The following is a 144,179-nucleotide window of genomic DNA, read 5'->3' as shown; positions in this document are numbered from 1 at the left end:
ACTTTCCTGCACTTTTCCTGTTCCGACATCAGCATTTAAAATCATGCAGAATTAGCGTGGCCCTTGTGCATAAACAGCTGAAGTCATCCAGTGTGCAGCTGGATTTTTCCCCCTGATGGACATGCAGATTGCATAAAGAAAGAGTGCATGTGTATGTTTTCCAGCTCTTTCAGATTTGGCTCTGTAATAAAGTTCTTTGGTTGTGGTCAGGAAAGTCCCTGGTGAAGGGAGCCACCTGCTGTGGGAATATTTTAAGCTTCGACAGCGCAAGTTGTCCTTATAAGGGCTCTTGCAAAAGCCGACGCGCTTCCTCGAAGCCACTAATATGGCTTTTAATATGGCGTGAAATACGGTTTCTTCTCCACCGCAGGAACTTTTCCTGGGAAGTGACGGAAAGCGTTTGGGGTCGTTAGTTTAAGATTGTTTACTGCTTCTGGTCCCAGACTTCACCTGTAAATATATATATATATTTTATTTATTTATTTATTTTTTTGTTTGTGTCGTCTTTGAGGATGAGCCATAGGCATGCGTTTAAAGCTTTGGTTTTGAACTCAAGCTCTTCAGAACATGCCGTTAAGTTTAAGGCAGTTACAGTCTCCTGACAGTTTATTTTGTGGAAGGTTTAAAATTAGTCGTCGCCAGGGATACGAGGGTGTTTGAGGGTACGTGCACTTTTAGCTCGGAGTAGAGCAATTAATTTACAGTCTAAAATTCTGTGTGTGTGTGTGTATCATTCATACATAGGCAGCATGCTTTTGATTTTGATGAGAAAACATTGATTGGCAGTGAGAACTTTTCGTGTGTGGATGGAGGGAGCGTTTAGTATTTGGTGGAGAGTGTTTGGTATTTGGTGTAAATCCTTAAAGGTGTGGCTCACCTGTGTTTGTCTCCCTGGGGCAGATCGTACCTCACTCCCGTCCGGGACGAAGAGTCCGAGTCCCAGAGGAGGGCCCGGTCCAGGCAGGCCAGGCAGTCCAGACGCTCCACTCAGGCAAGCCCAGCCCTCTTCACTTTCCTGACCCCTCCTACTTCTCTTTCCTGGCCCCTCCCACTCTCCTTTCCTCACTCCTCCCACTTCCATTTTCTGGCTCCTCCCACTTCTAGTTTCTGGCCCCTCCCACTCTCCTTTCCTCACTCCTCCCACTCCCCTTTTCTGATCCCCCCCCAATTACCCCTTTATGGTCCCTCTCACTGCACTTCGCTAGCCCCTCCCACATCCAGTCGTAACGCTAACCTTTGAGATCATGTTAATCGTCGTTGTCCGTACTGCCTTCAGTACGGTCTTCAGGCTGAACCAGCTCGTTCTTAGCCCTAAATTGCTGCGTCTTTGGCAGTACATACCATTTCCAGTGCGTTGCGGCCATTTCTGGGGAAACGTTCGGTTGTTTGTAAGCGGCAGGAGATTAGACGGTTCCCTTTCCTGTTCTCCTTCCTGCACGGTAACCGTTTCCAGGCGGCCTCCAATGGCTGCACAGTAAAGACTAAAGGCGCTGCTCAGCTTGGTCCCGGCAAATCCGCTTATTAGATTACATGTTCTTTTGCTGTGTTAATTATGCATGTTTACTAGATGCATAAAATGGGAATGTGTTTTTCCATCTTGAGGTTTTTAGTTCTTGGCAAAGAAGCGGGGAAACGTTCTTTCTGTTGTTTTAAAGAAAACAGAACGTCCAGATGTGTTTTGACGTCTTTTGCCTCTTCAAATCTGTCTGGAGAATGTCAAGATAAACAGAAACATTTGCTTTAAAGACATTTTTGACAAATAACGAGTGTCTTGTCATCGTCTAATAGGAGTCTGAAGTTGATCTTTGAACTGCCAAACAAGTGCACTGAGTTCACATTGGCAGATGGACGAACAATTGTTACGTCCAACAAAGTACCTGGGTTTGATTGATCATCAGACTGCCTGCATGAATTTCAGCTGCCAGCCTCCAGATGTCCCTGTAGGCTAGGGTAGTCTGAGTCCTGTCGAATCCGTTGTTTGTGCCATCCATGATGTAGACGTGCAAGTCCGCAAAAACCCGAGGAACACAAAAATCCTGGCGCTAATTGTGGTTGCTCGTTGAGGAAAGCTTGTTTTGAGCTTTCCCATCTCGCACTTACGAGTTTACTCTGAAATTGGATCAGCTGTGTGATCTTGTGTGACATAACCGTTTGATTTAGCTCGGTGTTGAGCCTTACGCCTGTGCAGTCAAATAAACGGACATAATAAATTCCGTTCATTACTGTCCGGGACGCCTGAATGATCCCAGCTGCACGGCCGCTGGCTGAACTGGAAATAAAACCGGGTTGTTGTGCTGAGTGAAATGAATTCACCTCGTCACAGTGTGGGCCAACACGCTGAATCAGAAGTTTCGCAAACGGTGGTGTGCTCTTTAAAATCGTCCACTTGACAGATCGTTCGGTTCCATCGGAAGCTTTCAGCATTTCGCAAAACTCCCACTGCCACTTTAAAATAGCGCTTTTTTTTCTATTGAAGTGGAGGATGATCGTTGGTGTCTTTGTTGGAACTGCGGTACAGTACCACTAGAGCCTGCGCTGGTGTTCAGTGGGACCTGCCGTGTACCCTTTGCACGCTAGCTTCATTGACATGTTATAATGGGTCCATTGCGGCCCTCGCCCTCAATCCCATACCCCCCCCCCACCCACCAATCAGCACGCTGCCTGACCCTCGAACCCGTGGCCTTGCAGGGCGTGACTCTGACGGACCTCCAGGAGGCCGAGAAGACCATCGGGCGGAGCCGCCAGACCCGAGCCCGCGAGGAGGAGAAGGAGAAGGAGGAGAAGGAGAAGCAGGACAAGGAGAAGCAGGAGGAGAAGAAGGAGGCGGAGACCAAGGAGGACGACTACAGGTCGCGCTACCGCAGTTATGAAGAGGTCAGTGCCTGCGGTCGCTATTCCGATTTGTTCTGCGTGTAATCGCCGTAGGACACAGACTGTTGAGATTCAGTCGCTCTCGAATACGAGAACTTCACGACATGAAGACCTGTTGCATCCAGGGCGTGTTTTATATTCGGACAAAAGTCAAGTTGTTGAGTCTCTTAGCTTGTGGACACGTGAGAAGTTATACGTTTGTGTTCCAACGTCCGCGGTTCTGAAGAAGCTTTATTCTGGCTCCTGATTGGATCCCGTGAGCACGGTCACCTCGTGTCGTGCTCGGACCGCAGAGGGAACCGTTTTTTACCGCTCAGTACGCGCTGTGACCAGCGTTGCGCTCGTACCCTCGCTGCTCTCACACCTGGGTCCCGCTCCCCTCCCCAGACGTACCAGCGCTACCGCCCGTCCTCCACCTCCAGCGCCCCCACGCCGGCCTCCTCCGCCTCGCTGTCCTCCTCCGGCAGCTCCCTGTACTCCTCCAGCTCCCCGAACAGGCCCAACAGCCTGAGCGGCATCACCTCGGCCTACCCCAGCCAGGCCAGGACCTCGCGGGAGACCCAGAAAGGTCAGGCACGTGCGCATACACGCACACACACACACACTCACACACACACACACACACACACACACACACACACACACACACACACACTCACACTCACACTCACACTCACACTCACACTCACACTCACACTCACACTCACACTCACACTCACTCACACATGCATGAACCTAACCCTAACCCTACCCCAGCCAGGGCAGGACCTCGCGGGAGACCCAGAAAGGTCAGGCACGTGCGCATACATACACTCACACACTCACACACATGCATGAACCTAACCCTAACCCTACACCAGCCAGGGCAGGACCTCGCGGGAGACCCAGAAAGGTCAGGCACGTGCGCACTCACACACTCACACACATACACACACACACACTCACACACATGCATGAACCTAACCCTAACCCAGCCAGGGCAGGACCTCGCGGGAGACCCAGAAAGGTCAGGCACGTGCGCATACACACACACACACACACACACACTCACACACATGCATGAACCTAACCCTAACCCTATGCCAGCCAGGGAAGTAGCTCCTGGGAGACCCAGAAAGGTCAGATGCGCAGACACGTATACACACACTCATACATACACACACACACACACACACACACAAATGCCCTTACTGCACGCACACATGCACACACACACACACGTGTACACACTGCACTCAGGGCTCAACACCAGCCATATGTCTTGACCTTTCACAAACCTCAATCATTAACACCTCCCCTGAATCACTTACAAGCTCCAGTCTCTCAGAGCTCCACCCACACCGAGCTCCGCCCTCTCGTCGGCGAATGGTGGCCCCCCTCTGCAGTAAATTCACACGGGAAATCTTACAAGTCTGGTGGTCTAAAAAGCCCTATAAATAAAGTATTTAATGTGAATGTTTGTTTCTGTTCTTAATATAAGCTTGTGGAATATTATTAAGCATGGAAGTGGGCCTGGAGCTGTGTTCTAAAATGGAGAATCTAATATTGAGAGATCGCAGATCGCAAACCTGTTTGCTTTGAGCCGCGGCCAGATCTGCATGTCTGCACTCTGCCTGTTCAGGGCTCGCCTGGGGACAGGGGAAGAGACGGGCTACGCTGAGCATCTTTGGACAGCTTCATTCAAACTCCTTCTGCATTGTTATTGCAAATCAGAGTTCTCGCCACCCACCTCTCGTAAAAGCTTTGTAAGCATCAAATAGAATAAAACTCACATAAACTTTAAAAACCTGGTGAAATTTCGAAAAGTTGAAAACACTCTGCTTGAAAACACCCCTGGGGTGGTTTTGTGAGAAACCGAACCCAGGGGACAGTTTGTTTTTTCTCCTCCTTCCGTTTGCTCTCTTCTCTCTTGTCTAAATACATTTCCCCGGGGTTCCCTTTCAGCGTTTACCGCCTCCCTCCAGCAGACGTGTTATTCCAAGCTGTGCGTAATCACTCCTGTTCTCTGCTAATTGCGAAGCTGCACACTTGCGAAGGTTCTTTTTGTCTGGCCCTGAATGTAATGGCGTCGCCCGGACGGTCAGTCTGAGTGGTCTGGACGTGCAGGGTCGCTGTGTGAGTCATCTGGGACCAGCTGACCCGTCTCGCTTTTCTCACCCCCCCCCCCCCCCATCCCCGAACAGAGCTGGATAAGAAGGAGGAGGAGAAGGAGGGCGAGGACAAGTCCCAGCCCAGGTCCATACGGGACCGGCGCCGACCGAGGGAGAAGAGGCGCTCCACCGGAGTGTCCTTCTGGACTCAGGACGTAAGAGAAGCCCCTCCACACAGGCCTCCATCACACAGGCCTCCTTCACACTCCTCTCCCTCTCTCTGTCTCCGTCACACTCCTCTCCCTCTCTCTGTCTCCATCACACTCCTCTCCCTCTCTCTGTCTCTGTCGCTCCTCTCCCTCCTTCCCTCTCTATCACACTCCTCTCCCTCTCTCTGTCTCCATCACACTCCTCTCCCTCTCTCTGCCTCCGTCACACTCCTCTCCCTCTCTCTGTCTCCATCACACTCCTCTCCCTCTCTCTGTCTCCGTCACACTCCTCTCCCTCTCTCTGTCTCCGTCACACTCCTCTCCCTCTCTCTGCCTCCATCACACTCCTCTCCCTCTCTCTGCCTCCGTCACACTCCTCTCCCTCTCTCTGCCTCCGTCACACTCCTCTCCCTCTCTCTGCCTCATCACACTCCTCTCCCTCTCTCTCTCTCCATCACACTCCTCTCCCTCTCTCTGCCTCCATCACACTCCTCTCCCTCTCTCTGCCTCCGTCACACTCCTCTCCCTCTCTCTGCCTCCATCACACTCCTCTCCCTCTCTCTGCCTCCATCACACTCCTCTCCCTCTCTCTGCCTCCATCACACAGTCCTCCGTCACACTCCTCTCCCTCTCTCTGTCTCCATCACACTCCTCTCCCTCTCTCTGTCTCCATCACACTCCTCTGCCTCCATCACACTCCTCTCCCTCTCTCTGTCTCCATCACACTCCTCTCCCTCTCTCTGTCTCAGTGTCGCTCCTCTCCCTCCTTCCCTCTCCATCACACTCCTCTCCCTCTCTCTGTCTCTCTTTCCCTCTCTCTGTCCTCCTCCCTCTCTTTCCTCCTCTCTTTCTCTTCCTCTCTCCCTCTCTTCTTCTCCCTCTCTCTCCCTCTCTCCCTCCCTTCCTCTCTCTCTCTCTCTCTCTCTCTCCCCCCTCTCTCTCCTCCCTTTCTCTCTCTCTTTCCCTCCCTCCCTCTCTCTCCTAACAGTGCTGCGCAGGTTCTCCCCATGTTGCTCAAGGCCAGGGGTACTCAGATCTGGCCCTGGGGGGGGGGGGGGGGCAGCCGTACCGCAGGCTTTCTCTCCTGCCTTGAGAGAGCACACCGGCCAATAATGTCACTGATTGGCCTGAAATTGCACTCAGCAGGCGCACCCGCTTTAAATCAGCCCCTGATTGGAGGGGAGGGATGAAAGCCAGCAGCACTGCAGGCCCTGAGGGGCAGGCTGGAGTACCCCTGCTCCGGGCCTTCGCTCATGCAGTGTTTGGGCAGAGTGAGCCACAGAGAGGGCTGTGCTGTGCTAAGCGTGGACGCCGCCGTAGTTCTGAGGGTTTATGGGGATTTTTGGCGGGATTTCGGCCTCTCTGTAAAGGAGGTTGGCGGCTGCGAAGCCAGTGCAGACCCAAAAGCCGCGCTGTTTAAGCACGTCCACCGTTCCCACAGTAAATGCTAATCTGGCACGTCTGCTGATGTGCTGCGCAGTCCTGTCCATCACACTAGAGGAAAATGATGTGATAAAAGTGCTACCGGTGTTTCGGTTGCGTTTGTGACACAGATAGAGGTTGGCTTATAGGACGCCGCGCCTCTCCTTGCTGTGTTTCAGAGCGACGAGAACGACCCGGACCGCCAGTCGGATTCGGAGGAGGGCAGCAACCGGAGCGAGGCTCAGGTAGGGAGTCCCGGCCCGGGGGGCGGGGGGCGGGGGGCGGGGGGGGAGATCCGCGGAACCGGCCCATCTGCTTCCGGAATACCGACCCGCACTCCTGACCGCGGGAATCCGTACAGCTCCCGTCTGTCTCTTTCCGGAACGCTTTGATTTTTTAAACATTTTTTAGGCCCAGATTTAGTCTCCCCCGAGGTCTGTTTTCTCCACTGTGACTTGCGCAGCTGAAGGCAGGCGGTGGGCCTCTGTGCTGCTTTGGAAAGTTTTTTTTCTTTCCCCCAGCGCAGAAGAGAGGCGTTCCTGGCGCTGATTCCGGGATTAGTCATCCTCCCTCTCTTCACCTTCCTGTAATTGTCACGGCACCCAGAGCAAATGTTTGTTTTTCCAAGGTGCTCTCAAACACTGGAGGCGCGGCGGCCTCCGCTCATTAAATGAACAGCTGGCGGCTGCGTTTCCACACGTACCTGCTAATCAGGCCGAGATGGCACGACTCCGGCAAAGCAAGATGATAAAATAATAATCTCCCTAGGGGTTGCACCCGGGCTACTTATGTTATTTTGTTAGCATTCATGTACGTTTCTTAATCAGTTTTGTTTTTAAAAATAATTTATTATTTGTTTTTGTTAAAAAGAATGCACTTGGCAACTGGCACTTGAGATGAACTACATTTTTTTATTTTTCAAATCCGCTTTCCCTTGCTAGATAGTTTGGCTGCAAGTCGCCTAGTCAACTCCTCCGGCCTGAACCTTGGAGGCTTTCTCTCGGGTTAACAACGGGAACACGATACAAATTATTGATATTATTGAATTGTGATATGAACGATATGAGACCACGTGCTGCGGGAGAGCTGCTTCTGATCTATATTTCCAGCAGCTAGAGCTGCTCCAAATGGGAGGGGCCTAGCTCAAAAGGGGTGGGGCATGCTCAAAAGGGGGTGTGGTCTAGCACCAAAGAGGAAGGTTGGTATTACACTGAGCTCTGTCTGTTTGGAGCTAGGTCACGCCCCTTTGCAACTGGACCCCACTGCCTTTTGGAGCTGGCACCAGAATTACCCTTCTCTGATACACAGAGCTTGTGGAGGGCCACTTGGGTGGAGTAATGGGGGGACAAAATTTACCAACTGACCCTCAGCGATTATGTTAGCGGAGGCAGGGGAGTTTCATTAAAAGGCAATCTGGTAGTGCGGTGGCCAGCTGGTCTCCTGGGCAAAAAAATAATTGTAATTTAAAGGCTTCTTGAAGTGGATCAAGGGTTTAAAAAATGATCACATGCTCACCCAGCTGTGATTAGTTTATATATAGTAGGCATTTTTTCCAGGCCTGTGTTGCCTATCAGTGGGAGTAAGTGAAACCCAGAGAGACACACAGCATAAGGAGACTGTGTGAAAGCGGTATGGAGCGATGGTGCTCAGAGAGACACACACACAGCATTAGGAGACTGTGTGAAAGCGGTATGGAGCGATGGTGCTCAGAGAGACACACACACAGCATTAGGAGACTGTGTGAAAGCGGTATGGAGCAATGGCGCTGTCTGTACAGGCTCGCTGTGGGAGTCTGCCCCAGTACAGAAATACAGTAGCGCTCGGTGAAAAGCGGCTCGGATTGTTTGCTTTGGCTTTGGCTGTGACTCCCGTGTGAGGCAGCCAGCGCCTTCCTTTGAAGCCATCTTGAAAGGGGTTGGATTAAACCGGCTGAATAGGTGGAGTCCTTTCATCTGCTGTGTGTGCTCCGTACTTAAAAAAAGAAAGAAAAAAAAAAGAAAAAGAGAGAAATTTCCGAGGCCAGAACAGTCAGCTCTTCCCGGAATTCGAGTTCCCTCTGCTAACGAGCCCAGGCTCCTGAAAGGCCGTTTTTAAGGAGGGGGTGTTTGGGGCCGGGGGGGGGGGGGGTTAATGTCTATAATTAAGAGAAGAGAATTCCCGAGAGACTCGGGGCGCTGACCCGCTTTCTCCGACCCTCGCCGCAGACGGCGGCGGGTTGGCAGGCGTGGCACCCCCTCCGGCCCGCGCCCCCCACCCCCTACCCCCCACCCCTGCCTTCGAGGCGCTCCGCCGGGCCGCGGCGAGCTGGGAAAGACCGGGGATCCTGGGGACGGTAGGGCCGGGTCGCCAGGAGGTTTAGACGCGAGGGAGAGAAACCCCCCAGTTTCTGTAATTCTGCTTTCGCTTTGCTTTCGCTGAAGGGGCCGCGCGACTTTCAGTTTCCTGTTCCATTGTCCGTGTCATTTCCTTTGTGTAATCACATCCAACAGAATGTTTATTTTCAGCGGGTTCATGCAGGGCGTACTGTAGCAATGAGGCTTCCCCACTTTATCAGACGGGGATTTCGGGGAATTTTGGGGATTTTGGGGGATTTTGGGGATTTTAGGGAATGCGACTTACAGTTCAGTAACGTTCCTTTCAGATCGCTGTTCAGAATTCCTGACCGCTTGAAATGAAGCATATCTGTGCCTGTTACTGACAGGTTAAAAAACGCAGACGGTCGACGGCGCTTTGGTTAGCGAGCGCGATTGAGATCGAGCGTTCTGCGCGCGGCCACTGCGTTCTCCTGCCATTTCGTCTGGAATCCATAACAGGAACGAGGCCATTACCGCACAGGGACTGTCTGATGAGGGGTGTGCTCCAAGGCACTCTTTTGTTTGTTTGTTTTTTTTGTTTTGTTTTAATTGAGCGCTTTTCACGTCGCACGCGATCAGTGACCCGCCCTGTGACTGATCCTCTCTGAATCTGGTCCCCTGGCTTAACGGCATTCTGAACATCCCAAAATTATAATGCGCTGATTAATAATGCAGCTTCCCCCGACGTCGCTGTCTAGACCAGCAGAAAAGCTGGATGATTTTTTAAAATTCTCACACATCCCCCCACTTGCTTTACAGTGTGAATTGGCACTGAGATCGAAAGGCACTGATAATTAATACCCTTCTTTCTTTTCTTTCTTTTTCCAGAGTGACCGCCTGTCGAGGTACGTGTGTGTCCTTGCCACCATTCCTCCTTAAATCTACCGCCACTTTTAAAATCGGCTCAAGTCGTTTATTTGTACATATATGGTGAACGTACGATTGGGATTTTTGATGTTTTTGGGACTGTGAAAATGAGGCGGGTGCTCTCGGGCGTGTTTTGGCAGGGGCGACTCTGGACTGACTGGCACTTCTACCGAGCGATACGACCGCGGCTACAGCGAAGGCAGGAGGCCCTATCTGAGCAGGCTGGACAGGGACGACACCACTGACTACAAAAAGGTACCCGCCCCCGCACGCCTCTCGTCCAATCGGATCGGACTATTGGTGCTCTTTGAAAATCGGCCCCATTTATTATGTAATTATTTATTCATTGCTTAGTCATTTCACGTGTTTGTATGTTTGGGGAATAAAATTCATTGGAGGTTTCTGAAAATCTTGTATATGTAGAAATGAAACTCAAGAGAAGGTTGTAAATCAGATTAAAATGCACACCAAGCATGCACCTCTTTATCTTCAAAACCCTGTATGTGTTTAGCTGCATTCCGTGATTTTCCCTTTGACCAAGACTGTGTACGTTTTATGTGTAGTGTAAGGTCCTACGTACTACCTTTCACGATTGTGTGGAAGGTTAGTTACGGTATAACATTATGAGCTTATGTCTGAATAGGCTGTGTGGTTCTCCAAGCTTTATGAACAGATCCTAGCTGAGAACGAGAAGCTGAAGGCCCAGTTACGCGACTCTGAGCTGGAGCAGTCGGACCTGAAGCTGCAGCTGGAAAAGGCTACGCAGGTCAGTGTCCGGGAGGTGGTCAGGGGGGAACTGGGCTCATACAAGATGGCTCTGCGTGCGTCTGTATGTTGACTGTCGCCTCATCCATTTGAACCCCACCCTTTCCCTTCCTGGGTCATTGCTGATGTCTGCGGAACCGGTTCATCAGCTCGTTGTTGTCCATGCTGTGATTGCATTGTGATGTCATAATGGGGGAAAAACCCAAGGTTCTGAAGCAGGTGTTGTGCCTTGTGTTGCAGCGGCAGGAGAGGATCGCTGACCGGTCACAGCTGGAAATGGAAAAAAGGGTAAAGATCTTCCCTCGTTACTGTCCTGTATCTTTAGATATACTCATCAGTAGTTACTTGTAAATGTAGGCCTATAATAAGAACCCTCCCTGTACATCATTGTGGAATCAAAATGAATGTCCTTGTGTCACCCTGGCTCTCATTACCCATTTGTGTTGTAACAAACTGATTTATGTCTGAAGGTTACTGGCAAGACCCAATTTCAGCTGGGTGGTATGGTCTAACCCGAGTTCCTACAGCACGTTGCCTTCTGCTGCTGGCTATTGATTCACCGTCTGCTCCCGTTCTCTGGGGAGCCCCCCTTCCTCCCCCCCCCCTTTTCCCTGACCCGAATCACATGCTCCTTCTTTCACCTGTTTGTTTAGTTCCTGTAGACACTGTTCGTCCACCTCCTGGGAGTTGGTAGTGGCAGACTGTGTGTGTGTGTGTGTGTGTGTGTCTGTGTGCGTCATTGTGTGTCTGTCTGTGTGTCTGAGTGAGTGAGTGAGTGGAACGGAGGTACATGTGAAGGAGGAATGTCATATCACATACTATCGAGTGATTTTGCACATACCTTTGTTTTTTTTTGTTTTTTTTTACAGAAACACCACCACCTTCAATTTGACTAGTTTTTCATTCACAAAAACGTATTCTATTTTTAGTGTGTGAACGGACAAAAGCCCTTTCCCTTTATTCTTTTTTTAACAGTCTGTTCAGTAGGTTTCACCTATCCTATTTCAAACTCACTCAAAGCCATTCAGCTTTTGTCCTTTTGTCCAAGCACAGATGAAGTTCCGTTCATTCATGGTATTGCTGTGGTATTCAGTGGGCAGTCTTTTTGGCTTGGTTGCCGGCCGTAAACGCCTGAAATAAATACCCTGAGATTTGCATATTCGCCCGGACATTTTTGCACTGAATCCGTTTGAGGTTAAACTACCTTGATGCTTCAGTGCGGTCTTACCTTATTTGGGGTGGTGTCCACTGTTATTGGCTGGACCTGCTTCACGGTCATGCGTGTGTTTCAGGCTGCACTTCGCTCCACCCCTGTCTCTGTCACCCTGTTTCACACGCAGTTCACACACTGCATCCATTATCCTGCATCCATCGTCCTCCATATTTCATATGCTAAAAGCACAGCCTTCAGTTCTACCTGTCAATAGGCATTATTATTATTATCATCATTATTATCATCATCGTCTGTAGTAGTAGTGGGTTCAGTCGTGACTGTTCTCGTTTTACTGCTGTTATAGATCAAATGGAAATTGATTAGCATTACTTGTTGTATTACTTGAGCTATATTCATAAATATTACTAATGGTGAAAAGTTTTAATTGGTAACTAACTCAAAATACAATTGGCATCACAAAACTGGAAGAATAGTGTGGACTTGGTAGTGAATCAGTAGCCAATGCTGGTGCATGCTGTGTCAGCGTCACACACGTTGAAACTGAATAAGGAAATGGATGCAGTGTGGAAAGCTCCATGGTTGTGTGATGCACAGGCTTGACTCTTGCTGATGTCGTACGGTGTATATTGATAATGAATCACATGGTCCTTCTCCTTCCCCACAGGAAAGAAGAGCTCTAGAAAGGAAGATCTCTGAGATGGAGGAGGAACTAAAGGTACTGCCCTGTGTGTGTGTGTGTGTGTGTGTGTGTGTGTGTGTGTGTGTGTATCATGCTTTTGATTGATTTTATTTTTTAAATAATAACTGTCTCTTTAAGACCATACTGAAGGCATTAGCAAAGTACTGGCTTTCCCTTGTGCAGCAATATCCAAAAACATAAATAAAACCCAAGATGTGTTGTGAGGCTCTGTTCAAAATTTCCTATTGGCTGCACATCAGTGTGAAGATGCGACGGGTTCCAAGAACACAAGACTCGCCATTTTGAAGACCGTAGACTCCCCGAACCCCTCGGCCTTTGAGTGACCGTCTCTGCCTGCTTTTCCCCCGTTTATTTTAGTTTTCTCGAGAGAGAGAGAGGGAGAGAGTCAGGATTGTCTCCTGCCCTCGCAATGCCCCCCCCCCCCCCCTTCCCGTTCATCCTCAGTGTGTATGACCTGTCAGTCAGCGCCACCCCCCATTATCCCCCCCGCCATTCACCCACAGTGTGTATGACCTGTCAGTCAGCGCCCCCCCCGCCCCGTTCACCCTCAGTGTGTATGACCTGTCAGTCGGCGCCCCAGACGTTCCCGATTCGGCACGTGTGCATAGAATGCACATCGGCGCCCCGCCCTTTTCAGGTGTGTTTACGTCTGCGACCCGACGTCCTGCTTGGCGCCCCCTCCTGGACATGGGCGTTCTTGCGGACGAGGCGTTTTAGAGATGCGCAGAGAGAGCAGGGGCATTGGCACTGTCACTCTAGATAACTTCTTTTTTTAGACACGTCGCAGGCGTTCTGTCGAGGGAGCGTCAAACTTGGATGTTTTTGCTCCAACTTGGGAGGTGTGCAGGACGAAAATCCAGGACGCCTGAGTTTGGGAGGCAAAGCTGAGTTACTGGATTAAAACTGAATTCAGAAATGTTCTTCTTGGCCTGCTGGTTATGTGTAGTGAAGCCGCACAGCTCAGTCTGCTTGGGCTGTGAAATTAGCTTCCCGCTGAGCGTCCTGCTCAGAACACCGTCTGTCCCATATCAGGCCCTCTCCAAACCTTACCCTGTTCCCCCTTCAGTGTCCTTCTCTTTTTCTGACCCTCTGCCATTCTCTCTCTCCTATTTCTTGCTTTTTTTCGGCCCTGCCCCCACTCCCCTCATCTGTTCGTCCGTGTACCGTCTCTCTCTCTCTCTCTCTGTCTCCCTCTCCCTCTCTCTCTCTGTCTCCCTCTCCCTCTCTCTCTCTCTCTTCTCCCTCTCTCCCTCTCTCTCTCTCTCCCTCTCCCTCTCTCTCTCTCTCTCGCTCTCTCTCCCTGTCTCTCTCTCTCTCTCCCTCTCTCTCTCCCTGTCTCTCTCTCTCTCGCTCTCTCTCTCTCTCTCCCCCCCTCCCTCTCTCTCTCCCCCTCTCTCCCCCTCTCTCCCCTCTCTCTCTCCCTCTCCCCTCTCTCTCTCTCTCTCTCTCTCTCTCTCTCTCTCTCCCTCTCTCTCTCTCTCTCTCTCTCTGTCTCTCTCTCTCTCCCTCTCTCTCTCTCTCTCTCTCTCTCTCTCTCTCTCCCTCTCTCTCTCTCTCTCTCTCTCTCTGTCTCTCTCTCTCTCCCTCTCTCTCTCTCTCTCTCTCTCTCTCTCTGTGCTGTGGCGTCCCGCAGGCCCTTCCCCAGGTAACGCAGGTGCGGGCTCTGCGCTGTTTAAACGAGCGCCTCTCGGTGGAGAACCGGGCCCTGGTCCGCGTGCTGGTCCGGCTCTCCGAGGCCTGCTGCAGGGGGGCGGACCTGTAGCCCGGCCCCCCTCCTCCCCCCAGTCTCCGCCTGTCCCGTAGACCAGACCCCCATCCGTCCTGCCGGAGACCCCAGGCTCTCGCTCGCTGTCCTGGTCGAAGGCCCCCGCGCCCCCAGCGTGAAGCCTGTATTTATTTACCCTCTTTAATACTCTGCCTCCTCCATACCTGCTTTGGAAATGGCCCTTTTTATTGACGCTAGGTTGAGCTACAAGTGCTAAATCTGCTTTGGCTCTTAACTCCTAATTTTATTCTTTTTTTTTTTTTTTTTCTTTTTTTAAATGCGTTTTGCTTTGCTTTAGTTGGTGGTGTAAACATTTTCCCTGATTGTGTCAGAAAGGTCACATGATGCCACGCTTTTGCATGTTTCGTGGCTCACCAAATGATTTAACGAGGGAAACGAACGGCTGTGAACGTTACCCTATTGCATGTGCGAACGTTTCATCTGGAAACCTAAACCTGCCCTAACGTTAAAAAAAACTTCCCCGTGCAGAAGTACCATAGCATATCAGACTGATATCAGAATATCGTTAGTGGTACTGATGTTACTTAGCATGGTCACCATAGCCTAATGAAATTAATCCTCTAATCATTTCCCAAGTTTTTCCCAACTTTTTTCTTTTTTATCTACACTTCTCATTTTAAAGACAACCCTCATAAATGGTCAGGCACACATGCGGCTTGATCTCAGATTTAGGTGAGAGTGAGCGGAATCGGGGTCTGTTTAATATCTGGCAGGTTGGTGTGACACAGCGCAATGTGACAGTTGGACCAGCTGCACTACGTGGCGTTGACGAGCTTACGGCAGTTCCCACCGCACCTCTGTTTGCACAAAAAAAACCGCCATTCTCGCAAGACCTACGAAATAGTGCGAAATTCGACCGTTGCGAAGCCATTTAAAAAATAAAAATAAAAACCGCCACAGTTGGAATGTGCGGATGTTCCGTCAGTTTTGGGCTCCTTTAGACTTCATCTGCCGCTTCCCTGCTTATGAAGTCTGCAAATTGTTACGCTCATTACTGGTGAGGAAATTTTCTCCCATTTCCTTCCCGTGCCCCGTCCCCTGGGAACTTATAAACGTTTGCTTAATTTAGCGCTGTGACTTCACTCTCTTGATATCTGGTATACGCATTCAGGTACTGTAACACTTACTTGCAGTTTTTTTTTACGAGCCCTGTGATAATTAAATGACATTCTTATGAATTAATTTAGTGAGTTTCCACTCTTGTCGTGGCAATATTTAGATTCGCAGAGCCCACAAGGTCTGTTCAAAGCAGGCGGGGAACAGCGGGAATGCATAATATTATTCACTGTGAATTCTTAACGTCTAAAATACATCTCGCCAACTGTCATCACTCAAAAGTGAAGATGTGATCGTGTGATTTGCACCTGGCTCTCAGGAAGAAGTATGTTGAATGGTTAATGTCAGTGGAGAAATATTTCATTTAAATCGGTCTGATAAAGCCGTTGACGACAATACAGGTGTAAATATGTACAGTACAGACTTGAATAAAATGTGCTCTTAACGCGTCTTTCATAAACTTAACATGAAGTCTTAAATAATCTGAGGTTTAGCTAAACTAATGGTGAACATTCATTGCATGACGATTTGTTTCCTTCATGTTCATCACTGTCCTGTTCAAAGTTTACCTTTCAAATTTTTATTATAAATTTTTATTTATTTATTTATTTTTTGGGGGTAACGGATGCTACTCTGAACACTAGCATTCTCACAGTAGCTGGTGTATGTTAAATGTTCTGAATTATTTGGTTGTGTTTTGCAAGTTGCTCATTGAGAGTGTGTGATCACTGATAGTACAGATTGGATACTCTCCTGCCTGTAGTGGTGTGTCTGAAGTTCTGAACTTTTTTTGCCTTCGTGATCCTTAATGAAAGTCTCCTCCCAGTACAGGGTCTAAGATTATTTTCTTTAAAAAAAATATTAGTTGTCTCCCTGTCTTAGAAACTAAGACAGAATGGAAATCCAAACAGAATGGAAATGGAGTAGAAGGAAATGCCTCTTAACCATTTTTTTTTTAGATTGCAAAATGTATGGCTGAATGACTATGCTGGAACTTGCTGGAAAGACGTGTATTTGGCTGGTTTTTGTTTTACTCGCTGTACTATGAAGAGCTGCAAACAGGAACGGGTCACTTGTCAAATGCTGTCCTTATCTCAGTGCTGCTTTACAATACAATACAATACTTTATTGTCCCTCTGGGGAAATTTGTTTTAAACTGTGACATCACAAATACATGATTAGAATGTTTTTAACTGAACATTCTGATGCTGATGTAACAATTGCTAGTAGTAATTGAAAGCAATGGAATTCTAGAACAATGACTTAGAATGGAGGGGGGGGGGGGTCATTGCAAAAAAAACCTTCTCTTCTCAGGATTAATAAAGACCCCTTGGTTTGTGGTCTCTGATCTTAGTGGTAATTGGTCATACCCCATTTTCTGGAGCAAATCAAGTTACATCACAGTCTCTCTTCACAAGGTTGGGAAGAGACAGCATTTGAAGTAGCTTGTACGGTTCTTGGCTGTGCAGACCGTGCACAATGCAGCTGGAGTTTTCGGGGTCTGTTGTGCGGTGTGCCGGGAAGGCCTTTTTGGTGGGCTGCAGAGAGGCATGGAGATTGGCCTGCATGGATGTTCAGTGGTTTGCAGAGACCTGGGAGCCCTTTGCTGGGCTGTGGTGACGCGTTTGGGCCGAGGGGGAGGAACGGCTGATTAAGATAACACCCTGCTGCTGATTGTTGGGAACATGGCTGGTGGTTAGCCCTTGGTGACCCTCGGAGGCACGTCTTAACGCCCTCTCTCTCTCTCTTTCCCTCCTTTTCCAGACGCTACCAGACTTGAAAGCGGACAACCAGAGGCTAAAGGACGAGAACGGAGCCCTGATTCGAGTCATTAGCAAACTTTCCAAGTAGCCCTGCCCCCCCCCCACACACATTGCAGCGACCCGTGGCATTGCACATTTTTAGACGTTAATTGCGACAGACATCAGCTACGAGAAGGCTCCCCCACACGCATTCACAGTCACCAGTAGCCCTCCCCTGCCCCCTGCCCCCTGCCCCCTGGCCCCCCACCCCCCCCCCCGCTGGGTTCCTCCACTCCACCCTGCTGCAGTGCAGACAGAGCCGCCAAGTTTACACGCGAGCGAGAGAGAGCCGCACCAGTGGCACATGAAAATATTGTGGGCAGGGACGCCTCAAAAAAAAATATTTAACCAGTAAGCCTTAGTTTGTACATAAAAAAAACACTTGCATCAAAAGCTCTCAGCTGTCACAGAAGTTATTTGACACTTTTTTTTTTTGGTGCCACAGTCTTTTTCCTTTTTTCTTGTTTTTTTTTTTTAACACAAGCTTAGAAGTGTTGTGTGCTGTGTGATTTCTTCCCGACCGCACCCCTGCTTACCTCTTACGAGTATTTCCTTCATTTACCCGCCCCATGTGACCGAAGCCCCGCCCACTTCCCGTGTAGGAAGTCTCAGCTCTTTAAAGGCTCTGCCACCCAGCAGAAGTCTCCCCAAAGACACTCCCGCCATTTGATTTTCCCGCCGTTTGGACGTTCCGGCATCTCATTTCCGTGCTATTCCGCCTCTTCCGCAACACTGGCGCGCACGCGCACGCGCACGCAAAATGTTTCCCTCCGCCGATGACTTCGTCTTTGAGATTCTTCCTCCGGGAAGGAAAGTTCTTGCTGTACAGAGCAGGTGGACTGTGGCGGAATTTAAGCTTTCACTTCATGTGCAATACGCATTTTTTTTATTTTTATGAAAATGCTTGAACGAGTCCATCGAAATAGATTATTCAGTTCTTTATCTCCATCGCTTCCCCGTTTCATAGATTTTTTTGTTTTGTTTTTGTTTGGTTTCATTTTCTTTCTTTTTTAAATTTCTAGTGTAGTTGTTGGTTTATACCCTGTATTTGTTCACTTTGTTTTAGCAGGTACTGAGTGATGCTGTATATATGTATTGTTTGACACCAGCACATGGCATGCATTTTGGTTCCCTTTGACAAAGCCCGTCTGTTACTATTAAAATATACAATCTCCAGAGGATAACAAAAAGTGTTTTAACTACTTTGTTTTTATAGTCTAAAAGTCATTGAGTTGAGTAGAGCCGCTCTCACCAAGGGGATGGCTATCAGTATTCAGAATCAGTACTGGTCTTGTTTTTTTGTTGTTTTGTGATCAGATTTTTTTTTTTTTTTTTTTTTTAATGTTCACAGTAATTGTGACAAGAATAATATAATTGCTTCACTTCATTTCACACGTTGTATACAGTATCTTTGGATGGAAGATTGCTTTTTTAAGCAGTGGTATATTAGTGTTGTCATTAAATTCTAGGAGTTTTTGAACCCAGTCCTTTTACAATGTCATCGTGCACTGTTAATGCCGCGTGACGAGTCCTGTCCCGAGCAGGAGAACTTACCACTATGTCAAATAAAGACCATGCATCAAAACATATATATTAAATGCATTTCAGTGGCCTTTTAAATTTACTGTAGTGAACAGAGATATTGCTGTAGTTTGCGGATTGTTGGCAGTTTCCTCTTTTTGGTTTTGATTTTCCATTTTACTTTTTTCCCTTTTTTAAAACTTAACGCCATCTTGTAAAATACGTGAGTGACTTCATATTGGCGCACTGTGCTGTGACTACCAACCACTGAGGAGTTGATTTACAAAAATAAGACAATTGTACATTGTAAAGCTTGCATTAGCTGTTGTATTATTATTGATTATATTGTATACTTAAATGTGAATTTATACCCCTTCATAAAAGAGAGAGAGCGCGAAACAAGGTCGTCGTGTCGGATATTTTTAGTTGCAAACGCTGGGCAGTTGTCTTTTTTTTTTTTTTTTTTTTGGCGATAGGTTCCGTGTAGGTGGGAGGTTGTGCTCTGACTACCAAGCTCAGGATATGTCGATGTATAATAATGTAACAACGCGAATGTTCCGGTCATGTACTGATCTTGTATAATTGGACGGAGGGAATGATGGATGCTAGCTAATATATTGTGCATGGAGAATCAGAGGCAGAGTGAGGTTTGGGCGGTTAAGGTCGCGAGCAGTAAAGTTAGGATGAACGCTAGTTCCGAGTGCACGCGCAGACTACGCAACGCTACTGTCCGACGTTTTATTGTTTTATATTAACGTTATTTATTCTTTAAGAGGAGAAAAGTAAAATGACTGGGGCTGTAGTGGTTCTATTGGTAGAGCAGAGCATACCCTTGACGTTGCATGGAACCAGTTGCTGAAACGCAATTATTTTGGAGAAAAAAACTGTATTTTGACATATACAAATAAAAAGGAATAAAGTTATGCTTGTATTTTTCTGTTTTTAAAAAAGAAAATGAAAGTCTCCCATGTGCAAGTTGTAAAATTGTAATCTTCCCTCATAAATTAATAATATAGGTGTGTGTGTGTGTGTGTGTGTGTGTGTGTGAGTGAGAATTTGTAAATATTTTCTATGTTGTGTATAATATATTTTTAAAATATCTTGAGAATGGGCATGATTGAAAAAACCCTTGATATACAAGATATTCGATACGGCGAAATGCAGTATGTCAGTTTTTCAGTTTATTTTTTGCTACCAGAAACTTGACTTGCAACTTGCACTTGACAGCTCGTGTAGACGTAAGTAAACATGCTGTTACTTTGAGGTGTGAAGTTGCAGGTACTTCCATTTCACCTTTTGTAGGACTCAAAGCAATCTAACAAGTATACTGTCATTGAAGGATGTCGGAGCTATCATCTTGATTAAAAGCACATATGAAACATCACATATAAGCACCAATGAAATATATGTTAACTAAAAGCAAATAGTCTAATATATTTAATTGTTACATGAATGTCACGGCGGGTATTTTCGGGTATCCGAAATGCGCATTCAGTTTGGTGCCAGTAGATGGCACACGACCCGTCTACAGTTTTTTCTTTTCTTTTTTTCTTTCTCTCCGCCAGATAATGCTGTATTCCGTTCAAAATAGGTGCACAGGGACAGTCGTTCTTGTTATCGTTCAATGCAGAATGGGTATATGGAAAATTCCAGTAAATAAAACTTTACTGCTGTTATCAGTTTCCCGAACTGTGGTTAAAACGGGAGTGGTCCCCCATCTCACCGGGCTGCATACTTGTTATACTGAAGGTGCCAACGTCGATCTAATTCACATTCTACGGTGTGCAGAAGCCATTTTTCACAGGCGCGCGCACAGGTAGTTTTGGAATGCCTGGGAACTGATTGCAATATAGGCCAGAGCCTATTGGATGTCTGAAGCTGTTCACCTTTGTGACGTATGACAAATCTGTGGAGGCCAGAATGTTGTTCAGGTTATTGGTCGCGGCATGTAAGGCGCACACATTATGACTCACTTTACCATCTCTTTACACATCTCACCAGTTTGCCAACTACAGTTTTATACGGACACTATTATTTTTAATCCTCCGACCGGGTGTTGCGTTTTCTCCGACTGAATTGCTGGAAACACGCAGGTTTATGAAACCTTTTATTGCCTTTCAATCACTCTAGAAACCGGCGTGGGTGATGTGGGCTACATCAGTGCGTGGGCTATGTGGAAGTTGAGAATCATTTCTGGAGATGGGATGTGCTTCAAGTAAACTGAAACGATGCACAGTAACGATAGTTACACAGTTCAATAATTTTTAAAAAGTATAAATCCATAATGAGATGATTGGTCAACTATGAATGTAAATGTAGGTTACTCTATCTGCAAACTGAACGGTTTTTTATTTGTGACAATATTTTTGAGTCTGGAGAACTTAAAGGATTCCTAGCACCTTCAAAACCTAATGCGCATCTAGAATAACCCGTGAGAATAAAGAATAGACCAGACAAGGCACATAGTTTTACCTCTACATCAAACGGGTTGTAGTGAAAGCTGGTTTGCAGGATTTGTGAGTGCGAATATAATGAGCAGGAATAGTGGGGAGCGGTTTTTAATGCTTGGATACGGTTTTAACAGGATAGTTAAGCGAGTGTAAATCCAACGCGCACTACGCGTATTTTCGATCACACTTTGGATTTGCCAAAGCAAACACTGCGGTTTCTCCTTTTGAAACGGGAGAATTTCGCCCCGGGCTCCGGGGCTCGAGCAACATGGATGTTTCGGAACAGCCGGCATGAAATTACCTCTTTGGAAAATCCACTTAGGGTTTTGCATCGCTGCGCTTTAATTAGTGAGGAGATGTGTGCAACTGTGGGCATTTACAGCGTTGACAAGTTCATTTCTCCGCGCGGCGTAGCTACATTCCCCTGTCCCGCTTCTTCCCTCGGCACGGCTCTTCCATTCGCGAGGACATGTCTGGAGATGTATTTTCATCTCGTTCACCGCGTCGAGAGTGGTGGCTAAAAAACTTTCCAAATCAAGCGTGTACGTCCCGAGGGCACGATTGAGAAAGGAGTCCTGCATTTTTTGTTTGTTGTTGTTTCTTGTTTTTTTAAGCAAGTCATTTGTATGGATCTTTTTTATAAATGGGAGTCGTTTGGTGGTGGTAATGTAATGCCGTTCAAAAGGAAAGGAGCGGCTCACTGAAGCCAAATGAATCCCAGCTGAATGAATCATGCAGCCAAATGAATCCCACCTGAATGAATCATGCAGCCAAATGAGTCCCAGCTCCCTTTACTGTACCTGTTTGTTTTTCTGCTTGCTTTCTTCTTCCGGATAGGTGCAAGCAGTGTGCCACATCCCCGCTGTTATGCTCCCTAATAGATTCATAAACCAAATGAATCCTCATAAAATCTATGACTTTTACATTTGGTCTGCTTAAAAATGTAATTCAAGAGTATGTGCAACTGGAAGACCACACATTTCACTCCAATCAAAACAGGACATGTTTTGGTTGGAGTGAAATGTGGACTCTTGCTCCATTTGCTTAGTCCTAGAACTGTATACTTATCACAAGGCTAAAACTGTATGTTAATATATCTTGTATTAGTAGCAGGTGCAGAAAGAATATTTCAGAAGTCTTTTTTAATATAATTATTGGCCGAAATGAGTATTATGTGCCCAGATGGCTGAAAATAATCATTTAAGCTATACACTTGAAATCATAGTTCTTACTGTCTACTAAAATGTGCGATGCAAACGAGTGTGATCCACAAAGACATATATACAGTAAATGCATGCATGCATACTTGCACATGCGTTCATATATTGGAACAAATGGGTTTTTTTTTGTTTTACTTTTACACTGCACTGGATTTTCTCTTGATTTCACAGTGTACCATATCACAACTTCAATCAAAACAGGGGGGAAAAAACACTTCACTTCTTACTGAACATTGTGGCCCAAGCTCATCATGGTTAATTACATTTTCAACCTGGTTCACTGCTTCTATCAAACTCGTCTGCTTTTTGTGATTAGAAGTCACTCGTTAAATTGCGACTTTATAAAAACGGTCAATCAGTTGACACGGAGCAGCTTCATCTGAGCTTAATTGAGTTCACCGTGCTTAAATAATATTTGGGGATAAGCGGTGGTATGTGCTGTAATCACATAAAGTCACGCAGTTAACTCGTATTTTTCCACTTATCGGGCGGGCGATTTGCAGTGCATTTTGGTCTGGTTCGTGTCTCGCTCAAAATGTGCATTCCAAAAGCGGTTTGTCAAAATATGGGCTTGACCAGAGCTAATGCATCAATGGGTCTCAACACTGGCGCACGGCAGGCGGGGCATTAAAAATAGAACCGGCAGAGATGACAATAATAGAAAATGAATGGTTTTAATTATAGTCGCCTGTTCATTGTATTTAGTTTTTTTTTCTTTTTTTTCTTCTTCTTCGTGAGAGAGAGCCTGAGCACGCGGAGCACTAGTCATTTCTATTTTTATTTTTTATCTTCTCCTCCCTCAAGGTGTGAATGATCGTGTGTGAGTGCGTGTCAGGTAACGCACAGTTTATTCATTGCTTTGCCCTTGTACGGCTCTACGGTGGAGGCATGTCTGTGTCTGGGGTTTGTACAAACTCTGGCTCCCCAAGTTCATCCTGGTTCCCACATAAATATATATATATATATATATATATATATATATATATATATTTTTTTTTTTTTTTTTTTGCGAAATATAACAAGCATATGCTGTAAGACTGAATGCAAAGAATATGTCAGAAATGCAGACTAGAGTTGTTATGCTTGTCATATTAAAGGACAAGACTTGGCTCAAAACAGGTTACAATGAGTGTCGCACTCAATATTTGTTTACTGGAAGCAACATGTAAAGCAAAATTGTGAATTGCAGGCATCATATTATGGAATGGACCCTTCCAATTGGGTTGCCTGTGGTTCTTTACTGAAAGTGAAAGGAAGCGCACTTTACCCCCCAGGAACACTGAAAATAATTAAACCAGGTGTGTCGACCAGATATTTACCCCCAGCAGACTCAGCACGGCCATGAGAGGCCGCAGGTTTCCCGCTTATTTCATCGTAATCGTGTCGAGCCTTTCTCCTGAGGCTTGCTTCTGAAAGACAAGCAGACCGCTCTCCCACTGACAGCCGAAACACAAACAGACCTGCGAGAGTCACTTCTCCCCCCGTCCCTCTAATTTTCTGCTGCAGTTAGATTGGAATTATTATTGGCACGGTGAAATTTAGAGCGGCTGATTTCAGTGCCTGGGGCTTGTCAGAGAGACCAGAATTTAAAAAATATAATTTTTTTTTTTAGAGCTTATAATTTATTGAATAAATATCTGTCGGGATGTGAAGGAAATTTAATCAAATATGAACAAAAATGTTCTTGAAAAAATTAAAATAAAATACATACTGCATCTATCTATTGGACCACACAGAGCTTCATCCCCCCAGTGGATGGGGGTCCATGGCAGGGGTGCATATGATTTTCGGGACTGAGACCAGGATGTGGGAGTTCCACAGAATGATGGAATACCATTTAGTGCTGAAAAACGAGGTCACCAGATTCCAGACGTCAAGCTGACAGAGAGGTTACGTTGGGACACCAATTGATAGCAAGTAATTTTGAGTACACATGTTCATATACTGTCTGAAATCAGAAAACCTTACAATCATTTTTTTTCCAATGGTGCCTACTTACAGTAATGGTTTAATACCACCCTCCCCACATCACCACTTTGGTATTTTAATCTTCAAGATGCTGAGGTTGACGTTCATGCTTCACAGTTGGAAGTGAAACCTAGCAACCCACCCCCCCCCCCCCCCCAAATGCAAACACCCCCGGACATGGGTGTGCACACAACTCATTACACGAGTAAAAATAACAATCGGAAGTGTTTATAAGGATTACAGCATGTTTGTGCAACGGGACACCACAGCCCAGAGCAGTACATTTAAAATAATTAGACCAATTAAACCACTTGAGTAACTCACAGGCCGAATTCAGAAGTTCCTTTGACCCTCCTACTGAGGTGCACTGATGTGATTCGCTGCACGTTCTAGGCTCGCCGGACAGATTCCTGTACAAAACAAAAAACAGATTACAATCCCAGCATGCAATAGTCCCTCAGTGGCCTGACCCACGCTGAGTAATTCTCCTGGTCAGGAAGCTTTCGAAAGGGATGGTGGGGTAGCCTGTAGAGCACTGTCCACTCATTACGAGCCGCGACGTCGGCGGTTCGAGTCCGACCGCGTGACCTTTGTCACGTATCTCTCCCTCTCTCTTCCCTCGTTCTTCCTGTCTCTGCACTGTCCTGTCCAATAAAGCTGAAGAGCCCATAAAAATATTTAAAATAAAATAAAAAGATGGTATGTGGTGTGACACGATTGAAACAGAATTGTGTGTCAGTGAAGGGCTGTCGTCACATTCTTGCTCCTAGCGAACGTGATTTATTTATATTCAGCAGTGAAGTGATGGCTCCCTGCTGAATGTAAAGAACAGCATGACCGTTACTGCTCCACCTAATGACCAACGACACACAGGTATCATTACATCACACTACATTTATTTGGCACTTTTATCCAAAGTGAAGTACAATAAGTGCATACCGAAGGTCATCGGCGCAATTAAGGGGTAAATTCTTCCAAAGCTATGCCTGGATTTTGGCCGACTGATTGACTCATGTGATTCATCCAGGTTTATCTCGTTCGTGTTATAATGCTTACCCCTAGATCCCGGTCAAACACACTTATCCAGGCTAAGGGCATATGCAGTTCAAAGTAGTTTTCAGCTTCAGCCAAGATGTGCGCATTGTATTCTACTAATTAGTGCATATAGCCCTTGTGAAGAGTCTGTCATCATTATATGATGTAATATTTATACTTGTTGTTGCAAAATTGTGTAAACGTTACAGTATGTGTGCAGCTCAAGGTCTCCACAAGCTCTGCTGCGTAAATATTTTGCGCATAGACCAGCTAATTTCCCTCCTAAAATGAAAGCGAATAAAAATCATTTAAAAAACATTTAAACCATAAAACAAACATTTTTTTCCCTCTAGCACAAAAGAAATGGCTACTCCCTCTTTCCTGCCACTTTCTCTCTCTCTCTCTCTTTTATTTCTGTCATCTCTTTCCGCTGGCTTTCCTTCCTTCCTCTCTTTATCTGGGCTCGTTTGTTTTGGCCTGTGATTCGGCTCCGCAGCAGGGGGGGCGAGGCCTTTTAAAGAGCACGGATTTGTGCAGTAATTTGCTCTAACAAGGCCGGGATGGCTGCAGACACAGCTCCGTAATGGGTGGAGTGCTCAAACCCCCAACAGCGTCTCGTTAGCGGCCGCAAAGCTAATTTCAGCCTGCTGCATGTGTGCAGGAGCCTTCAACAGAGAGCTAGCGGCCGTTTGAGAATTGCTATCATAGGATGTTTTTTTTTTAAGCAGGGTGTCCGGTATTTTTTTATTTTTTTTTTTAAACATTGCATGAATGATGTCATAAATACCATGCATTCCATGCAAACTGGGTTAGCACTTAGCCGGGCTTAAGCTTGAAAAGATGGTGTCAAAAGGAAATGCTCAGTCCAGGAAGTAAATACAGATGAGCCAGTCATCTTAAAGGAAAAGATTACCCCCTTTTGGTGAAGGTATTGTTATTATTTCTGATTATTGTGACAGTAATAAATAGGCTACCAAATATACGTAGCTTTATTCATCTTTACAAGCTTTAAATTGAACATTAAAACTAAATTCTGACACACACGGTGCCAATCAAGTTTAATAAACATCCCACTGACCTCATACACTGGCCTGGGAACGTCACATTGGGACTTCCCTGTCATTCGCGGCCTGCTGTAGGAAAAATACGGGGAATTCCTAAGAAGGAACTATGGCCTGAAAGCCATTCTTTTCATTTCAACTGAAGAAATTAATGATTCAACAGTTGGGGAAAAAAATGAGTGTGGTTGTTCCTTGAACGATCTGGTGTAAAGCAATCAGCAGCTGCTAAGTTAGCCAGAGCTTATTGATTGTCGGAGAGCACGCTCCGTAATATTTATATTTGAGACGTACTACAGAGTCCATGGTAACGATGGTAAGCGTATGTGAAAGAGGTTGCAGTGACCCATCGGAAGGCCTGGTGGGAACACATTGTGCCTCATTCATGAAACGTGTACGATCACATCCGATTGTTTTGACTGTTTCCTTATGCTAATCACCTGGACAGGATTGCACACAAATTTAACAGAGTCAGCATTTATCATCTCACACACCTGGGATAGGCACAAAAACAAAGGTCTGCACGTGTGTCATGAATCCCGTGTTGGTTTCTCACTGGAACATTTTTAAGAACAAAAATAAGAATGATTTAAGAAAGGCCCGTTGTGTATAAATGGCATTGTGCATAAATGACAACGCGAAGAATTTTCTCTGTGATTCCGTGAAAGGGCTGATTTTATTTCACTAGTAATCACTTCTAAAAGCATTTATGAAACTCATTCAGATTCACGTTGTCAGATTCTGCAGTAAAACAGCAGTTCACCCAGTGCCTCCGGAACTTATTCTCACCTGAATAAAGGTGTTCTCTCACCAAAGTCAGACAAATTTCACAGGCACGTAATATTGTGGGAGTTCTTACCAACTTCCTTCTCCTGGGTAATGTTGCCCGTCCTTGTTTTGGTCTCATTTCCCCCCCCTCGTAGCGCACATGAAGCGTGTGAGTCATGGTTTGAGTGTCACAGCTTCTGCCGGGATGGAATCATTCTTCTGATTCTTCTCCAAACTAGATTTTCCCTCCATTAATGTAGCAGGAAGCTTGTCTGCTGCTCCAGCCACAGTTGCACGGTTTTGGCAGGGGAGATAGCGGGGGCACGTTTGCCTCTCTCATGGACGTCTGAAACTACAGCATCGGGGGGTTTCTAACTCGTAAGATCTCAAAAGAAAAGGATTGTTATTGCCAGCACGAGGAGAGCAAAGACTTTTTTTTTTTTTTGTCAAGTGCTTCCATTTACACTTTACTGCGCCAAGTTTAAGATTATGCTCCTCAGAAGAGCTAAGTCTCATATCTTTAAAGTCACCGTGGGATGCATAAAAACTGCTTGAGCAAGAGTGCTCATTATACCGGTTTATATTTTGATATAAATTTTGGACTGAAGCAAGGAGAATTTTGACAATTTTATGGTCGGGCTGTTATATGGTTTTCGAGTCACTGGAGAATGTTCAGTCCCAGCTCTGTGCCATTCTGTTTGGCTTACCCTTCCATCATATAATATACTGGCAACGGTAAGCAGGGCACTTGACCCAAATTGTTTCAATAAATATAATACTGCACGAAATGATACTGCGATGAAATAAAGACCGTGTCTCTCCTTCCAAATCAGCTCTTCCACAAAAAAGTAAATACAATATTGTTAAATATAATAAATACAAGAAAAACATAATGCTGGTGCATAGTATGTAATAACTGACTCGTGGAATTCGTTTTTCTCAGTTGTTTGCACATTAACACTGGAGTTAGAGACACAATGACAAAACTTGGAGGCTCAGGTACCAACTCCACATACCAATTCTGCAAAAATGCGAACGCGTTTCTTTGCTTTTCACTCTAACTGAAATTCTGTGGCACACGTTTTGAGACACAGTTCTCTAACTTTGGCATAATATTCATGAATAAAATCTTCTGTGTTCACGTGGAACTTAAATTAATTAAGAATAGGCCTCATGGACTTTGCATGGGTGAACATTTGTTGATTAATTGTTCTACCATCAATCAGTGATTTAGCAATGATAAAACTAAAGGTGACTCTTGACTCCTGTGACCAGACAGAAACCGAAGCACTGGATGCACACACACACACACACACACACACACATGCAGTTGCCATATCAATAACAAAGTAGCATATTTTCAGCGTAAGGTTTGCTTTTGTTTACAGTGGATGGCAGTTTGAGGCTCTGAGTTTGTTCTGGATATACATGATTTTTCAGCCTATCCAGCGTCCTCATCACCCGGACTTCTGGACTGGGACCTTGGTGAGTTAAGAATCATTTGTATTTTAATGCTACCTGTAATCACAATTCCCCCCAATCCACAATCGCAATCTACCTCATCCTCACCCCCACACCGCCCACCCACCCCCCCCCCCCCCCCCCCAGACCAATCAGATTTTATATCCTGTGCATGTCCCTGTATGAGTACTTTGAGAAAGTAATTTAAAATATTTGTGTTTGTGTGTTTTAAATTTGAGTATAATTACATTGTAATCTTTTAAAGCAGGGTACTGTACATAAGTAGTAAGACTGAAAAGGCAAAAGGCATAAACCTACTGATAAGTTATTCAGAGTAGTGTTTTCCATTCATCGCAGTGTTTTCCACTGTGTACATCATGCAGTGTGCAATTACTTCTTAGAAATATCTATTTCTCATGATGGTGTGTGAATCATTTGAATACAAAATTCCATTTTACCGGGACATGACATGGTTTTGAATGCAGTGTTTCTTTTTGTAAGCGATTTGCGGAGTTTTGCATTTTTATTTATTTTTTTGCCTGCGTTTTTTGTTTTGTATTTAGTGTTTTGAGAAAACAAGGTTTTAGTTTTAGAAAAGTCGTCCCAACAGTGTAAGAGAAAATATCAAGCCTCCCTTGTAGGTGGCACTTAATTTGCACAGATTAAAGTGAAATTGTTTGCTGGCTTTAAACCAAGAGTTATGCAGTACTTATCAGTCACTTGTGTGCCGCTGGAATGCTAAGTGGGTTTGAGCCGAAATGGAGCACCGTCCACGTATCTGTGAGGGAGGGGTCCGTGTATCTGTGAGGGGGGGGGTCCACGTATCTGTGAGGGAGGGGTCCGCGTGTCTGTGAGGGAGGGGTCCGCGTATCTGTGAGGGATAGCCGCTTTACTCCCTTCACACTTCAGCGTCCTGGAAGCAGCCTCGAAAAAATGTGAAATATGCAGCAATATTTCCAGCAACGACCTCTGTACCTAAGACCAGATGCTAAATTTAGGGCCTTGTTCAAATGCCAGCCAGGTTCTTCAACCTCCCCCCCCCCTCTTCCTTTATACCTTTTTTTTCCCCACTGTGCTGGGGGGGGGGGGGGCGTTATGAACATTCATTCGTTTCTGGTGTCGGTGGTGGACAGGTCGCACATGCATTGGGATCTAAGGGGCAGGTGCCGTTGCCATGGCGCCTGTAACAGTAGCGCCTGGATAAGAATCAGACGCGCGTGCGACGGGACGGATAACGTTCTCGCAGTGCTCATGTAACGTGCAACACAGCTCAGAGAAGCCATAGAAGCAGGGCCCCCGTTTGGGGGGGTGGGGGAGTCTGGGGGGGGGCACGGCGATTACATTGTCCTGGGCCCTGAACTTCTGGAAATATTGGTGTCCTGGGCCCGGTAATAATATAGCGATAAAATTTTATAATTTAAAAAATGGAGCCCTTTGTTCATGTTTAACTGCCAAATAAATTATTAGTGTGTGTTCGTGCGTGCCTGTGCGTCGGGTTAAAGTCCAAAGATGACTACGCTACATAAACTCCCGGAGAGTGAAAACTTTTCCTTTAGATGTTTTTTTTTTTTGCCAGGAACTGGGGCAATCCAGCTTCAGGGAACTCATTCCCCAGAGATCCCTCAACGCTTCCTCAGTCCGTCTGCGAACGCTCCAGTCGAGGAATTCAAAGACTGCGCTTTTCCTGCGTCTGCATCGGCGGGGGGGGGTGGGGGGTGGGGCGGCAGGCAGGCAGTGCGGGGGTCGGGACGCAAACAACATCCTCCCTGGTTGATAGCAGGACACATCCATCACACCAACTGTGTTGCACTGATGTCTTTTCAACATGTACACCCCTCTTGTCCTCTACCCCTGCATTCTCATCAACTGACCCCTCTAGGCCCAGATGTTGTGTAGGTAATTTAGTGAAATTTTAATCCCATGTCACGGGGGTTACAGGTATGTAAAGGCAATCTGTACATTTCATGAGTTGCTCTCAAATAACCAAGAATTTATTTTTAAATACACCACAACATGATAAACTTTCGACACCATTCTGGGTCTTTGTGAGGAGATTAACTAAATGGAATCTGATGAGTACCCAGCAAGGGTGAAAACGTTGGTCATGTTACGATGTATTTTTAAAGAAATTCTTGCTTATGTGGGCAGTACGGTGCCTTCAGAAAGTGTGTCTCCCCTGCCTCCCTATTTTGCAAATTCAAATGAACATATATTTAAATATTTATGATATATTCTTTTATTTCTGTACCTGTATAAGTGGCTCTCTACATTGTAAAATGAAATAAAGTATGGCAGCATCATGCTGTGGGGGTGGTTTTTAAGCAGGGGGGACTGGGAAGCTTATTGCCATCAAAGACAAGATGGATGAAGCCAAACAGGCAAATCCTTGCCCGGATAGCAAGCGACTCCCGGCCAGATCTGCGCCAGGTCCGGCCGAGCATTGCCGACTTCAGGCCAGAATCAGACCAGACCCGGCCCGGATTCGCATGCTATCTGGGTGCGGAGAACCTGTTTCAGTCCGCCGTAAACCATCTGTGTTTCGAGTGAAGATTCACGTTCCGACTGGACAATGACCGAGCGCACACACAAAGAATCTGTAAAGGGAACGGCTTAAAAACAAGAAGGTCGGTACTGTGAAACGAGAACAAGCCTTAAATCTTAAATCCCATCGAGGATCTGCAGCACAACCTGGAAACTGCAAACCTCCAGTGCAAATTCGAATGGAGGAACGGTCATAAGTTGGAAAACCCTGAGAGAGCTGTAGAGACAAGCTGCAGTTGCTAACAACAGCCTACCTGGGGGTGGGGGATAATTTTGTAAATGAGAAACGTATGTTTTTATTTAATTTTTATGTTATAAATGTGTTGAATTTATTGGTGAAGAGGGAAGATATTTAAGGCGTGACAGGATAAAACTGGTGTAGGCGCTGTACATATATATATGTGTGTGTGTGCGTGGTTGAACAAAATAATGAAAACACCTAACAATATATGAATACCAAGTAACTATGAAGGTCAAGGTCAACCTTGTGTGTAGTGTAGTTCTCTGAGGGGTGAAGGATGTGGAGATCTACTTCACACATCTGAGCTCCAGAACTTCCTCTAAATGGTTAAATGATGTTTAGGTCCGGCTGCTGTGGAGGTAAGTCCCCAGATGTAACCCAGTCCCCAGATCTCAATCCACCAGAGCGCCTTTGGGGATGAGGTGTAGCGGGAGGCTCGCTGCATGAACACGTGGCCCGAAAAATCTACAGCGACTGTGCGATCGCATCGAGTCGGCGTGGACCAAAACCCCTGAGGCAGGGCTGGGCAGTTCTGGGCTGCTGGGCCGGTGTGTGTATGCTGGTTTTTGTTTCCACCAGTCACCCTGGCCAAATGAGCTAACTGGCTGTGAGCGCCAACGCTGCTTTCTCTCTTAGATTAGATTCACAGTAAAACGTTTCATGTAGGGACACAAGAGCTTTGGCTGTCACTTTTGCACTTTTCCAGAGCTGCGGCTAAAATTATCAGATGCCGTAAAAAAACGTTCGGGATAATTACGCAATTATGGCTGGAGGTTGGCATGGAAACCAGAAACCGATATGGCCCTCCTTTGCCCACCTCTGCCTGCGGGATTGTTTCCAGCACTTTGCTGAATCCATGCCATAAAGAAGGCATGCCTTTCTGGAAGTAAACGGCGGTCCCACCCAGTTACTAGAAAGGTGTACCTTATAAGGTGTCCAATGAATGTATATATAATCATATCACCATTTCCCAGTTTCAAAACTTTTTACTGTGCATGAATTTATTTCTTCACAAAAGAGAAACCTTCATTCGGTGGATCTGATCTTTTTCTTACTTTTAGAAGAGATGTCTTCTAAAAATCGTGAATTACAAGGTGATCATGTGCAGATGTGGAAAAAAATATTTTCCTCTTTCATCTGGGAGTTCTGTCTGAACAGTTTGGAGTCAAAGTGCAAGGCAGAGGAGTCTATACAAATGATTTCTTATGCTAACCTGCAGATGCCTACACTCTGCGGTACAGAGTGTCTCTTTCTGCAGAACAGACTGAAAATTCCCACCCCCCCAGGCCAGGCAGCTTAACATCTCAATTCATGAGAGGAATGACTGTGTATGTGCTAAAGCCGAACTGCTGTGGACTGTGTTACACCTCCTTACAGGGGCATAGTTTACAGGGGTGGATAGGGGGGCATACAACCGCCCCCACCCCCCCTTCCAAGCAATATTACAAAACAGGCCATATAACTCCCCCCACCCCCATCATTAATGTGATGTGATGCGAAGAGTGAATTCACTCTCACACTAACGGAATGTTAGAACGTCATTGTTGCATGGATACGAGCATCCTTCTTGGTTCCGAATATTTTTTAAATTCCATTAGATATACAGTCAATAAGAAAAAGAAGAAGTAAATTGTATGCAGTAATTGGAGAAAAAATGTTTTTTTAAGTGATTGACATTTTCTTCCCTGTGGTACTTTAACTGCCTGCAATCCAATTTGACTGTGCATACTAATTAATTTGAGCTATGCGTGTTATATCATCAGTTTAATAATAAAAATGCCCTCTAGCCATTAGTCGTGATAACTTATAATTGTTGGCAGGTGCAGGTGTTGCATTAAATAATAACCTGCGAGTGTATTAAAATGTCAATAACCGTCAAACCGTCAACCGTCAAACCAAGTAAAATGTAAATATATTCTTTTATATTTAATTGTTCTGTATCCCAGGCCTCAGTTCCCACAGGAACAACAGCCTCGAAGCGATTTCCCCCCCTCTAATCTACAATGTGTCATCCTAAAGTTACTAGCGTTATTCAACTGGTGAGACAAGTACGTTGAACTCGGAGATATCTGTGTGGGCGGACCGCAGAGGCAAGAACAGGCAATTACCATGTTTTTTTAAGGACAAACAGAGCAAACACCTTTCGAAGAAAGAAAATAAAAATACATTCAATTAAAAATACACATCATTTCTAGCAGTAGTTCTAATATTCGATTCAAAGTTAACATCGACGCAGAAAAAAATATATAGCCTATATTTTGGTATCTGGAACATATGGATATACTATAGTATCTCCCATTCGTTTTTTTTGCTCGCGTTGACAACACTATATTTTCAGTTACAACAGACGGTGTCCCACGCGCAACTGAAGTATGTAGGTGAAAACTGCCTCAAGTGAAAGCTTGCCTCGCTGTCACGCGAGCTAGTGTCTCTTCGCCGGCAGCGTTCGGGTACATTCGTTAAAGCTCGACTGTGTTCAGCGCGTGAGAATGGGGGCAGAGCAAGCGCAGCTTGCGAACTGCCTGTGCGACAAACCGAACTGCCTCTGACGCGTATTTCATTCCACCGGACTGTTCACCTGGGAGACCGCATGAAAAACAGGTAAGCCAAATCGAAAATACAACTGCAGTCTTAGTATACTGTCATGGTACATGTTTTGAATTAGACGACAGTTAACTAGAATGATCGTTTGCGCATAGCCCATTCCGCTTCCAAAGAAAAACTTTTGGGAAAAGTTTAACGTGGGACTAGAAGTTCAGGGATATGCACAGACCTGTATTGGACGATGTGGTTGCTAATCAGGTTGAACAAACTTAGAAAGCTGGTTGAACTACTATTCTAATTAAGTGATTATGGCACGCTTGTCGAATGCGTTTAATGATAATGACTATCGGTACATAAGTTTGATCAACTTTAACTACCGCGTTGTTTCGAACATGTAGGCTATTATGTATCGTTTTACCTGCCATTTATTTTACTTTTTAGACCACTACACGTTTGCTGATACTATCTGCCATCTGTTTCACTGAAGGAATGTGGTGCAATTAGCTGCATTGAGGAATACATTTTCATAAACAAAAGTTTGTTTACTGTGAAAAGACTAGCACAGTTGAAACACCAAGCAGTGCGGTTTACAGTAGGCACCAATTAAACGTTCAGAGGGAACATGGCGACGGGTGGATTTAGATCAAGCGCGACTACGGACTTTTTGGAAGAATGGAAAGCCAAACGTGAGAAAATGAGGGCGAAAATGCTTGGGGATGTTACTGCGTCTGGCAGCGGGAGCGGCGCCGCGGCTTCCTCGCTTGGAACAAACAGCAAAAGCGAGACCCGGAATACAAGCCAGAGCCCCGAATTAAACAACAACGGCAACCCGGACCGCGGAGGTCCGACTTCTGTCAACTGCGCGTCATCTCATCCCGTTGTTCGGTCGTCCTCCTCGTCTGCCCTGAGGAGACCGGACGATGACCCACACTCGACACCAGCCACCAGGGGGTCCGATCCCCCGGTAGGACACCTGAAGAAGGCACCCCAGCCCGAGAAAGTAATAATAAGCACCCCTCAACCGGAGTCCAGCGGGAATGCGTACGTCGAAGACGACACGGAGAGCCCGACTCTAGGAACTAGCTCCAGCAAGGGGAAAGAGAAGAAGAGCACCGGTCCCAGCGCCAGGAGGGGAAAGGGCCAGATAGAAAAGAGAAAGTTGCGGGAGAAGCGGAGATCTACAGGTGTTGTCAGCATGCCGTCCAACGAGGTGAGTGCTGCTGTGTCTCGTTTGTTGACAGGTTACTGATAGGCCCAGTTATTGTGTAATATAGACTACATATAATAAACCCACACGCTTATATACGAAGCTTAAAATCAGTATGAATTCAGACTATATTGGATGGTTTTGTTTGTTTAAGTCACAATTTGGATTGGAATGTCTTAAACCTCTTTTTATTTATTTTAATGCGTGTTATGCTACCCTGGCAGTTTGTTTGGGCCATTGTAATATGGAAACTTTCATGATAAAATCAGCAAACGTTGGATTTACCCGATCAGTAGCAGTAAGTATGTCTAATTAATATGCCTGGCATTTTGACAAATATTATGCACATTGGCCTATAAATCAGCTCTCTACAACAATAAAACCCGGATCTAAACGTTCACTTTCCTACACGCAGTCTTAAATAAAAAACGAGTCAAGTTTTAGTGCTCACTACGACCTTCTGTCGGACATAGAAATGGAAACACTGCAACAATGTCTGGAAATGTGTGGGTAACAGTTCAAATTACTTCGCCATTGTTGCCAGTCGAGGTGGATACAATCAAGACAATTGCCGACGAAAAGCGGCGGTTACTGGTAGGCTCAGCCAAACGGCGACTTTGAAACATAGCCACATTCTTGCCAGTACTTGCTGCGGGTATCTAGTTTAACAAGATAACAAGGAACTATTTGGCTCCAAGACGAGACAGTGCCTCGTCTGACACGCTACGTAAATACTGGTCCCCAAACTTTTTGTCTTCAGCCAGAAAACGTTAGCATGTGGGCAGTTTCTCTTGATGGTCGACTCTTGTCTCGGGCTGACTATCCTGTCATTAGAATTAGACGCACGGTATGCCTTTGCCAAGCCGAGTTCAGGCCAGGCCGCAACGTGGGAATATCTGGCCCGGGTTTCCGTGCACATACAGCTATTTCCAAGTTGTTGGTAAACATGTAAGCCTATTGTGTTGTTATTTATTCGGTTCTTTTTTTACACGTAGAATGTGAGGAAATGTACATTTAATGGGATAATACCGGCTTTCCAAGGTGGATTGGAGTCACTGACTGTACCATATGTACACACATTATTATTATTATTATTATTATTATTATTATTATTATTATTATTGAGGGATGGCTGTGACGTGTTTGTTGCCATTATTGTCTTTTTCGGAGCAGCTGAGCTAAAACGTTTCCAGAACTGTGTTGTTGGCTGTTCCAGTGCAGTCAAGACCCAAAAAGCAGCCATCGTCAGTGCAGATAATAATAGCTCAACGGCGAAGTGATGTAACCAGAAGATCTGCACTACGCCAATCGTACCTCAGAAACTCCAAGAAAGTGTCATATTACATTACATTTCTCTCTTTCTCTCCCCCCTCTCTCTTTCTCTCTCTCTCTCTCTCGTGTGAGAAAGGGAAAGAAATATCCGTTCCTTTTGGGGGGGGGGGGGGGGGGGGGGGGGGGGGGCGAGGGGGGGGGGCGGGGGGGGGGGCCGGGTGCGGGGGGGGGGGGGGGGGGGGGGTCTTGACCGGGAGAGGAAAATGTGGACAGCACAGAGGAGTCTCACTCGATCTCCCCCATGGGCCGTTCCAGTGCCAGCCCTGTTTGCTTGCATTAAGCAGTCCTTTTTATCTCAGCTAACAGAGGCCACGTGCTGTCGACCTTCTCTGCCGGTCCCTCGGCTGTCACTCCCCTGCGCGTTCGCAACATCCACACTTTGTCACGGAGTTCTGATTGGGAGTCTGGCATTCCCAGGCATTCCCAGCCAGTCATTCCATGGGAAGACTTTTTCCTGAACGTGATTGCTGGGACACTTTGTACAGATTTCAAAACCATTTGGCCTGTTCTAGCCGAAGGGTGTGTGTGTGTGTGCGTGTGTGTGTGTGTGTGCGTGTGTGCGAGCGAGTGAGTGATTTTTAATGGCTTGCATGATAATGGTCATTTCAATGAAGTCTTTTTAGAGTGTTTTAAAAAAAAGTTGTACACAGTTAAGGTTATAGAATAATCACACATTTTTTAAAAAGAACATTCATCTGGAAACATTGGCAAAGATTATATTATCATTTCTGCCAGAGCAAAGGCCTCATGAAAACACCACTGTTGAATAAAACCTTCTATATCAATCTTTGAGAGAGAGAGAGAGGTATTCTGCCAACCACCTCCTCACCAGTGAGACCTGGCTAGTGTAGGCTGCTGCTAACATGCAAAGTATAAACTCAGCGTTTATGCTTTCTGAAAGTGTGCTGGAAATGAAGTATGGCCTGTGCCTTGTGCCGTCATGTTCTTTGTAATTGGCAATTAATTCTGCCGTTCGACGTACATTTGCTGCGATTGTAGATAAGCCTAGAATGCTGGGCCTATTATTTTCACGCTGACTGTAGCTCAAACATTATTAGGCTCCTTTCTATCAAAAGGTGCAGCCCTCGGTTTGGAGAGCGCGTCGATATTTCGTGGGAAAAGTAATGGTAAGCAAAGCAGAGGACAGCTCTTAAGGTGCTCTTATAGTTTATACACAGACCCACACTGGCATGAGTCAGTGCTCAATTCTTCATTTTTATGTGGTGCTGTGGGGAAATGTACATACGTCTGTACACTCAGCAAGCTATCTGTGAACTGTTTCCAATGAAAACCCCTGTCACTTTCAGTTAGCGACTTAATGTTCCTATTATTTATCCTGTCTCTGCTTATTTATACACGTTTTCATCTCATTATGTAAAATAGAGGCCATCATGCAGACATATTTTGTAAACGGATTACTCTGCTGAGGTGGTTAGTTTTTTATTTTAATGTGGATAGTTTGCCTGACTGTCAGTGGAGGTAAAATGGCGTGTCTGAATGTGTTAAATGGTTCTCCATTTTGTTCTTCAGCAGTGGGGCATTAGAATGTCCTGGCACAGCTCTGCCTTTGAGACCCAAATTAACGTGGCCCAAATTTTTGGCACTTTTTTTTTTTTTTTGAAAATTAATGAGGGAATTTTTGGATTCTGTGGGATGCCTTCAAATTGAAATATTTTTCTCTCTTGCCAAGCGGCTCTTCCTCAGTTCCTGAGTTTTTTTTTTTTGTTTTGTTTTTGCAAACAGCAACTCTTTCACTTGGAGACAACTCAATTTTCCATCATATACAATGGACAAACTATAAATGGTCTATTCTGCACCCAGAAGTGTTTAGGTCATATATTAGTAAAGTTGCAGGTTTGAATCCTGTGTGTGTGTCAAGGCTTTTTTTAAATTTTTTTTTTTTAAATCTTTCAGCAGGAACTTTTAACCTGATTTTGCTTCAGTAGTTCTCCGGCTGACATAATTAAAGGTGTAAGGTATGCAAGTCTTACCGGGGAAGGCTGTATAAAATTAGCAAATAAATTTCACAGACACTGATCTGGAGTAGCAGTCTCAGGCATATTTTGGCAGTCTTATCCCCGCTTCTCTCCTTTGGTGTGTTTCCACCGTCTCTTTGAAGTGCGTGGGGTCGGCCCGGGGTTTTATGGGGACACGAGGGGCATCTTTAAGCGCAGAGCGGTCCCCACATTCCGGAGACGTCCCAGCCTTTTTTGATTTCCATCCCTGTGAACATTCCCCTGCATCACTGCAGTGCAGAAGTTTACTGAGAGTAGGCATCAAGTAGTGCATTTGATGTGGCCTGATCATAATTTGGCTAGCAATGCTAGTTGTTATCTTCTACAGTTCGTGTCCCGCTGTGAGTGTTGGGGTATGATCTGTTAAACTTATCGGAGATATTAAAGGAAAATGAGTGCGATGCGCTTCAGGAAGAGGAATGGAGGAACTGAGGAGGAGGCGAGAGCCTCGCATATAGGTGTTCAGCTGGGGGTGCGAAATTATGAATTAATAATTGTTATGCATCCGTAATTGTCGATGCTTGATGTTTTTCAAATGTTTAGGATCAGCATTAATTGGGGATAAAGGAACATCAACTAGATGGCTTATTCCAGAATAGATACGTACAGTATCTCTATAGGTACAGTACAGTATCTGGCGACTGAATTTTTCAAATGCTTGATTCATTCTGAATAGTTCTTCAGCAAGTATTTAGAGATTATGTGACTCTGCTGACAGATTTAAACATTCACACTGTGCTCACGACTAATTGGCAGACATTTATCTACATCTTGTGTGTGTCTTTCTAAGATTCTGTTCATGAATAGCAAGAGCAATAAAGCTGAGGATGTGACAACATGGACAGGAACCGTATTAAATCTGACAGTTTCAGCCTTTGTGAAATGTCTCTTAAAAAAAAAAAAAAAAAAAAAAAAAAATCAGTCTTTTCATTGAGGATGACAAAGTCTTCGCCCACTCGTTTAAAAATAGACTTGTTAAAACACTTCTGTTTTGCTCGATGTCACCCTCTCAGGAACGCGGCGGTGATGAGTCATGCAGGGATATTTTAGAGGAAAGCTTATCAGCGGCAGTTCAATACAGTTTGGAATGTTTCCCGCCAGTGACCTCAGAGAGAAAACACGGTCACGACAATCTGATATCGCGCGGGTTTTTTTGGAATGTCGAGCTCATGCCTCCTTGGTGAGCGAGCACTCTCATTTTCCTCCTCGGGGGGGGGGGGGGGGGGGGGGGGGGTGTTTTTGGGGAGATTTTTTTTTTTTTTTTGACGCAGCTTAATAGCCAGGCCCTGGCCCTTATCGCACAGGGAAGTCGACCGTTGTAAAGTGGATCTTTGTGGGCCGGCGTGTTTGTTCTCTCTGTGGATCTTTGTGGGCCGGCGTGTTTGTGCTTTCTGTGGATCTTTGTGGGCCGGCGTGTTTGTTCTCTCTGTGGATCTTTGTGGGCCGGCGTGTTTGTGCTTTCTGTGGATCTTTGTGGGCCAGCGTGTTTGTTCTCTCTGTGGATCTTTGTGGGCCAGCGTGTTTGTGCTTTCTGTGGATCTTTGTGGGCCGGCGTGTTTGTGCTCTCTGTGGATCTTTGTGGGCCGGCGTGTTTGTGCTCTCTGTGGATCTTTGTGGGCCAGCGTGTTTGTGCTCTCTGTGGATCTTTGTGGGCCAGCGTGTTTGTGCTTTCTGTGGATCTTTGTGACCAGCGTGTTTGTTCTCTCTGTGGATCTTTGTGGGCCGGCGTGTTTGTGCTCTCTGTGGATCTTTGTGGGCCAGCGTGTTTGTGCTTTCTGTGGATCTTTGTGGGCCAGCGTGTTTGTGCTTTCTGTGGATCTTTGTGGGCCAGCGTGTTTGTGCTCTCTGTGGATCTTTGTGACCAGCGTGTTTGTGCTCTCTGTGGATCTTTGTGGGCCAGCGTGTTTGTGCTTCCTGTTTAAGCGAGAAGCGGCTCGCTCATCGTGTCACGCGGGCGGTTGACGTGGCGGCCGTGTGCGTCGCTGATGATTAACTCGCGGCGGAGAGCGTCGCAGAAGCTGAGGGGAGCGGTTGTTTTTGGCGCAAAAACGCTTGACGTCTGATTGCTGCGCAGGCCCGGTATCTTAACGGCTGAAGGAATCCCGCTCATGACAAGCATTAAAAAAAATAACTGTGCGCTTTAAAGGCTTGAGAACCAGATTTGGAGAATTTCCACATCACATTCTATGCTGGAAAAAAAATATTGTTTGCTTGAATTGCTTGGTTGTTACAGCTGTTAGCTATCTGAGTGTTAGCTTGCACTGGTTGAATGTTGCACTGATTGGAAGGGTTTAGCAAAATGCTTTATGTTTTTAACAGACCTCAAGGTAGAATCTTTTTAAACAACAAATTTAATTCTGGTGTCAAAGCAGGATCAGGCCCTTCTGTCCCCAACAGCACAGAAAGGAACTCGAGACCCATTTGGTGCTGTCATTTGAGGGAAATTAATTTTGACCTTGAAGACACCGTAGGTCAATGGATGGTTCTTGACTTCTTCTTGAAAATCGTATTTTGTGACAATGTATTGATTGGCATAATATCCCAATAATTAGCCCGCAATAATAGGGATGAATGTTGCACAGAAATATATTTATTATGTCATGTGTGAGTTCTGTGGGAGTTGGTGATGTTCGAGCGCTACTGCATTAAACAGTGTTTAGCTCATGGAGTTCTGAGAAGATAGTGTTATCCTGTGAATTTTTCAAGCGTTTCAATAGGCCTGCAGTCTATTCGGTTGGCTTCATATTTTATTTATGTGCTTGTACCGTGTGTGATGTTTCACATAAATGACTACGTTAGATTACGTGAGCATTGCACCAGATGTAGGTTTGCAGTCTATAGTTTTAAGAAATTAGAAGGTTGATTTATTGTGATACTGGTTGCATGTGATGGTAAATATTTGTATAAAGTGTGGTTTGCTATGCATAAGTGTTTGCAGAATCACAAAATATGTAGAGCCACTAATTTTATGGAAAGGAACTTGATGTAGAAACTATGGCGATGTGTCCTAACTCAACAATGCCGCTGAAACTGCTTATTAGACGCTGCAGAGAGTGTAATTTGGGGAGTACTTTGTCCTAAAAGAGTTTAATGGAATTAAAGCGGATTAGAAGTCAGCTTGCTTTATTGGGTTCATTGCCAGTGTTTGGACTCGACAAAAAATGTTTCACTGCTAATTAAATGATTTGGGCTCTGTCTCCTTCAAGCTGGGGTTTACCTTAAAAGAAATACCCATTTCCTTACAGGAAAACGGAATTTCCAACCTTTTTTTTTATTTTACAGTTAAGCTCAGTGTTCAACATAGGCGAGTGGCCCATTCAATTTCCATCACACAGCGTAAATCGACATTGACCGTTCCGCGTTATAGTAATGGACCGGAAAGCTGTTGATTTCCTGCCCTCGTACCTCGGTTGTGAGAATTTTGAAATATCATCGCTAAAAGTGTCCGTACCGAAGGCCAAGACGTTCCCTAGTGTTTCTGTGCCGTAGCTCAGCGTGCTGGCGCCTGTGTGCGTGCCCGTGTGCGTGACCGTGTGCGTGACCGTGTGCGTGCCCGTGTGCGTGACCGTGTGCGTGACCGTGTGCGTGCCCGTGTGCGCGCCCGTGTGCGTGCCCGTGTGCGTGCCAGTGTGCGTGCCCGTGTGCGTGCCCGTGCCTGTGCACAGGCTTCCGGAGCCTTCTGGAGACCACCTGCGACAGGGTCTCAGCAGGGACAAGATGAGCAGAGTGTGACTTGGTTCAGGGCCTGGTGGTTCACACACAGACAAACACACACACGCACACACACACACACAGGCTTTTGGTGACACAGGGAGAGAGCGAAAGGGGGGATTAAGACCAGGGTGCTGACCGACCAAATTGGCCGCCTACCCCCAGTAAAGCTGGCTGCGCCCCCCCCCCCCAGTAAAGCTGGCTGCCCCACCCCCCCCCCCCCCCCAGTAAAGCTGTCCCACTGAAACACATTTTTTCCCCCGGGCTCATAGTGCAAACATAACTTGTTTGCCCAACATTCCTGTCAGTGCAGAGATTTGTGAGTCAGCGGGAAATTGGGGCCTCTCTGTGTGATTAGACACTGAGGCTTGTCCGTTTGTATTCATTACAATAGGATAATGTAGGTCTCTCTCTCTCTCTCTCACTCTCACTCTCTGTTTCTCTCTCTCTCTCTCTCTCTCTCCATCTCTCCCCTCTCGCTCTCTCTCTCTCTCTCTCTCTCTCACTCTCACTCTCTGTTTCTCTCTCTCTCTCTCTCTCTCTCTCACTCTCACTCTCTGTTTCTCTCTCTCTCTCTCTCTCTCTCACTCTCACTCTCTGTTTCTCTCTCTCTCTCTCTCTCTCACTCTCACTCTCTCTCTCTCTCTCTCCATCTCTCCCCTCTCGCTCTCTCTCCCTCCCTAGCTCACTCTCTCTTTCTCTCCCTAGTTCTATTTATCTCTATCTCTTTCTTTCTCCCCTTTTCTCACCTCTCACCACCCTGGCTCTATATCTCTCTCTCCCTAACTCTATTTATCTCTATCTCTTTCTTTCTCTCCATCTCTCCCCTCTCGCTCTCTCTCCCTCCCTAGCTCACTCTCTCTTTCTCTCCCTAGTTCTATTTATCTCGATCTCTTTCTTTCTTCCCTTTTCTCATCTCTCGCTCTTCCTCCCTGGCTCTATCTCTCTCTCTCCCTAACTCTGTTTATCTCTATCTCTTTCCTTCTCTCCATCTCTCCCCTCTCTTGCTCCCTCCTTAGCTCTATCTGTTTATCTCTCTCTCTCTCTCTCTCTCTCTCTCTCCCTTTGTCTCTCTCTCTTCACACTTCCCCTCCCTAAGCAGACTCCGGTGGGACAGAAAGAAAGGCATGTTATGTACATCTAGCCAGTTCCTCTTTTTCTGCGATGCTATAAATTATACAGTATGAGGTGGAGGTAGAGTGTTGCGTGCTGCAGAGTGTTTGCTGGCGAACACCAGGAACAGCAAACACATGAATAAACATGGCGTCCCTTTTGTTGGGAGAGAGAGTGTAAGGGAGCATGCCATACCGCTATCAGTCAAATAATCTTCCAAACTTTTCCTTTTCCTGGTGCACGAGCAGTGTTATGCATGCAATCTTCAGCATGTTGGAGGTCTTAGAGCTGGGTTATTTTTTTTCACAAATGATGTATATTCCGCACATATGTAGCCCAAGGATGTATTATGAACTGCTGCCTCACATGAGAAATATTTAAAAATATGAAAGCTATGCTTTGTATCTCTGTTATGTTACTTCTTGAATGCATTACTAGACTGTTTCTCTTGGCACGGTCTGAGTGCTTGAACCATGGGAAATCTATTCACTAGCAACAAAAAAATGAACTTAAAAAAAAAAAAAAAAACCCCCCTGAAACAACTTGAGAATGTTGCCCCAAAGTGTAATAAAACATCAAACATTTATAAAATGTTGATTCAGTCACCGAGTAGATGTGTCACATGGGGAGCCACAATCATAGTGTCTGTTCAGCGGTTCTTGGAAGCGGGGTCTTGGTGAACCATTCTAGTTCTGAGAGCAAGACATCGATGAGAGCTTTCGAAAACGATCGTGTTCAGTGGTTCTTAGAAGCAGCCTCTTGGCGAACCATTTGAAAGTTTTCTGAGTAAGGTACGGGGGGAGAGCTTCGGTAGCTTTTGTGTTTCGTGCACTGTGGAAAAACTCGCCTGAGTGGGAGGGCTGGGAGGTTTGGCGAGGATGGCGGTGGTGTACAGACAGGGATTTCACTGGTGGCACTGTGCCCTACCCACAATGCTCTGGGTAGACGGTCCCTGAGCGTTGCGCTGCTCTGACTCATGGACGTGGGCGCCTTGTGCCATTCGCAAAGCGTTCGGTGAAAAAAAAAAGTGAGCTTCGCTTCACGGGGCTTTTGCTGACCTTGTGACGGGACAAAAACGGTCGAGATGGTGGGGTGAATGCCCAAAATCCCCCCCCCCCCCCTTTCCCTCCAAGGGTGCTGCCAGGCACGAGCGCGCAAGGCCCAAAAAACAACAGCGGAGCGGGGCTGGACTCAGGGGGGATTTAGGCCCCTATTGTTCCAGGGCTGGCCGCTCGCCCGTACCCAAAAAGGACAAGGTGCTACCGGGCTTGTCCGGGCCCTTTTCACCGGGTGCAGACCCCCCCCCCGGCAGGACTGGGGAATGCTGCTCCGCGTTAGGGAGGGGTCGCCGGACGACACGGAAAAAAGCAAATATTAAACGTACCAAACGACACCTGACAACGGACAAACACCGGCCCAAACCATCCCGATAATGCAGCCGCCACCCTCTTAATCTCTCGCTGAAGCTTTCTTCTGCTCCGCGCGAGCCCGGGTGAGGAATGCAGGAGCGTCGTGTCCCGGGCAGGGCACGAACGCGTTAACATTTCCGAAGCGCTGTCTGTCCATGACAGGTGCATATTTCCTCTCTGAAGAGGTCAAATGTAGGTGGGCTCTGGGCCTACATGGCATTTTCTCCCTTTTGTTATTTTACAGTAAGTGTTTAGGTATGCCTAACTGATTCATCGTTGTTGACTTTCAGCTTTTGTGAATTTTGGTTCATGTGAAATGCGAAATATGCGGCTGAACTTGTATTGCTAATGCTCATTTGCGGCCTGCTCTTGTAAATAAAGGGCACCTCGCACACACACACACGGATCCTCAGTACAGATTCGGATCTGACATCAGCCGTTTGTGGTGCAGATGTAATTAATGTTTTTCGGAAGAGATGGAAATTGTTGAAGGGGGAAATTCCCTTAATTGTCTTCCTGCTGAAAATTCCATTTTGAACCAGCCTAAACTGGTCAGGCTGGTTTAAGATGTGCCTTTGACACTTTTAGCTGCTTTCACCTGCTGACCAGCCTATACAGTCAACTGGTCCACCAGTTTGACCACCAGCTTACTACACCGGCTTTGACCAGCTAGAGACCAGCTTTGACCAGGCATAAACCAGCTATGGCCAGCTAGAAGTGTTGAAAATACAGCATAAACCATCTTAAACAAGCTTAGAATTCCAGCTGGTTTTAGCTGGGAACCCTGTGTCCCCTCAAAAATCTTTGCCTTTGCCTAGAATGGCTGGAATTGCATGATGATGATGCTGCTTTTGATTGGCTGTCATTATTGGGGAATGTCAATGGAAATTCACATTGGGGAGTAAAGTAAAGAATATGTGCGTTCGTCCAGAGTCAATATTTTAAAACTTTTTTGCAGGCGTTATGGTAATGCGGCTCTTCCGTAGTGCCATATTTCGGACGGCTGAGCATCATGGGTACGTCGGCCGCTGTTATTTCGAGGAGCCCCCGTCCGTTCACTTCCTCCATTTTCAGAAGGAGCGGAAAGCCGATTGGAAGCCGAGGCGTGAGGTCACTTCTGCTCCCCGGCTAGGAATTAACCTTTGACCTTTGCCCGTGAGCGCACCTTTCCCAGAACGCGTGCAGAATAAAAACGAAAACCTCTCCGAGGCGAAAGATTGGATTTTCTCATACCTCCAGAGACCCTCATTGACTCTGAATGCCGCTTTAAGCTCTTTTCTCCAGGCCTTATAGGTCTTATCTGAGGTTTTTTTTAATAATCTGTCAGCTGCCTTCGCTTGATGGTATTCATCTTTTGGACACGTGACTAATTTATGTTTGTTGATTTATGTAAATATTTCCCATTTCACAGGAATTAAAATGAAATTAAACTTGGCTATGATTTTTTTTTTAATGCATAATTTGCTGTGCAGTCCCTAGGTGTTTGTGTGAACTCTGAAAGATGGGGTTCTGCCACTTGTGGGGACCCCTTGTGCATAAAACAGACGAGCAGATTTTGAGTGCGCCCGCCTCGTGTCAGCTGACGGAGTGGCACGGCCTCAAAGCGCCAGGGCTCTCCCAGTGCACCCTGGGATTGATATTCTGCCCGCGGAAATGAAAGGTCACGCTACAAAGCTCCTGGTCAAGAAAATAATTTGCTTTTTGAAAATCCTAAAAGGGAACTCTGTAATTAGATTTTATGGATTAATGCCAGGCGGCAGCTAACTAGATTAGCTGTTCTGTGTCCTTAGGAAAGCACATATCTTGTGGGATCGCATTTTGCAATTAATGGCAACGGGGACATGTCTGAGTCTAAAAATATTTAGTCCATTTCTCTGTGGCAGTCAGCGTAATGGGATGACAAGGTTTGGTTTCAAATCAGCATCATTCAGAAAATTAAACGGACTTCCTGTCTGTGATGTTCCCCATAAAACACACGCGATTAAAGGAGTAGAGGAGAAATCACACCGGCTGCAAATCATTTATTTGTGAACAAATACCCAGTCTTGTCGTTTGCAGCACAAACACGAATATGACCGTGACTGGCTTCTTTCATAAGTGAATAATTCCTCTCTCGGGCCCTGGGCCCAGTTTACAAAATAAAGAATCAACAAGCAAGGACTGCGTCTAATTCTCAAAGTAATTTTGCCCGATGGGTGGTAGGCGTACAAAGGAGTTTCGGCAAATGAATTCAGCGCTGCGTCCCGACATAATAATGTGTTTTTTTTTTTGTTTGTTCATTTTTTTTTTGTTGCCAGTCTCAAAATTGAATTTCCTGCCTTCAGAGTTTCTTTGCTACGGGCTCATTTCCCACAGGCCAGCAGAGGCTAAGGACGGCGATAAACAGACCTTCTGTGAGACCGGCTTGGCCGGACGGGGTGGTCACCTGCAGTAACGCGGTGTGATAATTGATCCAATTGTGGAATTAAGAACTCTGGGTGGAACCAAAAAAAAAAAACAGAAAAATCTGAGGCAGCCCAAGGCCTAATTTGCCCATCCCTACTTCCACACCACCAATGAGCAACTTCCTTTCGTCCTCTTGGTATGCTTTAATGTTCTTTTACTCTCGCTGTGCTGGAAGAGTATTGTGTTTTTGTTCGCTAAATGCATTATTCCCCCCCCCCCCCCCCTTTGTGTCCTTCCCCTAGCCAGTAGACCGCCAGTAGACCGCCAGTCTCTTTCACACGTGTGTGACTCATTGTCGGGAATTTGTGTTTATACCCGCAGGGGGAGAGGCCTCCCGCAAAAACAAAAAAATAACACACAGATGCTTAGTATCTTCTGCGATTTCAGCCAATACTGGTCAGCACCCTGGCATTGGTTTGGGAAGCTGAGTGTGTGTTTGTTTTGTGTCCAGGGTACTATTAGGGACACATGTGCATGTGTTGCATAAGACGGCAGTTTTTTTGTTTTTTTTGCATGGCATTGAAGGTGCTTCAGGGCAGCATCCGAAATGCAATCTTCAACAGATGGGCATTAAGGGCTGATTAAGGACGCTGTCTGGCGACGGTGCATTTTAACTATAAGCAAAAACGTCGTCCCTGTTCAGTGCAAAAACTGTATGAGAACAGCACCCTCCTACCACTGCAGAGACCCAGGTTCAGTCCCCGGCAGCGGTACTTCCGGCTTGGTCAGACGTTCCTACGACACAGTTGGCAGTGTTCGCGGGTGGGAAGCCGGTGAGGGTATGAGTCCTGATCGTTGCATTAGTGACTCCTACTGGTTGGTCGGGGCGCCTGTTCAGCAGGGAGGGGATCTGAGAGAGATAGCGTGAACCTCCGCGCGCGTTACGCTCTCCCAGTGAAACTCCTTGCTGTCAGGTGAAAAGAAGCGGCTGGCGACTCCACATGTATCGGAGGCTGGCATGTGGTAGTCTACACCCTCTCCAGACCAACAGAAGGATAGTGCATCGACCAGGACCGTGATACACACGGGGAATTGGTATAATGACTAAATTGGGGAGAAAATGGCGCAAAAAAAAAAAAAAAAAACTGTATGAGAACACGTTAATCAGATGTGCTGTAATGTAAATCAGTCCATAGGTGTAGCTCATGGAACATGTGATTTCAATTACAGACGAGAACAGTTTGTCAAACGCTACTGATGATGTAGAAGTGTAGAAGCTGGGGAATTAAAGGATATTCTTATTCTTCCCCCCCCACCCTCCTCAAGAAAGTCAAACAATGGCTCAGGAATATAACAGTGTACGCTGTTGACGTGTCAGGTGGATTTTTTTTTTTTGCAGTGATTGCCGGAACACGACAGGTGGAGTGCAGAATTTTTCAGCCCTGCATTTTCTCCCAGGGAAGGTGTGCATGCGTGTGATTTGCTGAGTGAGAAGCGCTTTAAAATACCTGGAGATAATGGCCCTTGATTGCAGGCTTGTCTTGTGCCTGAGGAGCTACAGTACACTGCTGTGTACTGTGAGGCAGGCCGTTTCCCATGATCCTTTGCTCTTTTGTTCTGAGGATTGCCAGTTTTGATGTGTTTTAATTATTCAAGTAGAATGTTGAAATCGTTATTCTGTTCTTTTTTTTTTGTTTTTTTTGTCGTTGAACAATAAATTCCGTGATATCGTATGTCATTATGAATTTAAATGCTCGCTGTAATGTGCATTAGTCGAGCACGAACAGCTGTGGACTGCCTCTGTTGAGTGGGCGATGATGGCTTGTAAACAAAAAAAAAAGCTCAGAGCACAATTTTCAAAACAAATGTGTCAAAGAATATCGCTTTAAAACTATTTCACTTGTGTGTGTGTGTGTGTGGGTTGAGTAAAAGCTGCAATTTCTCATACTGGCGGACATGCATCAAGAAAAATGATCCTTGCTTTAGAAAAACACTTGGCCCCTGGGTTGTTGCTTGGTTTTTATAGAATTTCACCTTTCTATGATGGATTTATGTCTGGCTGGAATTCAGTCGTAGTTGTAACCTCTAGGTCTTGCTTACGCAGTGAGGTTATAAATACCTTTAAAGTATAATAAAGGCATAAATTACATAACCGCATCCCCAGAAGACTGTGAGAACATCATGGCTGATATATAGTTCAGATTATCATAACGAAACAAACGTCATTAGACCAAAGAGCGTTGCGATCTTTCGGCTTTCATTTTTGCACATGGCAGGTGGCGTGCGTTAAACTGCCGTAGTTGTTTGAGTTCTGGGAGGATGGCCACACCGTTCTTCTCCACCCAAGCATTAAAGACTCGTTTTATTTCCTCGAAACGGGGAGAGTGATCCTGCACCAGCACCCAGGGAGCACGTCGGCCCACAAATGAAGCTATGACGCAAGAGCCTTATCGACAGCGCAATTAAATCCCGGTTTCAGTGCCGTCCAGTTCCTGCGTCACGTTCATTTGGTGAAACATTCCCGTCTGGACACGGGGAAGAAAAACAACAAAACTAATTGCCCCACTTTCCATCAACTCTACAGTGTTGTGATGTTTTAAAGAATGCTGGAGCATTTATTCTGGAGCAGAACTGATCAGATGATTTGGAAAATGTAGTCTGCGACGAAGGTTAAGATCACCACAGGAGAGGGTCCACTTTGTTGATTTTGTGTTTGTTGTATGTTGAGTGTTGCTATAGTCGCAGTATGAACTCTTGAGACTTCACATTACATAACGTCTGCTGGGTTTGCCGAATGAAGTGCTCTCCTCCTGAAATCACAGTCTTTTCAGCTCTTGCATTTCGGCCCTGTGTTCCTGGGTAGCATTGGCTTGTACAGTAGGCTGTCATTTCAAGAAGGTGGCTCATGCACTAGGCTGCCATTTTGAGGATTTTGAGGGTGCCTGGATTTCACGACCTCTCCAAACTTCCCTTTTCCCACGCACTCCGAGCTGGACTTTAGGGAGCCCTGCTGGGTCTGGACGACCCACAAAGGATTTTCGTTTCCGACTTCAGTCCCCCCTGCTCTCCCGTCAGACCTCGGGAACCACAAGCCTCGGTCTCCAGACGGCAGTGGTTTCCTCTTTTATAAACTGTGATGGAGCTCAGGGTTCTAGGCGGGGGACAGCACGGCGGCACGGTGGCAGTTTTGGTGACGCTCTGCCAGGTTTCAGATTTCCCACGTCACACGTAAGCATCTGGACCTCCCCAAAGGGGATTAGGGGGGCATTGACCTTTTTTAAAAAGCTGGGTTTTTCCAGTGAAGAAGCGATGGCACGTCTCCCCACCGTTCTGTGAAAAGCTGTCGATGAAGAGCTTAAAGCCTGCTCTGTGTGTGTGACCCTCACTGCGAGCTGGACACACAATGAGATAAAGGATGTATAGAGTCTCAGATATGTCCCTGGCCTGGGGGGTGATGGACAGACAGACAGACACAGAGCAGAGATGCACTACCCCCCCCCCCCCAGGGGACTTTAGATGGGGGCAGTCACCTCTCTTACTTGCTTCTGCGAGTCGTTTCCATCCAGTGCCGGTGCACAGATGGAATGTGAAGACCTTTACTCTTTGTTTATCTGCAAGCTCCTCAGAGCGGTTTACCCCCCCCCCCCCCCCCCCCCCCTTGCACCTGATCTCTGGGCTGAAAGTGACTCACTCTGGCTGTCGGCACGGCAACGTCCATTCCATTCCACCGCTTTCTCTAAGCTAACCGCTAACTGCTAATGCCTGGTGGCTGAAAGATGTGATGCGGAGAGATGATTCATTTGGGGTTTTGGTGGCTGTTGTCGTTATTGACACAGTAAGCACTTAAGCAGAGAATTTACGACACTCAAAGCAGTTGGGCTGACTAGCTGATCACTGGTGTAGCCTGTCTTCAGGCCTACCGTATGAGAAGTGCCAGCAGTGTGCGTTCATTAGACAGCAAGGTGGCACTGTGTATCATGAGCCAGAGGCAAGTGGTGGTGACCTGGCCCCTGGCGTTCATTTCAAAGTAGAAGCGTTGTTATTCATTTTGAAATGGTAGACCTGGTGTCCACTTCAAAATAAGAGTCCTTGGGCTTCATGTTTATGACCTGCATGTAAGCTGAAATGTTTGCAGGGGGAATGCTGTCCAGGACTAAGTGTGTTTTGGAGAACCCAGCTATCGTAGTCCCAGTACCCCCTGTCCATCTCCGCCTCCCTTCCACCAGTAATACTGCCACTCAAGGCTGGAATCCACTCAGTGCTCTGTCACTTAAACTTTCTCAGTCCAGCCGTTATGCTCGATTCATAATGCCTGCCGTTACGCTCCATTCATAATGCCTGACACATAAAGAGGGCCTTTCAGGCCATTGGTCCACACTGCCCTTGTGACACAATCTCTAGTTTTCACTCTTATGTATAAATTTATGGTGAGATGTTTGAGTTCATAATTAACATATTTCATGTTATTCAGCAGGCAGGCCTATGCTGAGTCACTGTCTATTGTGAATTAAATTGAAGTTGGATTATTAAAAAGTCCAATTCAAGTTGGATTATCACGGACATTTTTCTTTTGAAAACAAGAAATAGAGTTCTTTGACAGTCTCATTATGAGGAGGCCATGTTAAATAAAATGTGATCCATTGATGGATTGATTAATATTGGTGCTGTTATGACTACCCAAGTAGAGGGGGGAGTGCAGTTTTTCCTGTCTAGTGTGCCTGGCCATGTGAAGACTCTCTCCTGAGGGAGGTCTACCTCAGTTTGGCTATGTTTATTTCTTGATTTATTCTTTCAAATGTTTTTGACGTATTGGAAGAATTATAACTTTTTCGACCCTGGAGATACTGGAAGAGCAGCACTGTTCTTACACAAATTTGGATTGTTTTACCCCCCAGGAAAGAAGGCTAAGCTTTTCCAGGACGTTTTAGATAAAGGAAACCTTGAACTGCAACACACTTAAAGTTTGGCTATTTATTTATTTACTTACTTACTTATTTATTGGCTTTGATGCCTTATCAGGGACTGCAACAATTTCCTCCAGGCTATTTTCAACGCTGAATTAATTTAGTTAATTTGTTTGTTTTAATCCACATGAACTACAAAGAAGTAAATGTGTATACTTACACATTTAAAAGCACTATGCAGTCTGTAATTTGTGATTCTGTTGGCTATTTTGACATCGTTTCTAAGCACAAGGACTAAAAATAGTTTACTATATTTTATAGTCCCAGGTGAAATGGCCACTCTGCGTGTTTTTGTGTGCTCTTGAAACTCTGCCTGGGCCCTCTGTGGAGAAAGTGTGGCTGGTTGTAAAATTATCCACTGCAGGGAACTGATGGCCCAAACATGGATGCATAATAACTACATTAGTTGGTGTTTGTGATTTCCTGCCACACTATAGGTGCTGCCCTGCTCATACTGTAGCTGTGGTGTACCGTATACCTGATATGCCGATGACTTACTGAACTGATTCTTCCTTGTTACAGATGACACTCAAACATTCCGTATCTGAGATAGCAGCTTGCTGGTGTACGATGAGACTCACCGATGAGACCGTTTCAATGGGGTCGACAGTTTCCCCACTCTGGAGGGGGGGGGGGGGGTTCTGATAGCACACAACGCTAGGTCACGTCCACAGCGGAAATGCCGTTGAGCCGTTACATCAAGATTAAACCACTCTGTACCCCCCCCCCCCCCCGCCTCACCCCACCCTCTCTACACTTCTCAGTGGGAAGTTCAAAGCGATTCTTTTTCCATCTCAGCTAATTTAATCTTGTTTTCGTAAGCCTTGGGATTTATAGTGCAACTCCTGCACGAGGCTGGAAAGTTAATTCTATTCTTAAAGGTCATTTAGTTAATTGAATATAGCTTTTCTTTCTTTGTCTCCAAATTGCCTTTCTGAAGGATTATAAATCGGCATTTAGTTTTTATTGCGGCTTTTGTTTCTGTGGCTTGTCTGCTACCTTGTTGATATGACAGGAGGCCAGCGTAAAAATTATCAATCATTTCACTTGCAAATCCCAATTAACTGCAGTTAATGTTTTCAGAAATTATTTTATATACTTTTTTTTTTTTGTCCTACCCATTGTGCATTTATTAAGTGGGGACACAGTGTGTTGTGTTTTGAAGTATGAAGTATTTCATTAAAAAGGAATTAATTAGCCTGCTGACAAAGCAGATGGTTAGCATTCTGACTCTGGTTCCAGGACTGCTTTCAGCATAGCTACTTTAAATTCAGATTTCCACTTTAATAAAAAATCTGTTACACTTACTTCCATGACAGGATTAGACTCATGACTTTGTGTACCACATTCTGCCCTCTTCACTGTGATGGATATCTTTTGAAAATGTGGCATTTTGACGGACGGTCTCCATTTCTCTTCAGTATAACGCAGGCCAGTGGCCTTTTTAAACTGTCTGTTGAAAGACTGATCTTGAGAAGGCTTTGAGATAGTGTCTCGTATTGATTTGTCTCTGAAGATTTTCTTTGAGAATTATTTTGAGATTCTGGATTCTGCAGTTTGGACACACTTTTTTTATTTTTTCAGCGCACACAAAAAAACCTTTTACATCTTCAGAGACGGTGTCAAAGAGCTGTTTGCTCCAGACTCTCTTATCGTGTCACACTGGGAAAGATGGGAATGAAACATCGCTCCGTTTCTCTAAATGTGAATGTTTACTTCATTTGCACAGCTAAAGGCCCCCTTCTTTTTAGTCACTTGATAAGCGTTATCACGTATTTGTTTACTGAGATTTGTGGCATTTTAGCAGCTATCAATAGAAGGCAGGACAGATTCATTGTTTGTGTTGCATATGGCCCAAAAGCAAACAATTCTCCAGAGGGCAAGTTTTTGCACATCTTTTAATATAATACAGATGCAGTCCTGAGGCTGAATTGTAGTGGAGTGATGTGCTGTTATTCAGCTCTGAAGCAAAACAAATCCAGGTTTGCTTATCCTGGTTTTATTTTTATTTTTATTTTTTTTTTGTACTTATTTATTATTTGTTCATTTCCTCAGGTAGTTGACCTCAGAGCTAGTTTTGAAAGGCTGAAGTCTGCTTGGATTGAACAGTGTGCTTAACATTGAAGTTAGGCAAACAAAGACAGAAATTCAAAGCTGCACTGACATTGTTTGACAGTGTATTAAATGCTTACGTGTTCTTTCGGGAACGCTGCAGATGGATGTAGTGACTGTTTTGTCTCATGCGGAAGAAGACAGACGTCTGGCTGACTGAGCTCTGAGATTCTTATCAATGAACAGGAAGTGCCAGAAGGACAGAATTCCATCATTGAATTACATGGGGGGGAAAAGGAACACAATAAAGACATGGTGTTGTGTTGTCATTGGCAATATACATTTAAGTAAAATGTTAAAAATGCTCATTTTTATGTGGGACCAAAAGAGGCTAGAGAGAGGAGAAAGAAACATCATGCATACTGCTGATTAATTTCAGATTAATGCATTCCAATGCTGTGGTCAAAGCAATTAAAGTTAGCTAGGCTATTTAACCTCTTCTGCTTTAAGTTCTCTTAATTATACTGCCATCTCAGTAAATTTGATATTACTTAGTGTCTTGCAAGCATAACGTTAGATGCCAACTCCAATTTGGCCACACTGCAGGGCTGGAGAGCGGCTGTTCAAATATCTTCAGCATATATATCTGTAATGAATGTAGAAAGGCATTTGGAATTAGCATTGTGTTTTTTAACGGGCTGGGTTTGTGTAGACAAATACAAAACATTTATTCGTACTCGCAAGGGATTGTGGGTAGCAGACTGCCTCACTCCACAAATCTCTGACCGTATCCTAGACCATCGGAGTCTTCCCTAATGGGTTTTGAATTGCATTTCTAAACAGTTCTCTCTGAGCTGCACTCTTAAACAAGGCACTTTATTCTGTAATTATGGAGCTTTGGCGCTCCAGTTGAACTCCACCCCTTCAAATCGGCTGCAGAATATGCGCAGTGTGAGTCACGCGTGCGGGGGGTCCTGCCAGCCAAATAAACAGGGTTGCGAAAAGCAGTCGTGCAGATCTGCTGCCCCTGCAGTCTCGGGTCTCACCCAGATCGGCCTTATCGCGGGGTGTTGATGCCTGTTTGGGCGGGAGAGGAGCTCGGCTGAACGGGCGCAAGGTTTAGCGGGTTTTCCGCTCTCCGCCGTCTGCCCGCCGGAGGCACGGAGCTCGTGGGGGGGCAGCGAGGGATGGCGGGTGATCTGAGCGTGAGAGGCACCTGTCGGAGCACGGCGTTTAGGCGACTCTGAGAGGGGTGGGGCGGAGCCTGAGCTGGAGACGGGGGGGGCGGGGGGGGAGGGGGCTTTGTCTGTGGATGCACCTGGGAGTGGGATGCGTACAGACAGCAGAGGAGCTCTTTGCTGTGGGTATCAGGGGGGCTTCTCAAAGCCTTTTCTTTCCTTAAATGTCCAACAGGAAACAGGCTTCTGCCAATTCGCATGCATGTGTGCGTATGTGCAGTCCTGCGTTTATGTGAGTTTGTTGTATGGGTGTGTGTGTGAGCCTGTGCTGAGTGTGTGTGTGTTTGCTTGTGCTGAGTGTAAGTGTGTGTGTGTGTGTGTGTTTGCCTGTGCTGTGTGCATCTGTGCTCCTTCCTCTAAAGCAGGTGGCTAAGCCCTGTATCAGCCCTGAGTGTAATTGTGGGGGGGGCTGGCACACCCGGCGACGTGTTGTGACAGGTACTCAGGTAGGCAGGCTTAGCGGGCTTGGGGGGGGGGGGGGGGGGTGACACTAGGGAAGGAGAACCGCAGACAGGCAGGAAGAGCCCCAGCAGCTGGGGTCTGAGGGCCGTGTGAAAGGAGTGGTCCACAGGAGGATAACTCTGCGGCTTTAAGGAGACGCACTGCATGCTGGTCCTTTTGTTCCGCGCGAAGCCTCTGGCTCCGGAGAACCTCGCACTGGGAGTCCTCCCTCCAGGTGCGTCTGTGCGGCACACGGAGATCGCCTGTATCGGGTTGCTCCGGCCGTCCTCCCGGACGTCACACGAGCCGCTCTTTGGCTGTTTCCACTTTGTGGCAGGAAGTTTGAGGCGGCTCGGTGAAAAGAAGCTCAACAATCGCAGACACTTTTGACAAATTGTTTTTTTTGTCCCCGTGGTAACGTGAGCCAGGAGAGGTTGTCGAGAAGGTTCAAAACTCAGGGGTTGTACCCGCTAGATTCTGTTACTGCTAATGTTAAAAATGTTCCACTTCTCTTCTTAATAGTTTAAATGAGCTGCGAAGCTCCGTCCGTCTAAAAGTCGTGTTGTGAGACCGTATGAAAATGTGTGTCGGTTGGGATTTTCCCCCTGAAAGCACAAAAAGGTAACCTCGGTAACTGGATCTTACACTTGCGTAGCCTGCGGCCGATTAGATTAAAATAATAAAGCAGACTTGGTTTTAAGCCTCTGATTTTACGCTTGTTGCCGTTCCCATGGTGGCGGAAGGGTGTGTCTCACTCAGACTACAGCTCCTTCAGAGGGACTATCCGTCTCTCCCCCGGTGTTCGTTTAATTTCCCGCAAAAAAAAACGAACGCACAGAGGCTGTCATCAGCGGTAATGGGCCCAGCTGCAGCAGAATGGGAGGCTAACTGCCATTAAAGCAGTGTTTAATTGCTCATAGTGCTGCGAATCGCCTTATCAGGTCTTTTTTTTTTTTTCTTTTTTTTGCCAGGATCTGATTCTGATGAATATGATTAGCTTGCAGCCATCGCCGTTTGCTGAGTGCCCTGTATCTCTGTGTGTGTGTGTGCAGCTCAAAAGGTAATCGCGTTAAGGAGGGGATTCCTTGGAATCTCGTCCCTGTCGGTCGATGCGCCGCTTCCCGAATCCGCCCGCAGCATTCTCGGGGACTGCAATGCATTGTGGGATGGGATTGGATTGGATATGGCACCCTCTAAGAAGTCCTAGGGGCCTGTAGAACAATCCTCGAAATAATCTCCAATCCTAGCCGCTGCAATGAAGGCGGTCCCCCTGGAGCAACAGCTAGCCAGCGCGGGGAACAGGGAGCGGGAGAGCAGATGGTTGTTAGTGGCATGGCGAGGTACTGACATGGCGGAGGGGATTGGCAAGAGCTGGGACCACACAGATCCTGCTCACAACAAAGTAACAGAATACCAAATGAGACATGGACCTCTTCAGGCAATTATTCTCCTAAAAAAAATCCAATCTGCCGACTAGAATCTAATGAATGACAAAAGCAGTCAGCCATTTCAAATCATTTGTGGTTGGGGCTAGTTTCTAGCTTTGTGAAAGGCCTGTCATAGAGTTTATCACTGGCAAGACTACTTGCCGTTTTCCCTTTTGGTTCATTAAGGGCAGGGGCAGGGGTGTTTTTGTTTTATTTTATTTTTAATTTAAGGGGAGATTTTTCTTGGACGCGTCTCTGAAAGTTAGCATTTTGCATTGCGGCAGCGACACTGTCAACTGGGAGTTTATTTTGGCAAATTTTCTACTCCGGGTAAGAGTAGCCAGCGTATCCGCTAGCCCGTACAGTACATCTGGGATCCTTGATTGGACCAAAGCACCAACTCCCTTCAGAGAGGTTAGTCAGCCTGTTCAATCATTCATGTTCACATGCCTTTCCAAATAAGGCCCGGGGCCTGGAGAACAATCGATTTGAATCCCAACTGCTCCCCTGATCCTTCACTACAGTCGACTGCCCAACTGCCTAATCCTGTAAAATAATTTGTATCCACTAGATGTCTGGTTTCTGGCAGCTAAAGGGAATACAGCACCCTTTTGCGGTGGTTGTGACCACTCCAACAAACAACGCAGGTTTGGCAACGTTGGGAAACCGAATTTATTTTCCGACTGCCACACAACCGTCCCGGTATTTTGAAGATCATGATAAAATGTGTATGCTTTCAGAAGTGCGGCGCGCAGGGCCAAGGCGAACCCACAGAAACCTGATCATTTGCATGATGTTCCTCCAGAAGGATCAACATTTGGCTTTTCGATTAAAATTCCAGAGACACTGTAACCACTCTGCGAACGTATGCCGCATAAGCCTTAGGGATACTTGCTATATTAATTTAGCAAATTGGTTGAGATCATGAAGCACTATGACCTTTACCTGTTGGAGGGTTTTATGAAAATGGCTTCAGCTGAGTTGCAATTCCTGTACCAACACTTCCTGTTATTTTGGATCATTTTGAGAAAAGAAAGGAATGGGAGGGTATAAAGTTGCTTGTAACAAAAAAAATAAGCGGTCAGTTCACCTTGCAAGCTGTGGCAACATTTTGCCAATGAGGATTACCATTGTGCCACCACTGCAAGCAACCGTTCTTAAAACCTGCTCCGTCTCTTTAAGAAACTAGTAGAACCTCAAGCGGAGTGTTGTTCTCGTTTCAGGCGTTAGACTTAATGATTACATCACAGCCGAAGTCACGTCCCAGACTTTACTTTCGCGCAGCGGAGGGTTCGGCTGAGGTGCTCTCTGTCCCGTCGTGACCCCCCCCCCGTCCCCCCCCCCCCCTGCGGGGGCTTCGGCGGGCGGAAGGCCGGCTTTGTCGTCCCTCGGCGTGAGGCGCTATTTTCCCGTCCGGCGAACAGGCACGAAGCGATCGACCCGCCGTCTGCCATCGCGGCTCCCCGCGGACCTCTCTCCTTCTTTAGCGGCCCGCGGAGCGCCGCGAGTCGGGCGCAGAGGAGGCCGTGCCGTAAAAAAACCTGCTCGTTCCACCCCCCCCCCCCCCTTGCGCGGGGTCGAGCCGCCCCGTCCCACGCCGCGGTGTTCGCCGACACGCCCAGTCGCGGGAGCACCTGTCTGCCCGTCACGCCTGCTGTCTGATGAAACGCTTTGAAAGGACTGCGGACTTTTCTGGAAGCATCCGTACGAACCCCTGGATTTCCCGTGAACTTTTCCGGTGGTTTTACTTGAATCTCCGTGTCTTTCCAAAACTGAATTGGTCGTGGAGTCGGTGACATTGGTTTTTATCATCAGCCTTACTGCTCATACGTCTGTATGTTGTACATCTGAATCCCCTGTTTATTTGCATTTAAACTGAAAAGCCACCAATGGATATTTCCAGTCAAGACACCAGACAATACTTTTCCATAGTGTTATGCAGCCCTGTGTCAAATAGATATTTGTAATAAATATTTTTTTTACCAGTTTAAATGTTGATTAGTTTTTTAAAATAACTATTGCAGATCCCTGAGATTGTCGAACAAAACAGGCTATTTACCAGAATGTTACCAACAATGGGCATTTGTGACGGTTAAGTTTTTGTTGTGCAAATGAATTCTCCGAGGCGGTTTGTGAGTCTGTTGTTAAAGATTACTCATTTTCTCAGCCTTTGAAGCAGCCCCTGTCCCGATCTGACTCAGAGGATAAATATTCAGATATTCGGTATTTGACGCAAACCAAAATAGTGTGCACAAGTGTACACATTTGGATCCAATTTCCCTGTCACATGCTCTCTGTTTACTCCGGGCGAAAGCCCTGGATGTTTACGGATTGTGTCAGCCCGGTCGAGCTATGTCCGCGCTCCACTTAGAAGGAATTCCGGAATTTTCTGCATGGACATTAATCAAGGCCAGACTCCCGGTCTTAAGTAAAATAAGGTTTATCTCTGGGCTTTCTTTCGCTGGTGTGCGTGTTTTTTTTTAAAGAATTCTTTGAATTCAGCGTTTATATAGGAGATAAACAGAAACCCAAGTTCCCTCTTAAATGAAGCTCTCGCAGTATTCACTCTGTCCCGTTTGAGCATTTTGTTTTAATGAAACGTACATAGAGCAAACAAAATGGAGGGTTTTGCTGCTGATGAATTGGGGGATTTAGGTTTGCTGTGGTTGCTCAGATGTAAATGTGAGATAAATTACATCTAACCTCTATTTCTCTCTCACAGTGACACACACAAACACACACACACACACACACATCTGTGTATCAAATAACTATCTCTAGTGTGTTATGATTATGCTATATAACTGCCTTTATGTTTAAGGTACTACACAGTATCTCGCTCTTATTATTTTTTTAATGACAGTTCACATAAAATCAGATGTAAATGGCTTTGCCTTCCAATACAATGCATACAAAGAAAGGCTTTTACCTAATCTGCTACCTACGTGAACTTTAATAACCGCACAAACAGCGTAATTGACACTTTGGTATTCTACGCACCTGCCGGAAGAATGCTTGGAATTGCATTGGCAGTATTATCTCTGAATAACCTCTAATGAAGTCATTCAGCCATACAGGCCATTTGCATGTTGAACATGTTCATAACATTCAGTGATATTTTAGTCATGGTACATGTTTACCATGACCAGTTTTTTGAGCATAGACTTCTTCCAGTTCAGGACTGACTATGAACACTCATGGTGTTCTTGTTCTTATTGTCCTCACTAAGGACAATAAACTGTGTCTCTTTATCTATATGTCTGCCTACAGGGTCTGTCTATCTATCTGTCTATCTGTTTATCTGTGTATCTGTTTATCTGTCTTTCTATCTCTTTCTTTCTACCTTTATTTCTTTCTGTCTATATTTCTCTCTCTCTTTCTCTTACGGTGAGAGATTAGGGACAAAAGAGCTTGGTGCTGTAGTGCGTGGTGTCAGCAGGTGCCTCCTGACCATCAGTGCTGCACACCGGGGTCTCTTGTGCTTGCATGCGCTTTAAACTACAAATGTGTAACTGCATTTATTTAAGTCCCCTTGGACCCACAAGTGCATGCTGGGAGCTGTAGTCCGTCCAAGCCAAAATTTAAACCCGTTCTCATTAGCTGTATCAGATTTCTGCATGCCTTTGTATCGTGTTCACCTTGTACTTAAAAAAAGCAAGATTGCACTTGTTGGCTGTTACAAAGAGGGGTAAGTGAGACTCCCAAATTTATGGGTTTCTCTCGGGAGCGAGCTGAGAAGGCGTACCTGGACCTCCAAGGCTGAGCTGAAACAAAATGAGCTCAAGAAATGAGATTAATTAAGGTTGGGCGTAAGCGCCGTGGGAGTGAATCGAGCTAGTCATCTGATAGCTGCGTGTGGGGTCATGCTTCTGGCCTGTGCAGTCGCCCCTGAGCGAGAGTGAGAGCTGTCGTGTTAGTTGATGCTGCTGTAAAAAGAGCATACTCTCATTCTTTTGTTATTATCAGGGGGCTGGCAGGTATGCCATCCGCCCAGTTAGGGATTAGAGGTGCACGCCCCGTACGTATCCAGCACTGTGTGTTCTGCATTCGTCAGGCTTCCCCACGGAATAAACAATAAAGTGACCACACGCTCGCTCCTTACAAACATTAACTTCTGTGTCCTCAGACCTCCTGTGAACACCTCAAATGCAGATGCGACTTCACACGGCTGCACAATACAGCTCCAACTGCTTAGTTGTTTTTTTTTTTTAAAAAAAAAAACCTAAATCTGTTTTATCTCTGCTGAACTTTGGTTTATGAGTAAACACAAGCCTTGCACCTTTTTTTTTTTTTTTTTTTGCAAACTCAGTTAGGCAAGTTTGTTTTAGTGCCACATAATGAAGCCATTGTGATGTTTTTCTCCCCATAGATGCCTTGTTTTTTGGTAATTTAGTTAGTTAATTTACTTATCCACACCCCTACAGCAGAGAACATGTTCTGTTACTGTGTATTGGCTTTTTTACCTCGCACAGCCACCCAGGCAGTGGTCCTGCTCCACGTCCCTGTGCACCGCAGTGCTAACCGTTTTGCATTGAGCGGGACAGTAAGTATGTGCAACAGCGGTTATGTCATCCGTCTGAGTGACAGATACGACAAGGAGCAGGCTCTGTGTTACCCCCCCCCGGTTGCCCCGGTAACCAGTTTTAACGGGATCCGTTTGTCCCCCCGCGGTGTCTTTTGACCGTTCCGGGCATCTCAGAAAAGTCGCTGAGCTCGGGGAAAACTTAAGGGACGTGTCGCCAGGCCAGGCTTCGCCCGGGAGACGTTCGCCAAAACCGCAGGGTTCCAAAACACAAAAGGACCCCGCGGGACCTCCCGCTGTCGGCGCGCAGATCAGTCAGCCGGACCCGGGCAGAACAAGGGCCCGAAACAGACGGCTCTTTCTCTTTTAGCACTGGGGGGGGGCGGTTCATGGGCCTGCTTTTCTGAGCCAAGGCATCCCTCCTCCTTGCTGACTTTTGTCATGTTAATCTCCCCTTAACACAATGACCCAGAGCTGACTGCTTGCTCTGTGAGCCCCCACCCCCCACCCCCTTATTCCACGGGACCCGTCTCAGTGACCAGGTGGCAGGTATTTAAACCTGTTCAGGCGATGGCCCGGATTTATTATGGGATGTCACACACAGGATACCTCCCGCCCGTTTTTTCTCCTGGTATCCTGGCAACATTTGGGCCCGCTGATTGACGAGATCACGACCAATCGGGGGACGTGCACAGTAAGGAATGTTCCGGGGCACATGGAGAAAGACTCCATTTCCCAGGTGTCATTTCTCCATGCAGAAGAGCTTGAAGGAGCTTACGCGCAGGCGGCATGCCGCCGCCGTGCTCCTCCCTGGCCGCTCTCGAGCCGACGTGCAGAGTTATGGGCTGCGGTTGAGTCCCGTGCTTCGTTATCATCGCTGTAAACACAAGCCCCAGGTCCAGAGATCAGCTGCCATCAGTTTAAATATTTACTCTCTCTGTCGGGGTTTGGATGCTGGCTCGACAGCTGGCTTTTTTTTTGGCATGGATGGGTCAGCGGTGGGTGTGTCCCCTGGTATGGCTCTCTGTGGCAGAGCGGTTTTCCATTTGACCTTTGACCTTTTGTGCTCCTCACCTTTCGTACTACGTTGTTTTCCAGACGTCTGTGGGGAACTGTACGACAGTATGGATATGCTCCTGTTTTTCCCCTTGACAAGGACACTCATTCTGACGCAGTCAGTAATTATTCAGCAGTGCTGCCGGGTAATATGTCTTGCCCAGGTGATGCAAGTCATCCTGGATAAGAGTGACTGTAAAACCAATCGGTGCCATATTAATAATGCAACATTGTTCTTTGCTTACTTTCGTTTTCAAAATGGAGGGATGAGTACCACAGCGGTACTTGACCCAGGGTTCAATAACACAACCTTCCGCTCACCCGTCCGTCTCCCTGCGAACTACAACGCCACCTCTTGACTGCATTTATTTTGCCTCCTCACCTGAGGTGATGCTTCTACACCAGGTATTTAGACAGGTGCATTGTGACATCATCGATCACTTTTATTGCCGGTTGGTAAATGTTGTGGCATTGATTTTGTAAAAGGGATCTTTTCTGCATTATTTGCCGCTGAGATTCTCTCTTCCTGTTTGCACACGTCAGCTCCAGAGCCCTGTAATTTCCTTGGAAAGCAGGCCTGTCCTTGGAAATTTTACGCCGATGACCTTTTCATTAGAATCCCCACGCTGCCTGTCACTGATGCATCTCACGCACACGCACACACACACACACAGACACACATGCGCACACACACACACCAGAGAAGAGCTGAAGAGCTTGTTGATAAATGTGGCCACACCATTTAATTATCCGTTGTGACCTTACTGCTGACAATTTTATAGTCTTTTTTTATCTGTAATTAATTGCAACTACAAGCTAGTAACCCACAGATTCTGTTCCTGGCTACCGTTCTGTATTGCAGGTAATGCGGTTTATTTTCCTGTCTGTTTATGCCTTTGCAAACGTAAGTTAAAATGTCAGCGCAAATCTACGGACACACAAAACTGGGTTGCACCAAGCAAGCAGTTATGAACCATTGCTTGGTGCATTTACATTGAGCAGTTGCACTGGGTGACTTCTGATTTAACAGTAATGAGATGCAATAGAATTCCCATGCTAGTTTCCTTCAGCTCAGAGCCTGTATTGCAGGGAAATGCAAGGTTGTTCAGTGTTTTTAAAAAAAGTTTAGCAATGTGGGTGAAATAATGGTCTGGCTAACTGTAAATGGTTTGGGCATTTGTGAACGGTTCTGTGAGATCAGGTTATGTATCCCCTATGCTGTGCAGGAGGTGGACACGCTTGTTCCCAAGAGGCTTGTGTTCATGTTCCTCCTAGTTTAAGCACGGGAGGGTGTAAACATCAGACTTGATAAATGGAGTCTTAAATACAGACCAGAACAGTTTCTTTGTCTGGTAATGTTTACTTCAGACTGTTTGCAAATTCGGCTTCTCAACCCAGCCCACCCAGCAGGTCAGTTCAGCTCAGTTAAATGCACGGTTCGGGGGTGCCGAACTCTTTAATTCCACAAGAGCAGAAGGTATGGTTTTCAGACCTCAGTGTGTGTGCCGACCTCCTGAATGGTAATATGGGGGGAAAACTACGAATGGTAAGCTTAAAATAAGAGAATTCGGTAATGAATATAGTTCGGTGGTATAGCCGTGCAAGTGCAGCCTATAATTTGAATGGATGTCCAGGCTTTGTATTTCCTGTCATGGAAAGGTGTGCTCACAAGTTTCAGCTTCATGATCAAACAGTGCATCAGTAATACTATTTAGAATGAACAAGTAGGCCCAGTGGTCCTACTGAACTCAAATTGATTTTTTTTTTTACATGGTCTAAATTTGTGAGCAACACCTTTTACAAAAGCCATCTCCTTATTCTATCGGGGCCAATTAGTTGTTTCAGATCTCAGATCTGGGCTTAATGAAGCTGTTCATCTCACCCCTTCCAGAACTAAACTCCTGCAACTCCAGAACATACTCTGGTCTCATCAGAACCTTTTAGAGGAAGCTCTTTGATACAAATGCAATGCAGTTGTGCGTCTGCAGGTAATTGGGTGGGAGCGAACGCAGTCTGCTGTTGGAAACGTAGTCATGTCGTGCGCCCCGATTTCACAGCAGGCAGGGGGGTACCCTGGGAACAGGGGCACTCCAGGGCTTCATTCGGGCGTATTTTAAGAGGGCGTGGCATGATTAGGTAAATTGTGATACTGGAAGCGACGGGCCATGTAGTTTGTGAGGGTTGCAAGACAGAAGTGAATTGCCAGTTTGGTTCTTCCACCCTAAATGACGTGCTCTCTCTCTCATTGTGGCTCGAACACAGCGGACATCCAGCAATTAGATATTCATTAGTCAAATAGGAGGGAAGCTATATAATTAAGCAGTCCAGGATACGATTTGCAGATTACACGGTGGACCCGTATTATCAGAGAATTTCACGCCTTCGCAATATTTTTTATTTATTTATTTTTTTTCTTTCCCTCCCTCGACGATGTGCTGCTGCTGGGGGGGGGGGGGAGATTTCCATTCCCCGCACGCCCGCGCGGCTGTTTCTCTCCCGAGTTCTGATCATTGAGCGTCGCTGACCTGATCTCCGCGTCCCCCGACTCCCCGCCGTCGAATGCCAAAGAGGCGTCCTGAATAAAACATTTAAAGCAAATAAATAAATAAATAAATAAACTCGCGGCAATGAGCAGCGCAGGACTTGACACGATCGTTTTTTGTTTTTTTTTTAAATGATAAAAGAGCAAGTCGAGCGCTCTTGAGACGGTCGCGTGCGAATGCAAATCGGTTCTGGGTTTTTTAGGTGTTGTGACCGCGGCTGCTTGAGATTCATAAAGTCCTTTTAAAGCCGCTCTGTAATGGAAATCCGGCGGCCGCAGAATTAGGCCTGTGACAGAATGATGCATCGCGCCGCGAGAGGTTCGCCGCGACTTGACGTAGGAGGCGTCAGCGCGACCGTGAGAGGGGACAAACCGACTTAACTGCTACGCATCGGGAAAAAAATGCACCACCGGTGGCATGCTGTAAAGGGCTGTTAGCGCTCGCCAGCCTCAATCCCAGCTCACTGACCACAGAGTCAGTCACAGTTTTTCGCTACACAGTAATAACCGGTATCGGTGGAGGAGACATCAACCAACACAAGGCCCAGCCTTGCCCCCCCCTCCCCCCCCCTCCCCCCGAGTCCCAGACAACGAGCAAATCCTCAGTAGAGTTCTTTTAAATATTCAAAAGCTGATTTGTATCTGTAGCGTCTGACCGTCTCAATGCCGCTGAAACGCAGCTCCACCTGTGCCGGTCGCATTATTAACCCACCATGAGGAACGGGGACGGCATTTGAGCCTGCGAGCCGTAGAAATGTGAACTGTCCAATCAATTATACATGGCGCACGTTTCCCCCGGCCTACTTATTCAGAGTGAGTCATTCTGAAGTCAAGTTGTCGGGGTGGCAGTTCCTACCAGAGCAGGAAGTAATTTTTTTTTTACTCCCCAAAGCGTTTGAGACGGTCGATTTGATTTATGCGCTCCCCAATCCTGTGTTCCGTTTGTGTCCGGTTGCCCCGGTAACTGTTTGCTGAAAGTTGAGAACCCTGTGGAGTCTGGGGGGGGGGGGGGGGGCTCGCTCGCTGCTTCCCATTTTAGGATAAAGCCTTAAAGCTGGCAATATTTGCTCTGCCCTTGAAAACATTCCACCACCGAAGGGCTCGCATTCTTGTCCGGCTCTGCGTTCCAAAAAACTACCGTGGACTTCAGAGCAGACTTAAGAGTCCCGTGAAATCAAAAGCACATTTGTGAACACACAGCACCAAGACTCGGGCCTGGCCAACATCAGGATTATACCGGTCAGCGCATAAACCCATCAAGAAGTCTTTGTACGGACCTATCAACCGTATCGTCAACGAAGTAGCTTCTTTTTCAGTAATGCGTTAAAAAATATTGCTGCAGACAATGAAAAGGACAGTAAAACGATAACCTATTTTTAGCATACCTTTCCCCAACACTGGCGCCAGTAAGCATTAATGCTATTACTTTTGTGGTTCGGTGCTGAGGGCATTAAGAAGCCAAAGTTGGAGGCAAATGCAGCTTCATTTTACATAGTTATCTTGTGCACGGTCTGACACAAAGTTCATGAATGCCTGGCCCAGTGAATCAGCTCTTAAGTATCTCTGGACAAAGTGCTGTTGCCGAACGCAGAAGTGAAAAAGCGTCTGAATTACAGAAACTGGAACGGACCCAGACCCAGAAGTGTCAGAGGAGATGAATCTGCCCCCCCCCCCCCTCCCGCTCCAGGAGAGGGGCTGGCAGAGGCGCAGTGGATGGGAGAGAGTGCTTTATGATCGTCCCTGATAGCCTCTGAGCACCCCCCCCATCTGTCTGGCGTGCTCCTACCGGCGTAGTCCCACTCAATCAGCGAGTGAGACAGCGGCAACAAAAAAAATCATCAGGGCCCGGCCTGCATCGCCCACCACTGAGCACGGTTTAAGACCGCTGAACGCTGGTGAACTCTGCTCAACGCGCTGCTGTGCACCGCTGGGCCTGAGCACGGCAGGAGGCGGCCGCACGCCATGGAACACCGCGGACCACTGCCGAACAGAACTCAGCAATGGAACTCTTAAAGAAGGCAAAGGATCGTGGGTAAAGAGGTCAGGAGACCCCTCTTCAAGCGAGTGAATTCTCAGGCACATGGGCTGTTAAATTTTAAGCTTTAATGTGTCCTTCCTTTTAGACCCGACCCTTTGCGCAGGCTAGCAAAAGGACAGTGCAGACAAATATGCTCATGTGTGTAAAGCATGTGAGCGAAGGAAGAGAAGCTAACACGGGCAAGGCGGCTTCTGCAGTTAAAGCAGCTAAACCCAGCCCAGCCAAAAAAGAGCCATTGGGCTAGCTTCTAAACTGAACAAAACAGACAGTTAACCTACAGCAGGTATTTACATTGTACAAGCCAGCTGGCCTGCCTACCTAAATACGTACTTACCTTGCACTGTTGGTCCACAATCACACATTTCACATCTGATGTTCTTCTCGGTGGCTGCCTCAACAGAAGTGTTTTGTTTTGTTCAAAAATGTTGACATTTTATGAACAATACAATAAGCCTCAGCTCCAGGTCAGGCAGTGGCTCACGGCTGAATGGCTGTGATCCTGGAGCTCCACACATTATTAATATTAACAACACAGATGTATGGTCATGTACAGAATATAGATTGTGTCATATGCCGTGCTGCGTTTGGGGACACAGCTGGCTCTAAGTGGTTGCCATATGCCAAGGCACCGGCGTACGTATGCTCGGACTGCTGCCCACGTTACCTTGCCAACCGCGGATTCGCTATGATTAAATGACATCGGGCGGCGCGTGCGTCTCCCTGACACTCAAAGCACTATAGGTCCACAATACGTCACACGCGTCGTCTGAACAAACCGTAGAGCCAGCGCAGAGTGGGGAAAGCGATTCACACGCACCGGTTGCAATGGCCCTCGACACAACGAGCCGCCCGATTGGTCCGTGGCCTATGGCGGCTCCGTAATAAATCTGAAATGTAATTGGACGCAGCCCTGGCGCAGTTCGGTATGAGCTGCAGCTTTCCTCGTTGCACGCTAGCGGACACGCATGCTATTTATAGAGCGTTTGTTTTCATGTAGCCATATAGCGGCAGGTAATGAGGTTTTCGGCAGGTCCCAAAGTCATTTTCCCGTCTCACCAGACTTTCTAGGACACGCATGAATTGACATGTCACATGGCATATCACAACATATAACATATAATGACATATAACATGACATTACAACATATAACATAATGATGAAAACGGGTCATTCAGCCCAACAATGCATACCCTTATCCAGAGCGACGTACAACAAAGTGTATAACTATAACCAGGAATCTAGCACTGTACCAGGCCTGGTCTTGATAAGCTCTGCCTCTACTCCATCTTGCAGCTGTAAAAAAAAAAAAAGGCAGTTGGCAATGAGCATTGAATTCCTGTCTGGTTTGCTAGTTTCTGATGAGGGCCACTGTGTTGGAATGGGAGGTATGCCATCCACGTAGTTCCAGGGTAGCAGGGCGTACCCCATACCTATACAGCACAGAGAGTTCGGCACTTTTCAGTGTTTCCCACCGATAAAATATGCATGGATTAGCTTCCCACGGTTGGGTCTGAACCTACAATTTCACATAAAGTATGCTTTGAGGGTTTGCTGTCATGAATGTCGAATTAAATATGCTTTTTGTTTTCAAAGAATTATCATGTGAAAAGCATATCTGCAAATTGAAAAGAACCCTTTATTATTCTCCGTGAGAACCAGCCTGTTCAAACAATGGCATACACCACCAGATGTTTTTTTAAATAGAATGTTTCTTTTCCAGTGGAGCTGATGCCAACAATAAGAGTGGTGCTTTTGGTAAAGCATTGTAAAATAAGCTGCACTCAGTCCACAGTAGCACTATAGACCACTTCCTTTGGGATGTTTGATGGTATTGACAGAGAGAGGCTAACGTGCTACCAATAGCGCTAGACCACTTCCTTTGGGATGGCTCACGGTGTTGAGAGAGAGAGGCTAACGTGCTACCAATAGCGCTAGACCACTTCCTTTGGGATGGCTCACGGTGTTGAGAGAGAGAGGCTAACGTGCTACCAATAGCGCTAGACCACTTCCTTTGGGATGGCTCACGGTATTGACAGAGAGAGAGGCTAACGTGCTACCAGTCCTCACTGCCAGAGGCTATAGCCGTGACTCGGTAAACACAGGATTCTTTTTCCACCGATGTGTGGAGAATTCATGTCCCTCCCGCACTGACGGTACATTGTTAATAATCTGGAGCTGTGCAGTCTGTCTGTGTTCCTTTTTTGCAGCACGTAAGGAAGGCTGGATGCCAGACCCCCAAACTTTCGGGGGGGGGGGGGGGTCACTGTTCTGTTCTTTCTGGCAGAAGTTATCGTTCTTTGCACAGTGATTTTTTTCAACGGTAATTGACAGGAATCGGCCAGGAATTCCTTTGACGGGAATCCCTTCCTGAGAATTACTCCCAACCCCTCAAATGGATGTAATCATCCGAGGCTCTTGATTGCTGGGTCCCGGTTTTAGCTTCCAGTTGCCTCTGTCTTAATTTTTTTTTTGTTTTTGCGGCTGGGGTTGGAACATTATCATCTGGATATTTACCGGCTGATGGATTATGGGTGCTTTTGGCTTGAAAGGCCTCTTCACAAAACACTGACTGACTTTGAAAATAGCCACTGACCCCCTGGGCCCTTTTATTCTCCCTTTTTGGATTAAAAGAAACAGAAACTGAACAACAAAAGGAACCAAAAACCAGGAAAATGAAAAGCAGAGGAAAAACAAATAGCAAGTCCATTACATAACCATTCTGCAGATGCTTTTATCCAGAGCAACTACAGCACTGTAGGAGCACATAAGTGCATGAACCTGATCTATGTGAGTGCTATCATCACTAAAGCACTGATGCAAATTAGCTAAAATACAAGAGCCAAAATACAGGATTTATTTTAAAAATCCTGAATTTTATTTTGATATTTTGACTTGGGGCCAAAACGTGTGGCACGGTCCACAGGACGGCAGACTCTCGAACCCTCACACAAATCTCTCAGTGTGGCCCTGAGGGCCTGATTCCCTGCTCTGACTCTTTCTGTGCCGATTTCCCCCTTTGCCTGTATGAAGTGGGAAAATACAAAAGAAGTGCAGGCCACCTGCTCTCTGTAAAAAAAAAAAATTAAAAAAAAATTTTAAGTTTGAAGAAATTCCATTACCTGAACTAGTGCAAAAAGTTAGGAGTGTTTGAAGATGGCAATGAGAGAGAGGCCTAGACGCAGTCTTGAAGAGGTGGGTTTTTAAGTCTGTGTTTGAAGAAAAGAAAGGGTTCATACACTGTATCTACCTCAGGTTTTATTCCAAAGTGTCTTTGTTATGACGCTCTATTCAGTGGTAATTGATCCCTGTCAGTCAGTGGGTGTTCTGTGCGGGTGATTCATAAATGCGTGGAAAGACCCTGAAAGAATTGTGAAAGGCCCCCAATACTGACAGCCTTGTAAAGTGAATATTCTCAGATTTAAAAAAAAAAGACTCTCAAATAAACTTTACTGCTTTCAGTTTACCACAGTAATGCTGTTTGTCATGTCTCCTCACTGATTTTACTCGTGTTTACCCTCCAGTTTTCCCATGGTACGCATCTCACCATGTTTATTTCATGCCTGTATGGATTGTTGAATGTCCTATACACCGCGTCTCAAACGGTGTGCAATTTTCATCTGGTGCGAATTACGACGATGGCGTGTTATTTTAAAAACCGAATATCTGGCAACCCTTGGGTCTGGCACCGGATAGCTACACAGAAGGCTGCAGTTTGACTACCCAAAAAGGGCATTTTTGTTAGGGTTGGCAAAATACTTTAGTTCAGGGAGACCTGTCTTTTAACCAGATGTTTGCAGGTTTGAATCTTGGCTCTGGCAGTGCTACTGCACCCTACAGTCAGATACTGATCCTGACTCGTTTCAGTGAACGTCCAGCAATGTGAATGAACACAATTGCACGTATATTGTGAAGCTTTAACTGTGCATGGCATGCATCAAGCAAACCTAAAATGTCCCCCTGCTCTGTTGAATGGGACAGGCAGGCGATGGTCTCTGCCATGCTGAGACGGACCGAAAGGTTGCCCCCCCCGGGGGAACTTGGCAGGGAGGCGCGTGCGACAGTTTGTCTTTTGTCGGCGTCGTCATTAACCGAACTGTTAGAGTGTAAAGAATCTGGCGTGACCGTGGAGCGTGCTGAGAAATGGGCGGGAAAGTCCCGCCCCTCGTTAAAAAACGCCACATTCCTTCCTGCCCCGTGTAATTCCGTTTTAATTGTCCGTGCGTGTGCACCTGTCCGTCGTGTTTTTCCGGGTGCCGTGATTGGGTAAAGCAGGGTGGTGCGTTTGTGTTGTTTCACCGCCATTGGTTTTGGGTAACGTGGGTAACAACTTTTTCCTGTAAATTGAGTTTTTTTCCTTTAATGGATGTGTGTATCGTGTAGGAAGTATAAACGCGGAGTGGACCCGTCCGCAGGCGGGCTCAAGCATTTAACTTCTCGTTTTTTTTGTTTTGTTTTTGTTTCTGTTTTTGCTTCAGAGTCTGGACGAGCTGGAAGACGATGACGGCGTGGAGAAGGAGAAGAAGGAGGAGGAGCTCACTCAGCTCAACACTGTCCAGAATGAGGCCTTGGCTTCTGATCCCGCCACGGCCCAGCTCTCACCGGTAGGGGGCGCTCTTTCTCCGAATTCCTCAGTTTGTCAGAACACTTTTTTTCATTAATAATGGATTTCGGCTTCAAGTCGTGGTAGGCTTAACCTTTCAGTTTCACCAGGAGAGTATGAATGCACACTATGTTGGACAATCTGGCAACTGGTTGCAATACTTTCTTTCCTTTGGAGCCACTCATCACTCTGCGGGTGGAAACGCAGCCATAAACGCACCACTTCTGCTGCCTCTGCTAGGGTCGCTATGTGAGGGTTTGTTGCTGGAGCCCAGCGTCGCCTCCCTGTGTTCCCAGCCTCAGTTTTAGAGATGTACAAGCACAGTCATTCAGGTATTTTGGAGAACCACTCAAAACTCAGTCTAGACATGCCCTGGTATCCACTGGAAAAGATTTCAAAATACCATTTATATGCACATTTGTTTCTCTCTCTCTCTCTTTCTCACTCGCTACATATTATGTTATATAAATATATAATTTTAACTGAGACCATTTTATTTTTCTTGACGATGGGCTCATCAACATTCTCTCTCTGTGTCAGTTCAAAAAAAAAACTATTTAAAAAAACTATTTTCAGGTGTGAAATGAGTTCACGTTGGATATGAGCGGTTTACAAAAGGGCAGATGAGTGATCACAGCAACCGACAAATTCTTTTTCTTGTCGTCGTTACCCTTTCACGCTCTGTCGGTGTCACTGTCAGTAGGCGGCAGTGTAGTGTAATGGCTAAGGAGTTGGCCTTGTAACCTAAAGGTCGCAGGTTCGATTCCTCGGCAGGACACTGCCGTTGTACCCTTGAGCAAGGTGCTTAACCTGCTTTGCTGCAGTATATATCCAGCTGTATAATTGGATATGATGCAAGTCGCTCTGGATAAGAGCGTCTGCTGAATGCCTGTAAACTATGTAAACACCTGATGTTTTTGCTCACTGTGTTGAGCAGCTTTTCTTTACCGTTACCGTGAAACTGTGATTGCTTTGCTGATATTTTATTTCAATTTCTCAGCATGAAGATTTCATTGACCTTCAGAGAGGTTCACAGTCCGCCAGCGTGATTTGATTGCGAGCGCTTTTTTAATATTGTAACTCTCCTCCAAACACGCTCTGGCCACATATTCAGGCTCTGTTCAAATCCAGCTTTGTAGAGCATGAAATTGATGAGTAATGTGCAATTAGAGTCCAAGTAATTAGACTGACTGGTCAAGAATGTTTCTTTAAAAAAGAACTGTGAAACCCAACTCATCTTACACGCATTTGCCATTTATGTATTTTCCTTGAAGTACTTTATTTAGGGCCATTGAACTTACTGAAAGGTGTATAGGGTTACTGTTAGGCACCGTTAGGACAATTCAGGTCAATTATTAATTATATCATTAATTTATTTGATAGCAGCTGATCATCTTTAATAATGTGAAAAGTGAAAGAGATGGGTGATGAAAAAAAAAAACTTTTTGACATCAGGGAGGATTCTTGTGCGTTAATTAATGATCTTCTTAGGAGAATCGGCATGCTGGCAACTCTCATGCCATTGCCTGTGAAATATAATTTTGCAGCGTTCACTCAATTCAACTACCCCCCCCCCCGCCCCCGCATGGCCAGCCTACAAAAAAGAGATTTGACTGTCGCGTGGCCTCGAGTTCACACGGTTCCAGTGACATTTTATTGTTATGTGCATGATTTTGGGAGGCAGTTGTGGAACTAAGCAGCCGCCTACACTCAACCTCCCCCCCCCCTCCCTTCCCACCCCCGATACAAGCAAAGCAAGCGTGGACTCTGTGACGCATCTGTGACTCACTCTGGCGCACACACACACACACAAAAGACGGTATAACTGCATTCCAGCGACATCATGAATAATGGATACCGAGCGCTCAGACTGCGTTACGTCCTCAGTCTGCCCGCGCCCACGTGCGTATGTATGATTCATGAATACGGCTGTCAACTGAGGTTTTTTTTTGAGCGAAGCATTTGCTTTAGGGGCACAGCCTCAGGATTTGAACCAGCAACCAACGCCTGGCTGCAAATCCGATAAGCGTAGCGTCGGTCTACCGCTCTAACTCCGCACCGCACTGCGGTTGTGAATGTGCCACAGCCCTTCAGTACTGAGCACGTTTGCGCTCCGTCAGTGACCGCCCGAAACCTCCCCGTCCCTCCTGTAGGTCACTCTTTTATAGCCTCATGGTTTTAACGCAGAGCGTTTATCCCGCGGACGCGGCTGTTCAGCCTTGCATCTTTTGGCGGTGGCGGGTCGAGTACCGAACTGCGTGAAACGAGAAACGATCAAGTCTGCCACAGAGCGGTTGACGTCTTGATATTTGGGGGGATATTTATCAGCGAGCAGGGGGGCGGGGCAGGGGGGGGGGCGGGGGGGGGGGGGAGGGGGGGTAATAGAGCCGTCAGGAGCGGGGCCACCGCGGGGCATCTGCATGCGGAGGACGTGGAGCTGGGCTGCGGGGCCGTGTATCACGCTGACAGGAGCCTGTCCCGAGCCGAGCTGATTTAGGTGCCTCTCCGTGCCAAGCAGCCCTCCGCACGCGCTTGCATTTTAATGTGAGGCACCTCACCTTCACCCAGGGTAAAGATCTGAGTTTTTTGTTTTTGTTTTTTTTGTTCTTCTTGATGACTTGACACGTCTCTGCTCAGTTACAGGGATGGACTCCTTGCTCAGCTTTGTCCAGCTAGAGACCGGCTTTCACCAGCTAGTTGTGTCAAAAATGCAGCTTAAACAATCTTAAATCAGTTTAGAATCCCAGCTGGTCTTAGGTGGAATTTTCAGCTGGGCACAGAGACACGCAAGGAATTTTAATTTTGATTTACATCGTCCTTTTTTTTTTTTTATTGGACTTGGCGAGAAAGGTCCAGCTTTTCGGGAACGAAGCGTGCGTCCTTGAGCCAGCAGGCGAACAATAAAACGGGTGGTTTCGACCCGTCTCCTCCCCCCTCCTCCCTCCCCCCCCCCCCCCCCCCCCCCCCCGCCACGAAGGCAGGTGCTGTGGCCGCAGGGGCTAACACCCCCCCCCCCCTCCCCCTCGTGACGTGTACGAGCAGCGGGGGGGACCGCGTGCGGTCGGGCGCCACGGTTACTGTCACCAGGTCGCCATCCTCGCCGCGGACCACTAAGCGGACCCCCTGCCCCACCGCAGCTGTGCCCTTCAAACTCCGAAACGCTCCTCTGGGCGGGTAAACAACTTCAGTGAAACGCAGAAAGTGCGCACACAGCCCATAAACTCACACAGGTGCCGAACTGAAATACGGACTGAGTTCAAAGGGAGAGTCTACACAATGTATATATATATGCTCCTGTGTGAGGTGAATTTATTAACACCGTTTATTAACACCCCTTTCATGGTGTTAATAAATTCACGTTACTCAGGAGCATGTACAGTGCACTGACTCTTCCTTTTTACTGGATAAACAACCTCCCGGTAAATTCTCTCCCAGAACCCAACTAGAGCCAGCATTCTCCCTTTACCGCCTGTCTCTTTTTTTCCCCCCCTGTGTTTCTCAATCATTTAATTTCGTGAATCAGGACCACGCGAAAGATTAAGAGGCTTAGGGACGCAGACAGCGTGATTATATGGTGCACTGAGCTTTTCTGTCGGATTGCTATGATGTCACAGCAGTGTAATGAGCGTGTTGATACAAAGCAGAAAAAAAGAGGTTCCGGAACGTTCTCCTGAGTGTGTCAGACCAAAGCCGCGGCATGGAAGCTGTTGCTCACGTGTCATTTTTGTCACCTGTCACACTCTTAATTATACCACTTAACCGCATTTACTTATTTCTTTATTTTTCCTTTTTTTGGCTTGCTTGCTTGCTTGCTTTACAGTACCTCTCTATTCTCCGTGTTCTGCTTTTCTTCCCTAATAAGCTCACCCTCTACTTCATTCTTCATCCCTTCATCACAGCCCCCGTACTGAAGAGAGAGATTGAGAGAGAGAGAGACAGAGAGAGGCTTTTCTCCTCCATTCTTCACCCATGTGTTCCTTGTTATCTGGCTTTGCCATTCGCCGCTTCAATATTCCCTGTCCCGGAGCCATTTTTTTAAAAATAGCGTGGAACATTCCGGGCCCCTCGTCTGTCTCTCCTGCGCGGTACCTGGCGCTGTCCCTCACCTCGTTTATGTTAGCATTTCAAAAAAAAAAAAGTATTATTTCACGCCGCTGCTTGGATTTTAAGATTTACCTTTTTCCCCAGTAACGTAAAGATGTGATTCCTCCAGATTAATGGTGTGGAGGCTGTGCGTGCGGACGAGGTGCGGACGGGGGCTGAGAAATTACGCAGTGCAACCGACACCTTCATAAAAAACGAGCCGCTGCACTGACTGGATCTAACACTTTGTTAGAAAATTTTTTCAAAAGTGAGGGAAAAAAAAAAGACATTTTTTCCCATTAACTGTCTGCTCTGTTGCTTGCTAGAAACTAGAAAATATATGCATAATTAATTCTGAAATGTGTTTGACTGCAGCACATAATTCACACAATTCGGAACAGCTAATATTCAGTGTTCAGAAGATCCTGCTGCTTGGTGTTGAATTCAGTGCTTTACAAACAAAGGAAACCCATGTACTACTCGAGGCAAATTACTCAAGAACAGTAAACACTCCCTTGTTTTGTGCAAGAATTAAAGGCTGCAAAATTGTTAGAGACATGTAAAAAGCAAGAAACATTCCTGTTTGTGCTCGTACAATTTGGAGGGAACCTTGCAGATGTTGCTCTTCAGATCCACGTGGTTCACAGTTCAATCTGCAAATCCATCCATTCAAGACATAAGTAAGCTTCATTGCATAGTGTCAAAATACTTTTTTTGAAAGTAAGCCAGGTACAATATGACACACGACAGGCTATAACTGCTAAAACAAAGGAAAAACCACCACATAGTATCCCTCTCTGTTAAATCCTTGATGGTTCTAGATAGATATGACTGTTCTTGATGAAGCCATGAGCTCACTCACTCACTCACTCACTCTTTAGATCTTTGATATTTGTAGTCAGCTGATTTGAGAAATGCAAACACATCACGGTTTGGGAGTGTGTGCTCTGTTGATTTAGCAGACTTCTGTCCCAGCATCACCTCAGCCACTTTTCCCCTCATGAATCATCAGCAAGTTCAGCAGTCTTAGTAGCCTAGGCTCCTGCCATGTGTACCCCCAATAGACATTACATTACAGGCATTTAGCAGACGCTCTTATCCAGAGCGACTTACATAACTATTTACACAGCATTTACATTTGCATCCATTTATACAGCTGGATTTATACTGAAGCAATGCAGATTCAGTACTTTGCTCAAGGGTTACAATGCCAGCGTCCTACCTGGAAATCGAACCTGTGACCTTCAGGTTACAAGACCAGCTCCTTACCCATTATACTACACTGCCGCAATAGCCACCTGTTTTTCCAAAGTCACTGAGATGTCTTTTTCTAGTCGTGGCGTCCATTACTAATAGACAATAAGTAATTGGCAACAAGGCCTGCCCAGCATTTCTGCATATAACCACGAGCATGCTGGGATATTTACGGCTCTATTATGTCACGGCCCATGTCCTTGCAGAAGCACCTTATTTCAGTATGCTTTGTAGCTCTCGTTTATTCGAGCATTTCCTTTATTTTGGCAGTTAAATGTTTTTTTAGCCGTCACATTTTCGCGTATGGAAATTGATATCTCAGTTAGAGCCTGTGTGAATGCATGCGGAGAGACTGATATCTCAGTTAGAGCCCGTCTGAATGCATGTGGAGAGACGGCTTCCCGAATCGTTTTTCCAAGCACAGATACATACAGCGTTTCAGGGCAGCTTAGGAACGCATTGAAATGCAAAACGGGCTCTGCTGTGCTATAAGCCTTCTTCTGTGGCAGCGGCGATATTGATTTTGAAATCACACGGGGTCGTGAACTCCAGTTTTTGTGGTTTATATACTCCAAAGGAATTTGCTTGTCAAACTTTGGTTCTTAAATCTGAAATGAAATGACCTTCTTGAACTTTTCTGTGTAGTTGAAGTATTTATCTGTGTAATCTTTCTCTGTCCCTGGCTCTATTTCTCTCGCTCTCTCTCTCTCTCTCTCTCTCTCTGTTGTGTGTGTGTGTGTGTGTGTGTGTGTGCGTGTGATCTAACACTAAGTAAACACAGCGGCCAATTTGAAATTCTTCTCTGATTTCCTAGCTAATTTCATGCTATGCTTTGCAAAGCCTAGAATCCATTGTTCCACCTTTCCAAAGTACACATGGTGTACGTTTTGTGCATAGTTTTGAAAACAGTGCATGAATCCATAACTTCAGATGCTTGACTTTGTCTAGCTGTGTTCTCATCACAGATTATACAGGCTGATATTTTGCGCAGATGGTCAACAGTGTTGACAGATTCCCAATTTTTTCCCCCCATATCTGCTTCTAGTGTCTAAGATCGCTCCTTGCAGTGTCCGGGTCATGAAGGTACACAAGAGCGCATAGTGTACAGTGATGAAAAAGGCCTGGAGATGAAGCACTAGAGATACGGTCTTCTTTTATTCCTGAAGAGAAAGGGCTTTAGCCTGCGATAGGGAACCTTGTTACTTTTTTGTGATCAGATTTTTAAAGTTGTTTTGTAAAAACAGGATGTATTGGACATAAGGCCCAGGGGTGTAGTACAAAATTCTGGGCTCTATACGTAAGCAGTCTCTGTGGGCCCCCTTCCTCTCTTGATCCATGACTTTCACGCATCATTCCAGGCTTTTCGAGGGCCCTCCCCCCATTCGGGCCCTGGGTAGTCAGTCCCACTTTCCCCCCCGCTACGACGCCCCTGATAAGGCCATTCAGTATATGGTACAATCAGCGCAGAGAGAAAAAAAGATGAAGGACCCCCAGATCCCAACCCTATGGACCTTCCGGACTGTGTTCATCATCTAAAAAAAATTTCATTCCAATAAATCCTTGTAGTGTATCTGCAAAACGAATTGACATTTCCTTTGTGTTCTCTATGTAACCTGGCTGGGGAACCTTGTTGCTTAATCACTGCTGATAGAAGAAAATGGCTACGGAGGCTAGTGCTAGCAGCCCTCCGCGTTATGCCCACCAGTTAACACATGGAACCGGGCTCAGTTTGTCCTTAACCGTGTCTGAGAGGGAGGTGGGAGAGAAGTTTTTCCTCTCCTGATTTGCACAGAGCCTGCTGCTGCTGCTGCTGCTGCTGGCAGGATTATCCCCTTTTAGAGTGAGGTGTGGAACCGAACAACGTCATTAGGCGGCACATTTCAGCGCGTTGGAAGGGTAAAACATTCTGTATTTGGCCATGAACAAGTAGGCAAAAATCTTGACTGGGTCTCATTTAAAACCTTGGTGTAAACATTACCTCAGTTTGCTTAAATCTTACCGAGATGCACAAACAAGATGGACGAAATTTTTCTATATGGCAGGGTGTTGTTGTGTGGCAGCCGTGCAAGCCGGTAAGGTGAGTTTTAGCCCATGCCAATTAGCCCATACCAGTTTTATTCCATTACAACGCCATAATAAACTGGAAAGAAAACTGCCTTTGGAAACCGGCGTACACAAAATGGGGGAGCGCTTACAGGGCTGTAGGGAGAAAGTGATGAAACTAGGTCCATGAAGACTCTTCAGATTTAAATGCAGGCCTCATGGCGGTAAGGAGCAGTGGCAGGCCGATCATCGGCGAACGTCAGCGGCGCTCGCCAGTCCGTGGGCGTGGCTCCCGGGGTATGTGGGCGGTGAGACGGGAGGGCATCACCGGAATGCCGTCGGAATGTCGCCTGTCAGTAAGTCCTGGACTGACGCCCCATTCCTGGGGGTAAAGGAGTCGGGCCTTTGGCTGCTCTGTCTTGCCTTTTACTTTTGTCTTCCTCAATCCTTTTGCTTTCAGGGTTTACGCACAGGTTCTGCCGGTGTTTTAGTTGGTGAGACCAATAGTTTTGCCGCTTTGGCCAAATTCACTGTGGATGCTGTTTTAACACTGGCAATGAGGACCAACTAGTGGAGAGTCTTCAAATTAGGTCGGTTGAAATCAATAGTGATAAATGTGTATTTATCTTCGGTCAAATCCAGTCGCAGGACAAACCCAAGGATAAATAATTTGTCCTTCAGTCAACAAAAGAGCAGATATTTGCCCAAGGATATCTTTTTTTTTTTTTTTTTTTGCTGTGCCAGTTTTGGTATCAGCAGGTACTACACCATCTTAAACAGATTTAATCTGCTCAGGGTTACTTGACTGGCCATGCCTGGAAATAGAGGAGAGCTGCAAATTTCACGCTTTGCATCACCTTGGCTCAGTGTCAAGATCCTCGTCACCGTCCACATCTTAAGCTACTCGAGTAGTAATGTCTCTCATGTAGCTACGCTGCGTGTTCTGTGAACCCCTCTCCCTTCTCCCCCCCAAATGAGAGCTGCTGCTGTGCGGAAAGCTTGCGCGTGAATTCAGCTGATTTTAAAAATCTATTTATTTTTTATCGTCTCCTCCAGGCCCGTGTTCGCAGTAATGTCGGTTCCGGGTGCCGAGATGAAGTGCTTCACCTGAGCTGTCAGTGCAGCCGAAGCATGATAAATAGCGCCGCGCGGCTCGCACTGTTCCACCGCCCCAAGTGCGCACGCGCGCTCCAGATCACATCAGACTTCTCCTCCCGGCTCATAAAATAAATGTCTGTGCGCACACCGAAGGGGAAAGCGCACCCGGAACGCTAATTAATTTTTTTTTTTTTGTTTTTTTTTTTTTGCCGCGGATTATATTTGAAAAAAACTGGCAGTTATATTCAGTGCCGGAGATCACGCTGCACGAGCTGGTCCGGATCCCGTCGTCAGTGCGCCTCCGTGCGTTATCTCTGCAGTCACAGAGCGCTTGACACTGTGGCTTTTGCGTACGCGTGTTTCGCAGTGAAATTATTCAGTTTGCTGAAGTGCTTTCGGAGTCTGCAACTCTGAGTGGGGAAATGACAGACTGCTCACGCGGGAGTTGTTGCATTTTTAAAGCGATTTTTTAAAACCTTTTTTTTCCGTTTTGCTACACATTTTGGAATCTAAAACTGAGTCTGTGTCACCCACCCATAAATTTTTAGGCCTGTTTCGGTTTTGTTTATATATTGCTTGGATCCTTTAAAGGAAAAAGATTCAAAGCATTTAGTTAAATCCATCTGTTTTCGCTGCTGTTGTAGTAGTCTAGCCAATTTATAGCTTGACTTGTAATTTCCGAAACATCGATTTGAAATATTCTGAAATAAATGTTCAGAAAAACTCCTGATTTGGCTTTATGATACCGTTCTCATTAAGTCTTTGACCAACATCTCTCACGCATCATAGACAGACTCTGCAATGAACAATGGGAGCCTCCAGATGCTGTTGTCTCCCTGTAGTTTCCACCGTCAGCGCAATGATACACATGTATGGAGTGTATGACATGGCATTTTTATTCGAGTAATATCACATTTAATTTCGTTACACTGCATCTGACTTTTTTCAAGTCTGATGCAGTGTAACTCCGGGTATTGACCTACCTGTCTCGTAAAATCTTCTCTCGTGATACATCACCACATTGATAATTCTTAAAAGGCGCTTGGAGAGACAACCCAACCCCAGGGAAACCGTTTTGTTTGGACTTGCAGAGCATTCATAAGTGGTTTCTGTTTAGCCCGTTGGCTTGTTGTGTCTTTAATACACTCTTCGAGAAATTTGCTATCAAACCGTTAGCATTTGTTCCCAGGTCACATACCCTACACACTTGCAGATATGGTGTAAATGCGTCAGTTAGACATCGTTATTTCAACGCCAACTCAATTGTCATTTCAATGTTCAGCCATTTTGTTTCCTCCTCCTGCTCACTATTCCAAATGACATTTTGTAGTTATATGATGAACTCCTCACACCCTAACATGCTCACGGTTATGTTGTAAACGCATACATTAGCTGTTGTTCCACTGATATTTTCAGCCATTTTGTTTCCTCCCCCTGTTCACTATTCCAAATGACATGCTGTAATTGCATGATGAACTCCTTAACGTCCTGCGCGCTCACAGTTGCGTTGTAAATGCATACATTAGACGTTGTCGTTCTGCTGACATTTTCAGCCATTGGTTGCCCCCCCCCCCCCCCCCCCCCCCCCCCCCGTCCCCCGTCCCATGTTCCTAATGGCATGTTGTAATTACACGGCGCACTCCTAAACGCACAACAGGCATGTCATGAAGGAACAATGAAGTCAGCACCAACAAGGTTGCGGCAACTGCTGTTCTCCATGCCCAGCTCTATTGCTAATGGAGTGAATAATGTGAGTTTTAATGGAAACCAGGCCTCTATTCTGCCTCTTAGTCCCCTCTCTCTCTCTCTTAGTGTGAGTTAATCTCCCACAGATTATTTTTTTGGGCCTGTGTCATGCTGTCCCAATCAGAGTATGGTTCGGTGCCTCATATAATGGATGTGCAGCTGATTTGGGGTTAGGGATGACTCTGAGCCTTCCGATTGGTTAAGCTGGAGGGAGAAGGTGGTAGGATTCAACCAGTCAGAGACTAGGCAGAAAATAAATGGATCACAGACTCGTACTCATAGCAACAAAACCATACACATGCACATGCACACACACACACACACACACACACAGATGTGCAAGACCCTTAAACCATTCGCAGTATTTGTGCAGGTATTAGGTTAGGTTATGCGCTGGAAAAGGGAGTGCCTGTTAGCAACGTTTGTGGTTTGGAGTTATAGGAGTTGCAGAGTCTTATTAAATCCGTGGGTGAGCGTATTTTGACAGCGATGTCAGAACGTGTCAGAAGAGTGCCGTTTCCCCCGGGTGGAATTTTGCATTGTGAACCTTCTGGCTACAAAAAACCGATGCATTCTCAATTGATGTCGAAGTCGTGTTGCTCTTTGGAGAAACACAAGTTCTGTTTTGAGTTTCCGTAATGCGAGCGAGACACATGGGGATGTTTTCCTTTGCGTGCGTCCCTACCCCAGGCTCGTCATTTGGGAAGCAAATAAAGAAATTGGATTTGTTCTGTCTGGCTCCGAAATCGCCTTCCTCCGAGATTGGAAAGTCAAAACTTGTTTTTGTGAACTCCCGAGGCGGTGTGCCGAAATTAGGGGGAGCTTCTAAATCCATCTATCAGCCGAGCGAGTTTGCTCTAATATTCCCCATATCCTTGAGGAATTGCTTTCAACGTATGACGTACAGTTTGTTTGTTCATCCGTGATTATCTCCAGAGAATTTTGCTGAAATGTTGATGACAAGAATAGTCTAATAGGTTATCAGAGACGTTTAGCTGGCTGCATGGCTTAGCTTTGTGGAACGAAATTTGATCATGTTCAAATCCAACGTGGGACGCAGGCATTATACCTTTGAACAAGGTACTAAACTTTAATTTCTTTGTACGTTGCCAATTGTAAGCTAATAAATAATGTAGATTTTGCATCATTATTTTGAGTATGTAATCAATGAATGTACAGACCTATCAGAATGTATTGTCCTGCAGATGGTACTAAAAGGTTACAGTACAAACCAGTTAGATAGTGTATAATGTGGCAATGTTTCTAGAACAAAAATGTTTTTCCAGATGTTTCAGTTATTGGTGCCAGGTCTGGCTTTGAATCACATTCAAGACCCTGCTGTTGCATCAGCGTCCCCCCAGCGTCCTTTCTGAGTCACCTGCTGCTCACCTGCGAGTAGGCGTGCTAGCCATCCGTTCGTAAAAGACGCACACCAGCAGTAATAATGCTAGCTGTCCAGTCATGAAAGACGCACACCAGCAGTAATAATGCTAGCTGTCCAGTCATGAAAGACGCACACCGGCAGTAATAACGCTAGCTGTCCAGTCATGGAAGACGCACACCAGCAGTAATAATGCTAGCTGTCCAGTCATGGAAGACGCACACCAGCAGTAATAATGCTAGCTGTCCAGTCATGGAAGACGCACACCAGCAGTAATAATGCTAGCTGTCCAGTCATGAAAGACGCACACCAGCAGTAATAATGCTAGCTGCCCAGTCATGGAAGACGCACACCGGCAGTAATAATGCTAGCTGTCCAGTCATGAAAGACGCACACCAGCAGTAATAACGCACGTTGCAGACTGCCGCTCTTCAGCCGGATGCTGGAATGGATGACAGGCCTTTGTCGGGTTTGTGGCCTGAGCGGAAGGGCATCGAGTCAGGGCCTGTTCTGTGATATGAAGTCCGTGTAATAAATTGCAGCCGGGCTCTTACATCACAGGGTTCTGCAATTTCCCCTCGCACCACTAAAATGGAGTCCGGTTTGATTCCATTTCAAATGCTGCTTTGAAGAGTTGCTGTTCTTTCTCTCTCTCTCTCTCTCTGTCTCTCCCTCTCTCTCTTTCTCTATCTCTCTTTCTTTCTCTCTGTGTCTCTCTCTCTCTGTCCCTCTCTTTCTCTTTCTCTCTCCCTCTCTCTCTCTTTCTCTCTGTGTGTGCCTCTCTGTCTCTCTCCCTCCCTCCCTCTCTCCTCTCTCTCTCTCTCTCCTTCTCCATGTCCTTATCAGGTGCTCTTTTTTTGTGTTTTTCAGGAGTCACAGAGAGCAGCGGCAGGCCGGTACAGAAGGTGAGGACTCCACTGGGCCCGTACATGTTCCTCCAGGGTTCGCCTCTACGAGTCTGAAGCTCGTGCCTAAATCTAATCTAACACGACCGGCTTTGTGTTTCCTTGGAGCTCATGATTACGATTCCGCACTCTTACTTGGGATGGTTTTCAGGAAATGTCTCCCAGAATACATAAAATTAAAACTGAGCTCGCTCTTGTTAAAATTTGCTCTCATGTGAGCTGAACTACATTTTTCACAAATATTATTCAAATAACCACCGTGGGTGACCTTTTATTTCGAGTGCGAGCCGAAATTGAACCTGAAGTAGCTATGATGGAAAAATAGAGGAAAATTAAAGATGTGATTTCATTGTCTTTTCTAGGGCAGGTCACAGGAAATGATGCAGTAAATGTCATCCCTTCATTTTAAAAAGAGAACTGATCTGGCTTTGGGGGAAGAAAAAAAAAACCACACTCACTTTTTCCCAGACTGCATTATGTAATTTCTTTGAAAAAATCCACAAGCGTGACATTAGAAGATTCCTCCTGGATTTAAAGGCATTATATTGCCTGAGAAGGTTAACTTTCCCAGCCCCACTGTAGCATTTCTGTGGTCTAACTAAGTTATTATTATTTTAAAATCTTTTTGCAATTTGCAATTTGGTGCATGACTTGGCGCATCTCATGATGGAATTAATTGATTTGCGCTCGGATTGCAGCACTTAATTGGTGACACGCAAAGGCCTGTACTATATTAAGTGTTTAATATTATGCAGAGTTTGGTACAGGAGTATGCAGTGCAGTCTCATATCTCCTACCTTCAAATGGCTTTCACAGGAGCATTGTGGGAAGCCCGGTGTTGGCAGAATTAACTGTGGGAAAAGTCATTTTCACAATTACATATTCTCGGTGCAACTCCGAGAAGTTTGTATATGTCATTGGTACTTATATCATCGGAAGGACTGGACAGAATAAAGCCAAAATGGCCATTAACACGTTGGACTCTTTTCCTTTTGACCTTTTCACATTAGACTTCCTGCTTTCTGCTTTATGTCAGAATCTTAAGGGCACTTCAGTTTGCTCGATGAAAAGCTGACTAAATGATGTTTAACCACCCCTGTAGTCTGAGGGCATTGCTCTTTCCGAAGCTGCCTTTCCATTAGCCTGAAATCCGGGGACTTTATTATTGTTTATTCTCAAATTGGTTCGGCTTGAGTTGAGGGTAATGAGCGCTGTGTTCATTATGATCGGCTTTCTAAAAATAAAAAAAAATGAGACCCTGGCAATTTTACACAGTTGAAGCTTTGGTAAGAATGCAAATGCACTGTGTTCTAAAAGCACATTACGGCAAATGGAAACCCACTGTAATTTCCACAAAATTCACCTTAATTGCGTTAATGAAGCAAGCATCCGGCTTAAATGGCACGTTACCCCGTTTTTCCAAACAAACACAATTTGGATACGCGATGCGCGCTCTCACACAAGCGATAGCTTCAGCGCCCCAAGGTTAATTCCCCCTGACATTTTTAATAGAAATGTCACTCTGCAGGCCCTTAATAGAGCCTGTGAGTGTTTGACCTTCGCCGCCTGCCCTTTTAAGTACCAGTCCACCTCCCGCTCCTCTGTCTCAATCAATTACAGCGTCGGCGTCTCTTTTTTTCTGTGACCCTACATAATAATTGTATGATATCATAGAGTGTTGCCGGTATTAGGGCTCAACGTGTCTTGAGGAGCGGGTGCGTTCTCCTGTGCCGTGTCGCTCATAGATCTCTCGAGAGCACGGCTTTTGTCTTTCTCATTATAGTGTAATGTGTGTATAACGTAACATAATGAAGAGAGCAGGCCATTCGGCCCAACAATGCCTGCCGTTTTCCTGACTAAATTGTACCTAGTGCTCTGATTACCTACAGGTTAGTTTCTGCCTCTATATGGGCTGGCAAGCTATTTTAAACACTGACTACTGTCTGTGTGGAAAAAATTCTTCCTAATGTTTGTGCGAAATGTAACTCAACCTGAAGAATCTCATGTAGTTTACTTTCTTTATCCCCTTTGTAAATTTAAATTTGTATAAAAGCCAATGTGTGTGTGTGTGCCATTCTAAAACTGTTCCAGGGTCAGTCCTTGGCTACGGAAAGTTATCAGCAGTACACCGTGAACAAAAGGGGGGGGGGGGCGTGGTGGGGGCGTGGGGTTCTGCAAACCTCTTCTGAAAGAGTGGAACGCATCCCGGAATAAAGCTTTGTGAAGTGCATTTAAACGTCTTCCTGCCTTCTGAAAGACTCCTGAATGGGGGGGTGAGGGGGGGGGGGGCTGATGAGCTCAAACATGCGAATGGAAAAACGTCAAACGTCTCCGAGGCGGCAGAGACGTGACGAACGCAATCTGGGAAACGGGCGTACAAAAAAAAATATATATTTTTTTAAAACCCCGAAATGCTTCTGCTTAGTAAGCTCAGAGTGAAAGGGGAACATTTTTTAACTGTGTCTGCGGTGCCTTTATTTCAGATGCCTATTTATACCACCAGAACAAGTGCGCTGCTAACTACGTGTCTTTCCGGGATAGGTGAGAGAACGTAATTGGGTTGTAGTTGGGAAGGTTTCCACGCTGGCTCCCTGCTTGCAGACCAGCGCAGACCTGAAAAGGAAAGAAAGCTGTAATTTATTTTTTTTTAAAAGAAGAGTGTGCAAATTTTCTTTCTTTCTTTCTTTCTCTCTCAGCGGAATAGATTGAGCCGCCCGTTGGTGGAAAGGCATATAAAAGAATAATTACTGTGATGGAAGCGGAGGATTAAGTTCACTTCTCACTTTTTCTTCCTCAAAGGCTGAACGGGGCTTGGGCATACAGATTTTAATGCACTGTGGGTATTCTGCTCACTGCTTGCACGCCCACTCTTTCACTTGGTATTTTTACTGTTATTCTGACAGTAGTGTATTTTTTATCACTAATTAAAGACTGTTTAGGGTTAATTTGATGGTAAATGGTAAATGGACTGCATTTATATAACGCTTTTATCCAAAGCGCTTTACAATTGATGCCTCTCATTCGCCAGAGCAGTTAGGGGTTAGGGGTTAGGTGTCTTGCTCAAGGACACTTCGACACGCCCAGGGCGGGGTTTGAACCGGCAACCCTCCGACTGCCAGACAATCGGTCTTACCTCCTGAGCTATGTCGCCCCTATTTTTACTGTTATTCTGACAGTAGTGTATTTTTATCACTAATTAAAGACTGTTTAGGGTTAATTTGATCACCGTTTCATGATTATTATGGTATAAGTAGCTGTTATTGCCTGTCTGCATAGGTTAATTTTATTGGTAAATTGTTTATTTTAATGGTTTTAAGTTTAAGGTTTAAGTTTAGTTACATTTTTAAATTCTCATAAGCAATACACAACACCTTTATAAAGCACACTTAAGCATCCATAAATGCTTATGTCAGTGGTCACAAAGAGGCATCAGGTATGTTATGTCAGGTCTCATTGCAGAAAGTGAGATCAACATGCCATGTCTACAACCATATATGGGCATAGCGAGTTTTAGGCCACCACATATTCAGGAAGTGACTGTTGGGTGACAGCTGTTCTCTGTGACCTAGTTTTATGAAGCATTGTCACACATACAGTATATATGCCCGGCATTAGTCATTAAAGGCAGCATTATCGTGATTAGCTGTCAATACAAACCTATGGCTTTCATTCAACAAATGGCTGAAGACAGGTGTGGATAAGCTTGAGCAGACTTGGCTTGGTTGCTGATATGAATGAGTTATGTAGCTCATATGTAAAACCATTCAAATGAAATACCATATATTTATTGTCATAGTTTCTAATACACATATACCCTTGTGGTTGCTAAGTAGTTCATGTTTTAAAGACTGTGTGAAATGTGTAAACATAATTTTCTAACAATTAAGTACTGTACCAATACTGAAGGTCCCATCATGAATAAAACCTGGTCACGTGTCAATTTTAATTCTGTAATATAAAATACCACAAATATGTAAAGTACAATTGAGCCCATTTGCAGGTCTTCTTTAGTGGTAACTTTGAATAGGAAATAAAGCCACCAGCAAATGTATTCCACCCGAATAATTTGCCCAAACTATCCCGAGTGCTCTGCCCAGGAGTGAGATAAGGTTTATATCCCCGCAAGCTGAACATTGAGACTTTATTCCTATATTCATGAGTGAAAAAAGCATTAAGCTTTTCTGAAAGCTGGGGAAGGGAACCGTTTTTATAGCTTTGCCCTTTGTTCAGAAACTGGATATTGAGGGATATTCCGTAAGGATCTATACCAAGGGGTAATGTTACCTTGTGATAAACGGTATGACTATATATATATATATAGTCATACCGTTTATTTGTGGAGTACAGGGCCATATATATATATATATATATATATATATATGGTCCTGTACTCCACAATTTTAGGCTTGTAATCAAACGATTCACATGTGGCTAAAGTGCTTTTTTTCTCTGCTTTTTTTAAAGTTCACATTCTCTGCTTTTTTTAAGGCTATTATTATTTCATTTTTAAGGCTATTATTATTTCATTTATGCACTTTGATTTCACCGTGTGGAAATTGCAGCACTTTTTATAGACGCCCCCTCCCCCCCCCCATGGCATTGTAAATGTAAGTAGTCCTGTTTAGCACTTTTTGTCGCATATCCATTGGATGCAATCACTGCCGGAATTGTGCTGTAATTTCTGCGTCGGGAAACCAGAATGTGTAAAAATATGCATGTTTAATATAACCGTGGGGGGGGTTTAATAAGCAGGGCTGTGAACGTGTGGTGTCCCTGCTCGCCCTGCACAGCTCGCCAGGCCCGGGTGCTGAAGAGGAGGCGGGCGGCGGCGGCGGCGGCGGCCGGCATCGCCCTGGTTACGGTCGGCACGGAAGAGAGTCTGGCTCCGCTGGCGGGCTGGAGAGGAAGCTGGAGGAGCTGGAGAAGGTACGGCACAGCGCGCGGTGCTGGGTCATTGCAGGATATCCAATGTTGGGTGTTGCTGGATCTCAATGTTGGGTTATTGCAGGATCTTCAGGCTAAAACCGTTGGCACCATTGCATGGACCGCTGCTTTAGCAACGATGTAGCGTGCTCTCTAATGTCACATCACGTGAGGCAACGGTCTGATCTCGCATCTCGCTGCTTTATTGTGAGTTACAACTTAGTCCAACTGCAACCCAGCACAACCCACAAGCAAATTAAATGCCACAGTTTGATTCTAAATGATATGCTAGCCAGGAGAGGTTTCATGTTGCAGATGGATGCCTGTGTCAAATTTAGCACAGTTTGCATAAACAAAAATGAGAAGGTTCAATAGTGTCTGCAGTATATTCATTTTGTAACCAGGGACAGCATACAGGCCATGCAGCTACTCAAACAGGGGGAGAATAACAGCCATATGATTATAGATAATAACAGCCAGTCCTTCCACGTGCTGCTCCACTGAGGATCTTTTTCTGAGTCGGGTTTGACTTCACGGGGCTCTGTCTGTTCGCAGGAGCTCGCCAGAGAGAGGCAGGAATTCTCTCGGCTACTGAAGGCCCACGAGGACAAAGACGAGCTCATCCTCAAACTGAAGGAGGAGATCGACTTACTGAACAGAGTGAGTTTGGCGTGACCTCGTGCACCAGCGTGACCTCATGCACCAGCACGACCACATGCACCAGCACGACCACGTGCACCAGCACGACCACATGCACCAGCACTACCTCATGCACCAGGGTGACCTCATGCACCAGCGTGACCACATGCACCAGCACGACCACATGCACCAGCACTACCACATGCACCAGGGTTGGAAACTAACTGATTTAGACAGAATATAGGTATTCAGATTTCCTGTGATATTGAGTCCCCCGCAACCTCTGCAACTCCATTTCGACAGTCTCTCTTCCCACCACACCGTTACTTAAAGCATAATTTCTTGGAAATTCCGCAGAGTGTTCTTCTTGCAAACCTGACTGCCACACTGGCATTTGATTGCATGATATTCTGATTGCATGCATATGGAGTAGGCTGGAGAGTTATTTTGAAACCTGATTTAGCATACGTTTTCCAAAACGGAACTGAATTTCAGAGCAGGTTTGGTCAAGGTTCAGTTCATTTGTAAACTGCAGCTGTCTTTTTAAAAAAACGGTTGTTCCAGCAGAGCTGTGGAGGTCAAAAGCACCGCTCTTCTTCTTTCTCACCTCCCAGTGGCCTGCGACAGCTTCTGTAAAACGCCTTTCCCCGCTGAAAATAACAGCTGTAAATGTGGCCGCCTGCCGCGGAAGTGTCCGCCTTCCCCTTGGAGCAGCGGTCCGTCCTTTCCTGTTGAATGTTTTGGGTTCAGACGGTCATCAGATTCTGTCTCGGGTGAAATATCGAGCCTCGTTTCCTGCTTAACAGCGCTAAGCGTCAAATGCTACGGCTACCGTAGCCACAGCAGCCGCAGTATCCTGCGGTATGTGCTGCAGAACCTGGTGTCGTCGTGCTCTGAGATCTTCTGTGGTTTAAAACGGTCATATTTGCGCAACCGCAGGTTGACTTTTTTGTCAATGGGGCAAGGCCTTTCAATCTCCTCTGAACCAAAATGGCCGCATTTCTCAAACTGCAACTGTTCACCACCTGAAAAGGAGGAATTAGTTCCTATTTTTGGTGATTGCTTTTGAGTGTTTCCATATGGGCGAGAGAGGAAAAACTCAGAAAAGGAACTCAGAAAAGACACCCACAATGGGGGGAAAAAAGGATTCCTGGAAGAAGCAGAAGCAGCCTTTTGTATATTTAGTCTTTGTAAAGAAATCAGAACCGCAGCTCAAGCTTAAAGCCTGCTTTATTTCCATGTGTTCTATTTTATACTTTAAAAAAAAACTTAATTTCTTTATTTAGATTATTAAATTCTTTCGTCCGCTCTCTGCTAATGAGTGCGTGCTCTGAAAACTGACCCAATGTGATCTGCGGAAGAATCGCTGGCATGCACATTTTAGACATGTCAGCTCACAAAGCCTTTTTTAATCACCAGCATTCCTCTTCTCTCAAATGGCTTTCATATTTCACATATTTTCTTGGGCCGGTACACGGTCTCATTATTCCCAAATGCCCTTTTGAAATTCCAGGTTGGTGCGAGTCGGTCCAGAACCTCAGGTAGAAGCGAGTGCAGCCGAGCCAAATGTCATGGTGCCAGGTGGCCTGCTGTTGGCTAGCTAAACTAATGACCTCCACTACAGGGCTGAGCAGCTTGATTGAGTAACACTATGCTTCAGTGCCACACGACACATTAGTGGCTAAAGCCTGTCCCCTGCTCCTTTTTTCAACCCTCATTTTGCTATGGTTTCTAAAAATCCTGTTATTTTAAAATGCCCTTTGGATTTTGATGAGCTTATGAGGAGGTCATTATCCAAGGTCATATGTCGTATTTCCATGAGAAAATAAAACACTTAAAAAGTGTTTGGCTGGACATAAAAAGGCATAAACAAAGACAAGAAACTTGACGAATTACAAACCGGGTAAGGTGGGTTAACCGCATAATCGACTGTTTTAATTGGTTAGTATAGTGCTGAGTAACTGCAAAGGGAAGCACACCCTGAGGCTCTCTGTGAACAGGACTCAATGCCGGCGGCTTAGAGGATAGTTTTATCCTGGGTTTTGGGGAAGTTCATGACTTCTCTGACCGTGCCAACCCGCCCGGCAGCTGTTTTCGCTCCATCTGGGAGCCGACCCAAAAGGTCCTGAGCGTTTGTCTTCAGCTGAGTTATGTTACACGGCGCCGCGCCTGCCTCTCTCACAGTAGAGTTACCTTACGAGCTTTAAAGACGCTCCTGCCCTTCTGCCAGGGGTGCCTCTGAGGCTAACCTCCATCTGCTCTGCGCTCTTACTGGCGAGATGAAGTGTGCGCTGTTCCCGGGATGACCCGAAAAAATGAAAAGGGAACTTCAGCGTCAGTTTTATTGCTTTCGGTAAACGGGCCCCAAGCCCGCGGGGCGAATCCGCTGTAATTCCGCTGAAGCCCTTTCAATAGTCACAGCGCCATCGCCATTGCTCCGGAGAGCCCATAATCTTTACACAGAGCCTGTACACCGCGGCCCCCACCCCCCCCCCCCCCCCCGGACTATTCCCTGGGTCTCAGGCCCACCGTCGCCATGGGAACCGAGACGACGTTCCGGTTCTTTTCCGCTACGGTACGACGTTCAGACCGAACCGGCCTTCGTAAAACGGCGGCAGCAACCGGTTTTTTGATTGGCGCTCGCTTGCGTCCTGTGGATCCATCGCGCTCTCCTGCGACGTGTAGAGTTTGAAGGGAAGTCCCAACGCCGCGTCCTCGGCCTGCTTTTCTGTCTCTCCTCCCTCGTCGAATCCGCGCACAGGAAGCTGCTCGTCTCGGCCATTTTGACAGGGGTCAGGGGATTTCGGGAGTCTCTGGGAGCTCAAAATTGCAGGAGGCTGATCTGGCGGCTCCTCGCTCCGAGGCCGGCCCCGCCCGGCCGTCACATGAACCCTCGCACGCTCACGCCATCTGGGCCAGCTGATGTTTAAAGGAGATGGTGACCGAAACATGTTTGTTTTTGCCGTTTTTAGCGCTGAGCTGAAGGGGGGTGGGAGGAGGGGGGGGGGAGTGAGGGAGGGAGGGAGGGAGGGAGGGAGGGAGGGGGGGGGGAATGCAGCAAAGTCTTTCATGTGGTGAAAAATGTCGATCCCAGCTGGAAACTGATTCCAAGTAAAACTCGACATTACATTCTAAACCCTGTTCCTTTAACACTTCCCTGTGTCCCTATTTAACACATGCCAGGTCAGGCATTTACTCATTTACTCATGTACAGAAATGAACATAATCATTACAGCATAGATATAATAGTGTAATATGGTCAATACCCAATATATATAATAGATAAATTGATCAAATATTTTAATATGTGTGTGTGTGTCTGCATGTATGTGTGCGTGCCTGAGTGTGTCTGTGTATATGTGTGCGTGTGTGTGTGAGAGAGGGAGAGAAAGTTAGATCCTAAGATCATAATATTTATATGGGTTATAGAGAGGAAGTGAGTGTAAAGCAGGAGTTTCGGTGAACACACAGTATGACACAGATAATCCGTTTATCATTGTGGAAGGCGGGGAGTCACATGACCGAGCGGTCCGTGCCTGTGGGAAAGGCCACTGAGTGATAGAGATCGACAGCGCCGCCTCACACAGACGTTTCTGTGGGGCATGATGGGATAGAACAGATAATAACCATACATCCAGTCTGGCCCTGTGGCCCTGTGTGAATTGATTCAGCTTTTCACTATACTGACGTTTATGTTGCAGAGGAGGCTGTGAGCTGTGCTTTGCTTCCAGCAAGTATCTGACTGCAGGAACAGCTCTCTCTGGACTCCATCTGGATGACCGACTGGTGTATATCGAGTAGTAAATTGAGAGAGCAGCAACTGTACTGCTGTTAAATCTACTGTATTGACTGTATTCTATTTTATGGCTGGCTTTGCTATACAGCTGAACGCTCCCTTTAGAAATGTGCACAGAGTCTTCATAAAAAAACGTTTGCATTTCCACCTATTTCCATTAAATATTCATGTGTCTCGTACACTTTTGTGTGGTTTCACGGGAGCCTAATTTGTTCTGTGATTTCACACCGACTTCTGTTCTTATTTACTTATTTCAGGCATTTTTTTTATTTTTTGGTAAAATGGTGGACCATTCCTGAAGATTGCATGTCAGAGAAAACATTTTGCTGTGCATTCTCATAGGGGTAAACCAGCATTGGTGTTCACAGCCATTTACTGTAAATTCAGCAAGGCTAATTGGTTGGAATAAAACACAACGCATACAGTACACCAGACTTCTAGTAGCCCAGGCATGAGCCCTTAGTTTAGCAGATACCACTTTGATTAACATTCAGTTGTTGTGTTCTGTGAAGGCATCATTGTTTTTTTGCGTTTAGCTGTTATGGTCAGCTGAAACTAGGTTGCCACAGGCCACAGCAGCAGTGTTACTCTCTCAGCCGGCAGCCTTGTGCCTGATAATGAACGGCCTGTTTCTCTCACTCTCACACTTTCTCTTCTGTTCGGTCCTGTTCACGATGAGAAGATACATCGCTCCACACAGCCCTGTTAGCCACACTATTCCTCTTATCTGCGGTCTTCTCTTTGTCCTCACTGCCCACTGTTGGCAGTGTCCCCTTATACCAACTGTTTCACTGTCTGCACTGTCCACTATTGACGTTGTCCTCTCAGACAAATAGTTTCATGGTCCACACTGTCCAGCGTGGACATTGTCCCCTTATTAAAACTGTTTCATTGTCCACACCTGTCCTGTGTTGACATTGTCCCCTTATACAGATTCATGGTCGATACCATCCCCTGGCGCTAACTGCTACCATTGCTGCTCCTCCAGCAGCCTTATTTGTTTTCCGCGTTGTCTCTGCTCGCGCGTCCACGCGATCGTCGGGCCCGATAGTCCGGCCCTGCCTGCCTCCCCGTCTCTGACGGACAGCTCTGAAAATGAGGAGTGTCGTATTTTTTATTAGCGCCCCACGACGAGCCCCCGGTGGGCAGAGGAGTTCCTCATTTGCGCTTAATTGAAGTCGTTAATGTTCAATTTGCCCGTCGCGCGGGCGGCCCAATCCGCTGACGGCCAGGCCCGGGAGTTTAGCTCTGCTTCCCGCTCATTGTTTTGCGCTTATAAATTGTCCATTGTCAGGATGACAAGCAGCCGTGCTAGTCTCCATTATCGTGACTGACTTTCACTTTTGAGAATTTTTTTTTTTTTTTTTTAAATTAAAAGCATAATAGTAAGTCAATTTTCTCTCTCTTTAGAGAACTAATTACCACAGTCCTTAACTGTGCTTCCAGCAGGCATTGTCTAATGTTATCATTTTATCTCCTGTTTTGCATTTTTTTTTTTTCCTGGTTCTTGAAAGTCTGCTTGGCATTTCTGTGACACCCTCCGGTAATTTGATAGATTGTAGATTAGCGCATGCCTCCTATGAAGAGGATAAACCTCAAACCGCGGGACTCGGTCACAGTTGACACCAACAAGATCTGATTCTGGATTTGATTCTCTGATTCAATACTCGGATTCGATGGTCAGATCCGATTCTGGATTTGATTCTCTGATTCAATACTCGGATTCGATGGTCAGATTCGATTCTGGACTATGGGGTGCATCACTGAGGCCCCTCAGACCCTAAGACTTTCAGCTCAAAAAGGAGACAAATTGAGACCCAATCTTCTCTCTGTTGAAAACATGACTCGTGCTTGTTTAATTTGCACACCATTCACTGTCAAATTCTGCAGGGAAGGTCAGGGAAACTGCCAAAGGAATTGGCTTGATGGTTTTACAAATGCTTTCTTACCGTAGACCTGGATCTTGACCTGATCTATTTATACCTGCTTTCCTAAAGCGGATCAGAACATCGTCCTGATAAATTTATGAATTCTCTATGCAGCCGACCTGGGTATTAGCCTGATGCATTTTCGTATGCTTTCTGATGTTAGGCCAGGATTTTTGCTGAATGTATTCATAAATTCTTTCTTACAGTCGACAGCCGTGGGTGTTCAGTTGCAACTGAAGCACAGTGTATCCCAAATTTTATCCCAGAACAGGACGAGTGGTTAGGAAAATAGACTTGTAGATGGTTGTGCATTTTAATCTGATGTGAATGTCACTTCTGTTGCACGGTACAAGGAACCTAACCAGAACTCGTTTTAAAAAAAAAAATTATCCTGCTGTACAAATGAGCAATATTAATATTTATATTGTGAATTGGTGAAGCTGATTAAGGAATTTTTTTTGGCATTGATGAGATCGTACTAAAATGCACCGTTTTTAAAAACATTTTTTTTTACTCTTTTCCCAGGACCTTGATGACATTGAGGACGAGAATGAGCAGCTTAAACAAGAGAACAAAACCCTCCTCAAAGTGGTTGGTCAGCTGACCAGGTAGAACCACACCCACCCTGAAACAGGGCCTGCTGGGGGTGGGGTGGGTGGGTGGGTGGGGGGGGGGGGGGGCTCCAGGGGTTGCCATGGAGCACTACCGTCTCTCCTGGGATTTCCACAACCTTTTCTTCATCGACCTTCGCTGCCTCTTCCCGCTTATCGGGAAGACGAGTTTCCATGTCGTCCAGACGTTCTTAAGGCCTTACAGGACATAGAGCTTCATTGCATTGAAGGAGCATTTTTGTCTGTGTGTTTTTTAAAAGGGGGATTTGAACGTAGAACCGAGGTGTTGTCGTAGAGTACGAAAGCGGATTTTATTTATATGTGGGTGATTATGTTCAATGTAAATGCGTTTAATGTAAATAGGCCACTCGTTTTTTTTTTTTGTTTGTTTTGAAAAATCTTTAAAAAGAAAAATGACATGAATGAATGTGGTGTACCACCAAAAAAAAAGAGGCATTTATACATTCAGTCTTTGGCCCTAACAATAAGCAGCCTTTTTATATCAAAGCGTTTTCCATTTAGGCCATTAATTTTTAATTAGCACAAATTTACCCCGCTATCACGTGATGTTGTTTTGAGTGCGTCGAGGATGCGGGACACATCGTCAGGTGTTAGCTGCATCCAATCACATTATTCACAGCACTGCTTTCCTCCTCTGGCATCTGCATTTAAAGGTGCGTCTACATTATTGCTCACAACGTGGCTTGCTTCATATGAACAACAATTTTAAGACGACATTCCACTGGCCAAAGTGCGAACGGTGCCTTGCACATTACGTGTATGAGTTTTAAATATATGAGCGCTCTGTTTCATTAAAGAGGGAGTGAGGAAAAAGCCTGGTGCTTTTTTTAATTAATTTGATGCCCAGTGTTACCGTTGTCGTTGATTTAGATGTGTACATTTGAAAGCTTAAATGGAGGGAAAGATAGAAAATCAGAAAACATGAAATTACTGAAAAGTAAATATAAAAATGTCCTTTATAAATTAGGTAGTCATCTTAATTTAGCTAGTTTTGGTGTGGAATACTGGGATTACAAATAGCAGAAATGTATCATGTTCAGTTTATATCAAAGCAATTAGTTCATGCTAATAATTAAAAGCAAATACTTGTTTGCATTATTACGAGATCTACCTGATTACGTGCTAGATGTATGATTCATAGAGCGTGCTACTGCAGACAGAGCATTGTATAACAGTATCAGTGGAAAGAAAAGATGGCTATTTGGAATGCCTTTATTCCGGCTTCTGTGTTTTCCACTGAACGCAGTGATACTGCATGACAGGTATATTACTCTAATCAGCCGCAATATTATGCCTGGTATAGACATTGCTCTCCATATTAGGACTTATTTTGTATTCAAGCGTTCGATTAAGTTGTCATAACATACAAGCGTGCAAATTGTATTGCATCCTTCAATCCTGTAAAACGGTGTCAGTGTGTATATTTAGTTATTCGGCTGTAATGGGGAGAACTCAAAAAAAATCTCTCTCTCTCTCCCTTTGGAGTTTGCATGTATAGAAGAAGTCTTTTATTAAAAGAACCTTTAATAAAAAATATGATTATCCTGTCTCCTCGTTTTCTTGTTTTTCTTGTTCAACAAAACCAACAAGGGGGCCAAAAAATATGACTTGCCTCCGAAGTGGTGACGTCAGATTTTTGAGGCATATCTTTGCATGGACTTAGCCGCGTTCCTGGTACCCATGGCGATAATTATCGCGGCCTTCGTATTCAGGACGAGCGCCGAGCGAAATGTTCTTTTCCCAAACCGCTAATGTGAAGGTGATTGCTTCGTCCTCATGCAAAGTGTATCAAGTGAGCCTGGCTGCATTTGCATTTTTATCAGTGAAGAAGAAAAGATGGATGACTTGCTTGCTGATGGAATCTTGTTAAAATGAATTTTCTGTTCCATGTACTCATCCTGTCTTCATTTTTCCCCCTCTTTTTTTCCTTCTTTTGTCCTTTGCTTAGTTCCTCTGGAGTGACAGATTTACCTGTTGTGAGCTCCAGGTGATGCCTGGGCAGATTGATGTCTCTTGGAATAGGAGTGGATTTCCAGGAGCTCTATAACTCGCTGTGTAAAACCATCCCAGGAATTCCAACCCCCCCCCCCCCCCACCCACCCATCACCCCCCACCCCCATCCAAGCAGCCAGCTCAACACATACCCTCCATTCCAAGCCAAGACATGGATCCAGTAGATCCCTTTTCGTTGTTTTGGCATTTGGCTTTTCTGATGCTCTTTCCACCATTGATGCTATTTAGACGTAGAAATGAAGTTTTGCATAAATACCACAGCGAAGCATGTTTGTTGACGTATTAAAAGGTCATAAATTTTGAGATTGAAATTGCTACCTTCCCTACGGTAAACCAATTGACTCGCCATCTACTAAAGGACGTCTGCCAAACTGAACAGTGGGAAATCTGTGGCATTTGAAAATGCAGGGAGGGTGGAGGAGAACAGAAAAACCTCTGGGACCCGCCCCTCGTTGATTGAGCTCCAGCCTGGTTGATGGTTGAATTCGCCGAAGGCGTGCCTGTATGATCAAATTCGGTTAATAATCATCGCTGGTGATCGCGGTTGAGGTCTCGGCAGTAACGCGGCGGCTTCCCCCCGCTCGTTACGGCGCGGCTCTGCGTCTGATGGGCCTTTCAGGGAAATTATGTTCAGAGTAATGGCCGGGAATGAGCAGGCCCTTGTGCACCACCGTGCATTAGATCTGCAGGAGCAGATAGCCCTTTTCAAAGGCCCTTATCTTGTCATTCAAGGATCCCAACATTCTATTATCAGCATTGTGTATGTGTGTGTGTGCATATATATATATATATATATATATATATATATATATATATATATATATTTATTTATATCTCCCCAGACCCCAGTGGTACAAGGAAATGCCGAGATTTTCCTGTTCAGAAAAAACTATTAATAATCTTCCCTACCTTAGGAAATATTTGCTGGAAATGCAGCCCCTTTGCTTCAGTCTCATGCTTTGCTTCGGCTCATGCTTCTGCACATCACAATATATAACCCCAATGTCCTCAAGTGCAGAGAGAATATGTGGCATTGTAACACTGCATTGCAAGAAAAACAAGGACAGATTTCTGTTTTTGTTTTTAAAAAAAGTATTTTTTTTTAGGATTCTAGCTGAAGGGTACTGCAGGGCACTGTTTGTTTTGCTTTGTTTTTTTTTTTTTTTTTTTAAAGTCATAACCGGACAGACAGCCAGGGTGCCTGGTGGGAAATTAAGTACACTGCTAGTTTCACTAACTGCAGGCTTGAGTGACATGAGCCATCTCCACCATTGAATTCACTGAGGACCAGCTTAGCATTGAGTTAGCATGGAAATCCCAACCATAGCCCTGAATCTCACCTTTCATCAGCACTTTGTCTAGTGACCTCGCAGGTAATTTATGCCAGTGAGTGAATTGTGATTGTTGCTAATGTAACTCTACCCCCTTGTGAAGCTTTTGTGTACTGCATCTGTAAAAAGAGGGTTTCTCTACACCCCAAATTGGTGCCAAGGTTTTTTTCCCTTTCAAGCTATGAAGAATATTTTCTAACTATAAAAAAAATTGATTTATAGTGTTACAACCAATGCAACAGCCAAACTGTTTGCTGTTATTAGAGTACAATTCACTTTAAGGCGGGACTAGATTGATAGATTCGTAACATCACATAAAAATGTTTTATTTTTTCAATTCTCTTCTGTCAGACAGATTTGTACTGTATTCTGTGGGATGGGGGTGGAGGGGGAGGGGGTGGTGGGTTCTATTCATTTAGTCATTAAAATATCACCAGCATTGTCTATAAACTGTAGTCTGAATATCTATTCTTCATTCTACGCACTCACAAAATTATTGGGTTTGATTCTTCCAACAATAACTTTTTTTTTATCATATATAATTTTTCCCATCACTGCTACCCCTGTTTCAGATGAGGCGCTAATTACTGTTCACGGCATCCATGGCAACAGAGGGGTCACATATTGATGACAGTGACGTGCTCTGTCTTTGGAAGCTCTTCTTCAACCAAGGAGGAGGGAAGAGCCTTTTTTATATTCAGTTGGTGTCGCAGTATGCTCGTGTGGGATAAAAAAAAAGGCAAAGAACCTTCCACAGGTGTGTCTGTTTGACAGCAGTATTTACAGTAATTACTTCCAAATTTTATCTGTTCATCATAATGAAATGGATGAATGATGATTACGGTTTAAAGAAAGAAAAAAAAAAGCAATTCTATCCGGAAAATCAACGGACATGTTTTGACATATTTGCACGCATAGTGGTTTTGTAAAAATATGCTAAGATCAATTAAACATTTTATGTTTAATAGTAGGTGCCATGCCTGATGACTACATTTTTTATTTAGCCTGTCTGCTCTGCAGGTTCCCTGCAGCTTCCTGCATCTGCTAGGCTTTTGTTGAGGCATCGCTTGCAATGTCCAGATTGCCCTCTAGGGGGAGATGGACCTTTCAGATCTCCCAGGCCTGTTTATAATAATAATAATAATAATAATAATAACAACTAGACAATTCCTGCAGAAATTGTGCAGAAGTGTGGTTGCCGCAAATGCAAAGTCGACTTTGTGCTGAACAGAGTGAACAGTGTCTGTTCAGCCAAACATGACCCCATTTGGCCAACGCCTGGCTCTGTCGAGGCTGTATTCACTAGCAGCGGTCTGTCCTCTCCAGATTCGGCAAGGGAAGATATCCAAAACCATCAAATTGGAATATGGAAAAAGAGAGTGAATTTCTCTGATTTCTTCCTTGATGTGCCGCATTAGCCTAAGCCTGTCGTTTCCCTCCATTCCAATGCTGTTCCCTTTGAGGTGTTATTGTTGAATTATTTTATTATCATCCTTTTTATGAAAAATATTATGATATGATACCAAATAAATGCCAAATTGCCCATTTCTTAGTGAAGCTGTTTAAGAGAGGACGTTAAAATATCGAGATATATATTGTATATCACCACAAGGCCCAAAAATATAGAGATTATTTTTAAAGCATATTGCCCAGCCCAATTTCTAGTGTGTTCTAGGCGGTTTCTAGAGTGTTGCTAGGTAGTTCCTATGGTGTTCTAAGTGGCTGCTAGGGGTTGCTATGGAGATCTCTCTTGAAAAATTAAACTTAATCCATTTAAGCCAAATAGTGTAGGCAAGCAAGCGAGTACATCCCTGTTTGATAATATTGTATTCAAACATAAGCGCTAAAGGTCTTTCAACAAAGTCACACCATGTATTTGGAAATTCTGTAATATAACAGACTTAAAATCTTCAAAATTTTAGTTTAGTTAGGGTTGCAGGTAGGGTTAGGGTTAGGGTCACAGCTAGGGTTAGGGTTACAGCTCGGGTTAGGGTTACGGTCACAGATAGGGTTAGGGTTAGGTTTGCAGCTAGGGTTAGGGTTACAGCTAGGGTTAGGGTTAGGGTTACAGCTAGGGTTAGGGTTGGGTTTGCAGCTAGGGTTAGGGTTAGGGTTGCAGCTAGGGTGTGGGTTAGGGTTAGGGTTGTGGCTAGGGCTAGGGTTAGGGTTAGGGTTGCAGTTAGTGTTAGGGTTAGGGTTACAGTTAGGGTTAGGGTTAGGTTTGCAGCTAGGGTTAGGGTTACAGCTAGGGTTAGGGTTAGGGTTACAGCTAGGGTTAGGGTTGGGTTTGCAGCTAGGGTTAGGGTTAGGGTTGCAGCTAGGGTGTGGGTTAGGGTTAGGGTTGCGGCTAGGGCTAGGGTTAGGGTTAGGGTTGCAGTTAGTGTTAGGGTTAGGGTTACAGTTAGGGTTAGGATTAGGGTCACAGCTAGGGTTAGGGTTAGAGTTACAGCTATGGTTAGGGTTAGGGTTAGAGCTAGGGTTAGGGTTAGTATTGCGGCTAGGGTTAGGGTTAGGGTTACAGCTAGGGTTAGGGTTAGGGTTAGGGTTGCAGCTAGGGTTAGGGTTACAGTTAGGGTTAGGATTAGGGTCACAGCTAGGGTTAGGGTTAGAGTTACAGCTATGGTTAGGGTTAGGGTTAGAGCTAGGGTGAGGGTTAGGGTTGTGGCTAGGGCTAGGGTTAGGGTTACAGCTAGGGTTTGGGTTAGGGTTAGGGTTGCAGCTAGGGTTAGGGTTAGGTTTGCAGCTAGGGTTAGGGTTAGCGTTACAGCTAGGGTTAAGATTAGGGTTAGGGTTGCAGTTAGGGTTAGGGTTACAGCTAGGGTTAGGGTTAGAGTTACAGCTATGGTTAGGGTTAGGGTTAGAGCTAGGGTTAGGGTTAGGGTTGTGGCTAGGGTTAGGGTTACAGCTAGGGTTAGGGTTAGGGTTAGGGTTACAGCTAGGATTAGGGTTAGGGTTGCAGCTAGGGTTAGGGTTAGCGTTACAGCTAGGGTTAGGATTAGGGTTAGGGTTGTGGCTAGGGTTAGGGTTACAGCTAGGGTTAGGGTTAGGGTTAGGGTTACAGCTAAGGTTAGGGTTTGGGTTACAGCTAGGGTTAGGGTTAGCGTTACAGCTAGGGTTAGGATTAGGGTTAGGGTTGCGGTTAGGGTTAGGGTTACAGCTAGGGTTAGGGTTAGAGTTACAGCTATGGTTAGGGTTAGGGTTAGAGCTAGGGTTAGGGTTAGGGTTGCGGCTAGGGTTAGGGTTAGAGCTAGGGTTAGGGTTGCGGCTAGGGTTAGGGTTACAGCTAGGGTTAGGGTTAGGGTTAGGGTTGCAGCTAGGGTTAGGGTTAGGTTTGCAGCTAGGGTTAGGGTTAGCGTTACAGCTAGGGTTAGGATTAGGGTTAGGGTTGCGGTTAGGGTTAGGGTTACAGCTAGGGTTAGGATTAGAGTTACAGCTATGGTTAGGGTTAGGGTTAGAGCTAGGGTTAGGGTTAGGGTTACAGCTAGGGTTAGGGTTGGGTTTGCAGCTAGGGTTAGGGTTAGGGTTGCGGCTAGGGCTAGGGTTAGGGTTAGGGTTGCAGTTAGTGTTAGGGTTAGGGTTACAGTTAGGGTTAGGATTAGGGTCACAGCTAGGGTTAGGGTTAGAGTTACAGCTATGGTTAGGGTTAGGGTTAGAGCTAGGGTTAGGGTTAGTATTGCGGCTAGGGTTAGGGTTAGGGTTACAGCTAGGGTTAGGGTTAGGGTTAGGGTTGCAGCTAGGGTTAGGGTTACAGTTAGGGTTAGGATTAGGGTCACAGCTAGGGTTAGGGTTAGAGTTACAGCTATGGTTAGGGTTAGGGTTAGAGCTAGGGTGAGGGTTAGGGTTGCGGCTAGGGCTAGGGTTAGGGTTACAGCTAGGGTTTGGGTTAGGGTTAGGGTTGCAGCTAGGGTTAGGGTTAGGTTTGCAGCTAGGGTTAGGGTTAGCGTTACAGCTAGGGTTAAGATTAGGGTTAGGGTTGCAGTTAGGGTTAGGGTTAGAGCTAGGGTTAGGGTTAGGGTTGCGGCTAGGGTTAGGGTTAGGGTTAGGGTTAGGGTTAGCGTTACAGCTAGGGTTAAGATTAGGGTTAGGGTTGCAGTTAGGGTTAGGGTTACAGCTAGGGTTAGGGTTAGGGTTAGAGCTAGGGTTAGGGTTAGGGTTGCGGCTAGGGTTAGGGTTACAGCTAGGGTTAGGGTTAGGGTTAGGGTTACAGCTAGGATTAGGGTTAGGGTTGCAGCTAGGGTTAGGGTTAGGTTTGCAGCTAGGGTTAGGGTTAGCGTTACAGCTAGGGTTAGGATTAGGGTTAGGGTTGCAGCTAGGGTTAGGGTTAGGGTTACAGCTAGGGTTAGGGTTAGAGTTATAGCTATGGTTAGGGTTAGGGTTAGGGTTACAGCTAGGGTTAGGGTTAGGGTTACAGCTTGGGTTTGGGTTAGGGTTAGAGTTGCAGCTAGGGTTAGGGTTACAGCTAGGGTTAGGGTTTGGGTTACAGCTATGGTTAGGGTTAGGGTTACAGGTAGGGTTAGGGTTAAGGTTACATCTAGGGTTAGGGTTAGAGTTGCAGCTAGGGTTAGGGTTACAGCTAAGGTTAGGGTTTGGGTTAAATGGACTGCATTTATATAGCGCTTTTATCCAAAGCGCTTTACAATTGATGCCTCTCATTCACCAGAGCAGTTAGGGGTTAGGGGTTAGGTGTCTTGCTCAAGGACACTTCAACATGCCCAGGGTGGGGTTAGGGTTAGGGTTAGGGTTAGGGTTAGGGTTAGGGTTACAGCTAGGGTTAGGGTTAGCGTTACAGCTAGGGTTAGGATTAGGGTTAGGGTTGCGGTTAGGGTTAGGGTTACAGCTAGGGTTAGGGTTAGAGTTACAGCTATGGTTAGGGTTAGGATTAGAGCTAGGGTTAGGGTTAGGGTTGCGGCTAGGGTTAGGGTTAGAGCTAGGGTTAGGGTTGCGGCTAGGGTTAGGGTTACAGCTAGGGTTAGGGTTAGGGTTAGGGTTGCAGCTAGGGTTAGGGTTAGGTTTGCAGCTAGGGTTAGGGTTAGCGTTACAGCTAGGGTTAGGATTAGGGTTAGGGTTGCGGTTAGGGTTAGGGTTACAGCTAGGGTTAGGGTTAGAGTTACAGCTATGGTTAGGGTTAGGGTTAGAGCTAGGGTTAGGGTTAGGGTTACAGCTAGGGTTAGGGTTAGGGTTGCAGCTAGGGTTAGGGTTAGGGTTGCGGCTAGGGCTAGGGTTAGGGTTACAGCTAGGGTTAGGGTTAGGGTTAGGGTTACAGCTAGGATTAGGGTTAGGGTTGCAGCTAGGGTTAGGGTTAGGTTTGCAGCTAGGGTTAGGGTTAGTGTTACAGCTAGGGTTAGGATTAGGGTTAGGGTTGCAGCTAGGGTTAGGGTTACAGCTAGGGTTAGGGTTAGAGTTACAGCTATGGTTAGGGTTAGGGTTAGAGCTAGGGTTAGGGTTAGGGTTGCAGCTAGGGTTAGGGTTAGGGTTGCGGCTAGGGCTAGGGTTAGGGTTACAGCTAGGGTTAGGGTTAGGGTTAGGGTTACAGCTAGGATTAGGGTTAGGGTTGCAGCTAGGGTTAGGGTTAGGTTTGCAGCTAGGGTTAGGGTTAGCGTTACAGCTAGGGTTAGGATTAGGGTTAGGGTTAGAGTTACAGCTAGGGTTAGGGTTACAGCTAGGGTTAGGGTTAGAGTTACAGCTATGGTTAGGGTTAGGGTTAGAGCTAGGGTTAGGGTTAGGGTTGCGGCTAGGGTTAGGGTTACAGCTAGGGTTAGGGTTAGGGTTAGGGTTACAGCTAGGATTAGGGTTAGGGTTGCAGCTAGGGTTAGGGTTAGGTTTGCAGCTAGGGTTAGGGTTAGCGTTACAGCTAGGGTTAGGATTAGGGTTAGGGTTAGAGTTACAGCTAGGGTTAGGGTTAGAGTTATAGCTATGGTTAGGGTTAGGGTTACAGCTAGGGTTAGGGTTAGAGTTATAGCTATGGTTAGGGTTAGGGTTAGGGTTACAGCTAGGGTTAGGGTTAGGGTTGCAGCTAGGGTTAGGGTTAGGTTTGCAGCTAGGGTTAGGGTTAGGGTTACAGCTAGGGTTAGGGTTAGGGTTACAGCTTGGGTTTGGGTTAGGGTTAGAGTTGCAGCTAGGGTTAGGGTTACAGTTAGGGTTTGGGTTACAGCCAGGTTTAGGGTTACAGCTAGGGTTAGGGTTAAGGTTACATCTAGGGTTAGGGTTAGGGTTGCAGCTAGGGTTAGGGTTAGGGTTAGGGTCAGGGTTAGGGTTACAGCTAGGGTTAGGGTTAGTGTTACAGCTGCGATTAAAATGGGAATACTCAGGAAAATGTTCAAAAATATTTTTAATTATTATGTCAAATATTAATTGTAGTGCTGCATGTCTTTCTTTTTACGAAGACAGTGATAGAGAGCACTAATTAGCTTTTTAAAAAGGGAAATATCCAACAACAACAAAAATAATTTAGACATCCATTAACTAACAATAAAGGTAACATTCAGCTACAGTATGCATAAGTAACCACTGTCAACCAGTATTACAGAATTTATATTTTCAACCATTTTCGTGGATGTGGTTTTTTCCCCCATTTTCTGATCTCCGGTCCTTTTCTTTCTCATTACTTGTTTTGGGTTTTTTTCACTTGATTGGATACCAAAATAAATGACTGCATTCACTGTGATTGAATAGCCCTACATGTCTTTTTACTGATCCTAAAGGAAAAAGAAAAGGAACATAAATTGTTGAGTATACTGGCCAACAGGTGTTTTTTTTTTCAGAATCAAACCTTCTTGAAAAAACAATATGGAAATCAGCCTTTATAAAATGATTGTGGATTGCAAAATGGTGGGATTACGGAACAAAAATCATTCTGATCCAGATTAAAAAGTTTTGGGAAAGATGGACCCAGCTCATCTTTCTCGTGCACCTCTCGAAAGCTCCAGCCTCGCTGGCTGCTAACAGCTCAGACCTGCGAGAGTAGGAGTCTGAGGCGGGAGAGGAGATAAAGGAGGAAGCTTTCTCAAATTGCCCACGGACAGATTATTTTGTTGTTCACTGCCCCCCTCTCTCTCTCCCCCCTCTCCCTCTCTCTCTCTCTCTCTCTCTCTTTCTCCCTCCCTCTCTCGCTCTCTCTCTCAGCCCATCTCCCTCTCTCTCTCTCTCTCCCTGTCTCCCTCTCTCTTTCTCTCTCTCTCTCTCTCCCCCCTCCCTCTCCCTTTCTCCCTCGCTCCCTCTCTCTCTCGGACGGACAGAAAATGAGAAAAAAGGGTGAATGATCGATAAAGCGGCGGAGCGCTTGCCGTTTGGATAAAGCCCTGGCTTCGGCGGTGATGGATGTGGCCCGTGCGGTGAGCAATGAGCACCGTGGCTGGCTGTGGGGTGCGGGAGGTTTTTTGGGTACCGCACTTCTGCCAGTGACATCACCGCTGGCCTTCTCAGCCCACAAAAAATCAAACACCTTGGGTGCGGGGTGTTGGGTGTACTAAGGTCCTAACACCAGGCCAACCACCACCTTTTGGTTACTTAAGACTCCATCTCACAATTAGCACAATTAGGCATAGGCATGATAGTTATGGTCCCATCATAACAGGCTTCTCAGGACACTGCTTGTCATTTGAGTAAGAATGAGAAAGACAGAGAAAGAAATGGTTGTTTGATTGACAACTAGTATATAAGTTATTCCCAATGTAAAAAATGAGTGAATACATAAATAAATTGTCAAAGTCTATCTCTGATTTCAGTTGACCTTGCTGGCAGTACAAGTGGTGACTATATTGCCCAGGATTCAAACACCAGGGATTTGCATCTCGTCGCTCTCTAGTGACCCCTGCTGATCAATCGGGACACCTGCAAGTCTCCTGTTAAGCTGCACAAGAAAAGGGTCTTCACGCATGGAAGCCTGACTCGTGTGCTGTGAGCTGATAAGAAGTGGTGCTGGGCATTGTGTATTATGGAGGAGAGCATGCACCACTCTCCCAAACCAGGAAGTTACTCGAGGTACTCGATCACAGGTAACCTGTCTCCACTGTATTACCCAGGTTGCTACTTGACAGTTAACCAAGTCAGGTTTTTCACCAATTTGATTCACCATGGTTACGTAGTTGGCAAGCCACCTAACTAGGCAGCCCAGGCTCAACAATAAAACAACTGTGTCACAAAGGGGATCAAGTTATAGGAGTGCTTGAGATTTCCATCAGAGGTATGCAAATGGCCAGTCCATTGTCCTTAATTAAAATCGACTGGGCGTCGAAAATATTTGACGGTGGACTTGATTTAGAGAATCACCAAGTTTGTTCTTCCAAATTTAAACAACGCTTTCCCGAATCAAAGATTAACCTCCCCAAAGAATAGACGTTGAGGGTGCATCTCCCTCGGAGTCTGTGAGGCTGATAATGAAGAAATAGATTCCTGCAGTGACAGTGATGTTTTGGAGAGCAATGCAACTTAACTACTCAGTAATAAAGAGACTATTGTCATTTTCTCAGATGTATTTCTCCGTCTTTCCATTGGTCTGTGAATTCCGAGCAGTAATTTCGTCCGTGATTGCGAGCTGAGGTCCGGCCTTGACCTTGTTGTCCTTGATATTCTTCAGAATAAGGACAGAATCTAAAGCCTCTTCTTCTGGTTGCAAAGTGTATTGAAGCCTTTCCCAGCTAGCTGTCTGAGAAATCTTTTTTTTTCTGCTTTAGCCTTTGAAACTCAATTTCCCAAGACCCAAGGACACAGTTAATACACAAAATAAAATGAAATGACCTCAGTCACAAACTGCTATATCCACCAGAAAACGGTATCCATTGTGACGGTGGATTCTGAGGATGACATGCATTTAACCTTTAGCAATCTCACAGTATCCTGCTGTAGAAAACAGGTAAAACAAGTAAGCAAAGAAATATAAAAGCAAAGATTCAGAGACGGCCCTCAGCACTGAACTAAATTAACTGACATTGCCCAGATGCGGGGCTGGACAGAGCTTCTTATTGGTCCTATGGAGTTATAACTCAGGGGACTGAGTTCTTGAAGATGGAGTGCTCGCTAGAGGGTGGATGCCTCTCCTACCTTGAAGCATTTTCTTACTCTGAAAAATAGTCTTGCTCTGCTTCCTTTTTTGTGTTTGTCGCAAAGTCCTTCTCAAAGCAAGAAAAATAAAAAGCGAGAGAGAAAAGGGCAACACCGTAAAATAAATTTTTCATGAAAAATCCTGTATGGGAAAAGAAAAAAAAAAGTTACATTATACTTGTCTGCTTTGGCCTGCCCTGACCGTAGGGCAGAACCTTGTTGCATTCTATAAAATGAAGCAACATGCCTAGATGAATGCATGTAAAATATTTACAATGCAGTGGAAAGATTATTCAACATTCATGTGGTTCTAAACATCTGCGCATCCACAGACACATCTCTGTCTCACCCACACACACACACACACACACACACACAAGATTACATGGTATACACATACTTCTAATGTTAAACTGTGATTATATATCACTAGTAGGCTGATTTCAGACTGTAGTCTCTATGTAATTCTATAATATAATCAAGGCGTTATTCAAGTGACATGATCAGTTTGATTCATGGAGACGATTGCTGATTAATGAGTATATTTCACTAGGCTGACCAGACATCCTGTTTTTCCAGACATTCTACATTTCTTTTTAGGGACTGAAAATATCTGTCTAGGCGGGATTTCTAAATTCCAAAAAAATATTGGCTAGGTTTTGCTCATTCCATAGGCCAGAAATAAACAAACAAAATGGCTGCCTGCCCCCGTCCCCTTTTCTTGAAATCCAATATAAGGTCACCCTAATTTCATAGCTCTGTGAAGTCCAATTATGTTATAATTATGTACGTACTGAGGATAATTAGAATGGTATGTTCTGAATTTTGGACATTTGTAGATCCAGTATTTATGGATGCTTGACGTAGAGTACTCGTGTAAAGCCTTTTATTCCTCTCTGCGTACTATCTGTTCTGTAGAAGCACTTCTATGTGATGGGATTACATGTTATTCCAGAAGAGGAGGTCATCTAAGTCCTCCGGGGTTGTAGCAAACCTAACTGATCAATAACTTTAGAGTGATATGATGTTCAGATGCCCATACAGTGCGTAAGTCTTCAGCCTTGAAGGATTCCTTGAACAACATCTTAGATGTGTGTTCCTGAGCGGATCTGTTTGAATTAAACCTGATTGTTAATTTGATCACCGGTGTCTCCTCTCTTTCTATTTTGATGTTCCCACAGCAGATAATTATGGAATCCTATTTTTGTAAAAATAAAAAATAAAAAATGTTCAGTTGGATTCAGGTCGGGTGATTGACTTAGCCAGTCAAGAACATTTGAATTTTAAATAGAGTCAAAGCAAAAACAAACTGCCAAAATACAGTGAAATTCCACAATGGTAGTGTTCATGTTTGAGAAATAATGGAACACAAGTTGTTTTACACACTACTTTATTTAGCATTATTTTTTTATACCGATGAAGGATTCAACATTTTTGAAAGCCGGTGTCATTCTGAACAAATTTTCATGGGGCGACACCTTTGCAAAAAGAGGTGTCAAAGCTTAAAACAAGAAAGCACATGGAAAGGTTCTGTATCAACAGGAAATAAAACCTTTTTATTGAACATCCGTGAATATGAAGTTATATAACAACAATCAGAAAACTCCACACAGTGAATCACTACACAAAGTGAAACCAAATCAAAAAAACACCTTGGCAAAAAAAGAAAAAAAAGAAAATGTAAAAAATAAATATGAAGGTATACACAGCAATATAATCGTCAGCTCGCCGTTGTTGCGAGCGATATGGCAAGAAAAAACACCCCAAACATTTCTACAGGATTACAGAGAAAGTTTCCACACACAAAAGTACTCAAGCAGGCAGTTGATATACACAAAGGCAGCTAGGATCTTTCTACAGCATCAGATTCTAATACTTTACACAGCTTTTGTCTGGAAAGGTAAGTGTGGCTTTTGTTGTTGTTGTTGTTGTTGTTGTCGTCGAGGAACAAATATTCTCGGTCACACAGCAAAGTTCAGGATTTACTGGAAAAGGAAATTGACGGGGTTTTGCTTGCACACTTTGGTGGGCGACAGTAAAAGTAGCATTGCGTTGCAGTGCAGGTTATGGCTTTTTCACTATCTACTTTACAGACCTCACAATCTGCTTGTGCCAACCGCAATGCAGTCTTTTACGGTTTGACCTGATGCGTTTTTAACGCTTTTAAAAATTAAGCTTCTTTTTGTTTTTTTTTTCTTCTTCTTCTCAAGACCACTATCAAATCTTTGAATGCATTGTGTTTTTTTATTCCACATTTACATGTGACCTTTTTTTTTATCCTTGAGTTTTTTTTTTAAACAAGCAATTCTGAAAATTAGGAGTATTCAATATACGTATAATAAAGAAAATATAATAGAACTATCAGATCCCTCATTTCAAGACAATACCAAGTAGAGCCGTTGTTGTTGTTTTGTGTGTGTGTGTGTGTGTGTGTGTGTGTGTGCATCTATAGTTCCAGAGTTTAGATTAAATTTGGGCTGCTTCTACAGGAACAGGTATATTAAAAAATACATAAATAATATTTATTGCAACAATTAAAAAAGTGCTAGCTACATCTGGTCCCACAATAAAAGTTATAAACCAAAAAAAAAAAACAAAACAAAAAAAAAAACACAGTCCAATACATTCAGGCGCACTTAAATTTCACTATAAAAGGGTTGGCGATAGATCCTAAAATGATAATATGATATACATAATATTAAAATTAATGATATCAGTCATCATCATTACAAACAATAGTACAACAGGTTTTCATAAAAGCAATACATACATCGTAGTTCATTATGGTTCTCAATAATTTCAGTTAGCATAATAGTGTTCATTTTTAATGACGATAGTTTCAGCCATGTCTGGACAAATATAAAAATATATACACTTGTTGTGGGTTTTCGTCTCATGTTTTGGTATTTCCGAATGCGTTTCCTGATATTCTAGTGTTGGATCTGTGTGGGAGAGAAACGAAAAGCAGGAACGAGGAACCCAAACAGAGGAGAGAAGACGAGGAATGTGTTCATGTCTAACCTACATAGACTCTACGTGTGCTGTGTCCTAACCGTGGGTTTTTTGGAAAAGGAAATATATCTGGCATAACGGGAATTATCTTTCTTGGGCAACGCCACCCGCGTAACACTATGGGGATGAACATACAGTATTGCACAGTGCTCAACAAAATGCTGTGTGAATCCACCCGCTCGCGTTCGAAACTCTCTCTCTCTCTCCCATCTCACGTGCAATAGCCCGTCAGTTCCTGATTGGTCCACAGTTGCTGGAACTTGCCGACGCTACGCACACTTTCATCAGTGCAGTAGAAGGAAAATGGCAGTATTACTACAATATCACTACAGAATAAACTGGTCGCTATCTACCGAGAACTCTACATTTCTAAGCACGCACGGCAGTCACAGTGATACACAAAGCAGTCCGTATACAGACTCGTATGGAATGACCAATAGCTTTATAATAGTGCTATTAACTACATAATAACATTGAGAACACTTACAAACTCCCCTGACGCTAGCATCTAGAACACACAAGAGGTTCCTCAAAGATGAGAGAAATGTTTTTTTTAAATTGACTAAAACCTTTCACTTTACGCCTCTTGTATATAACCCGTAGTAGAGGACACATGGACTAATGTTTTCATTTTCTAAGACCATTAACTTGTACGGTTTCTGTTTGTTTTGTTTGTCCCCCCCCCCCCCCCCCCTTCACTGTTCTATGAGTTTTTATCACGCTATAAAACGGGCCAGCTGGATACCATTGACTCCACTGAACAGAACATCACCCATTCGCTGTTTATACATAATTCCCTCCAAAATATTTCTATCTGTAGCTGGGACTTAACACAGCTGTGATTCCGACATCCCAAAGAACCGGAATGACAGCAACTGGCTATTGTTATTCGACAGAACTACAGTGCAAAAAAGCAGCCCAGAGGAAAATGAAATTGGCAGTATAACTCGGCTAGCTCTATTGTCACTGTGAGAAGGCAATATAAAGCAACGTCTGCTATTCAGGGCACTGGCACAACCAAAGACCAGTAGCGAAAATAAAGACGCGCCAACTAAGGTTATGTTTTGCATTTGTTTACCTCCCTGAAGATGGCAGTGTGTGTCAACTCAAATCACCTTTTCATTTGTGAAACACAGTATCAAACTGCTCTAACCCAATTAACTACTTTCCTTAATGTCAGCTAACTGTAACAGTAGTTTTTCTGTATATCTTTTAGTTGAAGGCAAGGAGGTCTTACTGGGACCCCCAATGTGAGCATAACTCCTCCTAACCTAGCTTTTAGCTAAGATTGTAAAAAATAATAATAAAAAAATCATGCAGTTACTAAAAGAATTTTTTCAGATACTGATATCAGCTAAAAAAATATTACTTTTAAAGCTAATTGAAACGTTCTCCCCCTTGTTGGAAGCCAAAAAATATCAACAACAAGGTTACTGGAAGTAAGCGATTAGCAATATATTGTTAATCAAAGTTAAAGGACACAATGGTTACAGCTTGGTTTTACATTGGAAGGTTTCTATTCTTGTTCTTGGTGAAGAGGGCAACGTACAGAGTAGACGAGGACCAACTGATTTAAAAATGAAGACCATTTTGGGGAGAGAATTCCCTTAAAATAAGGAACTGTTCTTTGTAAAAAAGTAACCCACTGCGTCACAAGTAAAACCTAGCCTTAAAATGATAAGAAAGAATTTGGCTGGCACCATTTAGAAATTCTCGGAAAGTCATCCGTTTGAAAAGCTAAACTCATGGGTCCTCAATCAAAAAAAATGTGTATAAAAAGTCATAAGAAATCATGTGCTTATATATTTTTCAGCAGCATATTTTCCATGTAACCATATTAGTTAATGGCCTTGTTTTCTACCTCTTTTGTTTTGTTTTTATTTTATCTGTTTAATGTCGGTAAGGTAAACATACAGGCTGACACCATCCTTTACAATGTGAGTAAACCTCCACTAGCATCTTGCAGGTTGGAATTTCTTTTTTCCGGAATGCAGTAAGATAGAATTTTGAATCCTGTAATATATATAATATCAGCTCTCCTATATCTCCATTTACATCTTTTAAAATAGAACATCTTATTAAAAACATCTAGATATACACAGATTAGGAAACGCTAAACAACATACAAACACATAAACTAGAAATCATTTTGTCTGCATACCGATATATACAACTGTGTTGGTACAATAAATAATTTCAATCATGCGCTATCTATACAGGTCATATTGCTTAAAAGAAGGGGGACGTTTAGGGGCGGGGCCGGGGATGAGAGAAGGGGGCGGGATTAGGGAAATCGCAGAGGTGTGATTGGAGGAGGGAGTTAAATAGGGCCTCTACACCTGAAAACGTTAATGCAAATCTGAGGGAGGCTCGGGGAAGTACCTTTTAATGTTTGTAAAAACACGCGAGGCGGGGCTGTAGTCTGGTAGGCTTTGGGGGGAAGGGGGCGGGGGGGTGCTAGGGAGGGGGAGGTGGAAATGAATGGACCCACATATCACTGAGGTATTTACACATACTGGCTAAAGAGCATTACACGGGCAAGTGTCGAAAGGCGTCCCCCCCCCCCACCCCTCTTATTTCTTGGAGCTGAGCTGGGCGTCGACTTCCTCCTCGGGTTTCAACACGTGCCACTGGGCGATGGGTCTCCGGGGATTGGCCAGCATGTCTGACCAATGCCGTAGCTCAGTGCCCGAACTGTTGAGCCCCACGAACACCTTGCCGATGGCATCGTTCTTGCCGATCTTATCATAGTCCAGAACAGTCACAACCACTTGCACTTTCTGCAGAGGGAGCGGAAGAGGGAGGGGAAGAGAGAGGGGTGTTTTCCGAATTAGATTCAACAATTAAACCGGCAGGTGAGGTGAGGGTCGTTTCCATTTGCTCAACGTTGCAATAAATTAAGTTTGGAGTGCCTTACAAGTGCACAAGTCACCCATTTAAGCACCCTTCACAAGAACTGCGAACCAAGCGCTAAAATCACGTATAATCATGTATTTTAATATACTTCAGGGAAAAAAAAACATTCAAGCTTTGCGTACGCAACGAGCTTAATCAAAAAACAGCACTCAAGCGTCCATGTTTCTTATGTTTCAAAGCTCAGAGAAGAGATTTCTAGCCAAGTAAGTTGGCAGACAAAAAGTCTTTGGTCATAAACTGCATGAAGTGCTCCCTTTGGGAGTGCTTTTGTTTTAAGCCTTCAGAAAATGGCCACCACCTTGTCTCGGGGGAACACTACAGCCTAAACTCGCTGGCAGGAAATGACTCTCCTGTTGACGATCAAGAAGAAGAGCCCTTCTGTGAGTCACTTCTGTGGAAGGACCGAAACTTTCAGAACTTTCCCCAGGTTACGCTCTCCACTGGCGTTACATAAACACTGACCACGCCACCTGCCACTCAATGCCCCTGAGGTGAGCCATGGCCATCGGATCAGACGCTGAGGTAAACCAGCCACGTGTGTTCACCGAACTGTTCTTCAGAAGCATTGAAGAAAAAGATGGCAGAAAGCAAAGAAACTAAACGGGGAACACTTAAACGAGGAAAAACAGAGAGAGTGAAACGGTCGTGTCACCACGCGTGCCGGCCCGAACAGGACCAGGACCCACGCCACGCATCAAACGCCCACAGAACGCAGAAACGACTTGGGCGAGAGCTCTGATTACGTTTCGATCCGTGGTCAGGGAGAGGGAGAGAGAGGGAGGGAGATAGGGAGAGAGAGAGAGAGGGAGAGGGAGAGGGAGAGAGAGAAAGAGAGAGAGAGTGAGAGAGAGAGAGAGAGGGAGAGGGAGAGAGAGAGAGAGAGAGAGAGAGCCTAGCCTCTCAGAGCCCCAGCCTTGTCTAATTGTTTTCAGTTAGCATGCCTGATCTGCCATAAAATGAATTACTGAAGGAAATGAAAAATACCCAGGTGAGCTGGGCTTCAAAGAAAAAAAAAATACCTGCAGTTGAGGGCCAGGCTGCTCTCTGCTTTAATTTAACGCTTTTTTTTTTTCGTTTTTTTTTTTTTTTTCTTCCTCTTCTTCAGCGTGAGCGGATATGAATAGCTCTGATTAGCAAACGCAGCTACCGGCGGGGAGCTGGATGCTGAATGTCACTGGAAATTGAAACCCGAGACTCACGGAACAAATTGGCGGTTTAGAGCTGTGAAGGGCTTAATAAATTTAGAGCAATTACCGCTGTGTTGCCGCGATGTTTAGCGCGCGGCTCCGGCGCTCCACACGGAGAGAGTCCCCCCGCCGCTCCATTTTGAAGTCTAATTCACCTTCCGCTTTAATTTAAAAAGGTAATCATTTAAAATGGTTTTTTTCCTAATGGTCTTTAATCTCGATGTCACGCGCGTCACGAGCTCGGGATTCAATGCGAGCGAAACTCCAGTGCGTGAAATTTAGGGACAATAAACTCTGAGCCGGTTTCCTTGTGAATAGTCGGGGGGGCTTATTGTGACGAATTTCGGGGTCAGTTAATTGAGTCTGGAACCTGAATCGTTCGCACAGTGAGAACTGAGTTTGGAACCTTAGCGTCTTCTACGCAGCGAAAACAAATTTTCAGCCACGTCAGTCTGTCACGCATCTGCTTGTGTGTCCTGAACACCCGGAGACATCTCATTTGATAATCAATCAGGAATGGTCAATTGGGTGTCGGCTATCACTAGGCTCAGTCTAATTCTGCCCTAAAGTCGATGCTACGCAATAGGCAATCTCGTTTTAAAATAGTAATTACAAAATACTACACCGGTATTGATGGTGTGGAGATAATTACACTGGTTTAGGCTCCTGCACCATACGTCAGCGGTCAAACCAAACATTGCAGGAAGCCTAATAGATCGTAAATTTGTAAACAAATTATTTTCTGAAAGAGCCTGATGAGAGAAGCTTCATTTTGGGTGAAGTTCTAAATCAGTAACTCACAAGAATCATTACAATTATTGTATTCTTCAAAAGGAAAACCATGATTCATTCAAACAAGTGCGTTGCCCATAATAACAGGTGATGTTATCCGGCAGGTTTGTGAATTCTCAGCCAGCCACCTTGGGCTGAATACGAATATGACCGCCATTACCTGGATTTGCTCGAACGGCACTTCGAAGCTGAAGGACTCGTTGTAGTAGGGGTTGAGCGTGTTCTTCTTGATTGTCGTCTTTTTCTTCTTCAGACGCTTCCCGTTCTGCATCAGGTGGATTTTAACATAGGGATCTACAAGGGAGGGAGGAAAATATGACTCAGCATTATCTATCTTTTCAGTTATGATGATATGGGATGAAGAGGGGGTGTTTTGATGAATCTTTCAAGATCTTTTTATGCAAGATCTGCCATCTTTCCCATCTGACGACTTCATGACTCCCCCCCCCCAAACCTTGAAGTGTGAAGCATTCTGCTCTAATTTAAACTTCCTGACATGAGTCAACCATTTTGTTAACCTGCAATAGTTAACCTGAATGGTTTTAGTTGTTCAAAAAAGTAATTAAGCAAGTAGACAAGCAAACACGTAGGTAAATAAATAAATAAATAGATAAAAGCTAATGCAAGTTGTCTTCTAGAAAAATATTCATGAAACAGGAATCTTTTCAGGTATTCTTTCCTGTTTAGAATTTAAATACCTTTGTTAAACCACAAAGGCATATCAACTGATTGATGCATTTTTCTGACATCCAAGGTCCAGTTGTTTCTGATGGCTTGTATTTAAGTTATTGAGAGTAAAAGCACGGGCTGAGCAGCATGTGCATGACCTGTGGGCTGCTGGGTTGAAGAGGCTAGGCAGAGGGCTGACTCTGATTCCCCCTGCCCTGCTCTTTAAAGTGGGCCAATTACATAAGCCATGATGCAGGACGGAGTTTCCATGGAAGCCGGACCCACAGTTAGAATCATCACATCCTCATCACATCCTCATAGAGTGCAGTGTAGCAGGCTGCATTTTGAGTCCATTTGTTTTTTTGGTCCTTGCCAACCCCCTCTCTGCTCCTTCTGTCTGTTGCTCGTTGTGCCACGAAAGGTAATTAGAAAAAAAAATTTTCCCCACTAAAAAAAAAGAAGAAGAAACATCACCTTCCCGCTCTTCCGAAAGCAGTCTGCCGGCTCTAGATCGCTCTGAGCAAAGCCTATGGCTCCACTTAAGCTATCAGGCAGTGCAATCAGAGAGGCACTCCATAGAGACCTAATCAGGTTGATCAGCAATGCAGGCTCATTAGCAATCAAGACATCAATGTGGCACTCCTGATGTGTTTGTGCTCTCCGAATACAAATAACACAGTCAAAAGCGGATGAGAAGATTTTAGAGCACACAAAAGAGGTTCGGTAAAACGACTCCATTAATGTACTGCCCTGCTTAACAACTTAGAAGCTCTATAATTTGTCTTCCCGAGACAGAGGCCTATGTGCGTAAGCTTGTTTGAGTTTAGGCCCGGCGGGTATATATCGTGACCTGCCGTCATTTCCGCAGCTTTGTGATGGAAGGGTCTCGGAAGATTAAAAAAAAAAAAAGAAAAAAGAAAAAAAATGGCAGCAGATGTGACACGCATGAATGGGCTCCTCCGCTATCTAAATTAGAATCCTCTCTGGCGTAGCCGGCGTCAGGTTGCCGGGCGAACGCTTCCTATCGTCGTCTCCCATCGCGTCCAGCTCCCCCCTCGGCCTATTGTGCCCGGGGCGCTCCGCAGACACCAAGCCTCCGCGCACCTCTCTCCAGCCGTCTACACGTTTCCGCGAAAACCAGCGGGTTCGTCAAAATGCCGTCAAACGCTTTTTTTGCTTCGCCTCCATCACAATGTAGAGTTCTCTTTTAAACCTCAGAAGATTACAGACCCGTTAATTTAACACGGAAAGGAACAGCGCGAGTTTTAGGGCAGCCTTAACGGGGCGAAGGCTCAGATAGGCACTGACAGGTGGAAAAATCATTCTGGCTGGGCCGACTGGATTTGGCTCACTTTTTTTGTGAGGACGCACGCCCCGGAGCCGTCTCAGTCTGAGAGCGATGATCGCGTCTCGCTGGGAAGTCGACGGGTTTGGGGCGGTCAGCTCAGGAGAGTGCCTAAACTGGAGGCTGCATTCTAACAGCATTCTAACTGCATTCTAACGGCGCTCTTAACGGTATTCTAACAGCACTCTAACGCCATTCTAATGGCACTCTAACAGAATTCTAACGGCATTCTAACGCCATTCTAATGGCACTCTAACAGAATTCTAATGGCATTCTAACAGAATTCTAATGGCATTCTAACGCCATTCTAATGGCACTCTAACAAAATTCTAATGGCACTCTAACAGAATTCTAACGACACTCTAACGGCATTCTAATGGCATTCTAACGGAATTCTAACGCCATTCTAACGGCACTCTAACACCAATCTAATGGCATTCTAAGGGCAAGACACATTCCATCCTCACACTTATTCCCCCCCTCATCACAACCAGATGCATTTATACAGTATACCACAGGAGACTGATCTCAGACAGTTTAACCCAGCTCTAATCCAGTACTCTATCAGTACGTGGATAGAAATGAAAACTGGACAGCGCCTCTCTATGCCTACGGCAATCAAAGCAGGTCAGCATCTGATATCCACCTGAGAGAGGGAGGGGAGGCTGAACTTGGGAGAGCTAATCCTGAATCGTTTTTTTTGGGGGGGGGGGGGGAGAAAGTCAGTCTCTATGGGTAAAGGGACTGGGAGATAGTCCAGAGGCATTCAAACTCAATTACAAAGACGATACAAGGTTTCTAGAGGAAAAGAAATAAGCAAATCTATTTTTAAAATTATTTTTCCATCCAATTTGGAATAAAAAATTTGTAGGCTGGTGGTGTCGTCCAATTCAGGAGAATATGGACTAGCATTTGCTGTTATGCTACGCCACACCAGCTGAGCTGCGAAGGCCTTGTGTGGGAGGGTTTGCTTTTAATGTGCGGCTAGTGCAGACAGGCTGGAGGAGTCCAAAATCGACTGGAGGATTACACGCTGTTACACAATGAACCTGGGGATACTCTGCTGACTCAGACCCTCCCACCCAGCGATGCCACAGCCAACCGTTTCGCAGGACCTCCGTTCCCAGGGCAACGAGGATTATCTGGAATTGTGGGGGTTGATGTTTTAGCCTGAAGCACCATGTGGGATGTCATGAAAGGCTTTTTCAATAGCAAGGTTGGAACTCCATGCCGATTCAACCGTTGTCAATTACCGAGTCCTGAAGAGGATGAAATGCATATGCTTGTGTGAAGACAGGCTCAGGCCGTCTGCACTCATTGGCTAATTCCTGTCAACGGATTCGATCAAAATGGCGGGAAATTGACGGCTGAACAATCCTTGAGAAGTGGGGAAACGAACAGGTGGGCTTGGGGGGTTATTGATTTCTTGGCCAAGAAAATGTACCACAGAAACATTTTCACTGACACTGGAAAATATGTCAGTTAAACTAAAGGGCAAAATGCATCTTCCAAAGGTTTAGCCTTCAGACTCAAACAAGTGCAGAACTGAAGTAAATTATAATACTCCCTTTAATGATTTATACGAAAGGTTCTAGGGTACAGTTAGTTAGTTAGGGTTAGGGTTAGAGAAAATCTGGTAAAGGAATCTCTGGGGAAAGGTTCCTGGAGTTTAGAGAATGTATTCCTACTAATTAGACATTACAAAATAATGTCTGCTACTGAATATAACAGAAATACTCAGAATCACATTTACTTAATATCTCTATTTGAAATAAATAGGATCTCTCTAATGAGAAAAAGCTGGCTTTGCTGTGGTAAGATCACAACACCGCCCACTGACTGCCATGCACGATGACAGGAAGCAAGACCGTCATTTTGCACACTAATTCCTGCAGAGACCACACCACATGAGAGGTTTTTAGACCGTAGCAAACGTGTGTTTGTTCCCTTAAGACATGCAGGGCACGCCCTAGTCCTAGTCTTACCTTTAACACTTAAATTTCTAATATTAAACCACTGAATAGTAGGTATTTTGGAATGTCAGTAGTACACATTGCTTTCTGTTACCAGTAGTGATTGTTACATCAGTATTAGAATGTTCATTTAAGGACGTTCTAATCATACATTTGTGATCGTACACCTTAAAGGGTTAATCAGAACTGCAGTATATACGAAAGGTCACATGATTTTCAGTACGCTGCTCCACTAATAGAAATCCCTGTCCATGTTTACCGGCTGAAATAGAAAAGGTTACGCGTTTAATGTTTTGTAATAAAGCTTAATATTTCACACCGATGCTCCCCAGACTTGAAAGAGAAACGGTTAAGCCTAAAGCTCTCCCACACATTCCAGCAGGTGCTCTTGGGCCTCTACGATAAGGTGGACTAGAGGTGCAGAATTAATTTCCTTTTTTCAGGCAGTCTTTTCTTCTCCACCAGAACACTGTCCCAGTGCCAGCACAGCGGGATGAGGCGGGCAGTGACAGGAGAGACGTGGAGGACCGAGTCTCTGATGAGCCAAGGGCAGACACACACACACACACACGCAGGCATGCGCACACACACACACACACACACACACACGCAGACATGCGCACACACACACACACAGACACACACACACACGCACACACACACACGCAGGCACACGCACACACACACACATACAGATATACACACACACACAGACACACACACACATATACATGTATGTACACACACACACACACACAAACACATGCAACCAGTCTCCCTACGCGCACACACACACACACACACCCCTCTCCAGTGCCTGTCATATAGAGCTCATTATGAGACAGAGGTGAGCACAGTTGCATCTCATGTTTTCTGATTATATAGCAGTTTGAAATGCTATGGAGAAGAATAGCCAATCAGACGGAGTATTTTACTGAGCTTTAAGCCCACATACAGCTCAACGAGCACTTTTCCTTCAGCAGACTTTCTTTTTCAAAGCGCGGATGAAGAATAATTCGACAGCTATCTTCACAGTTCACCTTTTTCCTCTCAATCCATTGGGCTTGGTTGCACAAGCACACAATAGATTACTTATATGGATTCTGGATCAGCTTTTCCCCACATAATGGGGAGTTAGACTCCCGTTTACGTCAGCTGACCCTGGGTGAGCCCTGTGCTGGAAACCCGTCCCACTATAAGAAAGGAAACCAAACGGAGGGAAAGCGCATCTGACACACTGACGGAAAAGGAAACGTGAAAAATACACGTGACTCAGTTTCTAAAATATATATTTTTTTTTTTTACAAAGACAGGAGATGAAAACCGTTACTGATTGATCCCGAAAGTCTCGGAATGCTGAGATTAAGCCGCAGAAGGCGCCAAAGCTAAATTGGACGGGCTGATCCTGAATCACACAGACTCAGAAAGCACCACAGCTGGATCATTGAAGCTGTCGCACAGCATTACCGGCTACCTGTGGCAACAGCGAGGAGTGCTTGATGGTGAGAAAAATTCCACCCCCCCCCCACCACCTCATTTTGAAATGCAGTGAAATGCATTTTGAAACAGCAACACGTTCAAATCGAAATGTCTATGACTGCCTGGCAGCGCGGGGTGCGTATTTTACCCACGATCCATCCCGCTTAATGTGTTTCTAAAAAATAAAAAAAAAACCCAAGCCCGCGTAAAATAAATACGGCTGACCCGAGGAGACGGAAGCCGGACGCACGGGCCACTCTTCAGACGGCAAAGCGTAACGAGATGAAAATCTCTGTCGCATTAAACACCTCTGGCGGGGGGAACGCGGCCGGCCCCTCTCTCCGTCCGTATCGCCGTCCCGCCTGGGCTCGTATTCGCACCTTTTATTGAGTTCGGCGGCCCCGTCTCGGCCCCGCTGCAATCCGATCCGATCCGACCGCTCGTTTCGGGCGCGTCTTCCCCCCCGTCCGCGCCCCGTCCGCGCCCCCCGCCGCTAATCTTTCCCATTTTCCGGATGAGCGGAGCCCTGAGCGGAGCCCGGGGGGGGCAGGGGGGGGGGGGGCAGACGAGCATGCTGTGGAGAGAGCGCCGGCCAGCCGGATGCGCACCTGTAACACGCTAGCGCGGGGGGGGGGGGGGTTTGAGGGGTGCCAGTCCTCGGCGGAGCGTTCGAGCGCGTGCGTACGGGCCCGTTAAGGTGCTGAAAGATAAACCCCCGTTTCGTTCCCGGGTCGCCCCGGTAATGAGGAGGTACGAGCAGTCAGCCGGGATCAGCCAGTGGGACGAGGCGGGTGTTTCCGGAGCGTTTCTATAAGGGGGGGGACGGGGAGGGGGGATTATTTCACCCCAGAAACACCACGCACGTCTCTGACCAACTGGGACAGCTCTGTGTCTGCAAGTCGATGCAGGAACCAAAACACAATGAAGACCGGAATCGAATATATTTGTATTTATACGCATTTATATATGAATATGTTTTTTAAAAAATACACATTGGAGCACAAGCGCTCTACTATGATCTGTGCAGCCACATAAATTCTGCTAATGCGTTTGCACATTTTCACTTTTGCTCGTCTGAACAGCACAACTTCCGGCAGTAAACTCCAGTATTTTCTTTGCTACGTTCGCTTTTCTAACTTACACTTAAAGCACGGAGAGCTGTTCTTATTAACGGTCCATGGCCGCGTCCCTTAAGGGCACTGCTGTAACACTGGGTGTAAAACAGCTGCACGGCATGAGAGAACAAGGAAATGCTGTCTCAGTAGCAAATGTCTACCTCATAATTTTAAGCAGGGGACATGTGAAGAAACATTATTTTAATATTTTGGATAAATGCCAGGAACAGCCAGCCACAGGCACTACCACTCGCCTTTTGTTTTTCTTCTTGTCAGTTAAGTCATCAGATCTCTTGATGCTCCTTTTGTGCTTATGCTTCAGCTCATTGTTCCAGAAGTGTCGCTTCGATGAATGAAACTGAAATACAGGGGCGTGTCAGGTAACGGTTAGCATCTGACGTTGACCGTGCTTCCCCTCATTTCAAATGCGAAGAGCTTAGGGAACAAAAAAAAAAACAAATTGCTTAGATACTCTGAAGCCCTCGAAAATGTCTAAATCTGCCCAATTCAATCCTGGTCCTTGGAGGTCTGCAGCGTCTGCAAACCACTCGTGATTCCACTAGTACTCCTGACAGAACCGACCCAGCTTCTCTTCATAGTTCTGAGCACATTAGTGGGTTTTTTTGGAACTTTAAAGGGAAAAATGTGCAGTAATAAAGCCCTCCAGGGTCAGGAGTGGGGCTCTGCTGGTCTGGATGGGACCAATTGAAATTTGAATTTTCACAAGGGACCAATCCGTGAGGGAAAATGTGTTGTATTAAAGCCCTCCAGGGTCAGGAGTAGAGCTCTCCTGCCCTAAATCGACCCGCCTAATTTAAATTTTCACACGGTACCACTCCATGGTACCAATCCCAAACATAGCCCTCTGTACTCGCAGACTTTAATGGCATATTTCCAGGGACAGGTGAGTCCATTACTGGACAAGGGCTTGAGGGGGTACGTAAAAGGTTAAATGGGACAACACTTCTGATATCACCCTACAAGCTGGCATGTTGCTGAGAGATTGCGATGCAGCCTTACTTAAATTTAAATAACCAGAGAGGAAGAGGCGAGTCATTCACCACCCGAACCAGGCAAGTGGGAACTGGAAATAGCCTGGGGGTGCCCCCCCCCCCAAAGAAAATGGCATGAGAGTGGGGGGGGGGGTGGATGAGAAGAAGGGGAATATGTTTTTATATCGTGAGTCCATGCAGTGCGTCTCAAAATTACAGCAGTTATTAATCAGGCTGGCAGTTTGTCAGGGATAAAAATTGGCTCATGTCACGGAGCAGTCACGGCGAAGTTGTTAAAAATCACGGAAAACTAAAAGGGGCAGAAATCATGGAGTGTTTAGTAAAACTTCAGAATGCTGTTGGAAACACAGCATGCTCAAACTGCATTATTAAAATAAACAAAACAGGGTTAAGGCTGCGTCTGTTTTTATTTATTTAAAATGTTTGTTTTGGTAAAATACATTAAACTACTCATTTATTTCTTTTATTTAAAAAACTAAAATATTTTTAAAAAATCCTACTTGTTGATGGGGGCGCGGCTGCCTACATCACTGACCTGCACTGAATTTTGGGTAATTCCCTCAGTCCAAGTTTTGCGGACATATTGACTTACTAAGAGGGCCGATAGAAGGAGGAAAAAGGCCAGACAAGAGCACTTGTAAAAATGCTGTTCTGACAACAGCACAGCCCCAAAGCCCTCATGGACTTGCCGGGAACTCGCATTTGAGTCCTGAGTCCACAAGTCCAGACATTCAGCCCATTAAACACCTCCAGCACCCGGGCCTATTTTTATTTATTTTATTTTTTTATTTTTCTTCCTGTGACTTGGATGTGACCTTCGGATGGCCAACTCTGCACCAGTCAGAAGCCAGATAAGGAGACATCACACCTCTCCCTAAAACATACATCGCCCCCGCCAAGGGTGTTGGTGTTGAATTTATAGTGTTATGGAGAAGCATCGGGGTGCACAAAAAAGTGAAGCGGTGTTGGCTGTCTTTTTTGGCAAAGGGCAAATTTTTAAAAATTAAATGGATACAGCTCCATCATGGTATTTGTGCATCTTTTTTTCATTAGAGTCCACTAGCAGTACTCTGGTATGATATATCAACTATTATCATTGACTCAATCACATCTGGACATTGCGAAACCAATATTGCATTATGAAATACACCTCCGGTTATTACTGGTGCTACTCCTTATCTCGCGTTCGGCCTCGGTTATTATAAAGGACGTAAATATGGTTCTGCCAGAACATTTTATGGTCACAGAGGGAATTTAAGCTCAAAGGTCCTTTGGGGTCAGGTGCAATCTGCTAGCTGCAGATATGCCAGCAGTGCAGTGCGTTCAATAAACGTGCAGCGGGACGCACTGCAAAAAACACGAAGACGCCAGAATTACTGCAGGAGTTTTAGAAGACGGGAGGAGCGATCTGCACTCTTACAAACTGACAGAAGAGGCTTCAGCGGACGGGTGGGCCTACAGATTCGACATGAGATCATGAGGAAAAAACTGAAAAAAGGGGGGGAGACAAAGAAACATAACCTGTTAAATATTTACACGTTAAGTAAATAAATGTAAGATGAGCTGGAGGTCATTTCAAGGAGAAATGGCCTTAGGTGGATTTCAAAAGTATCAAGTCGTGGCCTTCGTCCAGCGCCTCTTTGGTTTTGTTCCATTGGCTGTCACTTCCTGCCCAAGTCGCCTCGCGCCATCACTAAGGCAAGCGAAATCGCTATATCTCACAGCCTCGCTCCAATAATCCAAAGATTCCCAAGGAAGTCTTAACGATCGCCGAAGACGAAAGTGGTAAAGACACACTTATGGCCGCGTCGTTTCTGACTGGGGGGGGGGGGGGGGGGGGGGGCTGAATGGGTGAGGGGGGGGTGGTAACGCTCGCCAAAAGTGGAGGCTGCGGATCGATGAAGTCCTTCCAGGGACATAACAAATCAGCCGCCGGGGGAGGGATGATGATGGAAACGGGTTGGGGGGGGGGGGGGGTAATGGCAGTCGTTTAGGGCTGGCGGGGGCGAATGGGAGAATCGGTTTGTGTGATCTGCCCTATGAGAGGACCGCAGTCTTAACGGCCCCCGCGTTTCAGCGCGCAGAAAAATGGCTCCCAGTTCAGGCCTGCTCTGGGTACTCATCTCCTAACTCAACTTACACTGCATGACCGAAAGTATCAGGACACCCCTTGGCCTGGGGCTGTTTTACCATGGTTAGGGCCAGGCCCCTTAGTTCCAGTGAAAGGCTCATCTTATCGATAGCATACAAACAGCAAACAGTAACATCATAGATGATTCTGGAAGCAAATCCCAGCAGCAGTGCTCCAACGTTGAGCGTAAAGTCTTCTTAGTAGAGTGGAGGTTGTTCTAGCATCGAAGGGTGGACCAACTCCATATTAATGCCCATAATTTTGGATGTTGGATGTCAGGTGTCCACATACTTTTGGCTATGCACGAACAGCTTTCAGGCTCCAGTCCAGGGGTACTCACTCTCATCCAGAAAGGCCTGGTGTGGGTTCAGGCTTCTTTCCAACCAACCAGGCACACACCCGAATCTATTAATCACACACCAGAGTTGCTGCTAAGCACCTTGATCAGTGGAATCAGGCGTGCTACTGCTCGGTTGGAACAAAAGCCTGCACCCACACCCCGGCCCTTTCTGGATTTGATTGAGGATGCCTTCTCTCGTTCTTGCAATGTTATTCCTGTAAAAATACAGGTACCATGATGCAGCGTTGAGCCAGACCCTCCCCCAAGCTCGTTTTTATGTCTGGGTATCGCCGCACAACCTTCCTGTCCTTCTGACTCCAAACTTACAGTAAATATCCAGCTGCACGAGAGGAGCAAATATAAAACATTTACTGCAAATAAGTCCGACACGACGCTTTTAATGAGACGCGATTTGGACCGCAGCTCGTGAGAGTGGGTGGCTGCTCACACGCTGGGCCACAGATTTTACACCGCGCCCGGAGATCCCCCCAGACTGCACACCCTGGAGATGCCGGGGAGTGATTTGTGAAAAGAAATCATCTAATCATAACAATATTTTTTTTTATAAAACAAAACAGAGAAAAAAGACAAAACACTGCTAACTTTCGTTAGCATTTCCCGCCATTGCACACACAGTGCGTTGTTAACGGCGAACGGATTATTTACAGCCACCGAAAAGCCATTTCAGCCACACGCCGGCAGTGCGGTTTTCCCAAATCACGTACTGTAGATGGGAAGAAGACGGGGTCGACTCCGCGGAGAGATTTCTTATTGATCGGGCACAGCGGAGTCCACGCCGTATGCGTGAAGCGCAGAGAAGGGAAATACATCGCGCTCTAATGTCAGGCCATTTCCTTCGGCACGAGAACGAGACGCGACCGAGCCTCCCGTGGACAAAATGTCACATTAAAAACCGTGTAAATCAGCGTCTTGTTCGCTTGTGTATTCGGCTGGGTTTTTATATTTTTTTTATCATCACGCTGAACTTTTACATCAAAGGCCTGCTGAGACAATAAAGGCCTTGAAGCAATCAGGTGCATCCCTTTTTCGTGTTTTTACATCGAAGGATGTAGAAAAAATCACGCCGTTAGTTTGTCTCGATGTTGAAATTTTATCGTTTGTCTCCCGCGGTCCTCCTCTAGCTTTCCGGTCCTGCTTCAAAGGCCACGTCCCCCCCCCCCCGAATGTTCGAACATCAAATCTTTAATAATTACACATGGAAGAAAGGCTTCGTGAAATGAAATGAGCGAGAAAGCATCGCCTCTCTCACGCCTAGAAGTGCTGCTGACACCGGGACACGCCTGCAGGGCGCTGGCTACGAGCTGTCTCAGCGGAGACGGGCTTCACGCACGGAATAAACACAAACAGCTCAAAAAGCCGGACGCTGACCGAGCAAGGAGAGACAGCGTCGGCTCCTTAACATCGGAAACCTGCCGAATACAACAGCAGCTGCCCGTAAACAGACAGGAGCTACGATTGGAAAAGTAAAACAAATAGCCCCGACCAATCGAAAGCCTGATAGTGTGATGTAGTGTCTGAGCGTCGAGAGACGGTGCTGGTTCATTAATAATGGACGCCCAGGTCCCTATGACAACTGCCGTGGAGGGGTCCATTAGTCTGCCATAAAGGAGCTCATTACCTCACCTGCCCGAGCTCTCTAAGCAATCTACGGCACTGCGCAGACAAAAAAAACCTGCCCCCTTGCATTAATCACCGCGTCCTATTTCTCCAAACAATGCCACATGCGGTTTAAGATGGGCAGGAGACAGACCACGTCGCTGAGTGTAAACTTTACAGAGAGTCGCATGATGTTTCACCCGCTTCCGATGTTACGTGCTTCGTCTTTGGAAAGCTAGCATTGCATTTGCAAGTTTTTCTTTCCTCATTTACTTCCCATCATTGGTACCTGGTGATGCTGAGGCAAACGCATTACAGATTAATTTCCAAAATGGCTTTCTCTCCCACTGTGGAAAAGGAAGCGAAATAACGTCTGAAAAGAATATAAAAATTACCATGATTTTCTCGTGGATTAGGATGATCCGCTTCTCTAAACAGTTATTTTATTGCTTTAAAGTGGTGTTATTTTGTAATCACTGTTCCAGCTGGTGTTCAGCTGAGATCTGTATTTTACTTCATCATACGCCATTCGACTGAGAGACAAATGTGAGACAAGCGAGAGACAATAATAAACTGATTCTGGAAAAACACAGCCGTGCTCTTTGCTTAAAAATATGTATGTTTCAAAGGGTTTAGCAAATGTAAACTGAGATGCTCTGCTTCAAATGTTATTATTGGCCAGTTGAAAAAAGAGTTTCATTGTTGTTTCGGAAATGTCTGAGTGTGTCAGTCTGTTTATTGTGAAAAGACACATGCATGGTTTGATTACTAGCTATCTTTCAGTGTGGTTTGTTCAGGTATTGTTAATATCACCGACAACTAAAACGTAAGCCTTTTTACAGCCATGCTTTTCTTGAGGTCTTCGGTTTTCCAAATGGTCCAAAAGGTCCCTCAATCATTCAAAATGAAAGCCAAAACTTTATTGTACTTTACTGCCTCTTAGCAGACATTCTTTTTCCAGACAAAACAAACACAACAGTGTGCTGAGGAAGAGGAAAGGGACTAAGTTCATACTGAGGATAACTGAAACTCCATCAACCCATCATGGTAGCGACAACAGTTCATTTAACCCCTAACTTATCACCGAGGGACGAAGCTCAACTTGACCATCAGTGTGAAATAAATTGAGGTGAGCCTCCCTGTGTGTCAGTAATTCATACTTATAAACCCCTGTTTTTTGAGGTGTGCAAGTGAGTGTAAAGGGTTCTCTTGGATCTGAGGTGGAAGGCGCTCAGTAAATCCGGTTCAGCCAATCGACCGCAGCGCATTAACCTGCGATAAACCCAGCTGGGGCGGGAGATATTTCAAAGCTCCCAAACTCTGATTCGTTCATTCACACCTCTATTATTTACTGTAGGGAGCTACATTTATTTCCATTTCATTTAGTACTATCGTTTGTTTCATTGTAAGATGCCTGAGGAGGCACATCTTTTTCAATCCCTTTCATCAAAATACAAAACAAAACAAATAATTAATTCAATCCAACAAGAAAAAAAGGCTCGCTTCAAAGGCTAGCTACGAATGTGGGCCGTTGGTCTCTGAGGCCTAAAACTTTGTTCTGTAGGCTGTTCTGTATCTCATTCAGAGAGGAATCTAGAAAATAATGTCACTGTGAGGCAGTGAAAAATAAAAACATGAATTTGGTCCATAGAGTTTAGGCCAGTTACACGTAGGGGGTACTTCTGTTAGCACCAGTTCTTAAGTATGGTGACTCAAATGACTGCAGTAGGAAAGATGGTGAGAAAGCACGTCATCATTGATTGGATCCGATTAAAGTCCTGCTAACTTAATGTAATGCAGAAATAATGAAGTACTATATAAAATTACTAAATTTCACCTTACATAAGTGGTTCTCATTTTGCTCTTGAGAATGACCAAATTACTTAAAATTCACACCACAATTCTCTATCTTTTTTTTTGCTACCGGCCTACAATAAAACTGAAATTTTTCATTCCACCCCAGGCAGGGAGTATCGAGGTGCCAGCCCAAATGACACCCTTGGGCGTTAAAACCGATCGCTGTCTCCGGTTGATTGTTGGGTTCTTTACGGTGGAAAAGGCTAAAACCTCGGTGAAGTTCCTCCACAGATTGCCACATGCACTTCCGTGCCGTCGAAAGCACTAGAATCTTACTGAGAAGAGGGTAACACGCCCACCCGACGTGAGCAGGAAGCTTCAGCGGAAAACGCAGGACGGTAGAAACGCTTCGGGAGAAAATGGGTGGAGAAATGTTTTCGTGGAGAGGCATCCATCTCCGTTCGCTATTACAGACATCGCACTGCAAGCCTCATCGTATAATTTCTCACCGCTGCACATGCTGTTTGGCCACAAATGATTCCTACCCCCCGCCCCCTGCTGAAAACAAGGCTTCTGTAAGAAAGATGAAAAGCTGTACCCCACCACAGGGAAACACAACGGCTATGAAACATACTATAACTGCACATTTATAACTAGCTTTCCTGCCTGGGGGGGGGGGGGGGGGGCCCACAAATTGGCTTTTTTCCTAGAGGAAACAGTTGTACGTTTCTTCTGTATTTTCTGAGCCAGATTATGTTTAACTTTGCCATTTGCTCTTTAGTTATGTTTAGTTTTTTTTTAGTTTTGTTTTTTAAATGACCTCAAACATATTATTTGGCATTTGTATTATTGTATTCATGATATTTACTTTTTTCCATCAATTTAAATTGGTTTTCTGATGTTTTCAAAGGTACCAATGGCTTCAATCAGGGTTTAGGGCTCAAACTAGGGTTAGGGTTAGGAAAACGGTAAGTCTGAGGGTTGAGGCAAGTTTACGGTTGTGTTCAGCAGCTTGAAGGAAGGTTAGGACATGGGTATGTTAATGATTTTGAATCAACCAAAAAATTTCTCTGGTAGCATGTGTAGTACCTATCACTATAAAAAATGTGTAATAAATGCGTATTTTTTTAGGGAAAACATTTTTATTTAACATATTATTTTGCATTTGTATTATTGTATTCATGATATTTACCTTGTTTTCCATCAATTTCAAATTGGTTTTCTGATGTTTTCAAAGGTACCAATGGCATCAATTAGGGTTTAGGGCTCAAACTAGTGTTCAGCTAGGGTTAGGGTTAGGGTTAGGGTTAGGAAAACGGTAAGTCTGAGGGTTGAGGCAAGTTTACGGTTGCGTTCAGCAGCTTGAAGGAAGGTTAGGACATGGGTTTGTTATTGATTTTGAAGCAACCAAAAAATTTCTCTGGTAGCATGTGTAGTACCTATCACTATAAAAAATGTGTAATAAATGCGTATTTTTTTAGGGAAAACATTAAATGCATTTCCCTAAAAAAGTTTTCCCTAATTTTACTTCAAAATGGGAGATGTGTATCGTGCCATCCTCGAGTTCTTACAAGCAGTACGAAACCACGTCTTGCTGTGTTAGTCTCTTCAAAGTGACTCTTGGTTCTCACACATAATGACACAACTTCATTTAAATATTAGCAGCTAACAAGCAGCTGACTAATTAGCTTCTGAATGCAGAGAACTTCATAATAGCCAATCAAGATAAAATGAGGCAAATTCTGTTCATTCAACTATTTGTCCTGCTTCCTAAATTCAGACTCACAATAGCGGCAATTATCGTTATTTTACATGCTCCTTCTCATTTTATTTTTTCCCATCTCTCAGTCTTCTGTAGGCACATCAAAACTTCTTCTCGTGCCAAAACACTGATGCTATAGTTTTACAGTGTATTTGAAGTCCTTGACGAGATGACAAAAAGACAAAAAAAGCTAACGCAACCTCAACAATGTGTTTAATTCTTACATTAGGGCTTTGGTATGAATTTGCTTTGTTTGGTAAACATACGTTTTGAGCTTTGGGTCTAAGGGCAGTGTGATATACATACTGCCTAAGAGGACATATACATATAGCAACAAAATCTCTGCAACAAGGAATTCATACAATAGAAAGGGAGGGAGCCTTCCAGCACCCCCTGTTCCTTGGCAACAAGCTTCGAAATGGAAAAAAAAATTAAAAATTAAAAAATATAATACAGCACAACAATAAATGTACCGTTCGCAATACTGTAGCGCCGAACGATAAGTTCTGTGTGGGAAACTGGAACCTTGTGTTTTTCATTTTTATTTTTTTACCACAATCGCCCGTGGTAGTCTTGGCCTGAGAGCCCGGACTTTAGAAGCAGAGGGGGGATGATGTCCCTCTAATCCAGGCTCCCCCGAGTCAATAATTCCCCAGAGGGGCTCCGCTGTCTTGTTGAGTTCGCCTGTCTCTTGTCTCCGAACTTCACTATCCCTCATTTTCTCTACCCCTGTCTCTTAAATTAACTGGGCCTATGTCCTGGTCTGGAGGATTAAACCAAATGACAAAAATAAATAAATAAATACCTACATGTATAAATAAACAGATTTGACATGAGTACAGTTTCAGCATTTGAGCCAGTGTATTTATCTCTGCGTTCCTTTATTTCTGTGTGATTTTTACACATCAGTTTCCTCCAACATTAATATAATGAAATGTGTCAAACAAACATCACTATGTAGAAACGACTCTACAGGCATGTTTAACTGAAACTGATGGTAGTTATGGATTATAAAATGGTGACCGAATCTATAGCAACACAACAAATTGTTATATCCGCACGCAGTGTAAGCTTGTCGATCGCAGAGAACCTGAAATGGGCTGACCCTGAAAAGAGACAGGTCGCGGGACGCAGGGGCTGGAGGATGAGTTAGAGATCATCCCTGCCATTTCAGTAAAAACACTGCATCGGTGAGGAGACACTGAACGGAGAGGAGCGCACTGCTGACGGGTAGAGGGGCTTTGGTTTACCCCGCTGATCGTCAACTGCCTGTAGCACAGCATCACTTACAAAATGGCCGTTCGGTTTGTACGTGCTGTTTTCTCACCACGTAGTCACTTTCTCCCAGTTTAATATTCGCGTCGTGATATTTCTCCTTCACATTTCCCCCCCCCCCCCCGGATAATCTATACTGAGGGACTGGTCAACCTGCACATTTCAATCAATAAGCCAGCACAGAGGCTTGGGATTTCGTCCAATGAGAAATGACAGTGGTGAGGCGGAAGCAGTCCCCTAGAACATCACAATGCTGCGATTAGTCTGAAAAGCGCATCATAATGGAAATGACTGCACGTACAATAACTGCCACAGCCGCAATGTGCTATTAATATGTAGATTACAGACATAACATGACGTCCACATTCAAACTGAATTAAAATCCTGTTTTTGCTGCCCATCGCTATGTAAATCATTTTACATCGGCATTCCAGAAATTTATGCCACATTGACCTATGTGCAAATATCGTAGCATATAGACTGCGATGGATTTGAAAATATGCTCTCGAATAACCACAGCAGATGATGGTGATGATGATGATGATGACTATGATGATGATGATTATGATGATAATGATAACGATCATGATGATTATTATTATTATAAGTTGTAGTTCTTGCTTCTGCTGTTATGCAATTGCCTGTATCCAGAGCAACTTACACCATGACAAAATGACAATACAAAAACACAAATATTAAAACAGCATAATACAGCCTATGAGCATTCAAGCAGCAACAATGCAGCACAGGGCCATATGTTTGAAATATATACATGCATTAAACGTAGATGTGAGCTGGAATAAGGTGCTGGAAGTACTGCATTATCTCAATATTGAAAAACTGCATACATGTACACTCACACACTAAACAGTGTATGAACATGCATTGCAGGCACACACACACATGCACACACACACACGGCCGAGTAAATAATGTTTTGTGTGTGTGTGTGTGTGTGTGTGTGTGACTGTGTGTGTGTGTGTGTGTGTGAGTGTACTCGCTGGAGAAAGCCACAGTGTATCAGTGCCCATCATCTCATAATGAAGCCGGCCATGAGCACTCAGCCGCCGCCGCCGCCCTGGACGCGTTCGCGCGCTCGCCGGCGCGACGGACGGACGGACGCCGATCAGCGCCGACAATCTTCGGCGGGCCCGGGACGGAGGCGCAGGCGAAGAGAAGGGGCGGCGCGCTAATCGCCGAATCTCGCGCCCGTCCCGACCGATGGCGGGCGTCCCTCGGGCGGCGCTCGGTGCGCAGCAGGTGTGTCTGGCCTTTCGTGAGCGCCATGGGCCGACGAGAGCGGGGGACAATAGAGCAGGTGTGCGCTAATCGTGCTAATCGTGCTAATCGGAGTGTAGCACAGTGGGTAAGGAACTAGACTTGTAACCGAAAGGTCGCAGGTTCGATTCCCGCGTAGGACACTGCCGTTGTACCCTTGAGCAAGGTACTTAACCGAAATTGCTTCAGTATATATCCAGCTGTATAAATGGGTACAATGTAAAATGCTATGTAAAAGTTGTGTAAGTCGCTCTGGATAAGAGCGTCTGCTAAATGCCTGTAATGTAATGTAATGTAATCGCAGGGCGGCGGCTACGTTTCCAGAGCCGGTGCAGCTGGAGCCGGAGACCGCCGCTTTCGGCTCCTCTTCCTGGATGTGTGTTTTTTATTTTTATTTATTTATTTTTTTAAATCCTCACTCTGAATAAGTGGCTAATTTGCTCTTGTGCTGCAGGCCCTCAACGTGATTTTTTTAAAGTTGCACTGCACTGAAGTTCAAGGTTATGTGGTGAAGTTAAGGGCTCGTTATGGTCTTAGCCTTGACTTCCAGGCAGCTGCTTCCTGTTGAGGCAAGTCCCGCCCCTTAAAGAGTATGATCCAATCACAGCAAACCCCGCCTGGGTTCAAACTTCTTTTGTTTCCTGCGACACTGTAAAACCCTTCTGCTAGGCCTCGCCACTTGGAGGTAAGTAGCCAAAGCTTAGCCTCACTAAGATTACATAATTGACCAAAAGACAAGAATCAGAAATGGGTTGTTTTTGGTTCAAACTTTGTTTAAGAAAATATAACCCATGTGGGCGGGGCTTGCGGTGATTGGATCATACTCTTTGAGGGGTGGGACTTGCCTCACAGGAAGCAGCCGCTTTGGCAGTCAATGCTGAGGGCTCAACAACACCAACGAGCCAGCCAATGGCGGACCGCGACCTGCTGTGAGGTCACTGAGAAGCCCGCTCTGGGGCCGGGAGTGTGTGAGGAACCTTCCCCTTGTGCTGAGCAGATGCGCGCGATCGCCTCTCCCACACGTCTCTTCACACTCCCACACACGACAGAAGGATCGAATCGTGTTAGAGGAGTGTTTCACCACCTACACCGGGATCCCTCGGGGCGGCTGGGTTTAAAACTGCTTCGGTTGATCACGTCAGCACGATAACACAATTACACGATTATAATTACAGTTGGCTGCCTGTTTGGAACAATTATTACACTATTTAGACCAATCAGTATGCTAAACAACAGCATGCCATTTTACTTCAAGTTTCCGAAACTTTCGACTTGAGAGTGTCAGTTCACAAGGCCAAAGCAACTGTCAGAAAAAGTAAACTGAACTTCTGAAGCAGTAAACTGAAATCTTTTTTTTTTTTTTTTTTTTTTTAAGTCCACAGTGCTTCAGGAATTCTTTTGACAGGCACCAATTTCCATTCTCTCTGTCTCTAAGTGCCTATTCTCCACCACTTTCCCTAGCCCAGACACCAAATTGAGCATCAGCTGATTACGTCAAATCTGACTGGTGAACCATTACAGGCAAGGTCCCTGCCAACACAACCGTATAATTATATTTTCGACTTCAGTTTCGCCAACTGCCGTTTCTCTTTCAAAAACGAGGCCCCTGCGAATCAGGACTCCTGAAATGCGAGGGTCTTATCTTGGGCTGCCATTCGCGATTGGATAATAGAACCGCCCGTTTTCACATCCCTCTCTCTGATTGGCTGGATCGCAGAGGCCCTTGCTAATCTCACTCACCCGATAGGCCGCCCACGTCCATCTTCTTCAGGTTCTTGGCCTCCAGAATGACCACGGTCAGTTTGCCAGCGGTTGGCACGTAGCGCAGGGAGAAGCAGATGTCTCCGAGCTTCTCTTGCTGTAAAAAAAGGAAAAGCAGGAAGGAGGGGGAGGAGTTACAGCTTGAATGACAGGACAAGATCGACAGCACTGGTGGTGGAAAAGATGCCATATTTGATGCTCCCGTCCCCAAGAAGATGAGCCCTGAGCTCCAACACCTTACACAGGCACTCTCATCCACAGGGTGAGGACGCCATTGATGGCACTCACTACTACTTTTATTCACAGGCACATATCCATCTTGGAAGATTATTTTGTATCATTTTAACATTTATTAATATTTATAAATGCTAATGTGGTGAGCGGGCAGTATGATTCCAAAAAAGAGCATTGACAGGATTGAACAAACTACTCATGCACCCCACAGTAAAAGTCATTTTTGGTTTGGCATATATCATGAGTAAGCCAAACTGTGATATCTTATTCATATTATGCCCAAATAAAAAGGCTATATTCTCTAGTACACACTCTTCAAGTTCAGGCAAGCTGAATGCGAATGAACTGTTCTTTTAATGGCGCGCTTTCATTTAGCCTCTTTGAGAGATTGTAACTGATGTTTTTAATGAAAAAAAAAAAAAAACAAGATGATAAAACAAGTCATTTATCTATTCCAATTTGCAGGTGATTAAGCGTTGCCTTTGGTCACGTCCAACCAAAGGCCATCGCACATTACCAAGGCACTTATTTCATCTCCATGAATGAGTCAGAAAAGCAACGCTACCATTTCCGGGATAGCCAGCAAAATAAGCACATTTTCCTGGCTCTTGGCTGGACATTTTGCCGAGTTAGGTTAACATAATAAATTCAGCTCTCTTACCTGGAATGATCTCCTTCTTGTGCATTAACCACCCGTCGTGAATACCAGACCAAGGACGTCAAGTGTGATTAAGCCCTACGCTGTGAATGCGTGATGTCATATGGTTCTGATTGGTAGCCAAGATGAAGTTCTTGCAGTGTGAGATTACGCAGTTTTGGCCCACATGATTAAAGATTAGTCATGAAAGAAATTAATGAAGAGAAAGATTTGAGTGTGCCCCTCAGTCGAGCACCCAGCATTGACTGTGCGTATGTCTTTTAGTAATGAAAGAAAACCTTAATATCAGTCATGCTAGTGGTCAAAATGATTGTTATTGACGTAGAATTAGTCAAGAAACGTGTATCTGGCAACACATAATAATAATAATAATAATAATGGCTGGTTCAAATCGGGGCGACACGGGTAGCACTGTCACTTCACAGCAAGTGGGTTCTGGGTTCGAATCCGGCCTGGTACCTCCAAGTGCTCCGGTTTCCTCCCACAGTCCAAAGACATGCAGGCAGGTTAATTGGAGACTCTAAATTGCCCATAGGTATGCGCTACTGTACCTACTGTAAAGTGCAGCATTACTGAATCAATGGCTGCCATTCTCTGATATACTGATACACAGCCGAAGGCTGGTTAGGTGGGAATGGCTGGTATAAGGATGGGAACCAGGGTGTGGCTAGAAGCTGTGAATAGTGGTGATTCAGCAGGGAACATTCTGACGAGACGGAAATACTGCGCTCTCGGAGATGCTATCTTTAGGAAAAGTGGAGGGCAGTACAGTATATTTATTAGGACACGTTCGCAGATTATTCTCAAGCAGCACTGCATATGTGTTTAAGCCAGCAGGAGCAAAATAGATTTAAGAATACATATTACACAACATTAAAGCATGCTTAATGGAACAAGTTTTCAGCTTTGTGTTCATTGACACTAGTGATTGAAAATACGCGTTTTTAATAGCTTCATGTTTGCATGCAAGAAGCTTCCTGGCCACGTGCTTCTCACAGTTACTTTGGATCATATAAATCAGACTCTCTGGCTCAGTGTCATCATTAAAGATTCAGTTCTGAGCCAGTTGTCACAAAGAGTACAGGGCAGCATCATGTCCAAACACCCCTCCAAAAGTCGATTAGCCCGATCCGCGTTCCGCTAAGCGCGTGGCTGTAAAAATCGCGAAACGCGTTCTCCGCTAACCTCCCCTGCGGCAGGAAGACGAGAGATTCATGAATAAAATAACGCACGGGACAGACCCGTCGTCCTTGAACTGCGCCGAGCGGGCTGGAGAGGGCGGTTAATCAGAGGTTAAAGCCATTTCCATTCCCCCGCCTCGCTGTCACCCGAGAGATTATTTCCCAGTCTAACTTATCTACGTAGTCAGGTGACACGGGATGTGAAGAGCAAGGGAGCAGGTATCGAGTCTGCTGTGTGCGACTGTCTCCGTCCTGATTTTCAATCTGTTTGATAAGGGGGGAGCTATTTCAGGCTTCACACATCCAGTAGAATGCTGCCTGGGAAAAAAAAAAAAAATAAATAAACTAAAATGACAGGAGGGGAAATATTCTAATCATGTTTATCACATGACTCCCAAAGAAGACTGGATTTTATCAAAATCAGTCAGTATATTGACAAGCGGCTGATTTCAGGGGGTTCAAATGTGCTGCTTTGGCTTCCTGTTATCAGAGGCACAATATGACATCGTGCCGATCACAAAATGCTTCATGCGCTTGCTTATTATGCGTGGAGTGTCGGAAAGCTCGACAACCATCCGACTATTTCCGTCACACCGATTTAAATCAAACAAGGGTAACATTTTCCTACCGTACCGCTAGACGCAAAGGATCAAACCAGGTTTGACAACTCATTTCAACGAGTTCAGAGCAGCGATCGACCGCGGATTTTTTTTGCGATGCGTCCCATATCAATAGGATAGGATACTGTTTAAACAGAGCGGGGTCAGCTGGGGAAAGGAAATTTTACGGAGGAAGGGACGGAAGCCGGTGCCGTCTGTTCGTTTTTAATCTGCCGCCATAGAACATCTGCAGATGTTTGGAGCGTTAATTATAATCTCCACACAAAAAAAAACAAAAAAACAAAAAAACAAGCCCATTGCAGCAGATGTTGAATAAGGAAGGCACGGCACTGATCCGGTAAACGCTTAGCTCCGATCGCGAGCCGGCGGCACCCTCTTATCTCTCCGCTTCCCCTCCGCGCCCCTGGCCCTTCATCTTCCCGCCGCGCTCCTCGGTAATTGAGAGCGCAGGACCGTCATTATTGGAAGCGGACGACATGCGGCAAGGGTTTTAAATACGCGCTCCCCTGTGCTGGATGCGCTCACGGCGAGGCTTTTGCTAGCGCCGTTCGCTAAAAAAACGTTAGCAATTCCCGGTGTTGGTAAAAAAAATTAAAATAATATAAAAAAGGTAAATTCCCCTACTTCTATTTCACTCACTACGTATAAGTCAATGACTTACAGTAACATAATCTATAGCAATGAATCATAATCCATTCCTGTCCAGACACTGTTCAGGGTAACAAACGAGCCCCCCCCCCCCCCCCCCCCCGGCTCTGTAGCTGGAACACAGCGAGCTAATTCCTACCAGAGTACTCGTAACTGCCGAACAATGGCTGGGTGGTAGGGAGACCAATTAGCAGACCTCACTAAATTCGTTAAGGTTTGAGACTGCGTGGTTTAATTAAAGTAACAATTTGCCTTTGGGAGGACACCAAAAGGGAGTGGTGTTCCACTGCAGGATCATGCTCCCAAAATGAAAGAGGAAGTGTGAATTTGGGATAACACACTTTGTTTTCATCCTGCTATTTTCAGTTGTTAATTAAACGAAAAATAACGGTACTGAAAAGCCATCTTGATATTGGGCACGACGAACTGTCCTTTGAAAAATTAACAGCATGTCTATGCAACTTGGGGCCGAGACTAATTCTGTTTTCCGAAAATAAAGCCAATATCTATAAATATAAATGCTTGCCACTCCCAGCCAATCATTTTCCGTGGGTATTTGTTTTCACAGAATCACTCAGCCTTCATATTTATGTGCAATACAGTCCCCACAAAAGGGCCCACATTTGCTCAATGTGCTTTGATTCCTACGAGTAGATGGATCCTCATAAAACAATGAATTTTATAGTGGGTCTGACTGGAACGCTGGTCATTACCGCACATTACACTGCTTCTCTTCTAGCAGCGACTGGAACTGAAAAGATGGCTACACGGCCAGCGGCGCACAGCTGGCTGTCACTGGGAGCTCTTGTGGCGATATGGTGGGGCGCGGTCACAGTGCGGACGGGTACAAGGCTTCGGCGGCGGAGTCAAAGGAAGCGCGACGCGGCTGTGTGCGAGCGCCGCGCGGTTAGGAGCGGGTTGGGAGAGAGGTGGAAGTCTCTGTCTGCCACTTTCCAGATAATGGAGGACGTTCGGTGGCCCGCTGAGAGACAGAATCCGCTCGAAGGAACACTCGGGAATCGGGTCGGCGTGGAAACACAGGTGCGGACGCACACACACACACACGCACACAGGCATGCACGCACACACGCATCCGAATGGAGAGTATAAATAATAAAGCATTTATGGAAGCATGCGGTAACAATACGAGGTGGTGCATTAAAAAAAAAAAATTTGCAGGACATGTCTATTTGTGCAGTCTCATTTTCTAAATGAGGGGCTAGAGAAGTGGTATGCGTTTATTAAATTTATAATATCAATAATTTGAAAACAACAGCTGTGGGATGAGGGGCTATGACACATTATAAGGTGGAATGTTATTGTTTTTTGATCTATTTTGGAAACTAATAAAAAAACCAAAAAAAAAAAACCAGCTGTGTGACTGTGAAATCACCATTGTCCCTGGAAAAAAAAAATTTGTTCCTAGAAAAAATCTCCAGAAATCCAGCTTAGCCACCGTAGCATGGCACAACTGTGTCTCAGTCTGAACGTACTGGATCTTGAATCACACGTCGCTAAAGACAGACTTCACCCTTCACTGGCTGCAATATGCAACGGGCTCAGCTGTGCAAATCCGTGCCACATCGACAAACTTTCTAATTAACCTTTTACGTTAACCGGCCGTGGCTGGAAAAAAAACGTTTCCGTGGCAATCCGTGTCCAGGTCCCGTGTGCCGTGGCATTTTCCAGGAAAATTGAATTTCGGGCGAGGAAGTCACGGTTTGATTAATGGCACAAAGCCACGTGCTGTTTGCCACTAAAAGCCACACGAACGGTGACGTTCACATGAGGGGTCACTGCCGATCATATTACAACTCCGGAGATTCTGACATTTTTAAAACACTTTATTAAAAGGAATCATATGTGTGATTATGGAATATGGAATAGCGTTGTGAGTAAGTAATTCACTCCCACAAAAAGCTCTGAGGCCACTGGAGCCATCATTGTTGAACTCTCATAGATTTTCATTGGTTAACCCTTTTAAGAGTAGGGTTTATTGGAACGTCCCCCCCCCCCACCCCCCGCAAATTCTAAGTCAGTGTTCTAGAACTCCATCAATTTCAGTTACCAGTAGAGACTGTTACATCAGCATTAGAATGTTCAGTTAAGAACATTCTAATCACATATTTGTGATCTCACACCAGGAAGGGGTTAGAGCAGGAATTGACAGTATGAACAAGCATCCAATGGCAAATGCTTCGGTGAAACAACACCCAACGTCTGTCTGACCGTACTCTGGGAAGTTTGGAAGCGTCCTATTAAGTCCTCACCCATATGAATGAGATCCTGCCTCCTCCCCCACCCCGGTCCCACCCCCCCCCCAAGCGTGTGAAGGATAAATCCTCACCTCCTCCTTCTCGGCGCTGACCAGGTCCCGCCACTCCTCGGTCACGTGACTGAAGTCCACCTTGTTCATGGGCACCTTGACGTCGCCGATGGCGTCGTGCTTGGAGAAGCGGTCGAAGTCGTACACCGTCATCACCAGGGTCTTGCCGCCAAGCTCGGTGTACGGCACCTGGAGGTCAGAAAAACACCTGATCGATTGCACCTGTTTGATTTCAGATCCCAATCCCCACAGTGAAGAGGCACGTACACACAGGACCAGGGGTGATGCACCGTCTTATGAGTTCAAGGAAGCTTTAAAACTGACGATTTAGACAGCTACGTTTTTTTCAGTTCATCTCATGCCAATTAGTAATTTGACCAACATCACACACACACACACACACGCACACAGATACAGACACACATAGACAGACACACACACATAATAACCACACAATCGTCAATCATATCTTCAAACAATGACAGACACATGGCGTCCTCACCCTCTCCAAATTCACTAATGAATCGGCGAGTGCGCGTTTGGGTGAGAGGATAGAACCATTCCTCATTCCCTCCAAGAATAATCATTTTCGCAGCAGAAATCCATTAAGCGAGAACGAAGGGCCGAGGAGAGAAGGGCTCATTACAGCAGCCTGACAAGCCGCCTGATTGGCTACCGAGGAGATAAGACCAGGGATTGCCATTTTTTCCTTGACGTTATCGTCGTCTTGTTATTATGTAGCTACTTCATTGCGATAATGGAGGCAGCCGTGATCAGATGACGAAACGGCCGCCGCTCAGTCTGAACGTACCGCTGGAGGGGCTTCATAACCCCTAAATTTAGCCCCAGGAGACAACGCCGCAGCCGCGCGTCTCTCTCCGCACTTATTATCCACCGAGGGCTGCCGCCTGTGCTCTCTCCGCCCTGTCGGGGCTGTTTGTCGGTTTGGCTGTTAGGCATGAATCGCGCGCGCGGCGGCGCTCAGTCATCCGGAGGACAACGTGGCCCTTTGTTCGCTAATGCATCAGTCAGCCCCGGTGCGGAGCGCGGCATATGTCAGGCAAGGTAATCGGTCAGGAGCTTATCGATGCTCCAGCTGGTGACTGTCACGTGGAGGGAAAAAAAAAAACCATATGACAGGCTCACAAACATCTGCGGATCTGTAACATACTGTTAATGAGGCATTCTGAAAAGCAAACAAATACTCATTGGAAAAAAAAAAACAAAAAAAACACCTGCCGCTAGAGCCAAGGGAAGATAAAGCTGCTGGTGAAGGGTTGGCTGTTTCTAGGACGGAAAACACACTTCTGTTAACCCTTTGAAGAGTAGGTTTTTCAGAATGTTTTTTTTCAAAATTCTAAGGCAGTGTTCTAGAACTCCGCTGTTTTCCATTAGCAGTAGCGATTGTTACATCAGCATTAGAATGTTCAGCTAAGAACATTCTAAACACTTACTTGCGATCTCACACCTCAAAGGGTTAACTGGGTACATTTGAGCGCTGGAGCACATGGTCTGTCTGTCTTGTAGAAGAAGCGCACCTTGAAGATGAACTGCTCGTTAAAGCTGGGGTTGAGGGTCTTCCGGTGCACCTTGGTCTCGAACTTCTTCTTCTTGTCGGGCAGCAGGTACACCTTGACGTAGGGGTCCGAGGTGCCGCCCATGTCCATGGCGGGCAGCTCCGCCGCTTGGATGATCCCCACGATGAGCTGCGGGGGAGGGGGGTGAGGGGGGTGGGCAGAAGAAGGCGGGGCTTCAGCACCACACGCTAGGCTAGCAACAACAACCAGGGGCCTCCAACCCCCACTGCCAGACTGAGGCTAAACCGCTATCGCTAACCGCTAACACCCCACAGAGCTTCGGTTTACTTTTGCCACACGAGCTCCAGAAGCAGAGGCTCCCTGGCTACTCTTTTCGTAAGCCCGCGGCGCGGGGTCCGGGCGGCTGATTGACCTGCCAATCAGAGCAGCTCCTGCTCGGCCTCTGGGGGTCAGGCAGTCAGTCAGCCAGCCGTCTCATCAGGCAGCCATCGAGGGGCAATCTGCGGGTGACCGAGATGTTCAGGCTCAACCCGGCTGATTTCTCGCTGCCACTGAGGAAGGGGGACGTGATCGGACAGTCCAGAGGTTCTGACTCGAGAAATAAAGCTTGCGGCAGAGCTGGCAGTGGGGGGTGCCCCCTACAGTACACAAGGGGAATGACAAGGAAACGCGAGTGGGGGGGGGGGGCGGTGGTGGTGATGGACATGGAGACCAGATCAACAACATGCTCCACACCACCTCACAT

General features: G+C 45.5%; 3 protein-coding genes across 17 annotated transcripts in view; 2 read left to right on the top strand and 1 right to left on the bottom strand.

The window, feature by feature from the left end:
- The window catches only part of ppp1r12a (protein phosphatase 1, regulatory subunit 12A), a 61,019-nt gene extending 43,734 nt beyond the window's left edge, over positions 1-17,285 (top strand). For all 10 annotated transcript variants that reach the window (XM_035425789.1, XM_035425788.1, XM_035425784.1 and 7 more), the window contains 11 exons: positions 901-991; positions 2,689-2,874; positions 3,259-3,439; positions 5,055-5,176; positions 6,772-6,837; positions 9,775-9,791; positions 9,954-10,068; positions 10,475-10,579; positions 10,819-10,866; positions 12,417-12,467; positions 17,059-17,285. In XM_035425789.1, coding sequence (XP_035281680.1) covers positions 901-991; positions 2,689-2,874; positions 3,259-3,439; positions 5,055-5,176; positions 6,772-6,837; positions 9,775-9,791; positions 9,954-10,068; positions 10,475-10,579; positions 10,819-10,866; positions 12,417-12,467; positions 17,059-17,145 — 1,069 coding nt within the window. In that variant the 3' untranslated portion in view covers positions 17,146-17,285. The remainder of the gene's footprint in view (positions 1-900; positions 992-2,688; positions 2,875-3,258; positions 3,440-5,054; positions 5,177-6,771; positions 6,838-9,774; positions 9,792-9,953; positions 10,069-10,474; positions 10,580-10,818; positions 10,867-12,416; positions 12,468-17,058) is intronic.
- A 16,452-nt stretch (positions 17,286-33,737) lies between these two features.
- On the top strand, positions 33,738-98,467 carry pawr (PRKC, apoptosis, WT1, regulator). Of its 2 annotated transcripts, XM_035427268.1 has the most exons (8): positions 33,738-33,960; positions 34,345-35,113; positions 71,832-71,957; positions 84,432-84,466; positions 89,257-89,392; positions 89,945-90,049; positions 96,278-96,360; positions 98,333-98,467. In XM_035427268.1, exons 2-8 carry the CDS (start codon positions 34,526-34,528, stop codon positions 98,373-98,375), a joined length of 1,116 nt encoding a protein of 371 aa, XP_035283159.1. In that variant the 5' UTR covers positions 33,738-33,960; positions 34,345-34,525; the 3' UTR covers positions 98,376-98,467. The 2 variants fall into 2 exon arrangements, with proteins under 2 accessions (XP_035283159.1, XP_035283160.1); XM_035427269.1 differs by lacking the exon at positions 98,333-98,467 and having other exon boundaries at positions 33,746-33,960; positions 96,278-96,406.
- Positions 98,468-110,140: 11,673 nt separating this feature from the next.
- syt1a (synaptotagmin Ia) overlaps positions 110,141-144,179 on the bottom strand; it is a 231,418-nt gene continuing 197,379 nt past the window's right edge. For all 5 annotated transcript variants that reach the window (XM_035426718.1, XM_035426717.1, XM_035426720.1 and 2 more), the window contains 5 exons: positions 143,435-143,602; positions 141,918-142,085; positions 136,209-136,326; positions 116,835-116,968; positions 110,141-114,559 (listed from right to left, as the gene is read on the bottom strand). In XM_035426718.1, the coding sequence (XP_035282609.1) occupies positions 114,353-114,559; positions 116,835-116,968; positions 136,209-136,326; positions 141,918-142,085; positions 143,435-143,602 (795 nt within the window). In that variant the 3' untranslated portion in view covers positions 110,141-114,352. The remainder of the gene's footprint in view (positions 114,560-116,834; positions 116,969-136,208; positions 136,327-141,917; positions 142,086-143,434; positions 143,603-144,179) is intronic.

Source organism: Anguilla anguilla, chromosome 7 (assembly GCF_013347855.1).
Source record: "Anguilla anguilla isolate fAngAng1 chromosome 7, fAngAng1.pri, whole genome shotgun sequence".
Lineage (NCBI taxonomy): Eukaryota > Metazoa > Chordata > Actinopteri > Anguilliformes > Anguillidae > Anguilla > Anguilla anguilla.
This window is presented reverse-complemented; position numbering and strand designations above follow the sequence as displayed.

Excerpts from the sequence above, each read along its gene's own strand:
- pawr (XM_035427268.1), top strand. The coding sequence starts at position 34,526 with ATGGCGACGGGTGGATTTAGATCAAGCGCGACTACGGACTTTTTGGAA. Across the intron at positions 90,050-96,277 it reads AGATCGACTTACTGAACAGA|GACCTTGATGACATTGAGGA; the intron begins GTGAGTTTGGCG and ends CTCTTTTCCCAG. Across the intron at positions 96,361-98,332 it reads GTGGTTGGTCAGCTGACCAG|TTCCTCTGGAGTGACAGATT; the intron begins GTAGAACCACAC and ends TCCTTTGCTTAG.